The following is a 144,179-nucleotide window of genomic DNA, read 5'->3' on the forward strand; positions in this document are numbered from 1 at the left end:
ATAATAATTATACCTACCTCACAGGGCAGTTGTAAGGATTAAATGAGGTAACGCGGGCGTAACATTTAGAACAGTGGCAGAGTACATACAGGGATCTGAACAAATGTTAGCTACTATTAGTGATATGTGAGTGGGAGAAGCACACTGCCTTGGACTTGGGGCAATAACAAGTCTGAGTTTCTGGAAAAACACTTGTGGAATAAGTAAGGGCTGGCCACCTCCTAAAACAGGACAAAAGATCTGGCTTGCCTAGATCCTTAGCGTGACTGCTTCTCCTCCTGCCTTTCTAGAGGCAGTATTACGTGATGGAAATACTTGGTGGGTGCTGTGGGCAAAAAGATAAGTTAGTGTGTTTTTATCCCCTAGGAGCTGAGTCGAGAGTAGGAGAAAAATGCATAATTACCAGGTAGGGTGATTAAGCAATACACTGGAGGCAGCAACAGAAACACACCGTGGAAAAAAGATACCCACGGCGTGGATGGAGATATGAGATGTGTGAAAGCGCTAGACACAGGGAGCCATCTGCACCCATATAAAATTGTATTATTGCTGACTCCTACAGGGCCCACTTCAACGCTTCTTTCAACCAGTATCCCTGCGGAACTAATTATGTAGAACCGCTGGGGATAAAGACCTTTATTTGCAATATCGAACTCCAGCAGAGTAACCCGCTTCTTGCTTTCCACACGCGCAAACCCGGGTTCCAAACGCTGCAGTTCGCGTTTCCCGGCTAACGGAAGAAACACGAAGAACTGTTTGCAGATCTAGGGGATGAAGCCAAGAAACAGAAAGCGAGGCCGAAAGGGCGCAACCACCACGTCTGGAGGACGCCAGTGAAGTAGAGAAAGGGGAAGGTCAGCCCTGCCCCAGCGCGCTCTGCGTAACCGGGACTTCCTCCGCGCAGCAAAGCCGGGGAACCTTCCTGGCGCCTGCGCCACCGCGGCGAGACTCGGCGCCGTGGACGTGGAGAGAGGGCGACGCACCTGCGCGAAGACGGCAGCGCGAGAAGCCGCTCCAGTGCGGTTGCGCGGCGGCCCAGGCGTCGAGGGGAGCCTCGGCGGGGAGCGCGCCGCGCGCCTGCGCGGAGAGCTGCGTGACGCGGTGGCGCGCAAGGGACGTGCGGAGTGAGTGGCGCTGCGGGTGGGGCCGTCGGCGGCGCTGGTGAGCTTTGCGGAGCTGGGCGGTGCCGAGGAGGAGGTGGCGGCCTGGGTCTGACGCGGCCCTGTTCGAGGGGGCCTCTCTTGTTTATTTATTTATTTCCCGTGGGTGCCTCCGAGTGTGCGCGCGCTCTCGCTACCCCGCGGGGAGGGGGTGGGGGGAGGGCCCGGGAAAAGGGGGAGTTGGAGCCGGGGTCGAAACGCCGCGTGACTTGTAGGTGAGAGAACGCCGAGCCGTCGCCGCAGCCTCCGCCGCCGAGAAGCCCTTGTTCCCGCTGCTGGGAAGGAGAGTCTGTGCCGACAAGATGGCGGACGGGGAGCTGAACGTGGACAGCCTCATCACCCGGCTGCTGGAGGGTGAGTGCGCGCCGGGCCGCGGGATGGAGGGAGGTCGGGCACCGCCGCCGACCCGTGCGTCCCCCTCTGCCGCCGGAACGCAAGGGGACCCCTTTCCCGCCCCGAGACGAGTCTCTGGGAGCGCGGCGCGGCGGACGAACCCCGAGGAGGGAGCGAGGAGGCTCTGGGAGCGGGGGAGCGGCCTCTGGGAGCGCGGTCAGGGGAGATCAGGGGAGAGAGGGCCGTTCCCGCGGACCCTCGGGGGCTAGGCCCGCCGGCCGAAGGCTGTGCGGAGCGGGTCTGCGGGAGACAGCCTTTCGGAAAGGCCGCCGGGCTCCGCGCGCCGTCGTGCTCGCCTCCGGTGACCCCTCCGAGGAGGGGCAGAGGATGCCTGCCACCAGGCTTTGTGTGTCCGTGGAATCACTGTTTCTTCTATATTCTCTTTGTGCATTGCCCTTGGCTGCCTCCGATTGTCGTTCCGGGAGTGAATTTTACGTATATATATAAAAACCTGTCCTTAATAGGAATGCTTCGTCTGCTCTGCATTTTTACACAATGCTGTAGAATGGATTCTTCTTAAAGAAAGGATAAAATTAGCGGGAATTAATCTACCGTTTGTTACTTGGCCTAAAAAAATTGTAAGACAAAATATTTGATCAGGTTGAAGGTGCACGTAAGAAATTTGATGTATGTAGATGGGTTTGCTGAAGGGATTGGCTTTTGCGTTTGATTTGAGCAGAGCTTAATTTCCGCACAAACTTAGTGAAAATCTATTTTTAAAGCCTCTCTTGTATTCGAAAGATATTTGCAGGTCTACGCAGCGTTTGAACTTTCCGGGCCCTAGTGTTCTTATTGAATTGTTTCATGTTGGTGGGAAGGCAAGGGGGGGAAAAGGAAGAGGTGGACTAGCCGGGAGTTAAATGTATTGATTCGTTGCAGGATATTATTCAAAGTTAAATGCAGTCTGCTGCCAAAGAGTCCCTCTACCCTAAAGTTTTCGTCATCAGTAATTGTTTTGTGAGTGTGTAGAAAAGCCTTTAATCCTTTTTAAACAATTTAGAGGCCTGTTTGTTAGCCGCCGTCCAAGGATTGCATATGTACTGTTTGCTTTCAAATTACCTTAAGATAATTGCTACAGTGAAGCAATATGTACTTATATTTGGAAAATCATCAAAGAATATTGTCATGGGGGAGGGGTAATTCCTTTTTTTCAACGAATGTGTCGGTATCTCAAACCCAAGTTCTGTGAGTACTTGTTCTGTAACTAAATACTGTATATTTGCTCCAGATGTGAAAGCCATCCAGCAGTCTTAAGACTGAATAGGAAGCAAAACTTTTACCAGGAACTCTTACTTACCTTTTCCTTTACTATCAAGTTATTCCTGGGAGGCCCCCTGGTGCCTGCAGTCAGTGTTCACTACGTAAGACTGTTTCAGATGTGAACATCTTGCTGGGTCTTTGAGAAATTTACTTTGAAAATAATTGTATTTTGTAACTGCTCTATGAGGGAAATAGTTAATTTAAAAATGTGTATGTCTTGTTTACATTTGGGAAAGTAGAGGCTTTTTTTTTTTTTTTTTTTTTTTTTTTTTTGAGACTCATTCTCACTGTCGCCCAGGCTGGAGTGCAATGCCACAGTCTCGGCTCACTGCAACCTCCGCCTCCCGGGTTCGAGCGATTCTTCCGCTTCAGCCTCCTGAGTAGCTGGGATTACAGGCACTCCGCCATCATGCCCGGCTACTTTTTTTGTATTTTTGTAGACGGAGGTTTCATCATCTTGGCCTGGCTGGTCTTGAACTCCTGACCTCGTGATCCACCTGCTTCAGCCTCCTAAAGTGCTGGGATTACAGGCGTGAGCCATCGCTCCCGACATATTTTTATATATTTTAAACTTTGCTTGTAAATTTAAATATTTTAAAAATATGTTTGTATCTCAACTTATATTTTATTTCATTTTCCATATATTTTATAGGCATAAAACAGATTTATGTTTTAAAATGTTTGTATCCTTTTAAATTAGACGCACCCTTTATATGATTACAGGTACTTAAACTTCACGAGTGGGTTGTGCAAGGTTACTGGAAAAGACACTGGGGAAAAATAGTCTAAGTGATTCCATTTGTTTTTGTGAATTCAAATTAAATATTTGGTTTTGTACAATCTTTTTTCCTTTTTTGAGGGATGGGGGGGTAAGAATTGTAGTCCAGACACATTTCTCTCTTAATTTAGCAAGCGTTAACAAGTTGACCTCCTCCTTGCCAGGCACCAGCAATCCTAAGATAAGACACAGTCTCTTCGCTCAAGGAGCTCCCAGTCTAAGCAAGTGACTTTTAGGCTTTTTCAGCCTCCTCTCTGTCCTATGTTCAGCACACATTCTATCAGTAGGTTTCAGTACTTCTTCATCCTACAGAAGCATATTTAGTTTGACAGTGCCCCCAAGGGATTCTTAAATATTCTAGGTTTTTCACCTCCTTCCCAGATCTAGACCTGTTGAAAGACTTGTCCAGAGCAGACTTGAATTTTCTAGTAAATAATTATTTTTAATCTTCAAAGAAAATTTTGTCCACCTGGATTTTCAATGATATTAGACGCTAGTTAATGGTATTTTGTAAAGCCGCCTAGCAAGAATAACTGTGGTTAGTGTTTTTAGTGTCAAATGAACGTGTAAGTAAAAATTTGGCAAGAATTTCTCTGCATTAGGGGAAAACATTCAGCAGGACCTGATCTCATTTTAAAATGCTGATTGTAGCCCCACTGCATATTCCTGATTGTTTTTTCTTTTTTACTATTTTAAATCGCCGATCAGCTATACACACTTCTGGTGGCTACATTTTATGAGTTGCTTTTTGTTTTTCTTTTTTAGGTGGGCGTATTATTGATCAGTTTTGTTGTTGTTGTTGTTGTTTTGAGACGGAGTTTTGCACTTGTCACCCAGGCCGGAGTGCGGTGGGGTGATCTTGGCTCACTGCAACCTCTGCCCCCACAGGTCCAAGCGATTCTTCTGCCTCAGCCTCCCAAGTAGCTGGGACTACAGTCGCGTGCCACCACGCCCCGGCTAATTTTGTATTTTTAGTAGTTTCACCATGTTGGCCTGGCTGGTCTCGAACTTCCGTCCTCAAGTGATCCACCCGCCTCAGCCTCCCAAAGTACTGGGATTACAGCCATGTGCCACCGCGCCCGACGTTGATATGGTATTTTCAAAGAGTCCTTTAGGTCATTTTAGTACATACATGCCATTTAATGTAAAACAGAAATATTGATTTTATTATTTGGATGGTGCATATTCTTTCGGTATGTTTTCTTGGATTAACTTTTGCTTAGAACTAAAAACCAAAGACTTCTACTTTATCCCCTGTAGTGACCCTGTTGGCCACATTCTTGTGGCTTACCATAGTGTTTTGATCATTTAAATTGAAGCTAGTTTGTATGAGTATTCTGGAAAATCTGATAAAAGCTTCTTACTTAGATGAGTGGTTCTGAGAGGGGTGGGAAATGGGAGTATAGCAGAATCATCTGGGGAACTTCATTCAAACTGTTAAGTGCTAAGTTTATTTTGGAGGAAGTGAAGTGGAATGAGTAGAATCTAATGCATTTGGGAGGAGGTTAGTATGGAAAAATGCTGCTGGGTGAATAAGAGTGCCAGCTCTGTTCCCAACCACAGTCTTGATCCAGGTATTTAAAAACTGGGATGTGCCAGTTGATACAGTATGTCTGTTATGTATCATATATGTGATAATATGAAGTCCCCTGTAATTCCACAATCCAGAGATAACTTATTGAAATTTTGATATATTTTTGTTTAAAGTATACTTAATATACTTTGTAAAATTCACATGCTTTACATCATTAGAATATTCTTTACATAGCTTTGTGAGTTAATTTTTCATGTAGTATTACATCATGAACATTTTCCCTTGTCATTGAAATATCTTCAAAAATACCCAAAAGCAGTTTGCTGTGAGATAGAAAAGTTTTTCTTAAAGTATTTTTTAACATATTACCACGAAGCTGAACTTGATTATTACAATATGAGTTGTAGAATATTAGCACTGTGTAAAGTTCCATAGCAAAATGTGATTGTGTTACGTTTTTGGCCCACTTACAGTTTTATGAAGATCTTGGGATGTGTTTGTACCTGTTGTGTTTTTTAAATTCATTTTTCATTTAACTTTGACCTGTCAGATGTCTGAATTTGTGACACTGCCTGTGATCTTTTAGTGTGTATCCCTTTTCTTTCTTGTGAAACAGGTATAGTACTCTTAAGATTTAGTTAGGCTGACAGACTACACTTTAAACTTTTCCTTTTCAAGACAGGCTGGAATGCAGGGGCTTGATCATGGCTCACTGCAGCCTCGACCTCCTGGTCTCAATCAATCCTTCTGCCTCAACCTCTTCCTAGTGGATGGGACCACAGGCACATGACACCTTGCCTGGCAAATTTTTTTTATTTTGGTAGAGACAGGGTCTCCCTATGTTGGTTGCCCAGTCTGGTCTTGAACCCCTGTGCTCAAGCAATCCTCCAGCCTTGGCTTCCCAAAGTGTTGGGATTACAGGTGCGAGAGGTGCTGCGCCCAGCCTGTGGTGTCCTTTTGAAGGTTGAAAAAATAAATGAATGGATTTGAAAAGTGAAATCGATTAATGAAAGCATATTAAAGCTCTCCATTTTAAAATGACAGCTTTATCCAGATATAATTCACATACCATACAGTTTGCCTATTTAGACTATACGATTCTTCGTATACTATAGAGTTGTGCAGCCATCACCACAGTGAACTGTATAACATTTTCATACACATATACCCCCCAAAAAACCCTGTTCCTAGTAGCAGACACCCCATTTCTCCCCATTCCCTCCCCGCCCCCACTAATCTACTTTTTTGTGTCTCTTAGATTTGCCTATTCTGGACATTTCATACAAATGAAATCATACAATATGTTGTCTTTTGTGACTGGTTTCTTTTAATGTTTTTAACATTCATCTTTGTTGTAGTATGTATCAGTACTTTATTCCTTTTATGGCTGAATAATATTCTATTGTATGTATACACCACATTTTTAATTCATTCATCAGTTGATGGACATTTTGTTTTCTTTTGGCTATTGTGAATACTTGTAGTGCTGCTATCAACATTTGTGTACAAGTTTTTTTTGTGTGTAGGCATATACTTTCAATTCCCTTGGGTATATAGCTGGGAGTGAAATTTCTAGGTCATATGGTAACCCTATGTTTAACTTTTTGATGAACTGCCAGGTTAAGGCCTCTTTACTGATTAAATTGTTTAATTCTGACCCAGCAATCTAAAGGTTAGGCAGTTGGAAAGAAGTGTCAGTTGTTCCTGACAACCTCCACTTCTGTAGGGAAAGTGTTTTGTGTGGATCCGCAGCTAGACTTGTTAGAAAAAAGAGCATGTTGGGGAGTGGGGAGGATCACCCGAGGAATATTTTATCTCCTTGATTCTTCTGGATGAGATACTAGAGGAGACATAAGGTCGTGGCATATTTTTTAACTGATTCAGAGATTAGTTGTTTGTTTTCTCTGAATTAATTCAGCAAGTAAGGGAAACTGACAGTTTGAAGAAGTAGCCCAAAGGTGTTTTTATTTTGCTATCTGAATGCAGACCCGGGGCTTTTCTGGTAAATATCTAAATCCAAGATGAAGATTCGTTGGGATTTATACATTATTTAAAATGAGTCTAGAGACAGAGCCATATTAAGATTCAGGATTAGTGGAGAAGATAGTTGCATCTAGTAGGTCTTTTTCTTCCATATTCTCCACGTTTATTACTTTTAAAGGAGCATACATTCCAATGCCATGCATTTTTAATTTTTTTAATTAATTAATTAATTTTTTTTTTGGACGCAGGGTCTAGCTCTGTCACCCGGTTGGAGTGCAGTGGCATGAACATGGCTCACCTGCAGCCTCAACCTTCGGGGCTCAAGTGATCCTTCTACTTCAGCCTCAAGTAGCTGGGACCACAGGCATGCACCACTAATTAAAAAAAATTGGTAGACACAGAATCTTACTTCGTTGCCCAGGCTAGTCTCAAAGTTCTGGGATTACAGGCACCCAGCCCTATTTTCAAATATTTCTAACAGAGGTAAAATAATACAGGTATGAAGGAATGTTAAGATATTTAGAAATACTGACTAAAATTCTGTTACGTATTTCTGAAAGGTTATTCTGGAATATTGGTGGCATACAGGGAGGCAAGGGGAAGAAATAGTTTGTAAATGTCAGTAGGTTTAGCAGTGGTGTGGTAGGTGGGAATTCCCAGTCGAGTCTTCTAGGATTTGTGATTGGATACAACGTTATACCCTTAGGCAGCAACCACTGCTTCTAGCAGCTTTAAATAGCCATTTCAAGGCTTATTCAAGTATAAATAACCAGTAGCCAGTTTTTTCCTGGTTTGATAGAGGAAGTCAGTCCTTGGTCTAGATGGGTACTTGTCATACAGTAGGAAAAAGGGCAGGGGCGGTTGTCCTTTATCCTGCTTTTGCACTATTCACATGTAGAGCACAGTGATTTATGAGAGTATGTATAACCTTCGTGAACATCACTGGCCTCAGAACCCTCCCTTGCCAAATTTACCTGCATCTGTGCAAAGACAAGTGGAGATATTGATGATATGTGCATATCCCAGAGGGAATAGCGTTTGATTTTTGACGCATGCCCACACTTGCATAATGGGGAGGTTTTAACATAGCATGTTTCACCATAAAGGAATTTTATTCTAAGAATGTTAATCAGAATATCCCTAAGTAACAGAAGTTCCCATCTGGTCAGTTACAAGGTGACCAAAACACTTTCTTGGTTTGAGTATAGTCATATGCTCCATCAAATGATGTTTTGGTCAACAGTGGACTTCATGTAAGATAGTTAATGGTCCTGTAAGATTAGAATGGAACTGAAAAATTCCTGTCACTTAGTGACATCATGGGCATAATGTCATACTGCAACGCATTACTCATGTTTGTGGTAGTGCCGGTGTAAACCTATTGCACTGCCAGTTGTGTAAAAGTATAACACAGGCCACGTGTGGTGGCTCATGCCTGTAATCCCAGCACTTCGGGAGGCCAAGGCAGATGGACCACTTGAGGTCAGGAGTTCGAGACCAGCCTGGCCAACATGGTGAAACCCCCATCTCTACTAAAAATACAAAAATTAGTTGGGCTTGGTGGCATGCATATGCCTGTAATCCCAGTTACTCAGGAGGCTGAGGCAGGAGAATTGCTTGAACCTGGGAGGTGGAGGTTGCAGTGAGCAAAGATTGCACCACTGCTCTCCAGCCTGGGCGAAAGAATGAGACTGCATCTCCCAAAAAAAAAAAAAAAAAGTATAACACAATTATATAGAGTACATAATACTTAATAATGGTAATAAACAGCTATGTTATATATTTACTTTTTTTTTGAGACAGAGTTTCGCTCTTGTTGCCCAGGCTGGAGTGCAGTGACACAATCTCAGCTCACCACAACCTCCGCCTCTCAGGTTCAAGCGATTCTCCTGCCTCAGCCTCCTGAGTAGCTGGGATTATAGGCGTGCACCACCACACCTGGCTAACTTTTTGTATTTTTAGTAGAGACAGGGTTTCACTGTGTTAGCCAGGATGGTATTGATCTCCCGACCTCAGGTGATCTGCCTGCCTTGGCCTCCCAAAGTGTTGGGATTACAGGCTTGAGTCATGACTCAGGGCCCTGGAATATATTATTTTAAAAAACTAGTTAACTTAAAACCGACTCAGGCATGTCCTTCAGGTGGCATTCCCGGAAAAAAAGCTTCGTTATCCTGGGAGGTGATGGCTCCATGCATGTTACTGCCCCTGAAGACCTTCCAGTGAAGATGTGGAGGTGGAATATAGTGTTATTGATGATCATGACTCTATAGGCCTAGGCTAATGTGTGTGTATATGTCTTAGTTTTTAACAAAAGTTTAAAAAGTAAAAAATATTTTTAAAAATAGGAAAAGGCTTATAGGATAAAGATATAAAGAAAATATTGTACAGCTGTATGATATGCTTTTGTTTTAAGCTAATCGTTACTAGAAAATTCAAAATGTTTAAAATTTTTTTTAAGTTTCTAAAGTAAAAAATGTTAAGTAAGCAAAGGTTAATTTATTCTTGAAGAAAGAAAAGTATTTTTATCTTTATTACTGTATATACATTGTGCCTTTTCTGTGTTTAGGTATGTTTAGATACACAAGCACTCATTGTGTTACAGTAGCCTACAGTATTCAGTACAGTAACATATTGTGCATCATGCTTTGTAGCCTAAGAGCAATAGACTATACCATCTAGGTTTGTGTAAGTCCACTCTATGATGTTTGCACAACAACAAAATCACCTCACTGTGCATCTGTCAGGAAGTTTCCCTTTGGTAAATGATGCATAACTGTATTTGTCTGACACCATTTTAATCTTCCCCCTAGTCCTACCTCTCATTCTCAAGATTTGGAGAAATCAAAATCTAAGTTTTCATAATAAAAGGTTAGGTATATCGGATGTTACATAGCTTTCACTAATGTCATATCTAGCAGTTGTAATCACATGTTTTAAAACTTTAAATAGTAAATTAAGAAGGAATCTTTATAGGTACTTGTATGTTTCCTCAGTGTGGTTTGAATTGAGCCTTTTATTTGAATTACTATGAAATACTTGAGCCAAACTAGCGAGACAAAAAGACCAGACTTTTTCTTTTTTCCGAGACGGAGTCTCACACTGTTATCCAGGCTGGAGTGCAGTGGTGCAGTCTCAGCTCACTGCAGCCTCAGCCTCCTGAGTAGCTGGGATTACAGGTGCCCGCCACCATGCCCAGCTAATTTTCTGTATTTTTAGTAGAGATGGGATTTCACTGTGTTGGCCAGGCTGGTCTCGAACTCCTGACCTCGTGATTCGCCCACCTTGGCCTCCCAAAGTGCTGGGATTACTGGTGTGAGCCACTGCGCCCGGCCAAGACCAGACTTCTGAGGGGGAGAAACTTGCAAACCTGTCAGTGAGGAGGAGTGAGGTCTGATTTTAGATGACAGAAAGGAATAGCTTTTGTGAATTTCGGACCCCCAGCTACTAGAATTATGTGAATCCTGAATGATAATCAGATGTTTACTCAGTTAAGTGTTTACTCAGATATTAGTAAGTATTGATACATTGGGATGCCATCTTATATAATGATTAAGGACACAGATTCTGGGTGTATTTCAGCCCTGCCCCAGTTTCTTCTGCATCTATGATAGTAAGTGCCTTCAAACAATTCTTGACACATTAAAGGTCAGAAAATGTTAGCCGTCATTATTGCTTAGTACAGACCTGAGCTAGGAAATACTAACAGAGAGCTGTTTGTGCCACTGAGTCCTGGAACTTCCCCATACTAATTTTGGGAAGGCTTTCTTGTAAGTATGTGACAGATACTGTTTCCTTCACTTTCTGTTTATTGCATATAACCACCATTCTTGTATGTAAGTATGTATAACAGTTTCTTTACTATTCCCATTATTCAGCGTTTATAATCTGGTTTGACATATCAGTGTTGGTGCTGAGAGGGAAAGGTATTTCTAGGTAGGATACAATGGTGAAAAGTGATTTAGCGCTATTGTATGCTTGCTTTTCGCCAGGAACTATAGGGCAGTGTATCTTGAACTTCTGAGTCTTGAGACCCTCTTACACTCAAATTCTCCATATTTGTAAAGAATTGAAAACGAGCTTTTATTTATGTGAGGTATTTAACAATATTGCATTAGAAGTTAAAACTGAGAATTTAAAAATTTCTGTTCTCGGCCGGGCATGGTAGCAGCACACACGTGTAATCCCAGCACTTTGGGAGGCTGAGGCAGGTGGAATTGCTTGAAGCCAGGAGTTCAAGACCAGCCTGGGCAACATGGTGAAACCCCATCTCTTCTAAACATATAAAAGAGTTAGCTGGGCGTGGTGTCACATGCCTGTATTCCCAGCTACTTGGGAGGCTGAGGCACAAGAATTGCTTGAATCTGGAAGGTAGAGGTTGCAGTGAGCTGAGATTGCGCCCCTGCACTCCAGCCTGGGCGACAGAGCGAGACTGTCTATAAATAAATAAATAAATATCTGTTCTTTAAGTAGCAATGTATTACATTTTAGCATAAATGTTTTTTATGAAGATAACTTTTCTAAAGCAAAAATGTGAGAAGAGTGCCATCATTTTATGCAAATCTAATGTCTTTTTAACAGAAGACAGCTGAATTCGCATCTCTGTTTTGTTTCAGTATTTTGATACCTTGTTTTAGTTGAATATGAAGAAAGTCTGTAGTCCTACAGATACGTAGTTAGAAAAAGGAGTAGTAGTTTAATGGCTGTTCTAGGTAATTGTGGGTATTCTCTGATGTTTATACCAAAAATCAGCAAGTGGTGGTTTTTTAAAGGTGAATTTTAAAAGAGATGTGGAATCTGAAATTATATCTGAATTTTTATGTTCTCTTACATTAAAATCCATTGGTCTTTCTTGTACTTTAAATGGATCTTACACATGACTTTATAATATGCGTTGTTCATTTGGATAATACTGATTCAGCTGAGTTATGCAGATGTCCAGATGTTGAAACAGCTTATTATGTAATACAGTATCCAGAAATGACATTTGTTAATGTTACAAGATCTCATCAGAAGAGTCCTTAAGTATGGAGAAGCTGTCAGATTCATGGTGCTGATTACAAGGTTTCTAGAATTTTAGTTTGTAACTTGAAAGCTTGAATTTTTATCATTGGCAACAAGTACTGTCAGTTGTTTTCCTTGAAATGACAGGGTCACTTTGTTCATGTTCACGTGTATCTGTTGAATATGTAAGTATGAATAACCATAGTTTGTCAGTTATACTTTCCAGTAAAAGTGTTTAGTGAAAAAAAGTGTCTAGGTCGGCTTGGAACTAAAACAGTCACAGGAGTGCTTTCCTTTGCGACAACCATTGTACTTTGGAATGGAGCAGGAGTGCTTTGTGGGCATTTCCATTTTATCATGTAGATTATTAAAGAGATGTATTCAAAGATTGAAGTTTAATAAAATTGATCATTTTTACTGCTTTACCAAAGGGCATACATGAAGCTGCCTTTTTTGTGTTTCACTGCATGTGTGTTGCAATGAACAACACAGCGACTGACTACCAGTGGGGTTTGGTGCCACTCACTTTGTATGTATTGAGACACAGTTTTACCCATCCTTGCTTTTGTACTATCAAAGCAGATGTCAGTGCAGTGAAAAAAAAAAAAGTCCTTTATTCCTGAAATGTCTAGCCCTCACCTATATCTGTCACTTTTCTTCTTCACTCCTTTCTCATTATACTTGCTATTTGTTTACCAATGTACCTGAAATGCCTTTTTACTTAATGCTTTGTGAATTCATGAAAGCCATGGACCTTCTCAGAAAAATATTTTTATATATACACAGTATTATAGACAATTTGTGGTATTATACAGAGCCACTAAAGGCCATTTTGGTCTCTGAATCCACATTAGTTATTCTTTTGTTTTGAGATGGAGTCTCACTCTGTCACCCAGGCTGGAGTGCAGTGGCACCGTCTCAGGTCACTGCAACGCCCACCTCCCGGGTTCAAGCGATTCTCCTGCCTCAGCCTCCCGAGTAGCTGGGATTACAGGTGCCGGCCACCACACCTGGCTTATTTTCGTATTTTTAGTAGAGACGGGGTTTCAGCATGTTGGTTAGGCTGGTCTTGAACTGACCTCGTGATCCGCCCACCTCAGCCTCCCAGAATGCTGGGATTGCAGGCATGAGCCACTGCGCCCGGCCCACATTAATTATTGTTAACAGGCAGGCCTAAGATGAGAGGGAAGTACGGCAGCTGCCTAATTTTTTTTTTCACTTAAAACTGTGTGTGTGTTGTGTGCATAGAGAAAGATGGGGAGGAAAGGAAGACAGAGTGGGAGAGGGAGAGGGAGAAGAAAAGCAAGAGAGAAAGAATGAAAAAGCAAAGGGGGCTGGGTGTGATGGCTCAACCTGTAATCCCAGCACTTTGGGAGGCCGAGGCAGGCAGATCACGAGGTCAGGAGATCGAGACCATCCTGGCTAACACGCTGAAATCCTGTCTCTACTTAAAATACAAAAAATTAGCTGGGCATAGTAGCACCCACCTATAGTCCCAGCTACTCGGGAGGCTGAGGCAGGAGAATGGCGTGAACGCGGGAGGCGGAGCTTGCAGTGAGCTGAGATTGTGCTGCTGCACTCGAGCCTAGGCAACAGAGCGAGACTCCGTCTCAAAAAAAAAAAAACAAGACTCCACATTTTAGCCAATTGTAGAATTTTTATTTTTCTGCCTTTTTGTTGCCTAAAAGCAGGCTTTTGTGCTAAATACGGAGAAAATGCTAGGAAAAAATTAGGATGTCTAGATTTAACTGCCATTAATTAGCACGTAATCTTGGGGGTGGGGGTTGAGTAAGAGAATACCAGTGGTCAGTGAAGATTACTAAGATTTTATGAGGCCAAGGCGGGTGGATCACTTGAGGTCAGGACTTCGAGCCTGGGCACATGGCGAAACCCCGTCTCTACTAAAAATACAAAAAAGTAACTGGGCATGGTGGCACACACCTGTAATCCCACCTACCCAGTAGGTTGAGGTAGGAGATTCACCTGAAGCCAGGAGGTGGAGGTTTCAGTGAGCCAAGATCATGCCATTATACTCCAGCCTGGGCAACAGAGAAACCCTGTCTCAAAAAAAAAAAAAAAAAAAAAAAAAAAAAAAAAAAAATTGTGAGACACCATGCATAGGTGTTGGAATTAGTGCTTTTTTCTTGCCATCCTTTCTGTTTTAGAGAGGTAATGATAAGTAAGAACTTGCTGGGGAAAGTAGCAGAAGGTTAGTGAAAAATAAAATTTAGTATACACACAACACACAGACACATTTCACATACCCTTGGATATGTGCGTTGGAAAGACAAACCTACGATAGAAAAATTTTTACACTGATATAAAATGTGAAATATAATGGTTGAGTAAAGGACAGAATTCTTTTGGGAGAGGATAAACATTTTGCTTAATTGAGATTCAAAGTTAATGTTCTCTGTCATCAAAATTGATTGGAAGTGGTCATCTCGTGTGCTGATCTGTAGTGAGATTCTATGTATTTCATCTTAGAAGATGTCTTTTTACACAGGGACATACTGCATATTCATCACTTGGAAAGCATTTATAGAATTCTCCCGATACTTGCCTTTTAGCATGTCATTACATTGCAGATTAATCACTTCCAATAGAGGGTTAGGTGGAAGCTCCTCAGCTGCACAGTTAAATGGATTTTGATATATGGAAATTTTTTTTGCACTTGAGTCAAGGTTTGAAGAATGCTAGTTTGAGTTTGAAAAAATATATCTGCTGCAAAATTGTGTGGGAATGAAGATCTCACTTGTTTTAACTTGACAGCATGGGTTATGTATAAAGCAGTTTGCTGACCGGTTACGGTGGCTCACGCCTTTAATCCCAGCACTTTGGGAGGCGGAGGCAGGAGGATCACTAGAGTTCAGCAGTTTGAGACCTGCCTGGGCAACATAGTGAGACCTTGTCTTTACAGAAAATTAAATTAGCCAGGTGTGGTGGCATGTGCCTATAGTCCCAGCTACTTGGGAGGCTGAGGCAGGAGAATGTCTTGAGCCAGTAGGCTGCAGTGAGCCTGATTACACCACTGCACTCTGGCCTGGGCAATAAAGCAAGACCCCATCTCAAAAAGTAAAAAATTAAAAAATAAAGCAACTTGCTTTAGTTCAGACAGTATTAGTTGTCAGGATGACTTACCACAATAGAAGTTTCTCGTATATATTTTTCTGCCTTAAAATTTTAGGCTGAATTTATTAGAAAACATTTAGGGGAGCTTTCATTCTATTTTGTAGAATGGAGGCTACCTCGAATTAAAAGGGGAAAAAATTAGCAGATCTGCCGCAAAATTTAATTTCTAAAACTCTTCTGTGTTTGGTAATAGTGATTAAGGGCGGTTCTTCTTGTTTAGAAAAAATTCAGTATCAGCCCTGAATGCAAATAAATTACAATAAAGCGGCCGGGCACGGTGGCTCACGCTTGTAATCCCAGCACTTTGGGAGGCCGAAGCGGGCGGATCACGAGGTCAGGAGATTGAGACCACAGTGAAACACCGTCTCTACTAAAAATACAAAAATTAGCTGGGCATGGTGGCGGGCGCCTGTTGTCCCAGCTGCTCGGAGAGGCTGAGGCAGGAGAATGGCGTGAACCCGGGAGGCGGAGCTTGCAGTGAGCCGAGATCGCGCCACTGCACTCCAGCCTGGGTGACAGAGCGAGACTCCGTCTCAAAAAAAAAAAAAAAAAAATTACAATAAAGCTGTCACTGGTAAGCCATCAAAATCCTGTGTGGTTGGCCAAATGAGGATATTCAGCTTTTATTAATAACAAATACTCATGAAACTGACAGTGGTTAAGTTCATTAGAGCAAATGAAGTTGACCATTGATGCCTCTGGTTCAGTAATACCTGATTAATATATTTTTCCACAAAAAAAACTGCACCAGACTTCAAACATCCTACATTTTCTCAGATTTTGTAAAATAGTCCACCTAAGTATTTTTCTACTTTCCCATCATCAGTTGTGACATATCTTAGCAGATTCCACTTCAGGTTGTACTAAAATAGTTTTTCTCAGCTGCTTTGAGAATATTCTTGCCTCTAGTTGTTCCACATAGATTATTTATAGAGGGTAACTTTTCAGTCACTTCGAATCAGGATTGGCTTCCCAAATAACAAGTATTGGTAACACCTGTCATCAAGAGCCAAGGAACATTTAACTTGTTTTTTAATTGTTTACTAATTTTGCTCCCAGTGTCCTCAACTCTTCAAGCACCGTTTTTACAGAAAGGCTAATGGTCTTTAAAAGTTTATTGTCTCGGCTGGAGAGGTGACTCACGCCTGTAATCCCAGCACTTTGGGAGGCCGAGGCGGGCGGATCACGAGGTCAGGAGATTGAGACCGTCCTGGCTAACATGGTGAAACCCCATCTCTACTAAAAATACAAAAAATTAGCCAGGCGTGGTGGCGGGCGCCTGTAGTCCCAGCTACTCGGGAGGCTGAGGCAGGAGAATGGCATGAACCCTGGAGGCGGAGCTTGCAGTGAGCTGAGATCGTGCCACTGCAGTCCAGCCTGGGCAACAGAGCGAGACTCCATCTCAAAAAAAAAAAAAAAGCTTATTGTCTCAAGATATACGTAGTTCTTCAGCTTTTCCAGTCAGATACAATTTAATTAACCCACCATTGATAAATGATTTAACTTGGCCAACAAATGGGCCACTTGGAAACTTGAGTTGCAGACTGATTTTAATTTTTGTGAAGAAATTCTGCTGTGATGAGATTTCGTTTTGTTTTTTAAAAAGTTCCCTCACCATTGCTTTACTATGAATTGGGAATACTGTGGTGATTGTTCCATCTGGTAACATCAGTATATGTTGTGTTTTTTTTTTTTTTAGCACAGCTACATGACTACAATGCCTTAGCACCCAACTAAATAACATAATCCACACTTTATTGTCTTAAAAACACAACATTCAAAGTTCACTTTTCTTGCTTTGACATCATGAGTATGCATTGGTAGTAAAAGTAAATATAATGTTGCAGTACAGCAATAATCGTGACACCCATGACGCTGCCAGGTTGTAACTGCATCTGTGTAATTTGTGATGCACCGAAAAGCAGTGTGAAGTGATGAGAGTACCATATGTGGTCCATCACAGCTGCTCAGCTCTGCCATTGTAGCATGAATGTGTCCAGTGATAAATAAGTGGCTATGCTTCATTAAACTTATGGCCACCAAAATTTGAGTTTCATATAATTTTTATATGTCATAAAGGATTCTTTTGTTTTGCTTTTTTGCAATCATTTAAAAAATGTAAAAAATTATTCTTAGGCCCCAAGCCATGCAAACACTGGCACTGAGCTAGATTTGACCCCTTGGCCTTAGTTTGCTGAATACTGGTGTAGTTTTTCTACCTTTCCTAATGTAAACATGATTGTAGAAAGATTACCTTACTGGAAGTCAGGAAACCTTGGTGCTTCCACCAAAGTTGTGTGACTGATTAAGTCAGGTGAAATAAATTGGGGTTAGGAGCCATGGTGTCTAGTCCTTGACAAGTCATTCCTCAATTTTTTAAATGTAATCACCTGAATTTCTAGTGTATGCATAATCACATTTTGTGTGCCTCTCAGCAGCCATTCCATTGTTGAAGAGGCAACCAACACAGAAAATTGTTGAGGGGTTTTGATCTTTGACAAGGGAAGCATACCGTGTGAGCTCACCAGTCACCCTGGCTTTTTTCCCTGGAGACATTTCCTAGTTTGTGGCATAGGGGAAATAGATCCCAAATAAAAAGTGACAGTCTCACTGGGCTAAGGAAGAAAGGTGGAAGTTTCAGGCCACTAACGCAGTTGAAGCTTAAGTCCAGGAGAGGAGAGAACCACATAAAATCTAACCTCAAAATCTGCAGTCAGGTCCCTTTAAAGTCATTGACTGACTTCAGAGGTACACATAAGCAAGAGAAGAAACCCAGCAGAAAACAGTAGCTGAAAAGCTAAAGATCTGAGCAGACATTTCAGTAGCTATCTAATGCCAGAGAGGCAAAAATGGAAGTTCAAATCTTGCCTGGTTAGAGGGGACCTTATTACACCCTGACTTTTCCACTGTGGCCCCATCATGACCACTCCCTAAGATTGAAGGCAAAACTAAAACAGACTAGCCCTCAGGAAAATGACTTACTGCTGTGCTGCTGCTAAAAGGAAACAGCCTTCTTTGGAGAAAGGTATCTAAAACTTCTACAATTTTGTATCCATAATTCAGTATTTCATTCACCAAAATAGGATATGCTATTTTGGACAAGCTAATGAAACTGAGTTGACCAAAAACCAATAGAAATTATCTAGTGCTGACAGAAAAAAAAAAAAAGTACAGAAGAAAGCATGAGAGACTAATGTATTGCTGATAGACAGTAGAAAGGTCTATCATGTATAATAGGAATCCCAGAAAGAGAGGAGATAGACATACAATGGGATGGAAATATTGACTAATAATTTTCCAAAACAGAGATATCGAAGCACAGATTAAAGAAGCTGTGTGATTCCAAGCAGGGTAAATAGAAAGAAAACCATATGGAACATAGCTGCTAAAAATCCAAGAGAAAGAGAAAATGTTAAATGCTGTCAGAAGAAAAAATTCATTAGCTTCAGGGAACAGTAATACAAATGATGGCTGATCTGTCGCCTGAAACTATGGAAGACAGAAGACAATAGAATGGCGTTCTCTTTAAAGCACTGAAAGAAAAAAAATGACAACCTAGAATTCTTTATTTATTTTGAGATGGAGTTTTGCTCTTGTGGCCGAGGCTTGGAGTGCAATGGTGTGATCTTGGCTCACTACAACCTCTGCCTCCCGGGTTCAAGTGATTCTCCTGCCTCAGCCTCCTGAGTAGCTGGGATTACAGGCATATGCCACCATGCCTGGCTAATTTTGTATTTTTAGTAGAGATGGGATTTCTCCATCTTGGTCAGGCTGGTCTAGAATTCTAAATCTAGTGAGCATATCCTTCAATAGTAAAGTAAAATGAAGACAAACTAAAGCTGAGAAAATATATTGCTGATATGCTGGCATTAGAGAATATTAAAGCAAGTTCTTTGTGTTGAAAGAAAATAACAGATAAAAGCAAATAACTGCAGAAAGAAGTGAACAATGTTAAGGATAAATGTGAGTAAATACAAATTCTGACTGTTTAATAGTTGTGGCTTGTGGGATTTAAAATATGTGGAAACAAAAATATGACAACTGTAGAACAAAAGGCGGGAGGGAGAGTGGTAATCACTCAAAAGTGTATTTGTAATCTCTAGAGCAACCTCTAAATGAAAAAATAATATATAACGAAAAGCTAATAGAGGAGAAAATGGAATAGTAAAAAAATAATTGATTACTCCAAAGAAATGCAGGGAAAGAGAAAGGAATGAAGAACAGATGGGACAAACAGAACAGATGATAGAATGGTAGACTTAAACCCAACTTCGTCGATGATTATATTAAATGTAAAAGGAGCAAACATTGCCTGGGCACGGTGGCTCACACCTGTAATCGCAGCACTTTGGGAGGCCGAGGCGGGCAGGTCACTTGAGATCAGGAGTTCAAGACCAGCCTGGCCAACATGGTGAAACCCTATCTCTACTAAAAATACAAAAATTGGCTGGGCATGGGTGCCTGTAATCCCAGCTACTTGGGAGGCTGAGGCAGGAGAATTGCTTGAATCTGGGAGGCAAAGGTTTCAGTGAGCTGAGATCATGCCGCTGCACTCCAGTCTGGGTGACAGAGTGAAAACTCCATCTCAAAAAGAAAAGGAGCAAACATTGAAATTAATGCAAAGTTCAGAAGACGTAACTATTATAGATACTGTTTACAAGGGATGTATTTTAAATCTAAGGACACAAATGAGGAAGTAAAAAAAAAAAAGGGAGGGGGCAGGGGGGAGACAGTATCATGCACACATTAATCAAATGAAAGCTGACTTGGCTATATTTATGTTGGAGAAAGCTCTAAAACCAGAAATAACACTAGAGGTAAAGAAGGGCATTATATAATGCTAAAACGATAAATTTAATGGAAAAATGTCTAAAATTTTTATATATGTAATAGTATAGGTCTAAAACTAAAAGGAAAGGTTGACAACTATTGTAAAAAGTTAAAATAGACAAAACCACAACCATAGATCAGTGCCCCTCTTTCAGTAACTAGTAGAACAAACAGGAAAAAATCAGCAAGGATAAAGATTTGAACAACACAGCCACCCTGACCTACTTGGCGGACATAGAACACTTCACTCAATAATTGCAGGATATATATGCTTTTCAAATATGTATGAAACATTTACTAAAATATACCATATACTATACCATAAAGCACCCCTCAGTACATTTGAAAGAAATGACATCACAGATGTCAGCCAAAATCCATTTAATGAAAAACGTGAAAGACTGCCATACTAGAGTATACAACATTGCTGAGAGAAATAAATAAAAGGAGAGGTACCATATTTGTGGATTGGAAGACTTGAAATTGTGAAGATGTCAATTCTCTCTAGACCTACACTTATTCCACCACCCCCCCCCTTTTTTTTTTGAGATGGAGTTTCACTCTTGTTGCCCAGGCTGCAGTGCAATGGTGCGATCTTGGCTCACTGCAACCTCCGCCTCTTGGGTTCAAGTGATTCTCCTGCCTCAGTCTCCTGGGTAGCTGGGATTACAGGCGCCCACCATTATGCCTGGCTAATGTTTGTATTTTTAGTAGAGGCAGGGTTTCACCATGTTGGCCAGGCTGGTCTCTAACTGACCTCAGGTGATCCACCCGCTTCGGCCTCCCAAAGTGCTGGGATTTACAGGCATGAGCCACTGCACTCGGCCTTATTCCCAATTTAAAACCTCACAAGTTTGGGGGTGGAGGGGATAGACACAAGCCAATTTTAAAACATATTTGAAAGTTCAAAAGGAAAATCTAAAGAACAAAATTGGGATGTTTATATTACTAAATACCGAGACTTTATTAAAAGCTATAGTAATTAAAACATTGTGGTATTGATGCAAAAATAGACATATGGGGTAATGAGCTATACAGTGGCTAAAAACAGACCTGTTCCTGTATGGTCACCTGATTTTTCTACAAAGCTGCCATTGCAGTTCAGTGAGGAAAAGGATGATCTTCATGATAAATGGTGCTGAATCAACTGGGTATCTGCTTGGATAAAAACCTTGACCTTTACATCAAACCATACACAAAATTAATTTGAGATGGGTTATAGAATGAAGTGGGCTAAAACAATAAAATATCTGGAAGGAAACATAAGGAAGTATGTTTAGAGAAGGCAAGAATTTCTTGAATAAGATGCAAAAAGCCTTAACCAAAAAAAGATTGACTAAGATTTTTTAAGATTTAAATTCATTAAAGAACTTCTGTTCATCAAAAGATAGCATTAAGAGATGGAAAAAGTCCAGTTTTAAAGAATGAACAAAAGACTTAAAACGAACTTGTCCAAAAAAAAAAAAAAAAAAGATAACCTAAATGGTCTATTAGGCACATGAAAAAGGTACTCAATGGCCAGGTGCAGTGGCTCACGCCTGTAATCCCAGCACTTTGGGAGGCCGAGGCGGGGAGATTATTTGAGGTCAGGAGTTCGAGATCAGCCTGAGCAACATGGTGAAACCCTGTCTCTACAAAAATTAGCTGGGCATGGTGGTGTGCACCTGTAATCCCAGCTGCTCAGGAGCCAGGAGAATCCTTGAACCTGGGAGGTGGAGGTTGCAGTGAGCCATGATCATGCCACTACACTCCAGCCTGGGTGACAGAGTGAGACTCCATCTCAAAAAGACAAAAAAGGGTACTTGGCAACCTTGGTCCTCAGGGAAATCAAATTAAATCCAGCGAATACCACCATACACCCAACAAAATGACTAAAACTAAAAATAGTGATAATTTGCAGTATCAGTAAAGATGTGGAGCAACAGTGTTAGGAGGATTATGAATTGGTATAGCCACTTTGGGAAACTGATGGTATCTACTACTTAATGAAATAAACCATCTGTGACCCGAGCAGTTCTACTGCTTTGTTCTATACATACCTAAGATAAATATGTCCATGGATATTCATAGCATTTGTAATAGCCCCAAACTGGAAATAATCCAAATAGAGTAGTAAAGATACTCTCATATGTTCATTCAATGGAATACAGGTTGAATATTTTTTATCCAAAATGCTTGGGACCCCAAGTGTTTGGATTTTGGATTTTTTTCAGATTTTTGAATATTTGTATTATACTTACCAGTTAAGCATCCCTAATCCGATAATCTGAAATCTGAAATGCTCCAATGGGCATTTTATTTGAGCATCATATTAGCACTAAAAAAGTTTTGGGTTTTGGAGCATTTTGGATTTCAGATTAGGGATACTCAGCCTGTATTTCAGATGACAGTTAAACACAATTATATGGGTGTATCTCACAGATGCAATAATGAGCAAAAGAGCATTCTCATGTTTCTTTTTATCTAAAAGTCTAATTCGTAAATACATCAAATCAATATATACTGATAGCAGTAAGGATAGTAACCTCAGGCATTACTGTCATTGATTAGGACACAAGGGAATCTTCAGGGTTGCAGGAAGCATTCTATATCTTGATCTGGATGGTGGTTACTCAGGTATATAGATAGTTTAAAATTCATTGAGTTACACCCATGAAGTTAGTATACTGTATGTATGTAATATGTTAAAATATTTTCTAAACAGTAATAAGTATGGTAGATATTTGCTATCATGGGATTTTTATCTGGTTAGAAATTACTACATGCTGAAAATTTCTAGGAAATTTTTGATCCAAAAATTTTATGTGGTGAAGTGGAAAAAGTACTGGCCTTTAAGTTAGAAGACTGATTCCGAATCCCTCTCTGCTGCATCTCACTCCCATCAGTCTTATAAAACCTGGGCACTGTGATCTTTTGCGAGTTATTTAATTTCTGTCATTGTACAGTGGAGATAATAGCTTCCCTTTTCAATTCCTGGGGTGTAAAAAGGATTAAATGAAATGATTGATGTGAAGGTGCTTTGCACCTGATGAAATATGCTGATTTATAATATCTTTATAATCCAGCAAGGTTCAGATATCCAAACACTGGAATTCCTCATGGATGCTGTGATAGCAGTCTAGTTGCCCTGTGTAACAGGTTGCCTGGATGATTTCTTCCTTTTATCAGAACTCTTGAGAGTACATACAGGAGCAGGACTTTTGAATTGGAAGACAGCTGGGATTGCCCTGGGACATCTGCCTTATTCTGTCCAACCTTTGGCTAATTTATTTCTAATTTCTAAAACTCTCGTCAGAGTTTTAAACATTGGGAAAACCTTTAGCTTCTCTAACTGCATTCATCAACTCTTAAGATGTGACTGATTGTTAAACGCACTTTTATGTGCCACTAAGTGTGGGGGGGGTGGGCTGCCAATTATAATTGTAAGAAGCTTTTAATTGCAACAGTCTCACAACTTCAGAGATATTAGTTAAGGGAGAAATGTGCATCCTACAGTCAGTGAAATATTAAAAAGTTTCTGTGCAGTGTGTTTTTGTTTTGGTAAATTTTTAGTTTCTGTGGATTTGCATGACTTACAAGTTGAAGCACTTTATAGCTCTGTAAAAATGTTACACAATTACTTGAGAAGTCAAAATTATACAGAGGGAGTAAAATAAATACTAGGTAAAATATTCACCATTGTTATTTGAGTATTTTAAATTGACATACTGAAGTGACCCACATCAGTCTTTTGACTTAGTAGTCGAGTTACGACTAAGTTTTGATAATGTACTGTTTTTCTTGTTCATTGCTATTATCTCTATAAACAACTAATACACAGTAGACTCTCAAACATTTGTTGAATGAGTTAATACAGTTTGTAAGTACTTTTAGCTATGTGTTCATTGTCTGAAAGCAGTTTGAGACCTGTAAGTCTTCCAAGGCGAATAGTTTTTTTTTTTTTTTTTTTTTTTTTGAGACAGAATTTCGCTCTTGTCTCCCAGGCTGGAGTGCAGTGGTGCAATCTCGGCTCACTGCAACCTCCACCTCCTGGGTTCAATCAGTTCTCCTGCCTCAGCCTCCCAAGTAGCTGAGATTACAGGCACCCGCCACCACTCCCGGCTAATTCTTGTATTTTTAGTAAAGACGGGGTTTCACCACGTTGGCTAGGCTGGTCTCAAACTCCTGACCTCAGGTGATTCACCCACCTCGGCCTCCCACAGTGCTGGGATTACAGGCGTGAGCCACCGCACCTGGCCACATTTTTTTTTTCTTAAACTAAAATCTTCCACATTTAAAACTAAAGCTGAGATGTCTTTTTGGTGTTAGAAAAACCCAAATATGCATCAGAAGTAGGTAATTGATGTTTGAGAATGAGCACTAATGAAGCTATGTCAGTTCCCATTAGTAAAAGCAGTTCTGCTGATCATTGTTTTGAATTTCAGGGATAGTCTTATAAACTAGCATATTTGCTAAAGTACATTTGAATGTTGTCTGTGTCTCCTGTTTATTGCCTCCTTTTTACTTTTATATTACTATATTAATGGAATATATAGCTTTTGCATGTGGAGGCCTTTTTTTTTTTAAAGCCTCTTATTGACCTGACAAAGGAATCAGCAATTTTTAGCAAGAAATATGTGGAATTTTATTTTATTTTATTTTATTTTATTTTATTTTATTTTATTTTACTTTGGAGATGGGGTCTCACTCTCACCCAGGCTGGAATGCAGTGGCACAATGTCAGCTCACTGCAGCCTCCGCCTCCTGGGGTCCAGTGAACCTTCCACCTCAACCTTTGAGTAGCTGGGACCACAAGCATGCACCATCATGCCCAGCTAATTTTTTGTATTTTTGGTAGAGATGGGGTTTCATCATGTTGCCCAGGGCGATCTTGCACTCCTGAGCTCAAGTGATCCACCCACCTTGGCCTCCCAATGTGCTAGGATTACAGGTGTGAGCCACCGTGCCTGGCCTTTATTCTTTATTTTGCAGAGACAGGGTCTTGCTCTGTCACCAAGACTGAAATGCCCTAGTGCCATCATAGCTCACTACAGCCTCAACCTCTTGGCCTCAAGCAATTCTCTACTATGCTAGGCTAATTCTTTTTTAAAAAAAAATCTTTTGTTGACACAGGGCCTTGCTTTGCTGCCCAGGCTGGTCTCGAACTCCTGGCTTCAAGCAGTCTTCCCGCTTTGACCCCCCAAAGTGCTGGGATTATAGGGGCAAGCTACTGCTCCCAGCCTATTTTCTTTTCTTAAATGCCCTTTCACTTAAGATTAAATGAGAGCTCAGCAGTAAATTTAAGGTTAAAGGGAGTCAGGGGAGATGGTGATGAGAGGAAATGATTACAAGTTGAGTTCAGTGGGGCAAATAAGGAACTCTTCTCTCTCTCCATGCACCATACTACTCCCCTTCATTCCACAAGTTACTGGAAACCATATTATCTTATGGCTCAGTAATGCAAAAATGCCTCACTCCATCTAAATAGCCTTTAGAGGTTTTAATATAATGCTCTATTGGGAATATAACGATAAGTTAATTTTTAATACATAGCTGATATCTTTTTTGTATTTGTTTTGATCAGAAAGTAGAGATAGCGGTTGCTAAAATATTGGGGACTGCTGGTAACATTCCAAGAAAGTGTGCGAAGCTAAATCACCTACTGACAATTACTATTTAATCTCCCTCTCTTCATAGTACATTGTTCTTAATGATGCTATTTTGACATCCTACTAGATGCGAGATAAGCAGGCCAGACCTTAAAGGGTGCGGGCTCTGAAATCTTTTTTTTTTTTTTTTTTTTTGAGACAGAGTCTCGCTTGTTGCCCAGGCTGGAGTGCAATGGGGCGATCTCAGCTCACTGCAACCTCAGCCCCCCGGATTGAAGCGATTCTCCTGACTCAGCCTTCCAGTTAGCTGGGATTACAGGCATGTGCCACCGCACCTGGCTAATTTTGTATTTTTGGAGAGATGGGGTTTCTCCATGTTGATCAGGCTGGTCTTGAACTCCCGACCTCAGGTGATCTACCCGCCTCAGCCACGCAAGGTGCTGGGATTACAGGCATGAGCCACTGCCCGGCCCTGAAGTCTTTTAGGTCCCTTTGGCTGCTAGGCCCCAGGTTGGTCACAGGACAGCAAAAAACAGAACTGCATTTCATCAACAGCAGACTTGAGGAGCATCATCAGGAACCAGTAACAATGAAAATAGTAGTCAAAGATCATAGAATAACATTATTTTAAACCATGAGACCAAATAGGTAAATTTGTTGCCTGCCTGACTTTTCTGATTTTTAAAATGGGGCATGACTCTTTTTGAAAGATTATTATATGAGTAAATTTTAGAAAACTGACTGTTTTATTTATTGTTTGTCAGTACGAGGATGTCGTCCAGGAAAGATTGTGCAGATGACTGAAGCAGAAGTTCGAGGCTTATGTATCAAGTCTCGGGAGATCTTTCTCAGCCAGCCTATTCTTTTAGAATTGGAAGCACCGCTGAAAATTTGTGGTATGTAAATGGGTAAAGTTGGAAACAACTCTTTTGAATCATGTTTTTCCTCCCATGTTTAAGATCTAGAGAAAACATTTTTTGAAAATTTTGTATAAAACAGATCAGTAGGCTTTACTAAATAAAAGTTTATAAAAATTGAAACATAAAAATGACAAGTTACAGACAAGATGAAAGTACTTGCTATATATACAACAGATAAAAGGAGTTGTATTTGTAATATATAAAGAGTTCTTATAAATAAGAGAAAGACGATACAATATAAAAATAACATAGGAAGAGGAAGGTCTTAGAAGAAATTCAAATGGCCAGTAAACATAAGGACCTCAGCCTCTTGAGTAATCAGTGATGTGCAATTTAAAGCAAGTCTCCAACTCTAGTCAGATTATAAAAAAATACCGAAGATTGATGTTTAGTGTTGTCAAGGATGTCAAGAAAAGGGCATCATAGTACACTGGTTAGAAAAAAATAGGTGTATAATTTAGAGGGTCAATATGGCAATATCTGTGGTCTTCTAACTTTTATGTTATTTAAATTTGTTTTGAAGATTGTACTAGTTTATACCTTGTATTCTTTTAAGTTTTACAGTGGCTTTTTTACAGTCCTTTGTACAGTGCCCAGCAAATAAGAGATACTAGCTAAGTAAATGTTTGTTTTTTGTTTGTTTGGCTGGTTTTTCTTTGAGACAGAGCTTCACTCTTGTTGCCCAGGCTGGAGTACAATGGCACAATCTTGGCTCACTGCAACCTCCACCACCCGGGTTTAAGTGGTTCTCCTGCCTCAGACTCCTGAGTAGCTGGGATTACAGGCGTGTGCCACCACGTCCAGCTGATTTTTTGTATTTTTAGTACAGACAGAGTTTCTCCGTGTTAGCCAGGCTGGTCTCGAACTCCTGACCTCAGGTGATCCACCCGCCTTGGCCTCCCGAAATGCTGGGATTATAGGTGTGAGCCACCACAGCCGGCCAGTAAATGTTTGTTGAATGGATCAATTAACTTAGAATATCACACCTTCAAGTAAGAGGTAGTAGTTCGGAATTTAGGGGAACTAATCAATCCCCTGTATAAACTTAAATGAAGCAAATGTAGTTACTTAGAGGTGATCTTAAAATGATTAGAATTAAAGGATTCTTTGAAGGTGTTCTTTAAAATGTAATATAGAAATAACTTGAAGGTAATAGAAGTTATTTGTACTACATATTTCTAAAGGTTTACTGTTTGTCTCCATATTTGGCGTTAAAAAGTGACGTAAGTTAAACTACCAGATAATAAAATTGTTTTAGTTATCTATTGTTGTATAATAAATCATTCCAAAACTTTGTGGCTTACAGCAACGTTAATTTACCATCTCACAATTTCTGTGGGTCAGGAATTCAGGAACAGCTTAGTGGGTCCTCTGGCTCTGGGTCTCTCACAAGGCTCCAATTAAGGCGTGATCTCAGGCTGCAGTCATCTGAAGGTTGAACTGTGAAAGGATTCAGTTCCTTATAGACTGATGGACTAAGAGCCTCAGTTCCAAATGAGTTGTTGCTCAGAGGCCTCCCTCAGTTCTTTGCTACGTGGGATGCTTCATTAGACAGCTGGTTTCATCAGCGAGCATGGAAGAAGGTGAGAGAGTGCAAGCAAGATGAAAGTCATAGTCTTTTGTAACTTAATCTTGGAAGTGACGGCCGATCTCACTTTTGCTTGTTAGAAGTAAGTCACTAAATATAGCCCATACTCAAGGGTAGGGGAGGATTACACAGGATATGAACACTGGGAATCATTTCATAGAAGCTGCTTATAAGAGTAACCAATTTTTCTAAAACTGACTTTTTCTCTCTTTAGGAGATATTCATGGACAGTATACAGATTTACTGAGATTATTTGAATATGGAGGTTTCCCACCAGAAGCCAACTATCTTTTCTTAGGAGATTATGTGGACAGAGGAAAGCAGTCTTTGGAAACCATTTGTTTGCTATTGGCTTATAAAATCAAATATCCAGAGAACTTCTTTCTCTTAAGAGGAAACCATGAGTGTGCTAGCATCAATCGCATTTATGGATTCTATGATGAATGTAAGTAAAAATAAAGACTTAGAAAAGTAATTCATGGAAACATTGCCTAATAATTTTCTGGTTCAGAAGAGTTCCTTTGATTCAGAGTTTTTTCAGAATAAGGTCTATCAGGCATAGGCCAGGAAGAGGAACCTGAAACTGGGAAACGTGTTACTAATTAAATTGGTTGCTTTTGAGATCTCCTTGGTCATGTTTCAGATTGACTGCAGCTTACTTGGCTGAAGAGGCTCTTTTAAAATTAGTTTATCTAGTAAACTATCCAGGTGAAACAGAAGTCATTGTAGGCTGTGGCCCTTGGTTTTCTAGTGTCCATTAAGGTTTTAGCTCAGCATTTTTGTGGTATGACAGCTCTTATTAGTCCTGTGTCACAAGAATTATTGAGAAGTTCTGTGAAACTATTTAAAAGTCAAAGTATATTATTATTAGAATTTAAATCTGTGTCTATAAACCTTGGAAGACAAAGATACTGAATACTCTGGGGTATCCTTATTTTATTCTCTTTTTCATTAGTAGGAAATCACCCATTTGGTATTGTATGTTTCCAAGTGTTATTATTAAAATACCCTACTAGGTTCAAATTTGGTCTTTTGGTTTTATTAGAATACGGGAGTAAGTATTTATTTGGTTAATTACAACTTAGAATCAATTATAATCTTCAAACTGAATTTTTTATTGCTGTCTTCCCTATTAGAATCTACTTTTGCTTTTTTTCAATCCTTAATTATGTTAGAGACCTATTCAAATTCATATCTCCTTGATTTATATAATGATTTGACAAAGTTTGAGGGTATGTTATATGTGCAGGCACTATTGGGAACACAGTGCATGAAGCAATACACAATACAGGTGATCTCTGTTCTCATGGGGCTTACTTTTTTTTTTTCCAAGTGTTTCTCCGGCATTGATAGGCCTTCCCTGTCCAGCCAAATAGCAGGTCATCGGCCTAGCTGGGACTGTATGTCCTTGTAGTGAAAAAAGGCTGTATCAGGCTTCCAATGCTTAATGAAAATAGCCTTTTTTCTTTTTTTTTTTTTTTTTGAAACGGAGTCTCGCTCTTCTTGCCCAGGCTGGAGTGCAGTGGCACAATCTCAGCTCACTGCAACCTCCACCTCCTGGGTTCAAGCGATTCTCCTGCCTCAGCCTCCCAAGTAGCTGGGATTACAGGCATGCACCACCTTGCCTGGCTAATTTTGTATTTTTAGTAGAGATGGAGTTTCTCTGTGTTGATCAGGCTGGTCTTGAACTCCCAACCTCAGGTGATCCACCCAACTCGGCCACCCAGAGTGCTGGGATTACAGGCATGAGCCACTGTGCCCAGCCATGAGCTTACATTCTAATAGAAATGATTCTGTATTTGATTTTGTATTGTATTTTTATTTCTGAGATGTAGTGTATGGTTTGAATTATTTAAATCAGACTAGCAGAGAGGAAGTGGATTGGAGTACATCAAACTACAACATTCTTCCTAAAGCTACATCAGAAATGGGGGTATATTTTTAAAGGATAAAAGATGGGCAAGAATGTCCTTGGGGATATAAATGACATCAAATGAAATAATGTATAGGAAAGCAACTTGTAAACAGTGCTTTGAGTTATGTACTTACTCATTAAGGGGCAGGTTGTGGCATAAAACCACAGGAAGTTAGTACTTGTGTCTTTCATCCCTTCCCTAGCTTAGTAGTTGTACCTTATTACCAAATTCAGGAAAATCGAGTAACTCTAAAAAAGTGAACATACACTTGAGGTTGTCTTTGTCGTAGCTTTTTGTGCTAGGCTACAGGAAAATTATAGCCTTTGTGCCTCTATTTATACTTGCTGTAGCGCCAAGTTGTAATTCACACAAAAGAGAATACCAGTTGAACACTTGGAAATTTTCCTTCCTTGGCAATAAGTTTATACTGTGTTAATCAATGCATTAGTGTTAAAATGGACAGTTTCCAGAGGCACCTTTTCACTTCTGCTTGCTTGTTTGGCTAGGTATTTAAGTAGTCCACACATTGAAGGGAAAAAAATGAACTAAGAGCCTATTAAAATTTGCTGTATTTAAATTGCTATATTACAGTGTTTTAAAAATTGCTATATTATAAAAATTTTAAATTGCTATATTATAGTTTAAAAATTGCTATATGACAGTGATCTTAAAAGAAAAATTGTTTTAAAATTTAAAATTTGCTATATTTAAGTTGTTACATTATAGTGTTTTAAAAATTGCTATATTATAAAAATTTTAAATTGCTATATTATAGTTTAAAAATTGCTATATGATAGTGATCTTAAAAGACAAAAATTGTTTGATGTATTTCATAAAACACCTAGCACAGTCTTTGGGATTTTTTAAGTGTTAAATTTGATTAGGTTTATTTTATTTGTCAGAAATTGTATGTATTTATGATGTACAACATGATGTTTTGAAGTTATATACATTGTAGAATGGTTAAATCCAGCTGATTTAACATATGCATTACCTCAAAAAGTTAGCATTTTGGGAGAAAACAACACTTAAAATTTACTCTTAGCATTTTACAAAGATACAATATAGTGTTAACTGTAGTCACTATGTCATACAATAGATCTTCTGTATTTATTCCTACTACCCAACTGATACTTTGTATTCTTTGACCAACATCTTCCCATCCCACCCCTACCCCCCAGCACAATCTTTGAAGTCTTGGTAACTTTACTGAAGGTATTGAATGTTTATTGTAGTTGTTGCCTTTTTAAAGGTATGTAAATAACATCTATGCATTATAGGAAAAGTTCTTCTTTATAGATAAACATAAAGAAGAAATAAAGAAGAAAATTGAAATCATTCATAATCCTGTGGCTTTGAGATAACTGATGAGAACAGTTTTAGATTTTTTAATTTATTCTATCTGTTCTTTTTATAGGCAAACGAAGATTTAATATTAAATTGTGGAAGACCTTCACTGATTGTTTTAACTGTCTGCCTATAGCAGCCATTGTGGATGAGAAGATCTTCTGTTGTCATGGAGGTAGACTAGTAAATTTGCCTTACAGATTTCTTTTATTCTTCTGTTATTCGGAAAATACCTATAATAATCAAGAGGCTGTGGGAAAACAAAGCAGTGCTTGTGTGAAAGCTCAAGTGATTAAAACTGTTTTAAACATGGCTAAACCTCTTTTAATAACTAGAAACTTACTTATAAATGAAAATGTAATGCTTCTTTAAATACAGTTTCACATATAAAGAGGGTAACTAGAGTTGTTTGAGAAAGTCTCCTTTGCCTCAAGTTTTAACAGAAAGACACCCCTGCTATTTATCGGTAAAAATGAGAGGATCATTATCTTCCTGCCTATATTGAAATCTTTCATCAGAATCCAAATAAAATTGAGTTTCATATTCACATATATCAAGAATTCTAGGCTTCATATATTTGCTTTAGTATTAGCAATAAAATAATAAAATAATTTTTGGTAGATTGGTAAGTTACTCTGTATGGCTTATGAAATAAGCTTGAAGTTTATTTTGAAAGTTTATTTGAAAAATTAATGTATATGTCTAACACCTAGCTAGTAGCTAATGTATTATCTGATCTGACCATCTTGAAGAGTTAAAAACCTGTTGCTAAGATATATTTATGAAACAGATAATTGAGTAATAAAAGGTATTTAATATGTCAGAACTTATTAAGACACTATGAGAAGTCAGGAGGAGGAAAGACTGGATACATGTGTGTATAGAAGCATGGGTTTTAGAGGATAAATAGACTTTGGAGAAGTTAAAAGGACTTGAGACACTCTTTGTTGTCTAGTTTAGGGAATGTGTAAGAACTGGCCTGACTAGAAGGTCAAGTACATGCTGGGAAATGATGGGATCAGATTATGGAGATTTGAATATTGAGCAAGGGAGTTTGTTGAATGATTTAATAACCATATTGGGTTTTTGTGCAGGGAAGTAATTTAATGGAAATAGTGTAAGAAAATTAGTTTTTCATCAATATACGGGAAGAATTAAAGTGGAAAAACGCTGAAAAGATAGATGCACTTGCCTAGGCCTGAGGTAATAAATGGTTTATTCTCTGGCAGAACATAATTCACTATATTAATTGAAATATGTTTTCCAGTAGATACTAAACACATAATGAATTGTAGTTCTTGTACATTAGTTTAGCTAAGGATAGAAGTGTAGCAGTATGGATATGAATGTGTAGCTTCATTCCTCGTGATGATACTTGGATTGCCTACCAGAGAGAAATAATAGCTTATATACCACTTCAAAGATTGCAAAGTATTTTTATGAGCTTTTCCTGTTAATCCTTCTGATCAATAGTTTATGACTTCATGAAGATAATGAACGTGTTGGAGTGGGATGTGAAAAGAAGGTCTTAGGGAACCAAGTGAGGCACTTTCACTTAAAAGTTAAAATGTTTAAGATTAGTGGTAAGAACTGGCAAAAGTGGTAGGAAGGGTTGCAGTTGATTATGTTTCTATGAAGGCCAGGGAATGATTGGAAAAAAGAATGGTAGTTTTTTTTTTTTCCTTGGGAAGTCTTTTGAAATATAAAGGAATTTCATTTCCCTGGTAGGGAAAAATGGAAAAAAAAAGTATAATGCTCTATTATATCAAAGTGGAATTCCTAATAACTCTGTGTTGCCCTTTAAGACATTAAAAGGGGCCGGGCGTGGTGGCTCACGCCTGTAATCCCAGCACTTTAGGAGGCCAAGGTGGTCGGATCATGAGGTCAGGAGATCGAGACCAGCCTGGCCAACATGGTGAAACCCCCGTCTCTACTAAAAATACAAAAAGTTAGCTGGATGTGGTGGTGTGCATCTGTAGTCCCAGCTACTTGGGAGGCTGAGGCAGGAGAATCGCTCAAACCCGGGAGGCGGAGATTGCAGTGAGCTAAGATCGTGCTACTGCATTCCAGCCTGGGTGACAGAGTAAGATTCTGTCTCAAAAAAAAAAAAAAGGACATTAAAAGGAACACTTTTCAGTATGTTTAATTTCACATAGTGAATCTATTTTGATTAAATGCTTTTTATTCAGTGACTATTAAAATATTAAAATTTTTAGCTATTAGTACTATGTCTCATCTTTTTATTTATAGGATTGTCACCAGACCTGCAATCTATGGAGCAAATTCGGAGAATTATGAGACCTACTGATGTCCCTGATACAGGTAAGTATAGAGAGAAGTTTAATTGTTTTGTGTAAAATGTTGTCATATTTGAACCTGATTACATTTAGTGGAAGTAGGATTGGCTTATATAATAAATAAAAGAGCTTTTTTCATAGTCAATAAGCCAGCTACAGATTATTTGCAGTAATACACAATTTTTCACTTTGCACTGATCCTCAAAATGTGGAACCTTCTTATTTATAGTCATAATGTAGTTCTGTCACACTTATTTGATCACAAAAAAGATTTTGCTGTTGAGTCCTCATACCTATTTTTCTAAATTCCCTCGTTCATACTAGCATTGGTTATGTTCTTCAAAAATTTGTTGAATTAGCCGAAAGTTTTTTAATTAAAATAATCTATTCTTTGCTTCTTAGGCAAGGATACAACTACCTTCTTTTCAAATGTCTAGTAGTTTTTTGTTATTTTCTATGTCCTCTATTTCAAATTTTTAGAGCTTTTTTTCAAGGGGTGTGGGAGAGATTTCACTCTGTTGCCCAGGCTGGACCTCGAATTCCTAGGCTCAAGCAATCCTCTTGCCTCAGCTTCTGAGTAGCTAGGACTCCAGGCATGTGCCATACTTGGCTTAAATTTTTAGAGCTCTTAAGGCTCTAGAGACCTGTGGTCAGTTTTGTGAAAATTACATTGGAAATCTGTGGGAAGGCTGGGAGCAGTGGCGCTCATGCCTGTAGTCCCAGCGCTTTGGGAGGCTGAGGTGGGCAGGATCACTTGAGGTCAGGAGTTCCAGACCAGCCTGGCCAACGTGATGAAACCCCATCTCTACTAAAAATAACAAAAATTAGCTGGGCATGGTGGTGCATACCTGTAAGCCTAGCTACTCAAGAGGCTGAGGCACGAGAATCACTTGAACCTGGGAGACAGAGGTTGCAGTAAGCCAAGATCACACCACTGCACTCCAGCCTGGGTGACAGTGAAACTGTCTCAAAAAAAAAAAGAAAAAAGAAAAAAAGAAACAACAATCACCACGCCCATCAACCATGATAAAGATATAGTCATCCGATGTCATACCATGTAGTAATGTATGTTGAAAATTGTAATAGTTTTTTGAGTTTTTTTGGGACTACAGGCACCCGCCACCACACCTGGCCAATTTATTGTATTTTTAGTAGAGATGGGGTTTCACCATGTTGGCCAGGATGGTCTCGATCTCTTGATCTCATGATCCACCCACCTTGGTCTCCCAAAGTGCTGGGATTAAGGCGTGAGCCACCACACCCAGCCTGTGTTATGAGCTTTTTTACATAACACGACTTGTGTTGATTATTTTTAAAAGTATGCATTTTATCACAGTTTTTGATTGTAATTATTGAACACATTTGAGTAAACCTAATAGAAACTAGTATTTAAATAGTATTTTATTTAAAATGCTGTTTTTAGGCCTGGTGCACTAGTTCATGCTTGTAATTCCAGCACTTTGGGAGGCCAAGGCAGGAAGATCACTTGAGGTGAGGAGTCGAGACCAGCCTGGGCAACATAACACCTATCTCTACAGAGAAAAAAAAAATTTTTTTTTTTTTTTAATTAGCCATGTGTCGTGGTGCCCCAGCTACTCAGGAGGCTGAGGCAGGAGGATCACTTGAGTCCGGGAAGTTGAGGCTGCGGTGACCTGTGATTGTGCTCCTGCACTCTAGCCTGGGTGACACAGTGAGACCCTCTCTTTCAAAAAACACCCAGCCTGGGTGACACAGTGAGACCCTCTCTTTCAAAAAACACCCAAAGTGCTATTTTTAAAATAAGGTATAATATAAATATGTATTACTAGTCATTCTTCAGAATATCTGTTTATAGTTCAGATGTAAATTTCAAGTGTGATATGCAAGGCTTCTATTTTTAGCATATTTTATTTATTTTAGCATATTTTAATGAGAAGTTTTTGAGATGCTGAAAACAGTTATTTTGATCTTTGATAGTGTCTGCAACATTCAGAAATTTAATTTATAAATTAATACATTATTTGAAACACCCTAGTTGATTGTGATGCTAGCTCATTAAACAATGAATCTTGAGTCTGAAATTCTTTTTGAGACAGAATTTCACTCTTGTCGCCCAGGCTGGAGTGCAATGGCCTGATCTTGGCTCACTGCAACCTCCATCTCCCAGGTTCAAGCAGTTCTCTTGCTTCAGCCTCCCAAGTAGCTGGAATAACAGGTGCCTGTCACTGTGCCCAGCTAATTTTTGTATGTTTAATAGAGACGGGGTTTCACCATGTTGGCTAGGCTGGTCTCGAACTCCTGACCTCTGGTGATCCACCCACCTCAGCCTCCCAAAGTGCCGGGATTACAGGCGTGAGCCACCGTGCCTGACCTGAAATTCTTATCTTGACCCTGTTAAGGTTAAAGAATTCCAGATTGTTGTTGCTACCATTATTTGATTTTTTTAATGCATCCAGACTGTCATGTTTCGTAAACCTCAAACTATATTCTAATTTTATACAGTTTTATTGTCTCACTGAAATTATAGATTCTTGAGATCGAGACCATCCTGGCTAACATGGTGAAACCCCGTCTGTACTAAAAATACAAAAAATTAGCCGGGTGTGGTGGCGGGTGCCTGTAGTCCCAGCTACTCGGGAGGCTGAGGCGGGAGAATGGCATGAACCCGGGAGGTGGAGCTTTGCGGTGAGCCGAGATCGCGCCACCTTACTCCAGCCTGGGTAACAGAGTGAGCCTCCATCTCAAAAAAAAAAAAAGAAAGAAAAAGAAATTATAGATTCTTAATACCTTAGCTTTCTACTGGAAAGAGGCTGGAAAGTATGAAAGCATTATTAAGTACTGGGTGGGTGTATATTTTTGAAGAGTCAGCTTCAACCAGAAAGGGCTTAAGAATTGAGACTGACTATTCCAATGGATTTTGTGTGCTAGTGAATTTCTTAAAACATCATACAGGGAGCTTGGGATATATCAACGATAGAAATTGAATACATTGCCACTAATTCTACAAATGGTTTTATAATGCCTCTATCAAGATATGATGTACTGTAACTGAAAATGAAGATGCCCTTTCCTCCTAAACCATACTATGATGTTTATGGATTATTTAAAATTCTTAAAACTGACTTAACTCTTTAAAAAATATCTTCTTGGCCGGGCATGGTGGCTCACACCTGTAATCCCAGCACTCTGGGAGGCTGAGGCGGGCAGATGATGAGGTTAGGAGATCGAGACCATCCTGGCTAACATGGTGAAACCCCATCTCTACTAAAAATACAAAAAATTAGCCAGGCGTGGTGGCGGGCACCTGTAGTCCCAGCTACTTGGGAGGCTGAGGCAGGAGAATGGCGTGAACCCGGGAGGCGGAGTTTGCAGTAAGCAGAGATTGCACCCCAGCCTGGGTGACAGAGCAAGACTCCGTCTCAAAAACATATATATATATATCTTCTCTTAGCCACTGTAATTCTTAGAAAATCACTATCACCATCTCAACATCCACCCTTCTTTTAATATCACTACAGTTGGACTTTTACCTACTCTGTTACCCTCAATCACCAAGAAACTTGCATTGAGGTCTAATGATTTAATTGTAAGTGGCACATTTTGGGTCTTCATCCTACTGCCCTTGTTCTTGGCACATTTCCTACTTTAGGATGATTGTTTCCCCTTTCAGGATACGTTTACTATACTAAGCCCTTTGTCTTGATCATTCCTTCTCAATACCTAATGCTCGTTCTCCCTTATCTACCTGCCTATTAAATGTTTGAATTCCTCAGAATTCATTTGCTGGTCTTCTCACTTTGTATTCCCAAGGTGGTCTGAGTCCCTCTTAAGATTTCCACTACCATTAATATGATGATAATACTCAGGTAAATATTTTTAACCCTGACCTCTTTTCCAAGGCTCCAAACATTACCAAAGTCAAGGATCTGATCTGATTTTGTTCTTCCACATTTAAAAAAAAAAATCCTCAGGGTCTCAGTAGAAAATTTTTTTTTTCCCTCAAGTGATCTGTAGATCAAATACAATTCCAGTGAAATCACAATTGAGTTTTTTTATGGAATTAGGCAGTTGTTTTTAATGTTTATGTGGAAGAACAAAAGATCAAAAAGTAACCAAGACAATCCTGAAAAAAAAAATGGAGGATACTAGCCCCACCAAATATAAAGACTTATTAAAAAGCTCTAGTTTGCTGGCCGGGCGCAGTGGCTCACGCTTATAATCCCAGGACTTTGGGAGGCCGAGGCGGGCGGATCACGAGGTCAGGAGATCGAGACCACAGTGAAACCCCGTCTCTACTAAAAATACAAAAAATTAGCCGGGCGTGGTGGCGGGCACCTGTAGTCCCAGCTACTCGGAGAGGCTGAGGCAGGAGAATGGCGTGAACCCCGGGAGGCGGAGCTTGCAGTGAGCCGAGATCGGGCCACTGCACTCCAGCCTGGGTGACAGAGCAAGACTCCGTCTCAAAAAAAAAAAAAAAAAAAAAAAAAGCTCTAGTCTGTTATTGGCTCAGGGATAAATAAAATAGACTAACAGAATAGACTGTGGTGCTCAGAAGCAGTGGAACTGTAAGGAAAGGAGGAACTATTGAGGAAATACCACTGGGTTCTTTGGTTATTCATATGGAGAAACTACCCAAAAGATGAACAGCCTTTTCCATATATTGTTGTGCTGTAAGTGCCGTACACATATTTCCTATATGTGGAAAGGGTTGGAAAGTACTACCTTAAGAGGCCATGGAAGATTATATTTGTATGGTTTGTATGGTTGCTTTAACAAAAGTGTAAGTTACATAGGCTGGAATACTTAAGCAAGTGATGGTCATTGTTTAGTAAAAGGTAAGAGGGCAAGAGAGGAACCGAAATTTGATGTAGATGTGCTATATTCTATAAATCTGTAAATTTTGTTCTTAATTGCTATATTTCTGTCCTTTAAAGGTTTGCTCTGTGATTTGCTATGGTCTGATCCAGATAAGGATGTGCAAGGCTGGGGAGAAAATGATCGTGGTGTTTCCTTTACTTTTGGAGCTGATGTAGTCAGTAAATTTCTGAATCGTCACGATTTAGATTTGATTTGTCGAGCTCATCAGGTATGAAATATAAAACTCTTAAGCTTTTTCTTTTTTCTTTCTTTTTTTGGGGGGCAGACAGAGTCTTGTTCTGTCACCCAGGCTGGAGTGCAATGGCACAATCTCTGCTCACTGCAACCTGTGCCTCCCGGGTTCAAGCAATTCTCATGCCTCAGCCTCCCGAGTAGCTGGGACTATAGGCCTGTGCCACCCCACCTGGACTCTTAAACATTTATTATTTGTTAACTTCACATAAGCCCTTTCATTTTGTTTTGAGGAAACATATCCAAGAAAGCTAAATGGGTTGTACAAGGAAAGCAGTAGGAGAGGCGGCAGAGCCAGTTCCTGGATCTCACACTTAACAATCTAATGATTTGTTAACCTTTTATCACCCTGAAAGAGGAAATGTTTAGAAATATTTTGGGGCTGGGCGTGGTGGCTCACATCTATAATCCCAGCACTTTGGCAAGCTGAGGTGGGTGGATTGCTTAAGCACAGGAGTTTGAGACCAGCCTGGGCAACAAAATGAGATCCCATCTCTACAAAAAAATCAAAAATTTAGCTGGGTGTGGTGATGCGTACCTGTGGTCCCAGCTACGTGGGAGGCTGAGGTGGGAGGATTGCTTGAGCCTAGGGAATCAAGGCTGCAGTGAGCCATGTGTATGTCACTGCTCTCCAGCCCTTGTGAAAAAGCCAGACCCAGTCTCAAAGAATGTGTTTCTGTAGTATACAGCAAACCTAACAAAATTTTCAGTGCCTCTTTGAAGCTTTGTAGATATGATTTAGATTTTTTTTTTTTTTTGAGATGGAGTCTCACTCTGTCACCCAGGCTGGAGTGCAGTGGCACGATCTCTGCTCACTGTAACCTCCGCCTCCCAGGCTCAAGCGATTCTCCTGCCTCAGCCTCCGGAGCAGCTGGGATTACAGGCATGCACCACCACACCTGGCTCATTTTTGTATTTTTAGTAGAGACAGGGTTTCACCATGTTGGCCAGGCTGGCCTTGAACTCCTGAGCGCAAGTGATCTGCCCGCCTCGGCCTCCCAAAGTGCTGAGATGACAGGCGTGAGCGTGAACCACTGTGCCCAGCCTCATTTTTGTATGATCTTTGTGCATAATGGCAATTTTGATAAGAACAAACCACACTTTAAAAAAGTATTTTTGAGACCATTGAAGAATTTGATTGTGGCTCAGTGCAGTGGCTCATGCCTGTAATTCCAGCACTTTGGGAGGCTGAGGCGGGTGGATCCTTTGAGCCCCAGGAGTTGGAGACCAGTCTGGGCAACATGACAAAACCCCGTCTCTACAGAAGATACAAAACAGCCAGGTGTGGTGGCGTGCACCTGTAGTCCCAGCTTACTTGGGAGGCTGTGGCAAGAGAATCGCTTGAGCTCAGGAGGCAGAGGTTGCAGTGAGTGTAGATCGTACCATTTCACTCCAGCCTGTGCAATGGGTGTGAAACTCAGTCTCAAAAAAAGAGAAAATTTGATTGTAGACTTGGTAATAGGTATCAATTATTTAATCTTTTAATTTTTTATTTTTGTTTGAGGCCGAGTCTCACTCTGTCACCTACGCTGGAGTGCAGTGGCACGATCTCGGCTCACTGCAACTTCCGCCTCCCAGGTTCAAGTGATTCTCCTGCCTCAGCCTCCCAAGTAGCTGGGACCACAGGCGCCTGCCACCATGCCCAGCTAATTTTTGTATTTTTAGGAGAGACGGGGTTTCACTAGCCAGGCTGATCTCAAACTCCTGACCTCAGGTGATCTGCCCACCTCAGCCTCCCAAAGTGCTGGGATTACAGGTGTGAGCCACTGCTCCTGGCCGGTATCAGTTATTTTAGCTGTGTCATAATCATTAATTGTTACGTAAGAAGTATGTCTATGTTTTTCCAGGAATGCATACTTGAGCGTGTAGAAGTAAAATGACATGGCTGGGATTTGCTTTAAAATAATATCAGCAAAGAGAAAAGGAGAGAGGGAAGATAAATGAAACAAATGTAGCAAAATCATGAAAAGTATTGAATTAGGCTGATGAGTTAATGGGAGTTAATTCAAGTCTTCTTGATCTACTTTTGTGTATATTTGAAATTTTTCATTATAAAAACATTTATACAGTTTAGGGCTTTTGGTTGTCTTTTATGTCCACCACCACTAGATTGTGTACTCTAAGGAAGGGATCACGACTTGTTTTTGAATCTCTGTTGCTTTGTATAGTTGCTGACATTGTAGCATATTGTATCATGCACACATAGTGTTGAATAAATTAATAAAAGCATATTTAATTAAGTATATGCTGTTCCACAGTACTTCCCTTTTTTTCTGGAGCTTTACTCCCCATGACACTTACTACTGCTGCCTCTTTCTTTGATCCTAAGTGATAAAAATGACTGGCTTTTCATTGTTTGCATATTGTATATTACATGCCACTTTTATTTAGCAGGATTTCTTGGTGGTTCCATTGAAATGAGGTCATGTTCCCATATCCTTTGCTTTTGGCAAAGTAGTTTTTGTTTTTTTTTTTTTTGTGAGACAGAGTCTCACACTGTTGCCCAGGCTGGTGTGCAGTGGCGCCATCTCAGCTCGCTGCAACCTCGACCTCCCGAGTTCAAGCGATTCTCCTGCCTCTGCCTCCCAAGTAGCTGGGACTACAGGTGTACGCCACTAGCCTGGCTAGTTTTTGTATTTTTAGTAGAGACGGGGTTTCAGTATGTTGGCCAGGCTGGTCTCGAACCCCTGACCTTGTGATCCGCCCACCTTGGCCTCCCAAAGTGCTAGGATTATAGACGTGAGCCACCACGCCCGGCCGAACAAATAGTTTTTTAAGTCAGTAAATCTGTGTTTATGATTTTGATAAATATGCCTTCTATTAGATAACAAGGCAGAATTACTAAGGTTCCTAACTAAAATGACCCCTGATAATCAATTTTTTTCAGCCATAGATCTTCATTCACTGGTCTTTTCAAAAATAAATGATGATTTTTAAAAATCAGGTTTCTGAACTACACTAGTTTGCATGGTCCTTTGTTTTCCAGAAACTGCCAAAATCCTCCTATTGTGCTTATTTTCAAATATTGTCTCTAAAATTCTAGAAATATTCCCTTTAAAAAAGAAAATTTGAAAGAATGAACAAATAAGCAAAGTAAAAAACCAAGAACTAAAAACATGGAGTCTATGACCAGCCTGGGCAACACAGTGGAACACGAAACCCTGTCTCTACAAAAAATTGGCTGGGCACCGTGGCTCACGCCTGAAATCCCAGCATTTTGGGAGACTGAGGCGGTTGGATCACCTGAGGTCAGGAGTTCGAGGCCAGCCTGAAAAACATGGAGAAACCCCGTCTCTACTAAAAATATAAAATTAGCCGGGCATGGTGGCACATGCCTGTAATCCCAGCTACTTAGGAGGCTGAGGCAGGAGAATCACTTGAACCTGGGAGGTAGAGGTTGCCCTGAGCCGAGATCGCGCCGTTGCACTCCAGCTTGGGCAACAAGAGCAAAACTCCGTCTCAAAAAAAAAGAAAAGAAATATAAAAAAATTAGCCAGGCATGGTGGCACACGCCTGTGGTCTCAGCTACTCAGGAGGCTGAGGTGGGAAGATCTCTTGAGCCCCAGGAAGTCATGACTGCAGTAAGCCAAGATTGTACCACAACACTCCAGCCTAGGCAGCAGAGCGAGACCCTGTCTCCACACAAACACATACACACAGAAACAATTAAAAACATGAGTGCCATTTGCTATGTGGAGCAGGGGTCACAGGGATTAGATAAGGTGGCTATGGTCTTAGGAGAAAAGGTTCATCTCAATTGTACCATAAGGTAATTTCAACAGAAGTATGTTCCTAGTACTGAGGTAGGAGTTATTTTAATAAGTAAATGCCTTTGTAATTGCTTTTTTATATTAGCAAGTGGTGTGGATAATTTTGCTAATTAAAAGATATCTAAAATAAATTTAAAAGTAATCTTGCCCACCGTAAATAAATATAAAATATTTACATATTATTGCATACCTTAAATTTGTAGACTGAGAGAAAAATTGTTTAAATTACTCAGAAATTGACAACTGGTTCTAGAAATGTTGACTCATCAAGGCCAGGCACGGTGGCTCACTCCTGTAATCCCAGCACTTTGGGAGGCCGAGGCGGGCAGATCACCTGAGGTCAGGAGTTTGAGACCAGCCTGGCCAACATGACGAAACCTCATCTCCCCTAAAAATACAAAAATTCATCGGGCTTGGTGGTGGGTGTGTGTAATCCCAGCTATTTGGGAGGCTGAGGCAGGAGAATGGCTTGATCTGGGAGGCAGAGGTTGCAGTGAGCCAAGATCATGCCACCGCACTCCAGCCTGGGTTGACAGAGCAAGATTCCATCTCAAAAAATAAAAATAAAAATACAGTCTGTTGGCAGTTAATTTAAGGAGCATGATCTGTGTAAATTAAACTCAACTTAGTAATGTTTTCAGTGTGTAGCCATATAATAATAATAGATATTTTAAAAGCAAAGCAAGAAGTAAGCTCTTTGCAAAGTCGTTCATTGTCTGGTTGTTGCTCATTTAATTAAGGATTCTGTAGTTGGATTATAATGCCCTCATCAAAGTAATAATCGATGTTCCTCTGAAAAACATGTAGATTAATTAAAATAAAATTAAATTTAAAACTTAAAAACAAAAAAAGTACTTAGTGTCCCAGCTCCCTGTAGTCATGATGCCTGTTAGTATATTTTGCTTCATGGGGAGCCTTGCAAATGGCATGATTTTTAAGCTTTCAGGAGTGATGAATTTATTATTCCAATTAAGCTAAATTGTTGCCATTATAGAAAAGGCACACCAATTTTAATGTTCTAAGCAAAGTTTAAGAATAAAAATCACAACTTCCAAAACAAAACAGGGTGGTTTGGGGGTGAGGTGGGGCACAGTCTTTGCCACCTTAATTTTAATTAGTATAGATGGTTCAGAATTACCTACCAATAAATGTTTTTTCTTCTGACATTTCCTTTGACAGGTGGTGGAAGATGGGTATGAATTTTTTGCTAAACGACAGTTGGTAACCTTATTTTCAGCCCCAAATTACTGTGGCGAGTTTGATAATGCTGGTGGAATGATGAGTGTGGATGAAACTTTGATGTGTTCATTTCAGGTATGATGTAAACATAAATATATAAGAACTAGAAATTAATAAAAAGTATTATCAGAATTCGTTTTAGATTTGTGAACTTTCCTTGAGCAAGTGTTGTAAGTCTATATAATTCAGAAGTGATTACCACTCAAACTCATTAGATATTTCTATTTTCAGTCACAAAGTTTCCAGCATTTGTGGTATATATCAAATATGACTGTTTTAGGGAACCTAAGTTACGTCAGTCATTCTTGATTCAGATGTTCAAATTGTTAAAATTCCTCTATGACCTTTTGAATGGTGGCTTACTAAACAAATCTGAATGTAATGAATAGTTTAGGCTTTTGTTTTCTTTTGCAAAGTAAATGGGTGGAACAGACACTGGGAAAAGAATTACAAACTCGGATGAAAATAAAGTAAAATAGTTCCCTGGCTGGGCACGGTGGCTCACTCCTGTAATCCCAGCACTTTGGGAGGCCAAGGTGAGCGGATCATGAGGTCAAGAGATCGAGGCTGTCCTGGCTAACACTGCGAAACCCCATCTCTACTAAAAATACAAAAAAATTAGCCGGGCATGGTGGCACACACCTGTAGTCCCAGCTACTTGGGAGGCTGAGGCAGGAGAATGGCATGAACCTGGGAGGCAGAGGTTGCAGTGAGCCGAGATTGCGCTACTGCACTCTAGCCTGGGCGACAAAGCGAGACTTGGCGACAAAGCGAGACTTGGCAACAAAGCGAGACTTGGCCTCAAAAAAAAAAAAAAAAAAAAAATAGTTTCCTTAGGAAAAAAACTTTCAAAATAATATTAAACTACCCATTTATGTCATGGGAACATTTATTTATTTTTTTTCTTCTTTTGAGGAAGCACATTGTATACTATGTACAGGGGGTTTGCCCACTTTTATTATAATATTTTTATTACTACAATTTATATATGTACTAGGTTCAGGGGGTACATGTGCAGGTTTGTTCCATGTGTAAATTACATATTGCTGAGGTTTGGTGTATGAATGATCTTATCTCCCAGATAGTGAGCATAAGAGTTTCATTTCGCATCCCCCCCTCACCCTTTCCACTCTAGTAGTCCCCAGTGTCTATTGTTGCCATCTTTATGTCCATGTTTACCCAGTGTTTAGCTCCTGCTTATGAGTGAAAACGTGGTATTTCATTTTCTCTTCCTGCATTAATTGGCTTAGGATAAAGGCCTCCAGCTGCATCCATGTTGTTGCAAAGGACCTGATTTCCTTCCTTAATTTTATGGTTGCATAGTACTCCATGGTGTATATGTACCACATTTTCTTTATCCAGTTCACTGTTGATGGACATCTAGGTTGATTACATGTTTTTGCTGTTGTGTATAGTGCTGTGATTAACATACAAATGCCTGTCTTTTTTTGTACATACCCAAAGTAGTGGGATTGCTGGGTCGAATGGTGGTTGTTTTAAGTTCTTTGAGAAATCTACACACTGCTTTCCACAGTGGCTGAACTAATTTACACTCCCACCAGCAATGTTTGAACATTCCTTTTTCTCCACAACCTTGCTGACATCTATTATCTTTTAACTTTTTATTAATGGCCATTCTGACTGGTGTGAGACAGTATCTTGTGGTTTGATTTACATTAATAATTAGTGATGATGAGCATTTTTTCATATATTTGTTGGCTGCATGTTTGTCTTTTGAGAAGTGTCTGTTCATGTCCTTTGCCCATTTTTAATGGGGTTGTTTTTTGCTTGTTGAATTAAGTGCCTTATAGATTCTGGATGTTAGACCTTTGTTGGATGCATAGTTTGTATTTTCTCTCATTCTATAGGTTGTCTGTTTATTCTGTTGATAGTTTATTTTGCTGTGCAGAAGCTCTTTAGTTTATTTTGGTCCCGCTTGTCAATCATTGCTTTGGTTGCAGTTGCTTTTGGGGACTTGGTCATAAATTATTTCCCAAGGCCAGTGTCCAGAATGGTATTTCCTAGGTTTTCTTCTAGGGTTTTTATAGTGTGAGGTCTTATATTTAAATCTTTAATCCATCTTGAGTTAATTTTTGTATATGGTAAAAGGGGTCCAGTTTCAGCCTTCTGCATATGGCTAGCCAGTTATCCTAGCACCATTTATCAAATAGGCAGTCTCTTCTCCATTGCTTGTTATTGTTGACTTTGTTCAAGATCAGATGGTTGCAGGAGTACAGCTTTATTTCTGGCTCCTCCATCCTGTTCCATTGGTTTATATGTCTGTTTTGGTACCAGAACCATGCTGTTTTGGTTACTGTAGCCTCATAGTGTACCTTGAAGTTGGGTAGTGCGATGCTTCTGGCTTTGTTCTTTTTGCTTAGGATGCTTTGGCTATTCAGGCTCTTTTTCAATTTCATACGAATTTTAGAAAAGTTTTTTTCTAATGCTGTGAAAAATGACATTGGTAGTTTGATAGGAAGAGCATTGAATCTGTAAACTACTTTGGGCAGGATGGACATTTTAACAATATTGATTCTTCTATCCATGAGCATGGAATGTTTTTCCATTTGTTTGCATCATCTCTGATTTCTTTCAGCAGTGCTTTACAGTTGTAGAGATCTTTCACCTCCTTGGTTAGCTGTATTCCTTGGTATTCTTTTTGTGGCTATTGTAAATGCAGTTCTTGATTTGGCTCTCAGCTTGGATGTTTTTGGTGTGTAGAAATGCTACTGGTTTTTATACATTGATTTTGTATCCTGAAACTTTATCAAAGTTGTTTATCAGTTCCAGGCACGTTTTGGCAGAGTCTGTGGGGTTTTCTATGTATAGAATCATTATTGTCAGTAAAGATAGTTTATCTTCCTCTCTTCTTATTTGGATGCCTTTTATTTCTTTATCTTGCCTGATTACTCTGGCAGGGACTTTCAGTACTCTGTTGAATAGGGGTGGTGAGAATGGTCATCCTAGTCTCTTATTCCAGTTTTCAAGGGTAATGCTTCCAGCATTTCCCTTTTCAGTACGATGTTGGCTGTGGGTTTGTCAGATGGCTCTTACTATTTTGAGGTATGTTCCTAATTTTTCAATGCCTAATTTGTTGAGGGTTTTTAACATGAAAGGATGTTGAATTGTATTGAAAGCCTTTCTGCAGCTATTGAGGTGATCATATGGTGTTTGTTTTTAATTTTGTTTATGAGGTGAATCGCATTTATTGATTTGCATATGTTGAAACCTTGCACCCCAGGAATAAACCCTTCTTGATTGTGGTGAGGTAACTTTTTGATGTGTTGCTGGATTCAGTTTTAGTATTTTGTTGACGATTTTGCATCTGTGGTCAGGGTTATTGGCCTGAGGTTTTCTTTTTTCATTGTGCCTCTGCTAGGTTTTGGTATTACAATGATGCTGGCTTTGTAGTCTGAGTTAGGGAGGAGGTCCTCTTCCTGGATTGTTTGGAATAGTTTCAGTAGGATTGGTACTAGCTCTTTGTACATCTGATATAATTCAGCTGTGAATCTTTCTGGGCCAGGGCTTTTTTTGGTTTATAGGTTTTTTTATTACTGATTCAATTTTGGAACTTGTTATTGTTCTGTTCAGGATTTTAATTTCCTCCTGGTTCAGTCTTGGGAGTTTGTGTGTGTTTCTGTGAATTTATTCATCTCTTGGGAGGTTTTGTGTGTTTCTATGAATTTATTCATTTCTTAGGAGGTCATGTGTGTTTCTATGAATTTATTCATTTCTTGGGAGTGCGTGCGTGTTTCTGTGAATTTATTCATTTATTCTAGGTTTTCTAGTTTGTGTGCACAGGTGTTTATAATCTCAAGATACTTTGTATGTCTGTGGGGTTGGTTGTAATGTCACCTTTCTCATTTCAGACTGTGCTTATTTGGATCTTTTCTTAATCTAGCTAGCAGTCTATCTTGTTTATTCTTTTGAAGAACCAACTTTTGGTTTCAACATTTACATTTTAAAAGAGGCCAGTTTTAGCTTCAGTGTGCTCCTACAAATCATTCTTGTTCACTGAGTAAAACAGCTTCAGTACTTTGCTTTTGCAAAGGCTATCCTCAGAAGAAATGCAAATCAAAACCACAGTGAGATACCATCTCACACCAGTTAGAATGGCCATCATTAAAAAATCAGGAAACAACAGGTGCTGGAGAGGATGTGGAGAAATAGGAACACTTTTACACTGTTGGTGGGACTGTAAACGAGTTCCACCATTGTAGAAGTCAGTGTGGCGATTCCTCAGGGATCTAGAACTAGAAATACCATTTGACCCAGCCATCCCATTACTGGGTATATACCCAAAGGACTATAAATCATGCTGCTATAAAGACACATGCACATGTATGTTTATTGTGGCACTATTCACAATAGCAAAGAGTTGGAACCAACCCAAATGTCCAACAACGATAGACTGGATTAAGAAAATGTGGCACATATACACCATGGAATACTATGCAGCCATAAAAAAGGATGAGTTCATGTCCTTTGTAGGGACATGGATGAAACTGGAAAACATCATTCTCAGTAAACTATTGCAAGGACAAAAAACCAAACACCGCATGTTCTCACTCATAGGTGGGAATTGAACAATGAGAACTCATGGACACAGGAAGGGGAACATCACACTCCGAGGACTGTTGTGGGGTTGGGGGAGGGGGGAGGGACAGCATTAGGAGATATACCTAATGCTAAATGACGAGTTAATGGGTGCAGGAGATCAACATGGCACATGGATACATATGTAACAAACCTGCACATTGTGCACATGTACCCTAAAACCTAAAGTATAATAAAAAAAAAAAAAAGGCTATCCTATCTCTTTGATGTACACATACTATATTTCTCTTAAAATGCATTGGGGCTTTCCCATTCCTCTTTCTCTTTATCATAATACACTGTTTCCATCAATTAGTACAATTGAATGGTAAATGGTTGATTGCTCATTTACAGATTAAATATAGTAACCATACCTTATCCTTCCAGCAGTTGTCATAGTGGTGTTGGATTAATATATTCTCTTCACTGAGGCACTATTATATTCTAAATAGTTTTTAAAAAATACTTTGTAAGTCTATACTGTTTTATTTTTGGAAAATCATGACTTTTTTATGTATAATGTAGGTTAAAGCTCTATTTATATCCACCAGAATGAGTATAGTAAAAAAGCCAGACTGTATCAAGTTTTGGTAAGGATTTGGAGGCATTAGAATCTTCATACATTAATGGTGGGAATAGAGTTCTCATATGATGCAGCAGTTTTACCTCTAGGTATATACCCAAGATATATGAAAACATGTTCACACAAAAACTGTTAAATAAATGTGCATTATTCCTTATAGCCGAAAAATTCACACAATTCAGATGTCCATCAGCTACTGAATAGATAAACTGTGGTACATCCATACAATTAACTGTACAATGTACAACTCAGCAATAAAAAGAAATAAAGGACTGATACTTCAAAACTGGTTTTGAAAACCTGAGTGAAAGAAGCTAGTCACAAAAGACCACATATTATATGATGCCAGTTATATGAAATGTTCAGAATAGGCAATTCTATAGAGACAGATAGTAGATTAGTAGTTGGTTAGAGTTAGAGGCTGTGGAGAGCAGGAATGGGGAGTGACTGCCGATGGGAACAAGCTTTCTTTTTGGGGTGACAGAAATGTTCTAAAATTAGATTTGTATCAATAAAGCTATTTTTTAAGTAAAAAGATCTATTTATACGTAAATAAATAAGGTCTAAGGGTTTGTGACTTGTAGATTAGTTACCCCCCTAAGTTACTATATCAGAATTATGATGACAACATAGATCTTCTGACTCTTAAACCAGTGTTCTTTTCCTCACAACAGAGATACACTAAGTTTAAAAAGTTTTTTACTGGCCGGGCGCGGTGGCTCACGCTTGTAATCCCAGCACTTTGGGAGGCCGAGGCAGGCGGATCACGAGGTCAGGAGATCGAGAACACGGTGAAACCCCGTCTCTACTAAAAATACAAAAAAATTAGCCAGGCATGGTGGCGGGCGCCTGTGGTCCCAGCTACTTGGAGAGGCTGAGGCAGGAGAATGGCGTGAACCCGGGAGGCGGAGCTTGCAGTGAGCCGAGATCGTGCCGCTGCACTCCAGCCTGGGCAACAGAGTGAGACTCCGTCTCAAAAAAAAAAAAAAAAAAAAAAAAGTTTTTTACTTAAATCTAAGGATTGGATAGTTGATAGAGTTAGTGTACTTCTGTTATTAAAATATGAGTGGAATGACAAAGTTCAGACATTTGCACACTTTAAGAAATGTTTATGGAACTTTGCTATTCTACATTTTTATTGCACTTTTGGAGTTTATGCCATTTATTGAAAATCACAATTGTAACAATTTTCTTAACTTATTGTACATGAAAGAATAACATTATTTGTTAATAATTTACTTTAAGATATTGAAACCATCTGAAAAGAAAGCTAAGTACCAGTATGGTGGACTGAATTCTGGACGTCCTGTCACTCCACCTCGAACAGCTAATCCACCGAAGAAAAGGTGAAGAAAGGAATTCTGTAAAGAAACCAGATTTGTTAAGGACATACTTCATAATATATAAGTGTGCACTGTAAAACCATCCAGCCATTTGACACCCTTTATGATGTCACACCTTTAACTTAAGGAGACGGGTAAAGGATCTTAAATTTTTTTCTAATAGAAAGATGTGCTACACTGTATTGTAATAAGTATACTCTGTTGTAGTCAACAAAGTTAAATCCAAATTCAAAATTATCCATTAAAGTTACATCTTCATGTATCACAATTTTTAAAGTTGAAAAGCATCCCAGTTAAACTAGATGTGATAGTTAAACCAGATGAAAGCATGATGATCCATCTGTGTAATGTGGTTTTAGTGTTGCTTGGTTGTTTAATTATTTTGAGCTTGTTTTGTTTTTGTTTGTTTGTTTTCGCTAGAATAATGGCAAATACTTCTAATTTTTTTCCCTAAACATGTTTAAAAGTGAAATATGGGAAGAGCTTTACAGACATTCACCAACTATTATTTTCCCTTGCTTATCTACTTAGATATCTGTTTAATCTTACTAAGAAAACTTATGACTCATTACATTAAAAAGGAATTTTAGAGATTGATTGTTTTAAAAAAAATACGCACATTGTCCAATCCAGTGATTTTAATCATACAGTTTGACTGGGTAAACTTTACAGCTGATAGTGAATATTTTGCTTTATACAGGAATTGACACTGATTTGGATTTGTGCACTCTAATTTTTAACTTATTGATGCTCTATTGTGCAGTAGCATTTCATTTAACTTTAAGATAAGGCTCATATAGTATTACCCAACTAGTTGGTAATGTGATTATGTGGTACCTTGGCTTTAGGTTTTCATTCGCACGGAACACCTTTTGGCATGCTTAACTTCCTGGTAACACCTTCACCTGCATTGGTTTTCTTTTTCTTTTTTCTTTTTCCTTTTTTTTTTTTTTTTTTTTTTTTTGTCGTTGTCGTTGTTGTTTGTTTTTAGATCCACAGTACATGAGAATCCTTTTTTGACAAGCCTTGGAAATCTGACACTATCTCTTTTTCCTCCCTCTATACGAAGGATGTATTTAAATGAATGCTGGTCAGTGGGACATTTTGTCAACTTATGGGTATTGGGTGCTTAACTGTCTAATATTGCCATGTGAATGTTGTATACGATTGTAAGGCTTATGTCACTAAAGATTTTTATTCTGATTTTTTCATAATCAAAGGTCATATGATATTGTATAGACATGCTTTGTAGTGAACTATAGTAGCAATAATTTCTGTACCTGATCAAGAGTTTATTGCAGCCTTTCTTTTCCTATTCTTTCTTTTTTTTAAGGGTTAGTATTAACAAACGGCAATGAGTAGAAAAGTTAACATGAAGATTTTAGAAGGAGAGAACTTACAGGACACAGATTTGTGATTCTTTGGCTGTGACACTATTGGATGTGATTCTAAAAGCTTTTATTGAGCATTGTCAAATTTGTAAGCTTCATAGGGATGGACATCATATCTATAATGCCCTTCTATATGTGCTACCATAGATGTGACATTTTTGACCTTAATATCGTCTTTGAAAATGTTAAATTGAGAAACCTGTTAACTTACATTTTATGAATTGGCACATTGTATTACTTACTGCAAGAGATATTTCATTTTCAGCACAGTGCAAAAGTTCTTTAAAATGCATATGTCTTTTTTTCTAATTCCGTTTTGTTTTAAAGCACATTTTAAATGTAGTTTTCTCATTTAGTAAAAGTTGTCTAATTGATATGAAGCCTGACTGATTTTTTTTTCCTTACAGTGAGACATTTAAGCACACATTTTATTCACATAGATACTATGTCCTTGACATATTGAAATGATTCTTTTCTGAAAGTATTCATGATCTGCATATGATGTATTAGGTTAGGTCACAAAGCTTTTATCTGAGGTGATTTAAATAACTTCCTGATTGGAGTGTGTAAGCTGAGCGATTTCTAATAAAATTTTAGTTGTACTCTTTTAGTAGTCATAGTGAAGCAGGTCTAGAAAATAAGCCTTTGGCAGGGAAAAAGGGCAATGTTGATTAATCTCAGTATTAAACCACATTAATCTGTATTCCATCGTCTGGCTTTTGTAAATTCATCCAGGTCAAGACTAAGTATGTTGGTTAATAGGAATCCTTTTTTTTTTTAAGACTAAATGTGAAAAAATAATCACTACTTAAGCTAATTAATATTGGTCATTAAATTTAAAGGATGGAAATTTATCATGTTTAAAAATTATTAAGCACTCTTAAAACCACTTAAACAGCCTCCAGTCATAAAAATGTGTTCTTTACAAATATTTGCTTGGCAACACTACTTGAAATAAATAAAACTTTGTTTCTTAGGAGAAAATTATTCTGTAATTCCAGTGTCACTAATTTATATTGTTCTTTCCTCTGATTTTTTTCAGGTTAGTGATTTTTTTGTATACAGTTTAATCCAAATGTTATGACATTCAGAAATCATGAAACACAGTAGCTATCTGTTATAATGTGGTGTATCACATGGATTATAAAGCAAAGTTATGGTCGATTTCTATTCTTGAAAGAATCAACTACAGTGAGTCCTTTGCATTTGAAGCCTTAACATGCGTTGCTTTAATTTTGCCCAGGGACACATTTTAATAATCAGCAAGACTGGTTTGTGCAAAGCGTTGAGTCATCAGGTATTTAGAGCCTAGCCAGCTACCCAGTATCCATGCTGCCATATCCCTTCATTGTAAAAAGTACCTAAACATTCATGAAACTATTTTTTTTAGCTGAAAAATGCTGGCAAGAAGAATTTTAAAGCTTAAAATAGGTGGTAAATTTGAAGTATGAGTGTGTTCAGGAGAAGCATACGCTTTTCAAAAAAATTTTTATTCAAGGCAAAGCAAGGAACATCTTGAGATATGTCTCTTAAGAATATAAAGATGTATTATTTTAAGCCAAGGAGCTGAAATATATCTCAGTTTATAAATTCAGGTGTATTCTTTTTGTCTCCATGGCAACCATAACTTTTGAACCAAAAAAAAATTTTTTTACATCTTTATGCTGAAAATGTGTTTAGAGTAGGAATGTGGTCAGGCTGAATTTGCTGTTGCTCCCTAACCAAATCCACCTCTTGTTTTCCTTGTGAGTCCATGGCTAAATCAAAGCTGCCCCTGAGAAGAGACTTAATCCAAGCCTGATTGTACTAGTGGCATCACTTAGAAGTAGGCTGTCCCTCTTTCTAGTAGATCTCAATGTTTTATAATTCCTTAAAACAGCTGAAAATTGGGACAACATACTTTACGCAATGAACAGTAGTTAAATAGGAAATAAACTAGTTCCATATAAGTATACACCTAGAGTTTTGATTACCTTTATAATGTTTCTTAAACAAAAGTGAAACTTAGATACAATTGTGATTGGATACTTAGATACTAAGTGAAACTTAGTGTAACAATTTTGATCTGTTAAATTGGATTTTACATGTACATTTGAATGCCAGAATTTCTAAATAAATCCCCTGGTTAGGAAATTTTAAAAGTCAAAGCTTGTTTTCTTCAACCACTACCTTCTACATTGGTTGACTTAGACCATAAGCTTTTTAAGTTTCTCATTGTAATTTACCTTCTCATGCAGATTGCTGATGTTTTATTAAACCTTATTTTTACAAAAATGACCATAAATCTTTGCTTCTTTCCTCTTAGGGATCTTTGCTAGCTTATGTGGTTATGAACTCTTACTTACAACACCACATTGTTTGGGGTATACAGGGGGGAAGATAGCAAGTGAACAGGGGGTGCGGGTGGGGAGGGTGTGTGTGTGTGTGTGTGTGTGTGTGTGTGTGTGTGTAAGAGAGAACAAACTAACTGCTTGAGGCTAATAGGTTCAGCATTCCTATCAGATATTATATGCAAAAAGGTTGGGAACCCAAGGTCTGTTCCTGGACGCTTTTCAGTGAAGCCTGGCATGGGATCGGCAAGTTAAAATATGTATTAATTTTTACAACTGCCTAATCAGAATGATTCAGCAGATTTACAGGCCAAATTTTTCCTACAAAAGCAGTGACATCACAGCTAAACATCTAGAACTTTCATAGATTATTGTACAAATTTATTAAAAGGCACAGTAATTTATGGTCTATCATGTAAACACTGATTCTCGACAAAGCCACAAAGGCAAGTAATACAGTGCAACAGAAAAAAGTAGTCCAGAGGAGGTTTTTTTTTTTTTTTTTTTTTTTTTGAGAGAGAGTCTTGCTCTTGTCACCCAGGCTGGAGTGCAGCGGCATGATCTTGGCTCACTGCAACCTCCATCTCCCAGGTTCAAGTGATTCTTCTGCCTCAGCCTCCTGAGTAGCTGGGATTACAGGTGCCCACCACCACACCCAGCTAATTTTTGTATTTTTAGTAGAGACGGGGTTTCGACATGTTGGCCAGGCTGGTCTCTAACTCCTGACATCATGATCTGCCTGCCTCGGCCTCCCAAAGTGCTGGGATTACAGGCGTGAGCCACCTCACCTGGCCAGGAGTGTTTTCTTAATGTAACAAGTTTAATCTGAAGTAAGTCTTAAATCTCCTAGTATATTTTTTGGAAAAAAAAAAGCCAAGGAAACAAAACCAGAGTGTTGAAATGCTACCTCCAATATATGTATAACTCAAACTGATAACTGGCATAGTTTCTGACAGTGCTGCTGCTTATCAGCAGGTTATTGACAGACTGACACCTGTTCCATTTTTGAATAAATATAAACTTTGTCTCTCTAGCTTAGTTTAATAAAAATCCCTGAGAAGGAGGATGTGCAGGGTGGAGTTGCTGGAGAAAACTTATGTCTCGTAGAACTCATAACTACTCAATTTACCAACTTAAAAATTAAGCTACATATTAGGAAATGTAGCTTATCACATGTAATAAGGAATTGAGATTATCAGGAAATCTTGTGTGAGGCTCAGGATCCAACATATAACTGGGCCCAGCACATACAACTGTTACCTGACTTCAATAAGAAATTTTAGAAACACAGGTCTCTGCCTCCCAGTGTAATTGCCTCAGATTTTGTAGCACATCTCTTAACTGGAGCTTGATAATTCCACTGAAATTAATTCTATTGGTCGTATTAAAGAACTAGGTTAAAAAGTCTTTATTGCTGTACTGTAAAGGCTGTTTTGAGTGGAAGACCCTAATCTTTTAGTGAATTCCCCAAACTTTGGGTATGCTCACTGACAACACAAGTTGTAGTCTTTTTTTTTTTTTTTTTGGGAGACAGGTTCTCACTGTCTCACTCAGGCTGGAGTGCAGTAGCCTGATCACAGCTCACTGAAGCCTCAGCCTCCCAGGCTCAAGTGATCCTGCCCCCTTGGCCTCCCAAAGTGCTGGGAGAATTATAGGCATGAGCCACCATGCCCAGCCCATTTTAATTTTAATATATCATCAGTTGTTTCTTATACAGATCCATTAGGATGTTGAATGCCCCTTTAAAACTTTATTGTATTTGTCGGCCAGGTGCGGTGGCTCACGCCTGTGATCACAGCATTTTGGGAGGCCAAGGCAGGCCGATCACGAGGTTAAGGGATCAAGACCATTCTGGCCAACATGGTGAAGCCCCATCTCTACTAAAAAAAAAAAATACAAAAATTAGTGGACGTGGTGGTGCGCACCTGTAGTCCCAGCTCCTCGGGAGGCTGAGGCAGGAGAATCACTTGAACCTGGGAGGTGGAGATTGCAGTGATTCAAGATGGTACCACTGCACTTCAGCCTGGGCAACAAGAGGGAAACTCTGTCTCAAAAAAAAAAAAAAACTTCATTACATTTGTCTTTAAAAGACATAAGGCCTAGATCAGTCTTGTATGTGACTAGAATTTAGCTCTTATGGGCAGGGTTTTTTGTTTTTTGTGGTTTTTTTTTTGAGACAGGGTCTTGCTGTGGTGCCCAGGCTGGAGCACAGTGGCACAATCTCAGCTCACTGCAACCTCTGGGGCTCAAGCCATCCTTCCACCTTAGCTTGCATAGCAGGTGGGACTACAGGCATGCGCCACCACACCTGTTAATTTTTGTACAGTGGGGGGTTTTACCATGTTGCTTGGGCTAGTCTCCAACTCCTGAGCTCAAGTGATCTGCCTACCTCAGCCTCGCAAAGCGTTGGGATTACAGGCATGAGCCATTGCGCCCATGCAGGTATTTTTTTTTTCTCTTTTGTTCACTGATTTGTATCTCCTCATCGTAGAGTGGCGCCTGCCACATAGGAGGCATGCAGATATTTGCTTAATGAATGGCAAGTGGGTGTCAAAAATCTCTACTTGTATTACTGTTTTGACACCTTGACCTGAAGAAGTTAACCACAAAGAATAAAGTTCCAGTTTTTCTTTATCCTCATGTAACTGCTTTTGTCTCATAACAAGAATGCTGAAGTCTCAAGGAGAAAATTGAGTCTGTACTGCCAAAATAAATGGTTTGTCAAAATTCCGGCCCCTACTTTGTGAAACATTGGTAAGTATAAGAAGTCGGCCAGGCACGGTGGCTCACACCTGTAATCCCAGCACTTTGGGAGGCCAAGGCAGGCAGATCACTTGAGATCAGGAGTTTGAGACCAGCCTGGCCAACATGGGGAAACCCTGTCTCTACTAAAAGTACTAAAATTAGCCAGGTGTGGTGGCACACACCTGTAATCCCAGCTACTCGGAGGCTGAGTTTCTTGAAGGAGCATTTTGCAGCTAGCACCTGAAAGGCATAGTGGAGAAGTTGCCTGTTAGAACAAACATCGCAAGATCCTTAGGATTACTTTCTTGCCTCCCGTTTCTGTAGTCTCTATTCTGTTTTCTTGATCTTAATGTCACCTTTGTAGTGAGCCACCTCACATATTTTAGGAAAGTTGTATAATTCGTGTAATATTTTGTCTTTCAGAATTCACCCAGTAAGTATGAGCACTTAAAACTAGGAATCAAACTTGGAGAGGCTGTTGCCTCATCTAGCACAAGTATTATGTCATAGGCAGTATGGAGAAAGATCAACTATCTTTTCTGTAAGGAACAAAAAAGTCTGATACAGTGGAGAAAACTATTCTAGACAGAAATTTAATACAGTTATCTTGTTAGAATGATTGTTCTATTTCTTTTGTTGTTGCTTTTGTTTTGTTTTCTGAGATGGGGTCTCACTCTGTCACCCAGGCTGGAGTGCAGTGGTGCCATCTTGGCTCACTGCAGCCTCCGCCTCCTGGGTCCAAGCAAGTCTCCCACCTCAGCCTCCTGAGTAGCTGGGATAACAGGAGCGCGCCACTGCGCCTGGCTAATTTTTGCATTTTTAGTAGAGACGGGGTTTCACCTGATCTCAGGTGATCCACCCACTTCGGCCTCCCAAAGTGTGCTGAGATTACAGGCATGAACCACCATGCCTGGCCAATTGTTTTATTTTTGATACTTCTCAGAGCTTTTAATCTCTTTAACTTAAAAGAACAGTCACCCAGGCTGAATACATGGTCTCACTGCAGAATTACACAAAAGAAATTTGGCCCAATTTGTCTCAAAGACCCTTACAACTCCATCAAGTAAGAGAGGGAAGGGATATTGCATGAACATAGCAACTATCCCTGCTTTCAAGTGGTTTAGCAGGTTGGGTAGAACCATTTACTAGAAAAGGGTGCTGAAAAGAAAATCCGGAGCTGTCTTCTGTGTTACACTTTAAAAGATCATCTAGTCGGCCAGGCACGGTGGCTCACGCCTGTAATCCCAGCACTTTGGGAGGCCAAGGCGAGCGGATCACAAGGTCAGGGGATGGAGACCATCCTGACTAACACAGTGAAACCCCGTTTCTACTAAAAATACAAAAAATTAGCCAGGTGTGGTGGCGGGCGCCTGTAGTCCCAGCTACTCGGAAGGCTGAGGCAGGAGAATGGCGTGAACCCGGGAGGTGGAGCTTGCAGTGAGCCGAGATCGCACCACTGCACTCCAGCCTGGGCGACAGAGCGAGACTCCGTCTGAAAAAAAAAAAGATCATCTAGTCACAGCCTGAAAATAAGTTGGCAAGATGTAAACTAATGGGAACTCTTAAAATTGGTAACACTGCTTGGAAAATGAATTTAGCATTTATAACCTTTTAAAGTTGAACATGTGCATGCCGTACAACCCTTCAATTTCACTTTAAAGCATTTATAGAAAAAGTGCACCATGGTGCATAAACAAGCAAAGTAGTCAGAATATTTGATTTTAAGTCATAGACATTCACCAATCAGACCACCAGTTAATCAACTTGAACCAGCTGTAAACAATATGGCCTTGCAGAGGCGTTGCTCATGGCATTCACAGTAGCAATAGGATCCAAATGCCCAAAAAAATGACCCAAATGCCCATTGACAGGAGCATTGGTATATTATGGTATATTTCTAGAACAGAAAGCAACAATGAAAATGATTCGCAGTGTTATGCATTAGCATGGCTAAATCTATGGGGAATACTGAGGTTGAATAGTTCACAAATAAAACTTGTGTTTTAGGATACACAAAGAAAAGAGAATCGGAAACAGTCGCCTCCTGGGGATCATAATGGGAGAAGGAGGAGCATACAGAATCTCAACAGTATTGTTGATATCCTGTCTCTTGGATGTTAGGTTCATGTGTTTTGGTAGGTGGTGGCTTCACAAGTTTTTATTATGTCTCAGCCTCCACATATGCTACATGTTTTGTACATTTTTAAAGTATGTATGCTATCCGATTTATATATAATTGTATACACAAACATTTTTATTTTAAAAAGCTGGTTAATAAGATTACATAAATGAGATTTTCAGAAAATGCTACAGGAATTCAAGCGTGGCACACAGCCTGCACCTACTAGGCACTCAAATGATGATGGGCTGATTAATTTAACCTGGGTCTCAAAGGATGGATACCAGACAGAAATTTTAAATGAGAGTGATGGAGAGAGCACACTACAGTATATGCAAGGTCAAAGAAGTGGGAAAGTTCAAAACAAGTATGAGTGTTTCTCTCATTCTTACTGGATAATAGGAGATACATTTAGGAAAGGAGAGTTAGGAAATTAGAATGGGGACAGCCTGGAGGCACTGCAGGACACAGTGCAGGAGATGATCAAGTTATGGACAATCAATGCTTTTTTAGTGGGGGAAAAGCCATGCTTAGAGACAAAGAAATAAATAGTTCAGTTAAATGTTCTGAGTTCTCATCCAATCCCAGATCAAATGAAAAGAGGCAAGAAGGAAGCTAACAACACCTACTGTGGACCAGTGCACTGCTAGTTTGCTCACTATCAAATTTGCCCCAAACGCTTTTACAGAGTAGGTGGTATCACCCTACTTTTATATTTAATGAGAGGTGCTGGGGTTAAATGATTTGACCACGTTCATACAGCTAGTAAAATGGTAGTACCTGAATTCAAGCCAAGTGTATATGATTCTAAAGTATATTCACTTTTCTCCACACACCAACATAGTTTAAAAAACAAAACAAACTCCGGAATGAGAACACTCAAGAAGGCTTAGTTGGTAGTAACCCTTTACTTGAAGTCAAAACTTAAGCAATAAGCTGCTTCCCTGATAGCTTAATGAACATTTATGTGTATTTGCTGCTGGCTTTTATATGCAATTTTTACATGTTTCCTTTGTGAAGATTTTGGGATCCTAAAGAACCTTCTCATAACTGTACTTTGTGCATTATACAGCCACATGCATTTCCCTCATGACACAACTCACTGTGCCTTGTATTTTAGTTGTGTCCATATCTGTCTAGCTTGGAAGCTCTGGAAAGGTAAGGCCATGTTGTCTTCATCATTGTGGTACTTGCCATGCCTCTTTGTGTTTTTCATGTAGTGGACATTCATTGTTCAGTAAATATTTTATACTCGAGGCTGGAAATTAATTATCACAGCACCGGTACCTTGCAAAAACAAGGGGAAGAGCAGGGAGAAGTCAGGAAGGATTCTTAGGGAAAAGCCAGAGGAATGAAGCTTGAAGCAGCCATTTTCCTCAAGATTTTTACAACCAGTTGATGCTTCTTGGCCCATTCTCCCATTTATAGGTCAGGGAGAAAGAGTCAAGGGCATGTGTAAGGAAAAATAAGTTCCCAGCTGGCCCCCTCCTCGTACTTGTAGGTGAATTTGTCATTGTGCTGTGTGTGGAAGCGCAAGAAGGAAGGAATTAACGCGTTCTTTAGAACTGCTGATTGAGGAGCTATTTGCTGGAAGTACCACAAGTAGGCAGAGCCAGGTTGCCTTTTAAGAGTAATCGTTGTATTAGCCCAAAAATCTGGAAGCAATCCAAATATTGAAATGACTTAAATGGTCCATCCACTCTGGAATATTATGCAGTCTTTGAAAACGTTTAGAAAGACTAGCAACATGAAAAAAGCCGTGATAAGGAGACAAAAAAAAAAAAAAAGTTACACTGGGTGTGGTGGTTTAGGATTGTAATCCCAGTGGGAGGATCGCCTGAGTCCAGGAGTTCAAGGCCAGCCTGGGCCACGTAGGACTCTGCTCTACAAGGCATGTTTAAAAATTAGGCGGGCGTGGCGGCACCTGTGGTCCCAGCTACTCAAGAGGCTGAGGCGGGAGAACTGCTTGAACCCGGGAAGCAGAGGTTGCAGTGAGCCGAGATCGTGCCACTGCTCCAGCCTGGGCGACAGAGCGAGACTCCGTCTCAAAAATAAAGAAAAAGCCGGTTATACCTTAGGAGGGACATAAGGATGGGGGGATCAAAAAGCTGTGAAGAATTCTTTTTATTCATTCAACATGCATGTATTAAGCACCCACGTAATCAAAGGCTAGGACAAAGCCAAAAAGATTCCTGCTGCAGATTCACAGTTACAATAGAATGGCCCCTTCTCACAAGAGCCACCGTATTCACACGTTGTGCTTTTCTGAGTTCAAGCGGCCTCTTCCTTTTGACTAACCAGGGTAACCACGCTGTGCCCGCGTATGCCAGGCGGGGAGGGGAGGCCGCAGCCCCAGCCCCGCGGGGCCTGGTTGTCTAATCGAAGGAAAGTAAACGGCCCCAACGCAAGCCTGACTGAGAGACGTGCCCAAGGGAGGTAGGTCGAATGAAGAGGGTTGTGTGAGTTTTGCGTGGGCAGGCGGGGTAACGGAGGAGGGAGGCCCGAGCCCCAGGCTCGGGCGGGCTGGGGGCAGGGAGGGGCGGGGTTCGCCGGCGCGCACTCCCAGGCAGGCCCCGCCCCCTCGGCCGGCTCTGCGCGCTGATTGGCCCCTGCCGGCCTCGCGCTCCCTCGCTCCGGGTTGGCGGGAGACCTTCGAGCGGGTACTGCTGCTGGCGAGTGACCGGCGAGCAACCGTCTGAGGCCAGGAGCGCTGCGGCGGAGGCTTGACCGCCGCTGCCCGGCCCTCTCCCGCGCAGCCCCGGGCTTCCGCAGGTACCTGTGCTCGCCCCCGGGAAGGGCCTCGCAGGCGAATCTCCAGTTTCGAGTGTGCCTGGTCCCTGCGTTCGCTCGCCGGCGACCCCACCGCCCGCCTTAGATGAGAAGGCAGTGCTCCAGCCTCGTCCTCACGCCGCCTCCCGTGGGCGCCCTCAGCTGCCTTCGCGGCGACGACGACACACGCGCTCTCCGCAGCGGGCTCTGGGCTGAGGGGCCTGGCGAGGGAGGCAGTGGCCGCGCAGGTTGGGGCGTTGGCCGCCCTCCGTCCGGCGGCGTAGCGGGTGAAGGTTCTCGGGGGAGGACGGGCAGGGCCGAGACCGGAGGCTGCTCCGGAAGCTCGGCCGTCTGCTCGGAGGGAGGGCCCTGGGCAGGCGCTCCCGTCTCCACGTGTGCCCGCCGCCTTTATTGTGGGGGGAATGGAGATTTGGGGGGTCTTTTTAATAAATCCTACCTCCTTATGTCCCATTAAACACCTCTTTTTGACCCCAAGATCGTCTGCCCCAGAATTTTGAGATCTGAGCTGCTGTGTCTCAGTACCAGGCCCTTAGCCCATTTCCCAGAATTCACCAAGATTCTCTTACATGACATCCAGTAGGACTGGAGGCCCCCTAGCCTCAACCTTTTAAAAAGCCTTGTGCCGAGTTGGGCGAATCCTTGAGGCCAGGATTCGAGAGCAGCCCACAGCAAAAACCCCGTTTCTACAAAAAAAAAATTAACCGGGCATGGTGGTGCGCACCTGTAATCCCAGCTACTTGGGAGGCTGAGGCGGGAGAATCGCTTGAACCCGGGAGGCGGAGGTTGCAGTGAGCTAAAACCCGTCTCTACAAAAAATAATTAAAAAAAAAATTATCCTGGCATGGTGGCGGGCACCTGTAATCCCAGCTCCTCGGGAGGCTGAGGCGGGAAAATCGCTTGAGCCCGGGCGGGGGCAGAGGTGGCAGTGAGCCGAGATCACCTTATAGCTGGGGTCAGCTGGTTTCGTTTTCTTGGCAAAGTGATAATAAGTAATACTGGAGTGCTTACTATGTGTCAAGTGTTTTACACATGATTTTATTTAATATTTTAAATAGTGATTTACTGGTTAAAGAATGTGGGACTTTGATGTCAGTTCTGCATTCAAATTCTAGCTTTATCACTTACTAACTATGAGCCTTTGGGAAATTTCTTAACTTCTTTAAGCCTCAAATTTCTTATCTAGAAAATAAGGATCAAATAATACCTACCACATAGAGATGTTTTGAGAATTAAATGAGATAATGCATGTAACACATTCATCAGTGTCTGGCACATACTCTCTGTGTGTGACTGCACTCATAAGGAAGTTAAGGCTTACTTGCCTGTCCTGACTGAGTTGCCAATGGATATTGCTATTAGGTTTTTCATATAGGCAAATGAATCCCTAAACAACTTCTGCTTGTTTCATATTATGGCTATGAACCACCACCCTTTATATTACTCCCCAGAGAAGAGGTTATTTCAGATGCCTCTAGAATTTTTGTGATTTACTTACCAAAAAAAAAAAAAAAAGAAGAAAGAAAGAAAATCCCAGACATCCTATTCAAGTATGAATTCTGGTATGATTTTTTAATGTTCATGGAGTCCATATAAAAATTCATTGAAGGAGACCGAGCATGGTGGCTCACGCCTGTAATCCCAGCGCTTTGGGAGGCCGACGCGGGCCGATCACCTCAGGTCAGGAGTTGGAGACCAGCCTGGCCAACATGGTGAAACCCCATCTCTACTAAAAATACGAAAATCAGCGGGGCGTGGTGGCAGGCGCCTGTAATCCCAACTACTCAGGAGGCTGAGGCTGGAGAATCGCTTGAACCCAGGAGGCGGAGGTTGCAGTGAGCCGAGATCGAGCCATTGCACTCCAGCCTGGGCGACGAGCGAAACTCCGTCTCAAAAAAAAAAAACAAACAAACAAACAAAAAAAATCATTAAAGGATTTTACCTGATGAGCATAGTTTCTCCTACTTCTCCTTCTTTCCCTATCTCTTGACCTTACTAAAATGGCTCATATTTTTAATTTGGTTTTCGTTCTTTTCCTCTGGCTTGCTCTATCAGAACTCTCATTCTCTTAGTATATCTAAATGAAGATCAAAATTAAAAGATACCCTTAGGTAGAAATTGACCAAGACTAGCATTGATAGCTTCTCTCTTTCAGCTTGTTGTACGTACCTTTCCTGCCAGTGTTTGCTTATTAAAGACAATGAAGCTCCACTCGGGGAATTTCAGACATTTTCTTCTCATTCAGTTTTCTGAAATTGTATATGAAATATCCCAACACATACATAAGGGTTTAGAGGAATAGTGTAAAGACGCCTACTGTGGACATATTTTACCTTTTTGATTGATAGAAAATTTGCATTATATTTTATGATATATCCATGATTGTTTTAATATAAAAGCACTATTTTAGGTTACGTAGCATGGAGTAAAACTTATCTTCTGGAATATGTGCCAAGTTATTTTATGTTCTGGTACATTCTACCCAAGTCTAGCCCCAACACTCAAATTTGAAGCAGAATTCTTAGCCATGGTACTATACCACTGATAACTCCATACTAGAATTTGAGAAGCCTGACTACTCTTTAGTTTCTTCTATCTAGATTTTTTTTTTTTTTTTTTGAGACGGAGTCTTGCTCTGTCACCCAGGCTGGAGTGCGGTGGCATGATCTTGGCTCACCGCAACCTCCGCCTCCCGGGTTCAAGCAATTCTCCTGTCTCAGCCTCCCCAGTAGCTGGGACTACAGGCACCTGCCACCATGCCCGGCTAATTTTTGTATTTTTAGTAGAGACGGGGTTTCACCAGATCGGTCAGGCTGGTCTCAAACTCCTAACCTCAGGTGATCCGCCCACCTCAGCCTCCCAAAGTGCTGGGATTACAGGCGTGAGCCACTGCGCCCAGCTTTTCTATCTAGATTTAAGGCTGCTCTTACTTTGAAAAAAATATGCAGACGAGGCCTCCAGCTGTCTCCCAGATGAGGTGGGCAGGAAAGAGCAGAAAGTTCTTACTCAAGTCTCAAGGCTCAATTTTATCACCTATTCCTCTTTCTATGGAGTTTATAACCCGTACCCCAAGTACATAATTGCCTTCAATTTGGCAGGACTTTAGGATCTAGGAAGAAAGATGGCATGAGAGGAGCAATTAGATAAGTATAATTTCCTCTGCCTAGTTCTTCAAAATGTAGCCCTGTACTGTCTAATGTGGTAGCCACTGGCCACTTGTGGCTGTTAAACACTTGAAACTGAATAATTTAATTTTTACTTTAAAAACTCAAAGAGCATATTTTTCTCTTACAAATTACTTCATTTTTAAAAATAGGACTGCATTTCACTTTCACTGTTGAAAAATTAGTATCAGAACAAATTTGTATGTAAGCATATTCATCTAAAGTAACAAAAAAAAGAAAAAAAGAATTGAGATATGCTGTAAGAGGAAAATATGCAGCAGATTTCAAAGACTTAGAATGTGAACTATCTCACTGATTTTTATGTTGATTACATGTTAAAATGGTATTTTGGACATATTGGGTTACATAAACTTTATTATTAAAAGTGATTTTATCTGTTTTGTTTTGTAAGGTGGCTCTAAAAATACAAAATTACATATGTGGCTTACATTACATTTTTCAGTGCTGCTCTAACCTCACTAAATCCAATCTTATTTTCCAGTCCTTCCTTCAAAAGGGAAATTTCTGAGGGTCAGGAAGGGGAATCTGTACCTCACTCCTTGAACACCAAGGAAGGTATGGCTGCCTGAGTCACTGTGAGGTTGCATTCAGAGGTTCTCAGTAGGGTCCTAGAGTAGTTTCCTGTGTTGCCTATTCATACCTCCATTTCCCATTACCCTAGAAGTATTTGACCACAAAAATAATACTAAGTGTAGTAATTATGTGAACTAATCACCACCAAAGAAGGTGATGATTATGTATATTGTTAAACATTGATAGCTTAACTTTGTCTCAGATTTTATTAGATTATAACAACATACATTCATATACACTTATAATCAGTCACTCAAATAGCTTTGTCATACACTTACAACTTTAAAAATTAGAACAGGCCAGGCATGGTGGCTCAAGCCCGTAATTCCCACACTTTGGGAGGCTGAGGCGAGAGGATGGCTTGAGCTCAGCAGTTTGAGACCAGCCTGCGCAACATAGTGAGACCTCATCTCTACAAAAATTTAAAGAATTAGCCAGATGTGGTGACATACCCCTGTGGTCCCAGCTACAAGGGAAGCTAAGGAGGAAGAATCACTTGAGTCCAGGAGGTCGAGGCTGCAGTGAGCCATAATCATGCCAACGTACTCCAGTCTGGGTGACAGAGCAAGACCCTGTCTCAAACACACAAACACACACACACACACACGAGAAAAAAAAGGAAAACAGAAAAGTAAGTAAAATAAAAATTAGACCAATTTATGAAAAGCCTTCAAAGCACATCTACATTTTTTGCTAGAATTGCTTTCAACTTTTCAATAAATACCAATAAATGTTTATTGAATAAGTGAATTTTATAATATATCAAGGAATTTACCAATAAAGAGATATGAGGTTTTGTGGGGGGGGGGGTGCTTTGTAATATAATACTTGATAATAAGTTCTGGAAATAGTTGTCCTTGTTTATAAAAAATTTGAGGTGGCATATAACAACAATATAATAAAATTATGTCAATTCAAGCAGAATAGAAAAAATTAGAAAATTAGCAGGAAAAAAGAAGACTACAAATAAATTATGAAGTCAGCATCATTTCTATAATTAACTTTCAAATTTGGTCGAGTTCTGCAGCCAAAGCAAAATGGCATACAGTATCTTATTATTTGGGAAGAGGATGTCTATTTGTTACCAAAAGAAGCATAGCTTTTCCTAGCACTGAATTTCAAAAGCAATTTTTAATGGGAGTCACTGTCACAAATAACATTTTAATGGCAAGTTTAGTAACATTTTATATGACTGCATATGGTAGTATCATCCAGTTAGTTGTTTGTATATGAAATGAATGTGTGTGATGAATAATTGTATGTTTTATTTTTACAGGAATATTGGGAAACCAAAATGCACAATCAGATGTGTTGTGAGACACCACCTACTGTCACTGTTTATGTAAAATCAGGGTCAAATAGATCACATCAGCCTAAAAAGCCCATTACTCTGAAGTGTCCTATTTTTAAAGATAATTGGCAAGCATTTGAAAAAAATACACATAATAACAACAAATCTAAACGCCCCAAAGGACCTTGTCTGGTTATACAGCGTCAGGATATGACTGCTTTCTTTAAATTATTTGGTAGGTTTAAAATATTGTAATAGTGGTAATTATGAAGTACTAAAAACCTAGAATGTAAACATCTAATTGTTTTCATTCTGAACAAAGAGGATATCATTATCTTTGTATTAAATTTCTCATCTCCAACCAAATTTGTTTTTGTTTTACTTAGTCTTTTTTTTTTCAATGTTGGGTTTTTGTTTGTTTTGTTTCCTTATGGATTAAAAATTCATACTCATCTAGCTTCTAGACTACTTAAATCAAGATGTCAAATTTAAATTCTGGGCAATTCAACTTCATAGTCCATGGCATGAGTTTTATTTGACCTAAAGTAAAATACTACATAAAGACTCAGGTGAGCTAACTGACCCAGTTTGACTGGGCCTAAGGGGTTTCCCAGGACTTTCTCTGCTAAACCCAAGAAAACTAGGAAGCTTGGTCACACTAGAGAAGTTTCAGGATAACAGTTTGGGAACATTGTTAAAAATTAACTGTGCTTTATCATGTCCATATAATGAAACTGAGTTTGAATTTGTTTAGGTTATGAGACAGTGCTACTTTGCTGATAACATTTCTTAACATTGGCAAAAAGAAACTTCTTTGTAGTACTGTACTCCTAACCAGGAAAGAGAGGGAATTTTTTTTTTTTGAGGTAGGGTAATAAGGTAAACAGATTAGAAAAAGGGGTAGGATAGATGAGTTCTGGAAAATATTTAGAGTAATGAATCAAGTCAAGTAGATGCTACAGTCTGGTAGATTGTAGCTTCCTTGTTTCTAGAGGAAGGTCAGGCGCATTAAAGCAAGCTAGTTACGATTTAAAGAAAAGCAAAATGAAAAGATGAAAAAGGAAAAAAATGTAAGGAATGTAAGTAGAAAAAGATATAAAGATGCTTCTCCATCAGATTTAGAATATTAATAAAAGTTCCCCTTCTTTTCATTAAGAGCAGAACAAAATTATTACCTGCAAACTTTTTTAGTACCCAAAACTCATCATGAGAAACGAGGGAAAATACCTGGCTGTACCATTTTAGTAACTTAAGAAATATAAATAGAGGCTGGGTGCGGTGGCTCACGCCTGTAATCCCAGCACTTTGAGAGGCCGAGGCAGGCAGATCAGCTGAGGTCAGGAGTTCAAGACCAGCCTGACCAACATGGAGAAACCCTGTCTCTACTAAAAATATAAAATTAGCCGGGTGTGGTGGCACATGCCTGTAATCCCAGCTATTTGAGAGGCTGAGGCAGGAGAATCGCTTGAACCCGGGAGGCGGAGGTTGCGGTGAGCCGAGATCGCACCATTGCACTCCAGCCTGGGCAACAAGAGTGAAACCGTCTCAAAAAAAAAAAAAAAGGAAAAAAAAAAAAAAAAAAAGGCTGGATATGGTGGCTCATGCCTGTAATCCTAGCACTTTGGGAGGCCAAGGCAAGTGGATCGCTTGAGCTCAAGAGTTCAAGACCAGCCTGGGGCAACGTGGTGAAACCCCCTCTCTACAATACAAAAAAAAAAAAAAGTTACCGGGGCATGGTGGTGCATACCTGTAGTCCCAGCTATTTGGGGGGCTGAGGTGGGAGGATCTCAAACCCAGGAGGTTGAGGCTACAGTTGAGCCAAGATCATGCCACTGCACTCCAGCCTGGGTGACAAAGTGAGACCCTGTTTAAAAAAGGAAGAAAATTTAGCAAGGCAGAAATTATTATTCTCAGGAAATCAGTAGTTATTCTTGGAACTTTCCATGTGACTACATTGATGATATTTTAGTGTACACAAATGAATATAAAGAAGTTATGCCTTTTTACTTAAAATGAAGAAGAGGAGCCTGGTGTGGTGGCATGCACCTGTAGTTCCAGCTACTCAGGAGTCTGAAGCCAGAGGATCACTTGAGCCCAGGAGTTCAAGGCCCACCTGGGCAACATAGTGAAACCGTGTCTCTTTAAAAAAAAAAAGGGGGGGGAATGGAAAAAAAGTAGATTTTTCTAGATTACATTCTGACAACTATTAATGTATTTTGAGATTATATATTTTAGCCCTTTAGAATTGAAATATTTTACCTACTTTCTAGATGTTATTTTTAACAGTGTGTTTGTTTGTTGATCTTTCTATCCTAATAGTTTTTTCAAAATGTTAATTATAAATAACTAATGAATTATGAATCCTTTTTATATAGACATTTTCATATGTATTTGAGTAATAGAAAGTGGAATAGAGATAGAGAAGAATGCAAAACTAAAAATACTATTGGATATTCAGTAAACTAAACACTTCTACCATTCTCCAATCTGAGCCATTTATTAAGGCAAATCAGATGGGATGATGAAGGATAAAGCTGTACAGTCTTTGCAATGGTAGATACACCAAAGAACTGAAAACTCCACCTTAGGCAACACTGGTTCATTCATCTTTGTTTTATTTCTAAGCACCATGTATAATCTCTTGACATAGAAATTAATTATGTTTTTAAAAGACAAGTTATAGCTATCTTTTGTTGTAGATGATGATTTAATTCAAGATTTCTTGTGGATGGACTGCTGCTGTAAAATTGCAGACAAGGTAAATTTGGTAACAGTATAACCATTAACCAGCATTATAATGTAACTGAACCATTAGAGCTTTAATAAGACCTTATAAGAATTTTCTATCTTATTAGTTATGATTAAGAAAAGAGCTAGTGGCCTGGTGCAGTGGCTCACACCTGTAATACCAAAACTTTGGGAGGCTGAGGTGGGTGGATCACCTGAAGCCAGGAGTTGGAGACCAGCCTGGGCAACATAGTGAGACCCCCATCTCTAAAAAATTTAAAAATTAGCCAGGTGTGGTGGCATGCACCTGTAGTTCCAGCCACCCAGCTGAGGTGGGAGGATCACTTGAACCCAGAAGTTGGAGGATACAGTCTATAATCAATTGTGCCACTGCATTCCAGCCTGGACAATAGAGCAAGACTCTGTCTCTAAATAAATCAATTAAATTTAAAAATTAAAAAAATAAGAGCTAGCCTGCACTGCTCCTTCAAAGCAGAAGCTTTACACGTTAATTTCTGGAATTAGCATATAGCATAGATTCAGTCTATACTTGAGGAATTGTAGAATATTATTGATTACATTTAAATGACCTTAAATTTGTATTTGATTGAAAACAAATCAAAACAGGTGTGGCAGCTCATGCCTGTAATCCCAACACTGTGGAAGGCCAAGGCGAGAGGATCACTTAAGCCCAGGAGTTCTAAGACCAGCCTTGGCAACATAGGGAAATCTGGTCTCTAAAAAAAAAATATATATATATATATATATTATCTGGACATGGTGACTCATACCTGTTGTCACAGCTACTTAGAAGGCTGAGGCAGGAGGATTGCTTGAGCCAGGGAGGTCAAGGCTGCAGTGAGCTATGATACCACCACTGCACTCCAGCCTGGGTGACAGAGCAAGACCGTCTCAAAAACGAACAAAAACCAAAAAACCACAAACAGAAAATCAGTATAGACTTAATACATTTTGATCAGTTATTACCTTTTGTCAGGCTGTGGAGAAAAAGTATTCTGAGATTTACTTTACTAAGGTAGTCTGCATTTTAGTATTTTGTAAGTCAGTGATTTGTAGGGTAAAATTAGTTTAACATGTTTAGGAATCAGTGTTTCATAAAAGAATGTCTAACTTACACACTGGGAGCAGCGATGTTTCTGTGTTCTTTAGATTTTGTTGAATGGTTAAAATTTCAGCTTTGTCGCTCATACCTGTGATCCTAGCGCTTTGGGATGCTGAGGCGGGCAGATCACCTGAGGTCAGGAGTTCAAGACCAGCCTGGCCAACATAGAGAAACCCCGTCTCTACTAAAAATACAAAAATTAGCCGGGTGTGGTGGTGCCCACCCATAGTCCCAGCTACTCGGGAGGCTGAGACAGGAGAATTGTTTGATCCCAGGAGGCAGAGGTTGCAGTGAGCCGAGACCGAGCCACTGCACTCCAGCCTGGGTGACAGATCGAGACTCTGTCTCAAAAAAATAATAATAAAATAAAATTTCAGCTTTGTATTTTTCAATTTTTTCTTTTAGAAAAAAATTTCTCGTGCTAAGAATTTTCAGCTTTGTAAATGCCATTTTGTACCAAGCAGTCATATTTGAAAATTAAGCGTGACTTTACATCACTACTAGCCAACAGTAAAGGGAATGAACGGAAGGTTAGCTTGTGATTAAATACAAAGTACTGGGGTGAAGATTTTTATTTAAGCTTAAGATGACAAGGATACACTAGAAGAAGGTTTATAAAATTTTTTAAATTTCATTTTGGAAAATTTAAAACATACACAATTTGAAGTAAATAGAATAGAACAAAGAGCCTCCATATGCATCTCATCTAGCTACAATAGATCAACTGTGGCCGTTCTTGTTTCTTCTAATGCCTCCCACCAAAAACGATTATTTTGAAGCTGATCCCAGACATCCTAACATTTTATCCATAAATATTTTACAGTATATCACTAAAAGTTAAGGGCTGTTTTAAAACAATTACAATGTCATAGTACTTTTAAAAATTAACAGTAATGCTGTAATATCAAATATACAATTCATGTGGAGTTATGATGTGGTTTTCTTTTTTTTTTTTTTTTTTTGCGATGGAGTCTCACTCTGTCATCCAGGCTGGAGTGCAGTGGCGCGATCTCAGCTTACTGCAATCTCTGTCTTCCGGGTTCAAGCAATTCTCCTGCCTCAGCCTCCCGAATACCTGGGATTACAGGCATGTGCCACCACGCCTGGCTAATTTTTCTGTATTTTTAGTAGAGATAGGGTTTCACCATATTGGCCAGGCTGGTCTCGAACTCTTGACCTTGTGATCCACCCGCCTCGACCTCCCGAAGTGCTGGGATTACAGGCGTGAGCCACTGCGCCCGTCAGGAAATTTTAAACTTTATGGTTTTAAGGTGCAGTAAAGTTGTTGCGCAGAAAGGGGCAGTGTTTGGAAAGTAACTACCTGGAGTACTGTCTTAACACTCTCAAGAGTACTGGAAGTTACCGTGAAAACTTGGTATCACCTTTGTGGCAAATCCTGTTACAATAGGATGAATAAATATCTTATGAGAGATAATCTGATACATTATTATAACTTGTTTTTAATTTGAACAGACAGAACCTGGCATATGTGCTAATAATCAGGCTAGAGATGTATCTTTCTAATAATATATTTAAAACACATTCTCCCCATGAAAATAGAGCCATGTTATTCTAATTTCTGCAGTCATTTGGAAATCATTTTAAAAAGTTATTTTAAAAAGTGAGTATGGATGTCTGCAACTAAAAGGGTTTAGAAAAATTATATATACACATACATACACACAAATAGAGATAGCAAACATGGCAAATTTGGTGCATCTAAGTGAGGATGCATGGCTGTTCATTTTGCTGTTACTTCAATTTCTGTATAGGTTTGAAATTTGAATTAGATAAAAGTGGGATTTTAGCTCAAACTATTGAGTCCATTCTAGTTTATAATGATATAATAAATAGTCAAGAATCACTTTTCACTGTTCACATGGTGGATTACAGGAAGCCAAAAATTAAGTACACAATTCTATAATAAGTAACACTTTATTGTTTTAGCTTATTCATCAGAAAATTTTGAAGTTAACTATTTTAAAGCAGTTTTATTTATGAAAGCAAAACATTAATATTAATTTTTAACTTTTTTCCTTATAGTATCTTTTGGCTATGACCTTTGTTTATTTCAAGAGGGCTAAATTTACTGTAAGTGAGCATACCAGGATAAATTTCTTTATTGCTCTGTAAGTATACTTTCTACTAAGTGATTTTTGTGTTATCTATTATATATATTACACCTTATTTAAAACAGAGGCTGTTTAAAACCTTATGTATATCTTTGAATAGGCCTTCCTGTATAAATGCTATACATTTTTTACTTTAATAGGATATTTTTATGTTTTTTTCACATCATGCTATATGCCTACGATTTCCTTTTTTTTTTTAAACTTATTTATTTTTGAGAAGGAATCTTGCTCTATTGCCAGGCTGTAGTGCAGTGGCACGATCCTGACTCACTGCAACCTCTGACTCCCTGGTTCAAGTGATTATCCTGCCTCAGCCTCCCAAGTAGCTGAGATTACAGGCACGTGCAACCACGCTCAGCTAATTTTTGTATTTTTAGTAAGAGACGGGGTTTCACCATGTTGGCCAGGATGGTCTTGATCTCCTGACCTCGTGATCCGCCCGCCTTGGCCTTCCAAAGTGCTGGGATTACAGGTGTGAGCCACTGCGCCTGGCCAAGATTTCTTGGAGTATTCCACTTCAGTTTGTATTGCATGTTTTAGATTTTTCAGAATGCTTCCATATAAATTATCCCAAATTCTCCTCTTTGTGACTTAGATATTTTTTAAAACCAGAATATTCTCTGAAATTTTCAATTAATATATAGTAAAAATCACCATCATCGTTGCCCTTTTACATTGAACAACCTGTGGAAAATGCTCTAAACATAGTCTTTGTGGACCTATATCTATAACATAGGCATTATTCATATTTGATCCCATTGGTATTCACTGGCTCTTTTACTAAACACACCGAGCTGTGACAAAGGAATACAGTCTATTTTCCAATTCTTCCATTGACTTTATATTAGTTTATATTCATTGCAATCTGTGAAATGGTTTTCCAATCTATAGGTCAGAATTCATTTAGAATTTGTATTATTTAAGAATATGTTTCTGGCCAGGCACGGTGGCTCACGCCTGTAATCCCAACACTTTGGGAGGCTGAGGCGGGTGGATCATCTGAGGTCAGGAGTTCGATACCAGCCTGGCCAACATGGTTGAAACCCTGTCTCTACTAAAAATACAAAAGGTAGCTGGGCGTGGTGGCGGGCACCTATAATCCCAGCTACTCGGTAGGCTGGGGCAGGAGAATCGCCTGAACCCGGGAGGTGGAGGTTGCAGTGAGCCGAAATCACACCACTGCACTCCAGCCTGGGAGACAGAGCAAGACTCCATCTCAGGAAACAAACAAAAAAAAGAATATATTTCCTTTTCTACCCTATAGCTGCATATAATGCTGCAGTTGGGAATGCATGAATATATATATGAATATATATATATATATACATGAATATATATATGCATTCTTTTCCTTTACATACAGTCTTATAATGTTTCCTTTCTGTATATTCTTATAAGACTCTGAACTTCTATTATCATTCTTCCACATTACCTTTCACAATTATTTGTTTCATACTTACTTGCCTTCTCTACTTAATTGTAGGCTCCTTATGGGCAAGGAACATATAACATTTTATTTCATCTTCCAATTACTAACATATAGGAGGTTCTTAATTTTTTTTTTGAGACAGGGTCTCACTCTGTCACCCAGGCTGGAGTGCAGCAGCATGATCTTGGCTCACTGCAACCTCTACCTCTAGGATTAAAGTGATCTTCTTGCCTCAGCCTCCTGAGTAGCTGGGACCACAGGCACATAGCACCACACCTGGCTAATTTTTTATTTTTTATTTTTTTTAAAGATGGAGTTTTGCCATGTTGCCCAGGTTGGTCTCAAACTCCTGACTTCAAGCCATCCTTCCCGAAGTGCTGGAATTACAGGCGTGAGCCACACACCTGGCCTTCTGGCTGCTTTTAAGACCTCTTTTTCTTTGGTGTTTGGCACTGGTTTCTGTTTAATAACTTACTTGGGATTTGGTAAGCTTTCTGGATTTGAAAATTAAGGATTCATGTTTTTTGTTTTTGTTTTTTTGTTTTTTGAGATGGAGTCTTGCTCTGTCACCCAGGCTGGAGTGCACTGGCACAATCTTGGCTCACTGCAATCTCCGCCACCCAGGTTTAAGTGATCCTTCCACCTCAATCTCCCAAGTAGCTGGGACTACAGGCACAGACCACCATGCCTGGTTAACTTTTGTATTTTTAGTAGAGACAGGGTTCCACCATATTGGCCAAGCTGGCCTCACACTCCTGACCTCAGGTAATCCACCCGCCTCAGCCTCCCAAAGTACTGGGATTACAGACGTGAGCCACTGAGCCTGGCCTGAAGATTGATGCCTTTCAACAGACAACTCAGAAAATTCTATCCACTGTCTCTTCAAATATTCCTCTTCCTCTGCTATCTCCTTTTTCTCCTTTTGAAACCAATTAAACTTGTTATGGCTCGCTCGGTCTTCCACATCACTTATCTTTGAAATTTTCTTTTTCTTTCTCTCTCTTTTTTTTTTTTTTTTTTGAGACAGTCTCACTGTTGCCCAGGCCGGAGTGCAGTGGTGCGATCTCAGCTCATTGCGATCTCCACCTCCCTGGATCAAGGGATCCTCCCACCTCAATCTTCCGAATAGCTGGGACCACAGGCATTCACCACAACACCCAGCTAAATTTTGGGTTTTTTTGTAGAGATGGGGTTTCTCCATGTTGCCCAGGCTGGGCTTCGAACTCCTCAGCTCAAGCAATCCACCTGCCTCAGCCTTCTAAAGTGTTGAGATTACAGGCGTGAGCCACTGGACCCATCCCCATCTTTGCTATTTTCTTTTTTTCTTTTTTGAGACGGAGTCTCGCTCTGTCGCCTAAGCTGGAGTGCTCAGCTCACTGCAAGCTCCGCCACCGGGTTCACGCCATTCTCCTGCCTCAGCCTCCTGAGTAGCTGGGACTACTGGCACCCTCCACCACGCCTGGCTAATTTTTTTGTATTTTTTAGTAGAGACGGGGTTTCACCGTGTTAGCCAGGATGGTCTCAATCTCCTGACCTCGTGATCCACCTGCCTCGGCCTCCCAAAGTGCTGGGATTACAGGCGTGAGCCACCCAGCTGGGCCAATCTTTGCTGTTTTCTATGTATGTTTCCTTGGGCTGCATTTTAGATCATTTATTTAGATTTATCTCTCAGTTCACTGATTTTATCTTCAGCTTATGTCTAATATGCTAATTAATTTCATTATAAAATTTTCCATTTATAAAAGTTGTATTTTCTTATTTTTCAAATATACTTTTGCATTTGTTGTATTATCAAGGTACTTTTAATTTTACTGGAAATAGTTATTCTTACGTTTTGTGTCTATTCCATTACTTTCAGATTTCAGGGTCTGTTTCTGTTCTTGGTACCTTGTTCCCTTATGTGTTTTGTAATATTTTTATTGTAAGTTGCCTGTTTTTCTTGGAAAGTCATCTGTGAGACTTGTATTATTTCCAATGAGAAATCTACCCCATCCTAATCATGGTGCCTGTGTTATCTAATGTTTTTTTTTTCTCTGAGTACTTTTTTTTTTTTTTTTTTTGAGATGGAGTCTTGCTCTGTCACCCAGGCCGGACTGCAGTGGCATATCTTGGCTCACTGCAAGCTCTGCCTCCCGGGTTCACGCCACTCTCCTGCCTCAGCCTCCCGAGTAGCTGGGACTACAGGCACCCGCTACCGTGTCCGGCTAATTTTTTTGTATTATTAGTAGAGACGGGGTTTCACCGTTTTAGGCAGGATGGTCTCGATCTCCTGACCTCGTGATCCGCCTGCCTCGGCCTCCCAAAGTGCTGGGATTATAGGCGTGAGCCACCGCGCTCGGCCTCTCTGAGTACTTTTAAGATTTACTCTTTATCACTGGTTTTGAGCAATTTGATTATGGTGTTCACTGGTTTAATTTTATTCATGTTTCATGTGCTTTGAGGTTCATTGAACTTCTTTGTAGGTTTATAGTTTTTATTAAATTTCAAAAACTTTCAGCTGTTACTCCTTCAAATGTCTTCTGTCCACCTGATTTTCTGTCTGCCCTATTCAGATTACAGGGCATTGAAGGAATCCTTCATTGTTATTGATACTGGCTGGCCTTCAGAGTCTCCAATTCCGCCTATTTCTTGAAGTCCCATATCAAACTGATGCTCTGTTTATTTTTTCTTAATTTTTTTTCTTTTCTTTTTTTTTTTTGAGATAGAGTCTCCCCTTGTCACCCAGGCTGGAGTGCAGTGTTGCAATCTCAGTGGCTCACTGTAACCTCTGCCTTCCGGGTTCAAACGATTCTCCTGCCTCAGCCTCCCAAGTAGCTGGGATTACAGGTGCAAGCCACCACGCCCAGCTAATGTTTGTGTTTTTAGTAGAGATGGGGTTTCACTGTGTTGGCCAGGCAGGTCTTGAACTTCTGGCCTCAAGCAGTCCGCCTACCTTGGCCTCCCAAAGTTCTGAGATTACAGGCGTGAGCCACCACGCCCGGTCCTCATCCTGTGTTTATGATTTTTGTTTCTTTTTTCTCTGTGTATTTCATCTTGAATACTTTCTACTGTGTCTTCAATTCGCAGATGTTTTCTTTGTGGTATTTAATCTGCCATTAATCCCAATCAGTGTATTTTTCATTGTACACATTGTAGTTTTCATCTCTAAAAGTATATTTTCAATATGTCTACTTAACTTTTTGAACATACAGAATAGTTATAACTGTTTCAGTGTCCTTATCTTTTATGTCAACCATGGGTATCAGTTTGGGGTTGATTTTGATTGATTATTCTCCTTATGATGAGTCATGTTTTCCTGCTTCTGTGCATGCCTGGTCCCCGTCAAGTATTTAGCAGAATGCTGAGTTTCATATGTGTATAAGAAAATTACCTGAATCTGGGGAAAGATGTTAAGAAAAGATTAGGAGGAATACTGCCTAACATTCACACAGGGCTGCAAATAGTGGCTGTTCCCACCAGTCAGGCTGAAAGGATTCCTTAATTCATGGAGCATTGAGAAGAGTACTCAGGAAGGTCTTGCCTCAGTAGTGAGGAATAACTAGCCCCAGACTGAACATTGTTCCAGATCCACCTAAAAAATCATAAAAGCAACATCTGAAAGAATCAGACTATTTCAAAGTAACTAACTGCATCCCAGAACAAAGCTCAAGATTTGTAGGAATAAGAAATACCTAGAACCCAACAAGGTAAAATTAACTACATGTATCTCTGTTTTTGAACTGCATTTCTTTAAGTAATGTTGAACAGCTTTCATGTGTTTATAAACCACTTTTATGTCTTTTGGTGTGTGTGAACTACCTGTTTCTGTCCTTTACCCATTTCTTTTTTGGGTTGTGATCTTCTTTGTTAGGTATCTGGCTAACACAGTTGAAGAAGATGAAGAAGAAACCAAGTATGAAATTTTTCCATGGGCTTTAGGGAAAAACTGGAGAAAATTGTTCCCTAATTTCTTAAAGTTAAGGGACCAGCTCTGGGATAGAATTGACTATAGGGCTATTGTAAGCAGGCGATGTTGTGAGGAGGTAAGAATTTTAAAATGCTTTATATATGTAATCTTTGTTTTCTGTTTATCTAATTATCCTTGTTTTTTAACGTGCTTCTAATGTTTTGGTATTCTGGGTTTTTTTTCTTTTAATATGTAGAGTAGACCATTGATCATTACCATGAATACAACTTGTGTATTACAATGTTGCTGTCTTATTATCACCATAACTAAAAACTGTCAGCCAGGCAAGCCCTGCTCACGCCTGTAATCCCAGCACTTTGGGAGGCTGAGGCGGGTGGATCTCCTGAGGTCAGGAGTTCGAGACCAGCCTGGCCAACACGGTGAAACCCCATCTCTACTAAAAATACAAAAATTAGGCTGGGTGCAGTGGCTCACACCTGTAACCCCAGCACTTTGGGAGGCCGAGGTGGGCAGATCACACGGTCAGGAGATCAAGACCATCCTGGCTAACATGGTGAAACTCGTCTCTACTAAAAATACAAAAAAATTAGCTGGGCGTGGTGGCAGTCGCCTGTAGTCCCAGCTACTCGGGAGGCTGAGGCAGGAGAATGGTGTGAACCCAGGAGGCGGAGCTTGCAGTGAGCAGAGATCGCGCCACTGCACTCCAGCCTGGGTGACAGAGCGAGACTCCATCTCAAAAAAAAAAAAAAGAAAAAGAAAAATACAAAAATTAGCCAAATGTGGTGGCTAGTGCCTGTAATCCCAGCTACTTGGGAGGCTGAGGCAGGAGAATCACTTAAACCCAGGTGGCGGAGGTTGCGGTCAACTGAGATGGTGTCACTGTACTCCAGCCTGGGCAACATAGCGAGACTCCATCTCAAAAACAAACAAACAAACAAAAAAATTGTCATTTCTATTTTTCAGAGCAGCCTACTTCTATAGTAAGTACTTTTTTTGAGACAGAGTCTTGCTCTGTCACCCAGGCTGGAGTGCAGTGGCATGATCTCTGCTCACTACAAGCTCCGCCTCCTGGGTCCACGCCATTCTCTTGCCTCAGCCTCCCAATTAGCTGGGAATACAGGCACCCGCCACCATGCTTGGCTAACGTTTTGTATTTTTAGTAGAGACAGGGTTTCGCCGTGTTAGCCAGTATGGTCTCAATCTCCTGACCTCATGATCCACCTGCCTCTGCCTCCCAAAGTGCTGGGATTACAGGCGTGAGCCACCGCGCCCGGCTTATAGTAAGTACTTTTATTTTAGTGTATTTCTTCTGTCTAAAGGATCATCAATATATTGAAAAAGGGTGATATAGCCGGGCGCGGTGGCTCATGCCTGTAATCCCAGCACTTTGGGAGGCTAAAGCGGGCGGATCACCTGAGGTCAGGAGTTCGAGACCAGCCTGAACAACATGGGGAAACCCCGTCTCTACTAAAAATACAGAATTAGCCGGGCGTGGCAGCACATGCCTGTAATCCCAGCTACTAGGGAGGCTGAGGCAGGAGAATCGCTTGAACCTGGGAGGCAGAGGTTGCGGTGAGCCGAGATCGTGCCATTGCACTCCAGCCTGGGCAACAAGAGTGAAACTCCTTCTCAAAAAAAAAAAAAAGAAAGAAAAAGGGTGATATGAACAAACCAAAATATCTTATTTAGGATTACAATAACACTGGAGTTGAATAATAATTTCTGCTCAGTAAAGTATGTGAAATTTCAGGTTCCCAAAATTGAAACACTATTTAACACATATATTAAATGGTGTACAATTTAAATATTCTTTAAAATCAAAACTCTTTTCACATAGAATATATTGTTTCCTTGATGCCAAATCTTATTAGGATAACTCAGCAAGACACTAAAAATTTAATAATCAGTTATTTTACCAAATGTTCTGGTTTTTAATAAAGTCAGTATTTCAAACTACAGAAAAATTCTAGAGTAGAAAATTAAATGGAAAGCAGTGGTCACTGTAAGCTCTAGTATTAGTTCAGAAAAATTTGATAAATGTTGATATACTTGCAAATCTTAAGATTTGATAGAATTAACTTATTCATTAATATACATTGATTTAGTGAGCACTTAGTAAATATCTACCAGAAACTATATTATTTCTTTTAATTTAAAAGGGCAGGCAGGCATGGTAGCTTACAGGTGTAATCCCAGCACTTTTGGAGGCTAAGGTGGCCTGGATAGCTTGAGTCCAAGAGTTCAAGACCAGCCTGGGTAACATGGCAAAACACTGTCTCCACAAAAAATACAAAAAATTAGATAGGTGTGGTGGTGCACACCTGTAGTCCCAGCTACTTGAGAGGCTGTGGTGTGAGAATCACCTAAGCCCAGGAGATTCAGGCTGCAGTGAGCCATGATTATGCCACTGCCCTCCAGCCTCAGCAACAGAGCAAGACCCTGTCCCAAAAAATAAAAATAAAAAAGGCTTGAAGCAAAAATAGCAGTATTACATCTATTAATTCTAGGCAGTAGGGATATGGATGTTTGTTATATTATTCCTAATGCTTTTTCATAATTTTAAAATTTAGCAACATTAAAAAAAATTAATGGAACTTGTTTTTCCTTTTCAAAAAGGTCACCTTATTTAAATGAATTCAATTCCGTTATCCTTATCACAATACTTTGTTTTCTTCTGTAGCACTGAATACAATTTGTAATTATTTATTTGCTTATCTATTGTCTAAACAATAAACTGTAAATGTAATGAAGTAAAAAATCTAGTACACTTCTAATATCTCCCATCTCTGTCCACACACTTCAGTTACAACAATCATGCATTACTCTCTTTTACTGAGAAAACAGAAGCAGTAGAACAGACTGTCCACATGCTCACATCTTATCGTCCATCCTACCTACATGCGTACCCCTATATTCTGCCTTCCCTTTGTTACTGTGAAAGAACGATCTTTGCTCCTATCCAAATCCATTCCCTCTACTTGTGCACTAGATCTCATCTTTTCTTGCTTTCTCAAGGACATCACATTCCAGTAATTGTCCCCTTTCCAGCATTTCACATTTTTTATTTTATTGGATCACTGCCATCAGAATATAGAATTGCTCTAAGATATCCATCAATAAAAACAAAAACAAAAACTTTATCCCCCAGCTACTAGTACATTTCTCCGCTTTGCCTCCCTTATAACCAAACTCCTTGAAGAATTGCTTGTATTCTATCTCTACTTCTGTTCTTTCCATTCTCTTTGAACCTCTTATATAAAGTCTTTTTCCCATCATTCTGTAGAAACTTGTCAGGCCACCCAATATCTCTACATGGCCAAATCCCAAGGTTAATTTGTATTCCTCAATCTACTCAATTTAGCAGCATTTGACACTATCCTTCATTTCTTCCTGAAACACCGTCTTCACTTGGTTTTGAGGATACCAGGTTTTTTTCAGTCACTTTGCCAGTTCCTTTTTACCTCACCAACTTCATTAGAGTGCCCCAGGGCACAGACTTAGGATCTCTTCTCCTTTCTATTGGTATTAACTTATTAGGTGACCCCATTCACTCTCAAGGCTTTAACACTAACAACTAATAATTTCTTCCAATTCCAGATCTGCATACCAAATCACCTGTTGATATTTTTTGTCTAATTGATACCTCAAACTTAACATGCCTAAAATTGAACTCCTGACTCCTTGACATAGACCTCCAGATCTGTTCCTCCTGCAGTCTTCCACATATTCATAAGTAGCAACTCTATCGTTTTAGTTGCTCAGGCCAAAAAATTATTTCCATTTACCCTTCTTTTTCTTATATTTGTACCTTGAAAAAATATCCAGCATCCTACCATTTCTCACCACCTCCACCACTAATACTATACTTTTAATTGTCACCTCTTGCCTCGATTACCGGCATAAGTTTCCAAATAGTCTCTCCCACCCCCCACCTTTTTTTTTTTGTGAAGACAGGATCTTACTCTGTTACCCAGGCAGGAGTACAGTGGTGTGATCATGGCTCATTGCAGCCTTAACCTCCTAGACTCAAGCGATCTCCTGCCTTAGCCTCCCAAGTAGCTGGGACTACAGGCATGTGCCACCATGCCCAGCTAATTTATTTTCTGTAGAGATAGGGTCTCGCTATGTTGCCCAGGCTGGTCTCAAACTCCTGTGCCCAAGCAATCCTCCCACCTTGGCCTCCCAAAGTGCTGGGATTGCAGGTGTGAGCCACCATACGCAGCTATAATCTATTCTTCATACAGCTGCCAGAGTAATTTTTTTTTTAGGTAAGTCAGATCATGACTTCTCTACTCAAAAGCCTCCAGTGTCTTCCAGCCTTACATAGGGTAAAAGAGAAAGTCCCTGTCATGGTCCTACATGGTCTATCAGCCCTCCTCCCTTATCTCTTTGATTTCATTTCATATCTTTGCTCTTCCACTCAAGCCACACTGGCCTACTTACCTCAAAGATACCAGTTACACTCCCATCTCATGGTCTTTGCACTTACTATTCCCATAACCTGGAATGTTGTTCCCCAAATATCAGTATGCTTCACTTCCTAACTATGTTCAGGATTCTGTTTAAACATCACCTCAGAGGGACCTTTCCTTATCACCTTATATAGAGTAGTATCTCCCTCCATGGAATAGAAGTATCCAGAAATATACTATCACAATTATGTTCAACTGAATTTTGACAAGGGTACCAAGAAAATTCAATGGGGAAAGTGTAGTCTTTTCAACAAATGGTGCTGGGACAACTGGATATAAACCAGCTGAACCTCTGGTTTATACCATATATAAAAATTAACTCAAAATGGATCAAAGACCTAAATGTAAAACCTAAAGCCATAAAACTCTTAGAGGAAAACATAGGGGTAAGTCTTCATGACCTTGAATTATGTTTCTTAGATATGATACCAAAAGTAACAAGTAACAAAACAAAATATAAAATAGACATCATCAAAATTAAAACCTTTTGTCCTTCAAAGGATACCAAGTGAAGAGATGACCTACAAAATGAAAAAAATTTTTTTGCAAGTCATCTATTTGATAAGGGTCTTGTATCTAGAAATATAAAGAGCTTTACAACTTAATAATAAAAAGACAATTTAAAAAATGGGCAAAGAATCCAAATAGACATTTCTCCAAAGAAGGTATGCAAATTGCTAAAACACACACACACACACACACACACACACACACACACACACTTGAAAAGATGTTCAACATCATTAGCTGTCAGGGATTGCAAATCAAAAGCACGATGAGATATTACTTCACACCCACTATGATGGCTATAAACAAAAATAAAAGTATTGGAGAGGATGTGGAGATATTGGAACCTTCATACACTGCTTACAGAAATGTAAAATGGGGAAGTTGCTTTGCATAACAGTCTGGCAATTCCTCACAAGGTTAACAGAGTTACCATATGACCCGGCAAGTCTAGTCCTAGCTATGTATGCCAAAGGATAAAAACAAAACTATGTCCACACAAAAAACTTTAACATGAATGTTCATAGCATTATTCATAATAGCCAAAGTAGAAACAACCTAAATGTCCATCAGCTGATAGAATGGATAAACAAAATAAGGTATATTGCTACAATGAAATATTACTTGGCAATTAAAAGGAAAGAAGTACCTGGTTCAAGCTACAACGCAGATAACCTTGAAAAGATTATGCTACATAAAAGAAGCCTGTCACAAAGGATGACATATTGTATGATTCCATTTATATGAAAGGTCCAGAATAGACAAATTCAAAGACAGAAAGTAGATTAGTAGTTACCATGGGCTGAGAGAAGGGAGAAAATGGAGTGTGATTGCTTTATTTATAGAGTGATGAAAATGTTTCAAAATTGACCGTGGTTAGGGTTGCTCAACTCTGAATATATTGAATATCATTGAATTGTACATTTCAATTGGGTGATTGTAAGGTATTTGAATTACATTTCAAAGCTGTTAAAATTAAAAGTAGTTCCTCCCACTATTACTCTGTATTCCCTTTCTCAGTTCCAATTTTCCTCATAGCACTCAACCATCATGTAACAGACTCCTTTTTACTTATTTATCTTGTTAATAAATTTCCTCCCACTAAAATACAGATTCCAAGAGAGCACGGTCTTTATTTTGGATTTGTTTGTTTTGTTTTGTTTTTGTTTTTGAGACAGGGTCTCATTCTGTTACCCAGGCTGCTGGCTGCAGTGTGCAATCATAGCTCACTGCAACCTTGAACTCCTGGGCTCAAGCAATCCTCCCACCTTGGCCTCCCAAAGTTCTGGGATTACAGATGTGAGCCATAGTGCCTGACCCTATTTTTTTTTTTTTTTTTTTTTGAGACGGAGTCTGGCTCTGTCGCCCAGGCTGGAGTGCAGTGGCGCAATCTCGGCTCACTGCAAGCTCCGCCTCCCGGGTTCACGCCATTCTCCTGCCTCAGCCTCTCCGAGTAGCTGGGACTACAGGCGCCGGCCACCACGCCCGGCTAATTTTTTTGTATTTTTAATAGAGACGGGGCTTCACCGTGGTCTCGATCTCCTGACCTCGTGATCCGCCCGCCTCGGCCTCCCAAAGTGCTGGGATTACAAGCGTGAGCCACCGCGCCCGGCCTATTTTTTTTTTTTTTTTTTAAGACAGAGTTTCATTCTGTCGTCCAGGCTGGAGTGCAGTGGCTTGATCTCGGCTCACTGCAACCTCCACCTCCCGGGTTCAAGCAATTCTCCTGCCTCAGCCTCCCAAGTAGCTAGGATTATAGCTGGGATTACAGGCATGCGCCACCACGCCCGGCTATTTTGTATTTTTAGTAGAGACAGGGTTTTCACCATGGTGGCCAGGCTGGTCTCAAACTCCTCATCTCAAGTGATCCACCTGCCTCAGCCTCCCAAAGTGCTGGGATTACAGGCGTGAGCACCCAGCCTGATTTTGTTCTTAGTCTATCTCCAGAGCCTAGAATAGTGCCTGGCACATAGTGGGTAGTCAATAAATATTTGTTGACTGATCAAATGAATGGAACTTCCAATTCTTTTTCATACCTTCTTATCCATTAAATAGGGAAACAATAAACTATAAAATAATTATGCACTGAGCTCACTTTGCACTGCTGCTTACTCCAGTGGCAGATAGAGAAGCTGTTTTTTTGGCTGTTCCAACAAGGTATGTTTGAATCATGTTGGCGTATAGAAAAGGTAACTGCCTAGTAGATTTTATCCTGTTCTGTTAAGTGTTCACTGGACAACTACTTTATGAATAACACACCAAGTTCAGTGCCCTGGGAGTTTATTGTAAAGAAGTATTATATCACCCCATTCCCATTCCTGAAGTAGCAAGACATACTGTTGAAAATTTAACTGTTCTATACATTTGTTACTGAAAGCCTGGCATACTGCCAAATGAAGCATTTCTTTAGTCCCATATCCTAAAATAACCTCAAGTTAAGATAGTAGCTACAAACTAGCTTACAATAATAATACTTTACATTTGCACAGTGCTTTACAAATTATGACTTTTACAGAAATTATCACACAAATAGCTGTGAGGGTGGTGGCATCCTCATTTCACAGCTAATGAAACTGAGGACCAAGGAGGCTGGCATTTACTCAAAATCATAGAAGTGGCAGAGCCAGAACATCTAATGACTTCCTAGTGTTCTCTTTTTTCTGGGACATCTAGGCTCCATATAAACCTCTCATATTGGTTTAGAAAATGCGTTTATTTCTTGTCTTGGGAATTAAATAGCCGCAGTATTCTCTCCATTTCACAGATGCAAAAACTGTGGCTTAGTAAGATTGTGATTTGTCCATGGCCATGAAGTTAATAAGTAGCAGACACTAATAACTTAGTGCAGTTTTCATTATACACCACTGACATAAGAAAGAACATGTGCTGTCTTTTCAAATAATGAGTTTTTTAATTGTCTCTTTTTTTAATCTTGGCTGCAAAGAAGCTAAGAGCCAGGTATTATCCTTGACCACATCGACTCTATTACATTTTATTACTGGCATGTATGCTTTCCCCTTTTAGTCGAGATTTCTCTTTTGGGTCTAAGCTCAATGAAATTTTTTTCCCCTTTTTTCTCAGCTGCGTCATTCTTTTTTGGAAAGAGATGGGGTGTGATTAAATTGGAAAATATATGTAGGGCTTCTCCAAAAAAGAGTGGACCATTTCTTTGTTTATTCTGATTTTATCTCTTACCTGATGATCTTATCAACAACTCCTTTAAGGTGGGATTTATTTACATTCGTGATGGTTTAATTTCTAAACTGGTTCACACATTAGGGAGGATGCCTATCTAATGAGAGAGTTAGACTACACTTCCAGCCCCTTTCATGCATCATGGAGGGTCGCAATTTAATCAAGAAGTTTTTCTCTATTCCAGTTAATACTCTGGCGAAGATGCCACAATATCATCATAGCTGAGTTCTTCACTATCTATTACTTGATTCCAGATGAGGAATTTAGAAAGCAATGAGATAAGTAGTGTGTTTTGACAGAATAATCCAATGACAGTATGCAAAAGAGATCCAATATAGGGAATGTATTGGAAACTGCTAAACTTGCTATAACTGGAAACAAGGGTGTGAAGAAAATTGATAGCAGTGCTAAAGAAAATGAAACAGATGTTAGAAATGTTAAAAAATTATAATTATCATTACCTGGTAACCAGTTGGATATAGGGTACATGGGAGAGGGAACTGTCAGTTTCAAATCTATATAACAGGAAGAGTAATGGGCTCCATAATGGAAACAGGGAAGGCTAGAGAAGCAAACTGGATTCTTTGGGGAGATAAGGAATTTGGTATATAGACATGAATGTAAGGCAGTAACTGGATATAATTAAATCACTGGTCAACAGGTATGGTAAAAGCCATTACGTATAAATGATGCTTAGAGTATTTAAGAGATTCAAGGTCAAAGTAATATTAATACTTTTTAAGAACTTTCCAGGCACTGTTCTAAGTATTGCCCATGTATTAACTCTCACAATTCTTAGATCTAGCTAGGTAATCCCAGATAAGAAACTAAGGAACAAAGAGGTTAAGTGACTTCTCCAAGGACACACAATAAGTAAAGCAGCACTCCAGTATTCAGGCCTAGGCAGTCTGACTCCAGAGTCAGTCCTTTTTTTTTTTTTTTTTTTTTTTAATTAATTTTTTCATGCCTATCCCTGTCTGCTCCCCATTCCTCCCCATTCTCCTCCCTGCCAGGGAGAGGAGAAGCTGACTGGGTTGGTTTTGACAGTCAGTGCTTTTAACACCTATATTATACTGCCTCTTGAGATCACAGACAGGTAGAGTATACACACAGAAAAACAGAGGGCCAAGTATCAAAATTTTAGGAACACTGACCCAAGGCACCCCCCAATCACTAAAAATGACAAAAGAATAAGATAAAGTAAAAAAGGGGGATGTTTCTAGTACGTCAACTGCTACTAGTGTTTCAGAGAAGTCCGTTTCATAGAATCACAGCATTAGCGGATTGAAAGCGACCTGTTTTTTCATATAAAAGACACCCTATGGCCCAGAAAGTTGCGTAATTTGCCCAAGGTCATAGAAGTAATGGATTTTTTTTTTTTTTTTTTTTTTTTTTTTGAGACAGTTTCACTGTTGTCACCCAGGCTGGAGTGTAATGGCAAAGTGTAAGCTCACTGCAACCTCCGCCTCCCGGGTTCAAACGATTCTCCTGCCTTAGCCTCCCAAGTAGCTGGGATTATAGATATGTGCCACCATGCTCAACTAATTTTGTATTTTTAGTAGAGATGGGTTTTCACCATGTTGGCCAGGCTGGTCTCGAGCTCCTGACCTCAAGTGATCCACACACCTCAGCCTCCTAAAGTGCTGGGATTACAAGCGTGAGCCACTGCACACCTGCCAGAGTAACAGAATTAAGATGAAAATCTAGCTCTCTTGACTCTGGTACAGTTTTATTTTTATTTCACTTATCACAGTAAAATTCTAATTATATGATTATGTGTGTATAAAATATATGTAGACATATTTAAAAATAAGCATGATTGTGTATTTTTCTAGTTGGGTTAGTATGTGGAGAGACTATGATGAACTTATTGCAAAAATAACAGTTTTTGGCCAAGCGAGGTGGCTCACGCCTGTAATCCCAGCACTTTGGGAGGGCGAGGAGGGTGGATCACTTGAGGTCAGGCATTCAAGACCAGCCTGGCCAACATGGTGAAACCCTGTCTCTACTAAAAATACAAAAATTAGCTGGGCATTGTGGCAATTACAGGAGTGGGCCATTGCACCCGGACTTTCTAAATGTTTTGAAAATCACTGCTCTAGGCAATTAATAAGGCTCTGTCTAGCTCTCAAATGTTACAGTTCTCATTTACTTTGAGTCACTGATGACTGTAACTAAAGACTTTTGCTTAGAATGCTTAGAAGTTTTAGATTTCATGAGGTTAGCACATATGTACAGTTCCCCAGCTTGACTTGTTAAATAATTGTCATTTGCCAGATCCTCACTATGTGATGATTTTACACATCATTTAGTCCTCAGAATAATCCTGTGAAGTAGATGATATGCCCATTTTAGAGATGAAGAAATTGAGTCCCAGGAAAGTTAAATAACTTGCCCAGTATTATACAGCTAGCATGTGGCAGTGCCAGGGTAAGAAACTAAGTGTACCCTGACTCTAAAGCCCATGTTTTATTTAACAAACCTTATAGAACAATGCCTGGCAGATAGTGAGGCTTTATAAATAATGCCTCATCTGATCCTCCCAGCAACCCTCTAAAATAGACATTTATTATCTCCACGCTGACAAAACTGAGGAACAGCGAGGTTAAATAACTTACCTATGTTCTTATTCACCATATATCTTGTCATAATTGCAGACATTTTAAGATTAGCATAACACACATAGCTGGGAACCTTAATTATTTTTATTTTTACTTTTATTTTTTGAGACGGAGTCTCGCTCTGTGGCCCAGGCTGGAGTGCAGTGCAGTAGGACTACAGGCGCCCACAACCACGCCCGGCTAATTTTTTTGTATTTTTAGTAGAGATGGAGTTTCACCGTTTTAGACAGGATGGTCTTGATCTCCTGAGTTTGTGATCCACCCGCATCGGCCTCCCAAAATGCTGGGATTACAGGGGTGAGCCACCGTGCCCAGCCAATTAACTTTTTTTAAACCAATACATTCCAAAGTTAAGAATTACATATTGTTTTGGAGTAACTGTATTATCTTCCCAAACTTAGAATATTCAGAATTAAAAAATAAATACCCTGACAACCTGGAAGGTTGCTTCAGCCCTATTTCCTGTTTAAAATAATTTACTTTGTCAATTATTGTCTTAAAGATCCAAGCAATGAGTCACTTTTTAGTAATATTGCCTTATCTGGAAGTGTTTTGTTTTTTAAATCAGCAATCTGGATTTTTATCTTCACTTTAGAGACAGTTGTTCTTGAGTTATACGTTTTGAACTCAATTTTAGTAAATTTTGAAATATTACTAAAATTCTAAAAGTTAGCTTTCTATTATAGGTTATGGCCATTGCACCAACCCATTATATCTGGCAAAGAGAACGTTCTGTTCATCACAGTGGAGCTGTCAGAAACTACAAGAGAGATGAAGTTCAGCTGCCCCGGGGACCTAGTGCCACACCAGTAGATTGTTCACTCTGTGGTAAAAAAAGAAGATATGTTAGACTGGGATTGTCTTCATCATCATCTTTATCCAGTCATACAGCAGGGGTGACAGAAAAACATTCTCAGGACTCATACAACTCACTGTCAATGGACATAATAGGTGATCCTTCTCAAGCTTATACCTGTTCTGAAGGTATGATTTAGCAATATGCCGGAATTAGATTTATGCATGTTGTTTACTGAGCTCTAGTCAGTCCTTGCTGGCAGGGATACATAATAATTTATATACTCCAACAATATGAGTTAAATTAATCTTGAAACTTTCTCCCCTTTCAGTTACTTTTTGTCTTGTGGTCCATATCTGTTTTGTGGTGACCCACCTAAACAGATTTTTAATGTGACCTATGTTAAGTTGAAAACTAATGCACCATAAGCCTCAGTATTTTAAGAGCCTGAATCATTTTTTTGAAATGTTTATTTTATTCAAAAGGGTTTCAAGAAGAAAATATATTTGTAATCTCACCTTCCAACTATTGGTTTCCTTCTGTATACTTTTCTAACAAAATTAGAACCATACTATATATCTAGGCCTGCTTTTTTCATTTATCACAAAGTATTTTCCCATGTCATTATTGAGTCCTCCAAAACCAGTTTTTTTTTTTTTTTTGAAACAGAGTCTCACTTTGTTGCCCAGGCTGGAGTGCAGCGGGACAATCTCGGCTTACTGCAGCCTCCGCCTCCCAGGTTCGGGTGATTCTTATGCCTCAGCCTCCTAAGTATCTGGGATTACAGACATGTGCCACCATGCCCAGATAATTTTTGTGTTTTTAGTAGTGAGGGATTTCACCACGTTGGCCAGGCTGGTCTGGAACTCCTGGCCTCAACTGTAATCCCAGCACTTTGGGAGGCTGAAGCGGGCAGATCACTTGAGGTCAGGAGCTCGAAACCAGCCTGGCCAACATGGTGAAACCCTGTATCTACTAAAAATAGAAAAATTAGCCAGGCATGGTGGTGGTGCATGCCTGTAATTCCAGCTACTCCAGAGGCTGAGGCAGGAGAATTGCTTGAACCTGGGAAGTGGAGGTTGCAGTGAGCTGTGACTGCACCACTGCACTCCAGCCTGGGTGACACAGCTAGATGCCATCTCAAAAAACAAAAACAAAAACATGATCCAGTGTAGGTTTAAAGATATCAGGAAAGTTTTAGTGACTATTTACTGGGTATAAAGGTAGGGCCTCTGGAAGGCATTGGGATGACAGTTTTCAGTCAGTCTCAAATCCTTAGTTTACAGGACAGCCAGACATAGAAAGCTAACATTAGAAGGTATCTGTCCCATAAACCAGACTGTAATACTTATTGTTTGGAGGAGGGCTGAAGAAAGGGCTTAAGCTGGGCCTTGATTGACTAGAATGGACAACTACCAAAGAAAAAGAAGAGAAATAGAAGAAAACTACACACACACACACACACAAAAAAAAAAAAGGGAAGTGAGGGGAAATGAATGGATACTGTTAAAAAGGTCTTGTTCAATTCAACATCTACTGAGCACCATGTGCCAAACAGAAACTAAGTATTCTCCGTGAAACAGGAGTGAAGGGCAGAACTTTTCTTGGCTCTTATGCCAGCCCCTTCTCAAAGTAGACAATTGGGGATTGACACATAATAGGCATTCAAAGCATTAAATGAATGACATAATTTCATTACTAGCTAAATAGAAGGGTAGAAGGAAAGGGAGTATTCCATGATGGAATTAAAGAATGGACTTCAGGCCAGGTGCGGTGGCTCATTCCTGTAATCCCAGCAGTTTAGGTGGCTGAGTCGGGCGGATCACCTGAGGTCAGGAGTTTGAGATCAGCCTGGCCAACATGGTGAAACCCTATCTCTACTAAAAATACAAGAATTAGCCAGGTGTGGGAGCGTGTGCCTGCAATCCCAGCTACTTGGGAGGCAAAGGCAGGAGAATTGCTTGAACCTAGGAGGTGGAGGTTGCAGTGAGCCAAGACCATGCATGCCATTGCACTCCAGTCTGGGCAACAGAGCGAGACTCTGTCTCAAAAAACAAAAACAAAAACAAAAACACTTCAGAACTTCTATATAGTCATGCACCACATAATGACATTTCACTCAAGGTGGGACTGCATACAGAATGGTGTTCACCTAAGATTATAATGGCTGGGCATGGTGGCTCACACCCGTAATCCTAGAACTGTGGGAGGCCAAGGCAGGTGGATGGATCACTTAAGGTCAGGAGTTTGAGACCAGCCTGGCTAACATGGTGAAACCCTGTCTCCTAAAAAAATACAAAAATTAGCTGGGCACGATGGCACATATCTGTAGTCCCAGATACTCGGGAGGCTGAGACAGGATAATTGCTTGAACCCGGGAGTCGGAGGTTAGAGTGAGCCAAGATCGTGTCACTGCACTCCAGCCTGGGCAACAGAGCAAGACTCTGTCTCAAAAAAAAAAAGGAAGGATTATAATGGAGCTGAAAAATTCCTATCACCTACTGACATCATAGCCCTGTAGTGCAACACAATACCTTTTCTATGTTTAGATACACACATACTTACCATTGTCTTATAAATGCCTATGGTAGTCCAGTAACATGCTATCCAGGTTTGCAGTCTAGGAGCAGTAGGCTATACCATATAACCTAGGTGTGTAGTAGGCTATACCACCTAGGTTTGTGTAAGTACACTATGTAATGTTCACACAATGATGAAACTGCCCAACTACGTGTTTATCAGAATGTACTGCCACTGTTAAGCAATGTATAACTGTATCTGGAAATGTTATAAAAGCTATAAAGGCATCATTATTGTATAAATGTTCAGCTAGTTATCATACAGAAATATAACACCAGAATACTCTGCTCCTGATTCAATCACTTGTCTAAATGCAGCCAGAGTGATTTTCAAAACACAGACCTAAACATGTCACCCCTTACTTAAATTCTTCAGTAGCATCCCATTTTTCTTAGGATAGACCAATTCCTTCATGGGCATATAAGAACTTGCATGGCCTCATCCCCATCTATCCAGTCTTTTCCACTCTGCCCCAGCATCACTTTTTATTCCCATTCTCCCTGCTGTAGTTAATTCCTACATTCAGGTCTCAGCTCAGTTGTCACTTGCTAGGGCAAAGTCCCCCATTATGGTTACTCATAGTACCTTGTACTTCTTTGGGGGGAATTTATAACAGTTTTAGTTTTACATCTGTGTGATTAATGTCAAGCTCTATCATAGACTGTAAACTCTAAAAAGGCAGAGATTTTACTTTAAAATGTTCTACGTTCTGGCCAGGCGCGGTGGCTCACGCTTCTAATCCCAGCACTTTGGGAGGCCGAGACGGGCGGATCACGAGGTCAGGAGATCGAGACCACGGTGAAACCCCGTCTCTACTAAAAAAAATACAAAAAATTAGCCGGGCGTGGTGGCGGGCGCCTGTAGTCCCAGCTACTCGGAGAGGCTGAGGCAGGAGAATGGCGTGAACCTGGGAGGCGGAGCTTGCAGTGAGCCGAGATCGCGCCACTGCACTCCAGCCTGGGTGACAGAGCAAGACTCCGTCTCAAAAAAAAAAAAAAAAAAAAAAAAGTTCTACGTTCTGTAATATGTTATTTAATAAAAAATTTACACACATGTATAATTTTAAATACTTCTAGCCTAAGAGATAAATCTAGGAATGGTAGCATTTACCCTCCAAGGCATTACTATTTTACAGCCCATAAAACAGGCCGGGCATGGTGGCTCCACACCTATAATCCCAGCACTTTGGGAGGTCAAGGCAGAAGGATTGCTTGAGCCTAGGAGTTTGAGACCAGCCTGGGCAACATGACAAAACCCTGTCTCTACCAAAAAACCCACAAAAATTAGCTGGGTGTGGTGCCATGTGCCTGTAGTCCAACTACATGGGAAGCTGAGGTGGGAGGCTTGTTTGATCCTGGGAGATTGAGGCTGCAATGAGCCATGATCACACCACTGCACTCCAGCCTGGGTGACAGAATGAGAACCTGTCTCAAAAAAAAAACAAACACACACACAACTAAAAACCTATAAAACATCTGTATTTAAACAGCGACCTAATCACTCTAAGTCACTGTTTATCTGTAAAATATGGATAACCTGAAAGATAAGTTGTCCATAGTAAGTGAAAAACATATATAAAGTTTTCAAAACAATGTATGGTATGTGGTAAATGCTAAATAACTGGTGCCTATGAATAATAAGTCCCATTTGTAATTAATTCATGTTTCCAAAATGTATTCCCCAAACATTTTTTTTTTTTTTTTGAGATGGAGTCTCGCCCTGTCACCCAGCCTGGAGTGCAGTGGCACAATCTCAGCTCACTGCAACCTTTGCCTCCCAGGTTCAAGTGATTCTTCTGCCTCAGCTTCCCAAGTAGCTGGGATTACAGGTGCCCGCCACCACAACTGGCTAATTTTCGTATTTTTAGTAGAGACAGGGTTTTGCCATGTTGGCCAGGCTAGTCTCGAACTCTTGACCTCAGATGATCTGCCTGCCTTGGCCTCCCAAAGGCGTGAACCACTGTGCCTGGCCCCCAAACATTTAATTTGTGTAGTAACACCGAACAATTCTAATGTTATTTCAAGCTGGTTAAAAAGATTCTGAGGGGGATAAAAGAGATTCAAGAGCTGTTACATCTTTTGTTACAATTTTTAAGGTGATTATATCATTCTTAAGTTTCCCCCCATTATTTACTATAACCCAGATTTCCTTATTATTTTTTAAGACATATACAAGCCATTATAAGATGTATTTAAAATGGACAGATACATAAAATTTATCTTAAAATGCATATTTTATTTCAGTAGTCAATGACCATCAATCAAATAAAGGAAACTAATTTCTTGAAGAAAGACAAATCTATGGAGTGGTTTACAGGAAGTGAAGAATGAGATGGCCAAACTAAACCAATTTGGAATCATTAACTACAAAATGTCAAACTAACTGCAAGACAAGTGTCAAAATGGGATGTTTAAGCAGTTTTGCCATGTTATACATCTTTTAGTTGTTATTTTCAAAATTATAAGTTATATAAGTCATAATAATAGCTAAAAATGCCAATCTATGAAAGTAGCGATTTTCAATATAAAGTTCTATTTTGATATTTCTCCATCTTCAAGTCAGTTGCTGTCGTCTGGAGTACTCAGTTAAGTTGTGGTTTGACCTTTCTCAACTTGACAAGAAAAGCTAATTTAAGAGAAGAAAAACATAAAGTCATTATATTAATTAAAAGAAAAAACACCATTTAATATGTTCTGAAAACATTACTCACCTGTATGACCAGGTTGCCAGTGTACTGGTCTAGCAACATAGGGAAATGATCCATATGGAAAATCAGAATGTGATTCTTCTGTTGTAAAAAATATATGTACTATAAGCTACATAAAATATTTTCTATTTTTTTCACAAAACTGTTAAAATATGAGTTACTCTCTTTATTGTAAGTTTTTTCTCTTTTTATTCCTTGCATTTGTTTTAGAGCTACTCTGCCAGTTATTATACAGAATCGATTTGTCAATGATTATACAATAAACATATGATTTTATAACCAAATGGATAAGCCCATATCATAAATCAACGGATACTTGAAAACTTGTTCATGGCCTAAATAATATGTATATACAACAAAGACCTAAACTCAGTTCTTTCAAGAATTCCAGCAGCATCTTAGAAGTTGCTTTTTGGAATATTAGCTATTTGCCTATCAGGTCCCATTAATAATCAGTGACCTAAACATAAAACATCCTTGGCCGGGCGCGGTGGCTCATGCCTGTAATCCCAGCACTTTGGAAGGCTGAGGCGGGTGGATCACGAGGTCAGGAGATCGAGACCATCCTGGCTAACATGGTGAAACCCCGCCTCTACTAAAAATATAAAAAATTAGCCGGGCATGGTGGCGGGCGCCTGTAGTCCCAGCAACTCAGGAGGCTAAGGCAGGAGAATGGCGTGAACCCGGGAGGCGGAGCTTGCAGTGAGCCGAGATTGTGCCACTACACTCCAGCCTGGGTGACAGAGCAAGACTCCAGTCTCAAAAAAAAAAAATCCTTAATATATTTAAATTATTTCACAAACCAAGCTCCTTGTGACAAGTAAAATATGAATATTATAAAAAGCTCAATTCTTCAAAGGTATCAGAGTTTTATGTAAAAGGCAGGAAAAGTCATTATTCTGTGCCTTATACATCTTAGCAGAATAAATATCACACTTCAATTTCTATAGAAAATTGCTGAGGAATATTTTTATAATCTATTGGTCAGTATACTCAGGAACTCATTCTCCATTCATTACTGCATGCATAAAGTAAAACTGAAGCTCACCATGGTCATCCTCTTGAAACAGCTCACCTTTAACTCCAATTTCCTCTTGAGAATCTAGTTGTACATCTGTGTTGATTTTAGGTTCTACTTTTTGAGCTAAAATTCCATTTTTCTGTTTTGCAAGGCAAACCAACCAATCTCTGACAATGACCTCACTTATCTTTTCACATGAAAGAGCAAGTTCACAGATGCGAATTCCATCTAAAAGTTCAATAACCTGTGTGATGCTTTCAGAAAAGTGAAAAATTTACATTTCTACTAAAATAATAACATTATATTTATTTAAGTTCCCTACACCTCTTGCCCACATTTAAATACTATAGTTAAATTAAGGCAGGAGAGGGTTTAAATATGCAAGTTAGGAGGCATAAAAAGTACTTTCACAAAATTCTAAGTAAACAAACACAGAGACCATAATTTAACATTACTGTTCACATTATACTTTTAAAACGTTTCTTCCAGATTGTCAGAAGAAAATATGCATCTTATATTACTATTTATGTAAAAAATGATTTCAACAGTAATATAGGGTTGGGCATGGGTCATGCCTGTAATCCCAGCACTTTGGGAGGCTCAGGCAGGCGGATCACTTGAGGTCAGGAGTTCCAGACCAGCGTGGCCAACATGGTGAAACCCTGTCTCTACTAAAAATACAAAAATTAGTCGGGTGTGGTGGCGCGTACCTGTAATCCCAGCTACTCAGGAGGCTGACGCAGGAGAATCACTTGAACCCGGGAGCCGGAGGTTACAGTGAGCCAAGATCATGACACTGCACCCTGGCCTGGGTGACAAAGTGAGACTCTCTCAAAAAAAAAAAAAAAAAAAAAAAAAGCCGAGAAAAGGTTAAAAAGAAAAAACTAAATAAATATACAGTAATATAAATGAACTTGGGACTTGTCATTTTAAAACAGTTGTATAAGATGCCGTATACACTTTATTCAGTTACAAAATGAGTATTTTGGCTGGGCATGGTGGCTCAAGCCTATAATCCCAGCACTTTGGGAGACCAGGCGAGCAGATCACCTGAGGTCAGGAATTCAAGACCAAGCCTGGCCAACATGGTGAAACCCCTTCTCTACTAAAAATAGAAAAAATTGGCCAGGCATGGTGGCGGGCGCCTGTAATCCCAGCTACTTGGGAGGCTGAGGCAGGATAACTGCTTGAACAGGGGAGGTGGAGGTTGCAGTGAGCTGAGATCATATCACTGCACTCTAACCTGGCTGACAGAGTGAGACTCTGTCTCAAAAAAAAAAAAAAAAAATTAGTTTGGTACTTAAGCAAAAGTGCACTTAAAAGTCACATTACAAAGAAAAACAGTTCTATTACTCACTTTACTATATATACAGCACATACACCACCATGCTTAAGATGTGGGTAAAAAACAGGCAAAGTAACATGAGGATTTAACATATCCAAAGCTACCTGTGTGGGGGGAAAAAGAGAACTGGATCAGTCTGATTCTATTTAAATAAAGCATAAGTTTTATTATTGTGGTGAAATGACACACTTTTGGACAGCAATCACTCAAAGTATTTCATTTTTTAGAAGGCAGTATTATTAACTATCATTTTACCACTCCCAAAAGGGTATGTTAATTATTATACAGTTGGGCAAGGTGGCTCCTGCCTGTAATCCCAACACTTTGGGAGGCTGAGGCAAGAGGATCCATTTGAGGCCGAGTATGAGAACAGCCCAGGCAACATAGCGAGACTCTGACTCTATTGAAAAAAAAAAAAAAAGTAGCTGGATGCAGTGGCACAAGCCCGTAGTACCAGCTACTCAGGAAGCTGGGGTGGGAGGGTCACTGGAGCCTAGGAGTTCGAGGCTGTAGTGACCTATGACTGTGCCATCATACTCCACCCTGGGCAAGAGTGAGATCCTGTCTCAGGGAAGAAAAAACAATTTGTCATAGTACTTGATGATACTGAAAAATCATAATGATATGTCTTGTACTTTGCATATTAATATGGAAATATTGATTTGATTTGGCTATGTATGTATATATGAATATAACCAAAGGAAGATTCCTGGATGCCTGTATTATCAATATTGCCAAGTGTAAAACATGCCATTACAACATAAAAAATTTAAACATTTGAGACAATGTGAATTTCTTTTTTTTTTTTTTGAGACAGGGTCTTGCTGTGTTGACCAGGCTGGAGTACAGTGGCACGACGTTACCTCGCTGCAACTTCCACCTCCTGAACTCAAGCAACCCTCCCACCTCAGCCTCCCAAGTAGCTGAGACTACAGGCAGGCGCCACCATTCTCAGCTAATTTTTTTGTATATTATGTAGATACAGGTTTTGCCATGTTGCCCAGGCTGGTCTTGAACTCCTGGATTCAAGAGATCTGCCCACCTTGGCCTCCCAAAATGCTGGGATTACAGATGTGAACCACTGTACCTGGCTGACAATGTGAATTTCTATTGCCAAAACTTATAAATTTAGATGCTTTATTTCAGCTTTGGCAACAGAAATTCACGTTGTTGGTCAGAGGCAGTGGCTCATGCCTATAATCCCAGCACTTTGGGAGGCCGAGGCGGGGGGATCACCTGAGGTCAGGAGTTTGAGACCAGCCTGGCCAACATGGCGAAACCCTGTCTCTACTAAAAATACAAAAATTAGCCAGGTGTGGTGGTGCACACCTATAGTCCCAGCTACTGGGAAGGCTGAGGCAGGACAATTACTTGAACCCCGGAGGCAGACGTTGCAGTGAGCCAAGATTAAACCACTGCACTCCAGCCTGGGTGACAGAGTGAGATTCTGTCTCAAAAAAAAAAAAAGAATCATATCCCTTATTTCCTCTTTATTCTTGTTTCAATTGCAGTATACATGGCTATAGTCACAGAAGATGCCAATAAGTACAAAGATAAGTGAAAATTTTTCAAATAAAAAATTAATTAAAAACAAAAAATAAATCTGGTCAAAATTGAAAATAAAGTAACATTTACTGTTGTATTAACTCCAGAAAGCTTAGAGATATGCTGGCATATCTATTTACTAAATGATAAAATATTAGATTATGTGCTTTTTAAAAACAGTACTAATCGGTCAAGGGACATCTTATTAATTTATTCACCAAATATTTATTAAGCACTCTTTACATGGCAAATATTTTTCTAAGTGATAAGGACATAGTTGGAGCTTATAGTCTGTTTCATGGGATCTAATGAAGGGGTAGATATTAAACAAAAATAAAAAACTATATAAATAAATAGGACAGAGGGTCGTGAGTGACATGAAGAAAAACAGTTATAAAGCAGAATAGGCATGGTAACTCATGCCTGTAATGCCAGCACTTTGGGAAGCCAAGGCAGAAGGATTGCTTGAGCCCAGGAGTTCCAGACCAGCGTGGGCAACACAGTGAGACCCTGCATTTATAAAAATTAAAAAAATGCAGGGTGCAGTGGCTCACGCCTGTAATCCCAGCACTTTGGGAGGCCGAGGTGGGTGGATCACCTGAGGTCAAGAGTTCAAGACCAGCCTGGCCAACATGGCGAAACCCCGTTTCTACTAAAAATACAAAAATTAGCCGGGTACAATGGCACACACCTGTAATCCCAACTACTCAGGAGGCTGAGGCAGGAGAATAGCTTGAACCCGGGAGGCGGAGTTGCAGTGAGCAGAGATCAGGCCACCGCACTCCAGCCTGGGCAACAGAGTAAGACTCCGTCTCAAGAAAAAAAACTGCCAGGCATGGTGGCGTGCTCCTGTGGTTCCAGCCCCTTGGGAGGCTGAGGAGGGAGGATCACTTGGGCTTGGGAAATCAAGGCTGCAGTGAGCTATGACTGTGTCACTGCACTCCAGCCTGGGTGACAGGATGAGACCCTATCTCAAAACAAACAAAATAAGCAGAGAAAGAGGGAAAGAAAGTGACAGGTCAGGGAAAGGAGGTGTCATTTTATATATAGGCTGGTCAGTGAAGAGACCTGAAGAAAATACAATTAAGTTTAACCCATGAAAATGTAGGGGAGAAGTGAGCTCCTGGTGGAGGGAACAGCAAATATTTAATACAAACACTCTGAGGTAGTAGGCTATTTGGGGAGTCTGTTGAGGCCACTGTCACTGCAGTGGAGATAAAAGGGGGGAAGTGGTAAGAGACGACATCGAAGGTGGTAGACACAGATTACATAGAATCATGCAGGCTTTAGCTTTACTCAATTGAGAAGCCACTGAAGAATTTTAAAGAATGACATGATCTGAACTTTTTTATTTTTTATTTATTTATTTTTTGAGACGGAGTCTCGCTCTGTCGCCCAGGCTGGAGTGCAGTGGCGCAATCTCGGCTCACTGCAAGCTCCGCCTCCCGAGTTCACGCCATTCTCCTGCCTCAGCCTCTCCGAGTAGCTGGGACTACAGGCGCCCGCCACTACGCCCGGCTAATTTCTTTTTGTATTTTTAGTAGAGACGGGGTTTCACCGTGGTCTCGATCTCCTGACCTCGTGATCCGCCTGCCTCGGCCTCCCAAAGTGCTGGGATTACAGGCGTGAGCCACCGCGCCCGGCGATCTGAACTTTTTTAAAAAACTATTTTTGTGTGTGGTAAAATATACATTGCCATTTTAAGTGTACAATTCACTGTCATTAAGTATACTCTGACTCATTTTGAAATCTACATGCAGAAAACACTGAGAATGCAAGGAAGGATGACAGTGGCTTATAATACCAAAGAGCAGTGGGTGTGGTAAGAAGTGCTATATATTTTGAAGACAGAGCCAATTAGAATTAGGATTGGCTGTAGGATGTGAGAAAAAGAAGACTGAATCCAAAGTTTTTAGCCTAAGCCACTGAAAGAATGGAGATGTCATTTACTAATGAGGAAAATGATGAAGATTATGGGAGGAGCAAGCTTGGGGGAAATAAGAATTCAGGTTTGGACATATATTTAAGATGCCTATTAAATATCCAAGTTGAGGCCAGGCATGGTGGCTCACACCTGTAATCCAAGCAGTTTGGGAGGCCGAGGTGGGTGGATCACCTGAGGTGAGGAGTTCGAAGCCAACCTGGCCTGTTAACATGGTGAAACCGTCTCTACTAAAGATACAAAAAAATTAGCTGGGATTACTACAGGCGGGTGCCTGTAGTCCCAGCTACAAGGGAGGCTGAGACACGAGAAATGCTTGAACCTGGGAGGCAGAGATTGTAGTGAGCCGAGATCACACCATTGCACTCCAGCCTGGGCAACAGAGTGAGACTCCATCTCAAATAAATAAATAAATATCCAAGTCAAGATTTCAGTGACAATCCAGGGTCAACATGATGACATAAATGGGTTCTCAGACTGTAGTTTTACTATATTATTGACAAGGACCAAAGTCAGATAACCCAAAAAACTGCAAATCCTCTTGAATGCTCAATTCTCAATTAAGAGCATTTATCCAGTTACTCAAACCAGAAACTTAAGAGTCATCATTTTCCTTTTTCAAAGCCTAATCAAGAAGCCATCATTTTCTTTACCTTGAATTCTCTTTTGAGACTCTGAATTAAAGTCTCACAAATCTACCTCCAGTGTTTCTCAAATTAATCCCACCGACACTAACTTAGGTCAACACCTCACCGTATCTTGTTGAAATATTATAATACCTTTCTGCATAGACTCCCAGCCTCCATTCTTTCTCCAGAATTATTCTAAAACAGAAATCTAGACAGTCTACTCTCCTACTTATAAGATAATGTCCTTACTATCCAGCTTGATATATACACAACTTTCTTTATTATCTAGCCCCTCATGACTGCATTTACAGCCTCATCTCCTCATACCAAGTTCTATAGCCATGGTGTTTTATACTTCTGAGTCTTTTTAGTAATTGCTTATATGTCTATTTCATTTTATCTTATTTAATTAATTTTTTTTTTTTTTTTTTGAGATGGAGTCTCGTCCTGTCGCCCAGGTTGGAGTGCAATGGTGCAATCTTAGCTCACTGCAACCTCCGCCTCCCGGTTTCCAGAGATTCTCTTGCCTCAGCCTCCCGAGTAGCTGGGATTACAGGCATGCGCCACCACACCCAGCTATTTTTTTTTATCTTTAGTAGAGACAGGGTTTCACCATGTTGGCTAGGCTGGTCTCGAACTCCTGACCTCATGATCTGCCCTCCTCGGCCTCCCAAAGTAGTGGGATTACAGGCGTGAACCACTGCGCCCGGCCAATTTAATTTAATTTTTGAGACACAGTCTTGCTCTGTCACCTAGGCTAGAGCGCAGTGGCGCAATCTCAGCTCACTGCAGCCTCTGCCTCCTGGGTTCCAGCGATCCTCCCACCTCAGCCTCCCAAGTAGCTGGGATTACTGGCTTGCACCACCACACCCAGCTAATTTTTATACTTTTAGTAGAGACGGAGTTTCACCATGTTAGCCAGGCTGGTCTCAAACTCCTGACCTCAAGTGATTCAACCATCTCAGCCTCCCAAAGTGCTGAGATTATGGCCATGAGCCATCATACCTGGCCAACAGCTAATTTTTAAAAACTTTTTAATATTTCTTATCCATTTTTTGTTTTTGAAAGCTCTTTTGAATGTGTAATTTTTGTCTTAGCACAGCACATGGCACATGGCAGGTTCTTAATAAATGCTTGTTGACTTCAGAAACAAAGTGGGTCAGAAATTCAGAGGAAGGTAACAATCCTCTGGCTAGATGATGAAGGGATATTTCACACAGGAGATGACCTTTAAGCTTTGAAGGGAGAATAGAGTTTAAACAGGCAGAGAAAAGGGGAAAGGAAGAAAATCAAAATGATGAAAATCGTAACTAACATTTATTCAGTGCTTACTATGTACCAGGTACTTTACATGAATTCTCTTATTTAATTCTCAACAACTCTATGAAATAGGTACTATTATCATTCCTGTTTAATACATGAGGTGACTAAGGCATGGAAAGATTAAGTGACTTACCCAAGGTTACACTGGTGATTATGGAGCCTGGCGGTGGACCAATCTGAATGGACCCCAAACTTATTTCCCTCTATTCCTTTCCCTTCCTTTTCTCTCCTCAGAAACAGTCATTGTCCTGAAGTTGGTAACATTCCCAAATTTTATACTTCTACAACATATGTATATAGCTACAAACAATACATGTTGTGTAGTTTTAAATTTTACATGTAGGTGGTCATTTCACATATTCTCTTATAATGCTTTTTCCACCAAACACCAAGTCTTTCAGATTTATTGATGTAGCTAGAGTACATTTATTGTTAGTATTCCATTGTGTCCGTTCTCTTTTGATGGTTAAGCTGTTTCCAAAATTTGTCTTTTATTAGTCATGCTCTCTCTTTTTTCTATTTTTTTAATGGTTTAACACCTTTTTGATTCATTTAGCATCATTTTGGTTGGCATGTATGGAGTCAGGTTACATAAAGGACTAGAGAAAGGAAGGTTTAGATCAGATTCTGGACACCAGAAGTCTTTGAATGAAAAGCTCCGGGCCAGGTGCGGTGGCTCATGCCTGTAATCCCAGCACTTTGGGAGGCCAAAGCGGGTGGATCGCTTGAGCCCTGGAGTTCCAGACCAGCCTGGGCAACATGGTGAAACCCCATCTCTACTAAAAACACTAGCCAGCCGTGGTGGCAGGCACCTGTAATCCCAGCTACTCAGGAGGCTGAGGCAGGATGAGTTGCAGTGGCCGAGCCATATATCCAGCCTGGAAAACAAGATCCATCTCAAAAAAAAAAAAAAAAAGAAAAAAAGTCAGACACATACATATTTATTTCTTTTTTGCTTTTTTAAGATAGAGTCTTGCTCTGTCTCCCAGGCTGGAGTGCAGTGGCGCAAATCTTGGCTCACTGGAACCTCCACCTCCCAGGTTCAAGCGATTCTCCTGACTCGGCCTCCCAAGTAGCTGGGATTGTAGGCGTCCACCACCATGCCTGGCTCATTTTTGTATTTTTCTTTCTTTCTTTCTTTTTCTTTTTTTTTTTTTTTTTTTTGAGATGGAGTCTCGCTCTGTCACCTAGGCTGGAGTGCAGTGGCGTGATCTCGGCTCACTGCAAGCTCCGCCTCCTGGGTTCACGCCATTCTCCTGCCTCAGCCTCCCGAGTAGCTGAGACCACAGGCGCCCACCACCACGCTTGGCTAATTTTTTGTATTTTTAGTAGAGACAGGGTTTCACCGTGTTAGCCAGGATGGTCTCGAACTCCTGACCTCAGGAGATCCACCTGCCTTGGCCTCCCAAAATGCTGGGATTACAGGCATGAGCCACTGCGCCCAGCCAGAAATTTATGTTTAACATATGCCTTTTGATCTTTGATCAAACACCAACCCTCAAGCAGTACTCTTACCAATGTACAATTTTTAGAAACGTTCTTAAGAAAGGGAAATTATTCATGATCTAGCTTCTACTTAACAGTTCTGTATTATAATTATTTATGAACACCAACTATAATTCTTTGGCCCTAACAGTATATAACTCTCCCCCAGCAGCTGACACCCTCCCCTTCTCTATTCCCTCATACTGAGTAATCATCTGGCACTATTATTCAAGAGAGATTCAGCTGAATAAATCTAAAAAAGAGTATTCTTTTTAGATCAGGAATGGTTCAGCAGGTTTCTACAAAGCTTCAATGATATCATTAAAATCCTTTGTTGTGTTTCATGCTCATCAGGCAAAATTCTGATGACAAATTTAATCTCCCAGGTATTTTTGACATTCCTATGCATGACCTAAACAGAGCCCTTTCCCCCTTATTGAGCTGTAACATGCAAGCCATAGATGAGAAAAAATAACTGAGGTCTTTCTATACAGGAAGCTGTGCCACTAAAACTATAGGCTTTAGTTATATCAGCGCTAGAAGCCAGTGCTGATAAAAATCATTTTCATGGCCGGGCATGGTGGCTCATGCCTGTAATCCCAGCACTTTGGGAGACTGAGGTGGGCAGATCACCTAAGGTTAGGAGTTCCAGACCAGCCTGGTCAACATGGTGAAACCCCATCTCTACTAAAAATACAAAAATTGGCTGGGCGTGGTGGCATATGCCTGTAATCCCAGGTACTTAGGAGGCTGAGGCAGGAAAATCACTTGAACCCAGGAGGCAGAGGTTGCAGTGAGCTGAGACTGTGCCACTGCACTCCACCCTAAGCAACAGAATGAGACTCTGTCTCCAAAAAAAAAAAAAAAAAAAAAAAGATTTTCTCTCCTCTTTGAACTTTGCTTCATTTCTCACCAAAATAGTCCATCCTTCCAGCAGCCACTTAAGGAAAGGAAGGAAGACTCCTAACCAAGGCCTCAGTCCATAGTGTGAAGCTATGAACTGTGAAGTGGCATCACCAAGGAATTCTGAAACTCTTCAGCCAGCAAATACTTCCATGTCCCAGATCTCCACCATGTTTGATCACAGCTTAATGTATCCTCTCTTGTCATCTATCTTTTTACTTTCATCTTCTCTGCTTCTTTTCCCTAAGTCAACCTCCCATTGTTTCTCTTCCTCACAATGTCTCTGCTCCACTTTCTGGAGCTTTGTTCATGATAAACACCTCTGTCCTCGATATCTTCAATGAACACACTCCTCTTGATATCCTGACTTTAACTGTCTAAAGATGCCTTCTGCCTATTTCCTGTCAAATGGAAGCTACTTATTCCCCCAAATCTCACAGTTCAGGTTAGGTGCTGGGTTCAATATGCTTCCAATGCTGCTTCCAAAGTACGATTTATCCTGGAAATACTGAGGTTCATGATGCTCAACTAGTCTTTGGTCCTAGCTTTCAGTCATTATCCCACATTCAATGACAACTTCAGCACCCAACTCGGTAACTCAGTATGTCTCTCTGTCCCAAATCCCACCACGAGATTAAAAGGCATGAAACGAAAATATTCTTTCAATGCCTAGAGATAGACATGAAGCAAATGAAGGACGACCCTTGCCCATACAAAAGAAGCCTGACCCCTATCTTCTTTGTAGTCAAAGTAATAACACAGGACCCATGTTAGAAAACTTACTGCGTCAAATGTTAAAGATTTTATGTCTTCGGTTGCTCCTGAAATGTCCTTATGAATAAAATCCACATTGTCTGGCCACTCTTCTACATGGCTTAATTTCCATGAATCACGCCAGTGTTTGTAATTCTTCTTAGCCAGATCATGGTGGTCTTTTCGTACCTCAAAACTTATGACTCGTCCTTGTGATCCAACTTAAGTAAAAAATAATTTGATATTTCATAATATTAATCAGTTTATTAAAAAGTGTCAAAAACATATTTTGCAAAGGTACTACATGTATGTGAAAAAAATAATTCAAATAGTTCAATGTTACAAGTCTTCCTCCCATCCCTGATCTCCAATTAATCTCCCTCCCTCTTCAGAGGCAACTACATTACCAGCTATTTACCTTTCCCATGATAGTCACTGCCTATACAAGCACGCCAAGTATCTCTCTCTGTTTTTAATACACATTGTGGTGTGTTATACACACTGTCCTCTACCTTCCTTCTTACTTACCAATGTCATTTCAGTGAATCTAGATGTACTGCATTCTTTTTAACAGGCATTATATTCCAGTCATGTATGGCTACGATGAACATTTAGCTTGTTTCTTTTTTTTTTTTTTTTTTAATTTTTTGAGACGGAGTCTCGCTCTGTCGCCCAGGTTGGAGTGCAGTGGCGCAATCTCGGCTCACTGCAAGCTCCGCCTCCCGGGTTCACGCCATTCTCCTGCCTCAGCCTCTCCGAGTAGCTGGGACTACAGGCGCCCGCCACCACGCCCGGCTAACTTTTTGTATTCTTAATAGAGACGGGGTTTCACCGTGGTCTCGATCTCCTGACCTAGTGATCCGCCCGCCTCGGCCTCCCAAAGTGCTGGGATTACAAGCGTGAGCCACCGCGCCCGGCCTCATTTAGCTTGTTTCTAGTCATATGCTAATATAAACAATACTGCAATGAAAATTCTTATACCTAAGTCTTTGTATCAAGCCAGTATATCTCTACAGGATAAAGTCCTAAAAATGGAGTTGCTGGCTCAAGGGGTATGTGAATTTATTCACATAATATTACATTGTCTTCCACGTAAGTGGTGTCAACTTATATGCCAACAAGCAATGCATTAGAATACCTATATCTCAGGCCAGGCGCAGTGGCTCCCACCTGTAATCCTAGCACTTTGGGAGGCAGACGTGGGCGGATCATGAGGTCAAGTGATCGAGACCATCCTGGCTAACACGGTGAAACCCCATCTCTACTAAAAAAAAATACAAAAAATTAGCCGGGCGTGGTGGCACATGCCTGTAGTCCCAGCTACTCGGGAGACTGAGGCAGGAGAATGGCGTGAACCCAGGAGGGAGAGCTTGCAGTGAGCCAGGATGCGCCACTGCACTCCAGCCTGGGTGACAGTGCAAGACTCCGGCTCAAAAAAAAAAAAAAAAAAGAATACCTGTATCTCCATACTCTCTCTAAGTTATTGAACTTTTTATCTGTGTTAATCTAAAAAGTGAATAAAGTTTATCATTTTTAATGTAGATTTTTGAGTTTTTTTTTTTTTTTTTTTGAGACAGGCTCTCACTCTGTCATACAGGTTGGAGTGTGGTGGTGCAATCACAGCTCACTGCAACCCCCACCTCCCAGGCTCAAGCGATCTTCCCACCTCAGCCTCCTGAACAGCTGGGATGACAGGTGTGCACCACCACACCCAGCTAATTTTTTGTATTTTTGGTAGAGACAGGGTTTCGCCACGTTGCCCGGGCCGGTCTCAAACTCGTGAGCTCAAGCAATCTGCCTGCCTCGGCCTCCCAAAGTGCTGGGATTACAGATGTGAGCCACCATGCTCAGCCTTTTAATGTAATTTTAACTTGCATTTCTTTTATTATGGATGAGGTTGAGTCTTTCATATATTTAAAAGATATTTGTGGCCAGATACAGTGGCTCGCCACAGTAATCCCAGCACTTTGGGAGGGCAACGCAGGCAGATCACTTGAGGTCAGGAGTTCAAGACCAGCCTGGCCAACATGGTGAAATCCTGTCTCTACCAAAAAATACAAAAAAAAGTATTTGTATTTGTGTGTGTGTTTGTGTGTGTGTGTGTGTGAAGAACTTTTAAACTAATTAGCACAGTAATACTGCAATTCCAGAGAGGAGTACTACATTTTAACTTAAGGCAATTAACTTTCCACCCACCTCTATCTGAAGTGATTTGATACCATTTGGAGATTATCCCAGATCAATCAGTTTACAGTTTACTAATGAAGTTTAAATTCCAAGGTATCTTTTGAAATGTAACTCCAATCGCAAGTTATCAGGGTCTCAGGAGATAAAAATTAATGTTAATAGTAACATAAGCTGGGTGTGGTGCCCCATGCCTGTAATCCCAGCACTTTGGGAGGCAAGATTGCTTGAGGCCAGGAGTTCAAGACCAACCTGGGCAACAGTGAGACCCAGTCTCTACAAAAAACTTTAGGCCGGGCGCGGTGGCTCACGCTTGTAATCCCAGCACTTTGGGAGGCCGAGGCGGGCGGATCATGAGGTCAGGAGATCGAGACCACGGTGAAACCCCGTCTCTACTAAAAATACAAAAAAAAAATTAGCCGGGCGTGGTGGCAGGCGCCTGTAGTCCCAGCTACTCGGAGAGGCTGAGGCAGGAGAATGGCGTGAACCCGGGAGGCGGAGCTTGCAGTGAGCCGAGATTGCGCCACTGCACTCCAGCCTGGGCGACAGAGCGAGACTCCGTCTCAGATAAGAAAAAAAAAAAAAAAAAAAAAAAAAAACTTTAAAAATCAGCCAGCTTTGGTGGTATGTGCCTATTGTCCCAGCTACTTGGGAGGCTGGGATAGGAGGATCACTTGAGTTCCGAGGGTCAAGGCTGTAGTGAGCCATGATCATACCACTGCATTCCAGCCTGGGGAACAGAGTGAGACCCTGCCTCAAAAAAAAAACAAAAAAAAAGTAATGTAAACAACTGGAAAAGAAAATATAGAGAAAAATATCCATCACATAGGTAAATAGCAATAATTTCTTGCACATTTATAGTTTAGGATTATTCAAGCCATGACACTCCTCTGATACTACATACTTTAGAAATATAGGCACTTATCTGTTCTCACCAATTTTTATAAATCCACTTTGTCAAATGAAACCATGCAGTTAGGAATTTGTCATAGATTATGAGAAAATGACTGCCTTTAACTATGTACAGAAAAGTCAAACAAAAGATTGAGGAGCCCAGAATGAATTTGCTGGCTTAGTATAATCTAGATAATATTCATATGTGAAGACATTAGGTCAAAGAACAAAAGGTGTGAGTTTAATTTCAGCATATTTCTATCTGTAATCTTTATAAAATCTACTCAAAGAAAGTACTGTGACTATTCAGCAGTCTAGTATTACATAGGGAAGAGAACACTGCACAGACAGACCACCAAAAGCAACCCTGACACTCAGAGAAATTAGGTAGGCAAAGGGGTACTAATCAACTAGCATAAAAGTAACCAGAAATTAAGTGGTAGGAACATGAAAAAATATATATGTTTAATATACACCTCTTGATTTTTGATCAGACACCCACCTTCAAGCAGTACTTTTACCAACTGACAATTTTTAGAGACTTTCTGGAAAAAAAAGATAATTCTTCATGATCTAGCTTTTTTTTTTTTTTTTTTTTTTGAGACGGAGTCTTGCTCTGTCCCCCAGGCTGGAGTGCAGTGGCGCGATCTCGGCTCACTGCAAGCTCCGCCTCCCGGGTTCACGCCATTCTCCTGCCTCAGCCTCCCGAGTAGCTGGGACTACAGGCGCCCGCCAACACGCCCGGCTAATTTTTTGTATTTTTAGTAGAGACGGGGTTTCACCGTGTTCGCCAGGATGGTCTCGATCTCCTGACCTCATGATCCGCCCGCCTCGGCCTCCCAAAGTGCTGGGATTACAGGCTTGAGCCACCCTGCCCGGCCCATGATCTAGCTTTTTACTTAATAGCTCTGTACTACGATTAATTTCTTTATGAACACCTATGATAATTCTTTGGCCCTAACGATATATAACTCTCCCCCCAACAGCTGACAACCTCCTTCCATATTCCCTCAGGCTAAGTATTCATCTGGCACTAGTATTCAACAATAACATGACAAGTACACAAGGAGGTTCCGAGCAGCACTATTTGTAATATCCAACTCAAATGTCTATCAACAGTAAAATGGGTAAATTGTGATTTAAATAGAGTACTACACAGCAACTAAAATGAAAGAACTACTGCTGTATGCAATGAGTGAATCTCACAAACATAATGATGAATGAGAGTAGCCAGATACAAAGGAGCACATACTGTATGATTCCATTTTATATAAGTTCGAAGGAGGCAAAACTAATCAGTGGGGATAAAAGTCACAATAGTGGTTTCCTTTGGTGATGATAAGGACTGGGAGGGGACATGAGGAGGCATCTGTGGGGCAGGGACACTCCCTACCTTGATCTCAGTCATAAGTACATGAGTGGTCACTATATAAAGATTCATTGAGGTATCCACTTATGATCTGCACACTTTTCTGTAGCCATATTGTATTCCAATAAAAAGTATACTTAAGAAAAAAGAAGCAGCATTAGAGAGCATGGAGAAAGTAAGACAAAGCAAAGAAAATGGAGGGAGGATTAGAAAGAGACTGACTGGAATAAGTGTACAAAATGGAAAGAAAAATAGTTGCTTACATTCAGATTCTAGGAGAATGCTACCTCAATGTTAGGTATTTTCCCAAATATCTTTATAACTTTCTGTTATTATGAACAAATTGAATGTTTTCTTTGTTACTGAGATGTAGCTTAGTCCAATCTCTTACCTGCTTTGGATAAAAATAAGCTCATTCCACCAGAGCCTGAGCCAGCTTCCAAAACAGTATCACCTGGGTTGATATCCATCATTGAGAGAATCATATTAATATCCTATGATTGAAAACAGTATGGGTGACTCAGTGACCAATAAATATGTACTAAGCACCTAGTCTTATCTTACATTGTTGGGTGTGGAGAAGGGAGTGAAAAAATGAATCAGACTCTGGACCTGCCTACAGAGTTTATATTTCACTTGATGAAATAAAAGAGATCCAAGAATCAATTAACAAATAAGGCAAGACTTCAGAATAATACCAAAATTATAGGCAATAAGTTCATAGAGCAGCAGGATGGCCTAGTTTAAAGACAAAGAGTAGACAATTTATGGGAACAATCACAAGGTAAAAACAGCTTTAAACAAAGCAGAGGTAGAATAAATCCAGTTTATCTCAGGAGAGACAGGCAGAGAATTAAATGCCAGTATGAGGCATTAGAACTCAGCCTGATAAGCAACTAGGGTGTGTCACTGAGGTGATATAAATGGCATTTTATGAGGATTAATCTGGCAGAAGAATACAGGATCTACTGGAGAAAAATCAAGAGGCGGCCGGGCGCGGTGGCTCACGCTTGTAATCCCAGCACTTTGGGAGGCCGAGGCGGGCGAATCACGAGGTCAGGAGATCGAGACCACGGTGAAACCCCGTCTCTACTAAAAATATAAAAAATTAGCCGGGCGTGGTGGCGGGCGCCTGTAGTCCCAGCTACTCGGAGAGGCTGAGGCAGGAGAATGGCGTGAACCCGGGAGGCGGAGCTTGCAGTGAGCCGAGATTGCGCCACTGCACTCCAGCCTGGGCGACAGAGCCAGACTCTGTCTCAAAAAAAAAAAAAGAAAAAAAAAGAAAAATCAAGAGGCAGGAAGACCAGTTAGGAATTTACTATATAATCTCTGCATAAAATGATGAATTTCTTTTTTTTTTTTTTGGGAGACGAAGTCTTGCTCTTGTCCCCCAGGCTGGAGTGCGATGGCACAATCTTGGCTCACTGCAACCTCTGCCTCCCGGATTCAAGTGATTATCTTGCCTCAGCCTCCCGAATATCTGGGATTACAGGTGACTGCCACCACGCCCAGCTAATTTTTGTATTTTTAGTAGAGACGGGGTTTCACCATGTTGGCCAGGCTGGTCTCGAACTCCTGACCTCAGGTGATCCGCTCGCCTCGGCCTCCCAAAGTGCTGGGATTACAAGTGTGAGCCAGTTCCCAGCCCAAAATGATGAACTTCTTATTTATTTTGGGGGGGATAGAGTCTCGCTCTGTCACCCAGGCTGGAGTGCAGTGGTACAATCTTGGCTCACTGCAAGCTCCGCCTCCTGGGTTCAAACGATTCTCCTTCCTCAGCCTCACAAGTAGCTGGGATTACAGGCACCCGCCACCATGGCCTGCTAATTTTTTGTATTTTTCGTAGAGATGAGGTTTCACCATCTTGGCCAGGCTGGTCTCACCTCGGCTTCCTAAAGTGCTGGGATTACAGGCATGAGCCAACGTGCCTGGCCAAATGATGAACTTCTAATTTAGAATTAAGATACTATATAACAGCGGTCCCCAGCCTTTTGGGCACCAGGGACCTGTTTTGTGGAAGACAATTTTTCCACAGATTGGGGAGAGGGGATGGTTTTGGGATGAAATTGTTTCACCTCAGATCATCAGGCATTAGTTAGTTTCTTATAAGGAGCATGCAACCTAGATCCGGCGCATGCGCAGTTCGCTGGAGTTTGCACTCCTATGAGAATCTAATGCCATGGCTGATCTGACAAGAGATGGAGCTCAGGCAGTAATGCTCACTACCCACTGCTAACCTGCTGTGTGGCCCAGTTCCGTGTTACAGGCCACACACTGGTACCCGTCCTCAGCCTGGAGGTAGAGGAGCCCTGCTACATAAGAAAAAAAAGAGACTATGCTATTACTAGATTGGAGGACCCACTTGCCAAACACATAATTGGAATTGTTTTTGTTAACACAACACAAATATTATGGATGACATTAATAAAAAACTTTTTTTAATTTATTAAACAAATTTTCTTGGTGACAGGGTCTCTGTTGCTCAGACTGGAGTGTAGTAGTGCAATAGTAGCTCACTGCAGCCTCCAACTTCTGGGCTCAAGCAATCCTCCCAACTCAGCCTCCAAAGTAGCTGGGACCACAGGCATGTACTACCATGCCAACTAATTTTTTTTTAATTTTTTATAAAGATGGGGTCCTGCTATGTTGGCCAGGTTAGTCTTGAACTCCTAGCCTCCAGCAATCCTCCTGCCTTGGCCTCACAAAACACTGAGATTACAGGTGTGAGTGACTGCATCTGCCCCCTCGCTTTTTTTTTTTTTTTTTTTTTTTTTTTGAGACAGAGTCTCGCTCTGTCGCCCAGGCTGGAGTGCAGTGGCGCAATCTCGGCTCACTGCAAGCTCCGCCTCCCAGGTTCACGCCATTCTCCTGCCTCAGCCTCTTCGAGTAGCTGGGACTACAGGCGCCTGCCACCACGCCCGGCTAATTTTTTTGTATTTTTAGTAGAGACGGGGTTTCACCGTGGTCTCGATTTCCTGACCTCGTGATCCGCCCACCTCGGCCTCCCAAAGTGCTGGGATTACAAGTGTGAGCCACTGCGCCCGGCCCCTCACTCGGCTGGAGTGCAGTGGCACGATCATGGCTCACTGCAGCCTCAAACTCCTGGGCTCAAACAATCCTCCCATCTCAGCCTCCTGTGTAGTTGGGACCACAAGTGTGTGCCACCATACCTGGCTAATTTTTTATTTTTGGTAGAGACAAGGTCTCCGTACGTTGCCCCGGCCGGTCTCAAACTTCTGAGCTCAAATGATCCTCCTGCCTCAGCCTCCCAAAATATTGAGATTACAAGTGTGAGCCACTGCACTCAGCCTCTGGTCATATTTTTAATACTAAGATGGAATTATGTAATTCTAACAGGGAGATCAGTTTTTAAACATCAGTGGAGGTATTCCCTCAAGCATTTCAAAGTTGTAGAAGTTGAAGTTAAACTATCTCCAGCCACTACTTGGAAGCTATAAAGAGAAGTCAACACCTAACAAATTTAGTACTTAAATTCCTCCTTAGAGTGGAACAATGTAACTTTGTAACAAATGGAAAGGCAGAAAGTACACTAAAGATGCATATGTATAACTTCATGAAATGTAACTAATCTCTCTTGATTTTGTCTAATGGGGAGAAAGCAGACATGGGGAAGCAAGATAAAATTACAAAAGTCTTTTAGTTTTCTTCAAGAGCTTATGATACCATGGCCAGGAGCGGTTGTTCTGTAATCCCAGCACCCTCAAGGGAGGATCCCTTGAGCCTAGAGCAGTTTAAGACCAGTCTGGGCAAGTTAGGGTGACCCCAACTCTACAAAAAAAAATTTTTGATTAGCTAGGCATAGTGGCATGCACCTGTGGTCCCAGCTACTCAGGAGGTTGAGGTTCGAGGATTGTTGGAGCCTGGGAGGTTGAGGCTACAGTAAGAAGTGATTGAGCCACTGCACTCTAGCCTGGGTGACACAGCAAGACCCTGTCTTTAAAAAAAAAAAAAAGCTTATTATACCTCAGTAGCCTAAGCGTCTGAGGAAAGTCTTCTTAGTCCCTGGGTAGACCGTTTAAAATACAGACTGGATTCCTACTCAGAACCTTCTAATGGTCCTTCACTACAAATGGAATAAAATACTCAAACCACACCTCATACGGGGTCCCTCATCTGACCCACTGAGGCCACAACAGAAACTCTGCAGTATTCCTCCCTTTGCAAGAACAATTATCTTCCTAGATCTGTTTACAAGGCAAGCTCTTCCTTATTTAGGTTTCTTATCAAGTGTACCTCCTTGGAGACCATCTCTATTCACCTGACATACAGTATGCTCATACCCCAGGTCACCCAAAACAATGTCATTGTTAATATATTTGTCTTCATGACACTTAATACTACTGGAAATGACCTTATTCTTTCATTTACTTGTTTGTTCTTTGTCACCCCTTCTAGAATGTAAGGTCTGTGTTGAGAATGAGGACTGCAGTTCAACACTATACTTCCCTAAATAGTGCCTTGAGTATGGAAGGCAGTCAATTTGCTGAATAAATAACGAATGAATCCTGATCTGGAGAAAGGAGGAGGAGTTGTGTTACACAGGAACATTCTACTCAAGGACTGTGACTGTGACTAAGGATTGAAATAATCTGCTAGCAATAGATGATTAGCATAAGCTTCAAACTAGGGGTGGGCGCGGTGGCTCCCGCCTGTAATCCCAGCACCGGGAGGCCGAGGTGGGCGGATCACTTGAGGCCAGGAGTTGAAGACCAGCCTAGGCAACAAGACGAAACCCCGTCTCTACAAAAATTAGCCCGGGGTGGTGGTGCATGCCTGTAGTCCCAGGTACTCAGGAGGCTGTGGTGGGAGAATCGCTTGAACCTAGGAGGCAGAGGTTGCAGTGAGCCAAGATCGCAACACTGTACTCCAGCCTGGATGGCAGAGCGAGAACCTGTCTCAAAAAAAAAAAAAAAAAAAAAAGACTGAAACTAGGCTTTAGGCAGTTAACTTTTTAATAAAGAATAGTCATTTCATGTTTGGTGTTGAATGTTAGCTATTTTAATATAAAACTCTATTTCTTCCCTAAAAAGGGAAAAGCACCGTAATGTATCTATTGCTGATAAAAAATACTCTTGTAACATGATTATTGAATATTATTAAAATATCATCATAGTAGTACTAAAAAATTGTTGCCTAGGAGTTCAACATTCTCTTGACTCCTGAAGTTGTAAACTTAAGAGTAATGGGGAACAAAATTAGCACTTATTATGTACGTAGTGAGTTCACATCACTCTAACAAAAGTTGAGCTATTATCCACATTTTACGAATAAGGGAATCGAGACTCCCAAGTTAAAATTAAAATCTAGCCGTTTCCTAATGCTAATTTTCATCAAGATATGTAAAAGTTATAGCCATTGGTTTATTTTAAAAGCCTGAGTAAAATAAAAAATCCAAACGTTCTGAGATGTGCTTTGCGTACATTAATCAGGACTGAGTACTGCATCTGTCTTTGCTCCTCCTGGAACCAATACACACCTTATCTCCATCGCATTACCTTTGGGAATGTTATGGCAGTCCCTCTTTTCATCAATACTACATAGTCTTCCAATGCTGGCCTCCTCAGTATGTACTGCTTACCGAAGGAACTCCTCAGTATCTGGCCGGGGAACTTACCCACGATCTTGCCGAACGGGACTGCCCCCCAGTTACTATTTAAGAGTCCGACGTTGTGCAACCTAAATAATTTCTTAAATTTTGTTTCTCCCTCCCCAGTCTCAGCTAAAATCAGTTCCCCAGCCTGAAAGGGTCTCTCTCTGGAAGTTGAACAAGAAGGGGAGACGTGACGCTCTTCGACCTCGGTAGCGGACTGGGCCTGCGAGAGCATCGAAGGATCCTCGGATCCCTGGTGTGTGGGACAGCACCGGCCCTGGTCTCCGCTCGAGTCCCCGCGCTCTCGAAGGGATGACTCTTCCCGCGGCAGTCTGAGGTTTTCCAGTGACGAAAGACATCCAGTCCCAATGTCAGAGATATTCAGAGGGAGAGATGGGCAAGACTCTGCTCCTGGGGCTTTCCTTTGTGCCGCCTCCTGCTCTCTTCCTCCATCTCGCAGGTCTCTAGGCGAGGACCTGCAACACAGTGACCGAGGTCCCTCGTAGGGATCCTGCCCCAGGCCGCTCAGGAATGAATTGGTTCCGAGCCCCTGCCGCAGGCACAGCAAGATAGGACTGCGGCACCCTGCGGTCAGCATGGTGTTTCACGCAGGCGCCGTCGCAGACGAGTGACGCAAGCCTAGCGCGACCCCTTCTTTCCCAGTCGCGCGGAAGGCGCAGCAGCCCGGTGGCTCTGCCGCTGCGTGGGGCTCTACAGTTCCGCGACTGCGCCTGCGTCGGGGATGGAGCGGTGCGCTAGGTCAAGCGGGGGCTCGGGAGCAGTGGAGTCCTGGTTGAATGACCATCCAAGGAATATGTCCTCGCGCGCGGCCGCCCATTTTCCTTTTCGGAATGTGGGTAAAGAATTTACCGCTAACAGACATCCTCCAGGTTCGCTCGTGGACAGCAAGATTGAGAGACAAAACTTAACAAAGCGCTGTGCAAACTGAAATCCCAGGCTTAGCTCGCTAGTGTCTTGAACACGGAAGTCACCTAGTCACCCCCAAGATGTATGAGTACAGCTAACCCCCAGATGCATTTGACAGACGGCGTGGGACGCGCCACTTGCTGACTGGCTCTCCTTTCCCAGTTGACCGCGACATCCCCCAGCCCCAAGTCCTTTTTGATGGGGCTGTGACCACCTGCCGGTCCCCTCACCCACCCCTCACTCCCGGAGAGTCCGAGGTTGATTCGAGTACTCACTAGGTGCTTATGTAACACATGTTTTCATTATTAAAATATAACTAGTTTACCCTCCCAAAACGAAATAGAAGTGTCTTAAAATGGAAACAGGTATATTTGGAGGCCAAAGTTATTTAACGTTAAATATCACTAACCTCCCAGCATTTTGGGAAGCCGAGATGAGCGGCCCATTTGAGGTCAGGAGTTCGGGACCAGCCTGGCCAACGTGGTGAAACCCCGTCTCTACTAAAAGTACAAACATTAGCTGGGCGTGGAGGCACGCACCTGTAATCCCAGCTACTCGGGAGGCTGAGGCAAGAGAAGCGCTTGAACCGGGGAGGCAGAGGTTGCAGTGAACTGAGATCTTGGCAATGCACTCCAGCCTGGGCGACTGAGCAAAACTCCTCTCGGGGGAAAAAAATTTGTCAGGCGTGATGGTGCACGCCTGTAATACCAGCTACAAGGGAGGCTGAGGCATGAGAATATCTTGAACCCGGGAGGCGGAGGTTGCAGTGGGCCAAGATCGAGCTACCACTGCACTCCAGCCTGCGCGACACAGCAAAACTCTGTCTCAAAAAAAAAAAAAAAAAAAAAGAAAAGAAAAGAAAAATCACTAGCCTCTTTGCTGGACATTAGTTGACTGGGCAAAAGTTTATTGAGAGTCTGGCAATACGAGGCACGTTACACACTCATTTAAGTTTACAACAATTCTGTGTTAGAAACAAATCCGTTTTATGAGTAAAAGAACTGGCCCAGGGAGATTAAATAATTTGGGGAAACCAGGAGTGGTGGCTCACACCTGTAACCCCAACACTTTGGGAGACTGAGGCCAGAGGATTGCTTGGGCAAGATGCATAGCTGACAAGTGGCATGGCAGAGTTTCCTATTTGGTCAGTCTGGTTCAGCAGCCCATGCTCTTTGTACTGTAACACCGTTTGGAAAGACTGGTCAACAGTACAGTTGACCTTAAAGTCCAAGTATATTCAAAGGGCTGGGAAGTCAATGTGAATTCTGTTTAAATTTGATGAAATCAATCTTGCTATTCTTTTTTTTTTTTTTTTTGAGACAGAGTCTTGTTCTTGTTGCCCAGGCTGGAGTGCAATGACACGATCTTGGCTCACTGCAACCTCTGCCTCCCGGGTTCAAGCGATTCTCCTGCCTCAGCCTCCCGAGTAGCTGGGGTTACAGGCACCTGCCACCATGCCAGGCTAATTTTTGTATTTTTAGTAGAGACTCGGTTTCACCATGTTGGCCTGGCTGGTCTCGAACTCCTGACCTCATGATCCACCCCCCTTGGCCTCCCAAAATACTGGGATTACAGGCGTGAGCCACCGCACCTGGCTGTTATTACTTTCTAAGACATAAATTGATACTTTCTAATCAGTACTTTCTAGGACATCAGCCATCATAAACTCCATCAACAGAATTTCTCCCTTATTTTTTTCCTTTTTTTTTTTCTTTTTGAGACAGAGTCTCACTCTTGCCCAGGCTGGAGTGCGGTTGCATGGAGTTGCATGCCCAGGCTGGAGTGCAGACTGCAATGTCTGCCTCCCAGGTTCAAGCAATTCTCCTGCCTCAGCCTCCCAGATAGCTGGGATTACAGGCGTGCACCACCACACCCAGCTAATTTTTGTATTTTTAGTAGAGACGGGGTTTCACCATGTTGGCCAGGCTGGTCTCGAACTCTTGACCTCAGGTGATCCACCCACCTCAGCCTCCCAAAGAGCTGGAATTACAGCCATGAGCCACTGCACCCGGCCAAATTTCTCCCTTCTAATTCTAAAAATGAATAAAGAAACTGCTGTCTCCACACCCCAACTGCCTGTCTCACTTTGTGTAGTTTGCTTTTTAGGAAAAGTTCTTATGACCAATAGTTTCTGAAGTCGTAGGCTTTTCTCACTACTTTTTCTTGTGATAGGCTTTCTAAGACAAAAACTCATTTTTGGTTATAAAATTCTTGAAATTAAGGAGATTATCATTGCCAAACATAGGTCTGAGCCGGAACCTCCTGAACTCTAAGCCCTATGGTGGTTTTAAAAGTTATCATACCTACTTTATTATTTCTTGAGTATTATCAAATGATACTTGGCTGTTATTTCAGAATGAGCAGGAATTGGAAAAAAAGAAAATACACTAACAAAATATGGGAAGTAAATTTACATATCTTTGATTTTTAAAACAAATTGTAAATGGAAAATGGCATCACTTTCCTTCCATTGTTTGAATAACAGCCACAATGTTATATGTATTTTGTCTTATACACATCTAATGAAATACATTAGTACATTTTGGAAAATAATATTATTTATTCATGATCTTTCAGAGCATTGAAATTCTCAAAAAAGAAGTCACTATGTGTGCCTTTCTATTTCTGGCTATCCTTTACTTCTGTTTTCCCTATGAAGTTGTCAGCCTGCACTCTGAAACTATTATCTTGATGATGAATTTGTGATACATCATCAACTTATCATGTTTACTTACTTTATTTATTTACTGAGACGGAGCTTTGCTCTTGTCACCGAGTCTGGGTACAATAGCGCGATCTCAGCTCACTGCAACCTCTGCCTCCTGGGTTCAGGCAATTCTCCTGCCTCAGCCTCCCGAGTAGCTAGGATCACAGGCCTGTGCCACCACGCCTGGCTAATTTTTTGTATTTTTAGTAGAGACTGTGTTTCACCATGTTGGCCAGGCTGGTCTTGAACTCTTGACCTCAGGTGATCTGCCCACCTCAGCCTCCCAAAATGCTGGGATTACAGGCGTAATCTACTGCGCCCAGCCCATGTTTACATTATAAGGCTAGGGAAAATACTGTTTCCTAGTGACATTTAGTCAAGCAATTACTTTAAAATCTGAATAGCTCTCAATAAATACCATGGCTGATGGCTGGTGTTTTAAAATCTCCAAACAGGCCACCAGTTCTAGTTCCACAGGTGATCTCCTCTAGCTCTTTGCACATGCTTCTTCCCTCTATTTTGTGTAGTTTTCCCTTGTCCTCCAGCTATCAACCTCACATTACCACTGGAATGGTGGCTTTGTACCAATCCCAAAAGACCTAGAGTAGTGCCTTTCACTTGTGCTCCCAGGGAGTCCTGCCTGTTTTTGTTTTTATTTTAGAAATAGGGTCTTGCTCTGTCACCCAGGGTGGAGTGCAGTGGTGCCATCATAGCTTACTGCAGCCTCGAACTCCTGGGCTCAAGCAATTGTCCTGCTTCAGCTTCTAGTGTAGCTGGGACTACAGGCGTGTGCCACGAATGCCTGGCTAATTTTCTTTTCTTTTTTTTTTTTTTAAAGACAGAGTCTCGCTCTTGTCGCCCAGGCTGGAGTGCAATGGCGCAGTCTCAGCTCACTGCAACCTCCCCATTCTGGGTTCAAGTGATTCTCCTGCCTCAGCCTCCCAAGTAGATGGGATTATAGGCACCCACCACCATGCCCAGCTAATTTTTGTATTTTTAGTAGAGATGGGGTTTCACCATGTTGGCCAGGCTGGTCTCGAACTCCTGACTTCAGGTGATCCACCTGCCTCAGCCTCCCAAAGTGCTGGGAATACATGTGTGAGCCAATGTTTTTTGTTTTTGTTTTTGTTTTTGTTTGTTTTGTTTTGTTTTGTTTACAGGGTTTCACTCCCATCACCTAGGCTGGAGTGCAGTAGCATTCTCTTGACTCACTAGAAGATCTGCCTCCCGAGCTCAAGTGATCCTCCTGCCTCAGCCTCCCGAGTAGCTGGGATTACAGGCTCATGCCACCACCACCGGCTAATTTTTCTATTTTTAGTAGAGACGGGGTTTCACCATGTTGGCAGGCTGGTCTTAAACTCCTGACCTGAAGTGATCCACCTGCCTTGGCCTCCCAAAGTGCTGGGATTACAGGTGTGAGCCACCGCGGTTGGCCATAATTTAAAAAAAATTTTGTAGATGCAGGGTCTTACTATGTTGACCAGGGCAGTCTCAATTCCTGGCCTCAAGCAATCCTCCCTCCTCAGCCTCCCAAAGTGCTGGAATTATGGCAAGAGTCACCACATCCAGCCAGAGTCCTGTCTTTAGATCTATCATGGCACATGTCATACTATATGGAAATTGCTATTTATCATTTCCCAGGATAGAGGATATAATTGTTGGGGAGAAGACTGTGTCCTGTTCATCATTATAATTCTAGTGCCTGGCACAAAACATCCCTCGATAAACATTTGTTGGATAAATGAATGAAGAAAGTAGAAAATGAGAAAATTAACAGCACTGATACCTAGACTACGATACTAAATAACTCAATGTATAAACATGGTGCAATTATATTTAATAGTTATCATGTATTTTGTTCTGTGACTGTACATTCAGTTTTTATTAGAACTGTTGAAGTTCACAGATTTTTTTCTTACTGTATTTTAGCAAAATAGAAAATATCTATGTCTAAGACTATACCTGCTTTTCTCCTGCTTTTTAACTTTATCCCCAGTTGCTGCTAAACTTGAATCTGGATCCTGTAGAACTTCTCCTCTAGGATTTACTGTTGTGTTACTAGAAACTGCAAATCCAAATTCAGAGAAGTTTAAAACCTTCTCAAGCATGTGTACAGGCATCAAAGAAAAATTGATGGTATTGAGAATTGGAGGGTCTTCTTACTTATCACCACCCACCACCACCACTCACTAAACCCCTTTTCTGTTCCTAAATTAGAGGATATTATACAGGATGAACCAAAACCAGTTTGTTAGCACATTGTAAGCCATCATTTTAGAGTTTCAAGAATTGATCAGTCCTTCCTCCTCCTGGAGAAGATCTTAGATCCTCTTTCTTTCTCATCAGAGTCCTTCTTTTGGAGAATGGACTGACTCCTCACCTCCATCCACCCCACCCCTACCTAGTCAGGGTCCTGCTTCTGTCTGGGCTTCAGAGAACCTCCACACTGAGTTTCTTCTTTCCACCCTCCATCTCTTTCTCAGGTGCACCAACTTACCCTCAATAAGTCCTCTGGATTTTAAAGTTAGTTGTGAGACATTTAAGCTTTGTGTTTATGTTCGCTCTCTTTGTTTACCAAGCTTGTAATGAATGCACATAAAATAATCAACTCCACTGCCAGTTGCGGTGGCTCACACCGGTAATCCCAGCACTTTGGGAGGCCAAGGCGGGCAAATCACGAGGTCAAGAGATCGAGCCCATCCTGGCCAACATGATGAAACGCTATCTCTACTGAAAATACAAAAATTAGCTGGGCGTGGTGGCGTGCACCTTTAGTCCCAGCTACTCGGGAGGCTGAGGCAGGAGAATTGCTTGAACCTGGGAGGTGCAGCTTGCAGTGAGCCGAGATTGCACCACTGCACTCCAGCCTGGCGCCAGAGTGAGACTCCAACAACAACAACAAAAAAAATCAACTCATCTAAACTTTAAGTCTTAAAACCTTGGCAGATTCATTCTTCATTCATTCACTCACTTTGCATAATTGACTCCTAATCATGCATATCTTACGACCAGAGGACTTATCTGGACACCCAGGAAAGTTCTGTTCTAATCTTCCTTCTGTGTATTGCTGTTTTTTGTTTTGTTTAGTTTTGCAAAATTGTAGTCATGCCCTTTTTCTCTTCTTCTCATTCTTTACTCTTTTCTTGTTCTCATTCTTTGTATTATAGATTATGAATGAGCATAAACAACAGTAAATGCTTTGGCTCACACCTTAGCAAGACCATGTACAAGTGTCACCATGATGAGCTCTCCTACTACAAGAAGTCTTGCCTAAATAAGTGGCTCTTGTTTGTGCTCTGTAAAGTCAAGCAGTTTGGTAAGATTGTGTATTAGTTAAGATATAGTTTAGCTGTAAGTGAAGTAGGAAATTCTGGGCTAAAGCGACACTCTGAAGTATCATTCTACACTTTATCCTATGCTATGGTCATTCTGTAGTGATCCTATACTCATGCTATACTACATCCCAGTCAGTAAGAAGGGGAAAAGGAATAAAGTCATACCGCCTTTAAAAATGTCTCTAAAAATGCTCATATTACTTCTGCTTACATTTCATTGACCAGAACTTAATCACATGGCCACATCCAGCTGCAAGGGAAGCTGAGAAATTTTATTACAGCTGGACATAAGCCAGCTAAAACTGAAATTCTATTATTACTGAAGAAGGGGGGAATGGATTTGGGGCAATTCACATTTTATCTTATGGGTGCATGCTAGCTAGTTTAGGTAATCCCCCATTGAACAAATATGTTGTATTCCTAAAACTTAGTTATAAATAGGATCTTTGCAATCTGGTGTAAATAGTGGTTACATTCCCAGGTCTGTTCAAAAACCTATTTAGGGATAAAGTAGCTGAAACAGTGTTCATTTTTGAAAAAGCCAATAGGAAACTATTAAAAAGACACTTGAATCGTTTAAGCAAAAATTAAATATAAAATCCATATTTTCGAGTCTGGGCACAATGGTTCACGCTTGTAATTCCAGCACTTTGGGAGGCCGAGGTGGGAGGATTACTTGAGGCCAGGCATCCAAGACTAGCCTAAGCAACATACCAAGACCTCATCTCTGTAAGAAATAAAAAAAATCCATTTTTTCAACTGTCTGATAAACACAACCACCACCATCATTCAGCATGGGTCAAACTGGACTAACTCATCATTTTTACCACTCCTTCGTTTTTCCCTTCTTCCAGTTCTCTGGAACCGTTGTCCCCAGATAGCCCCTATATCAGTAAAAATCATATGATTTTCTATCATTTCCAGGCTAAAAAGTTTCAAATCACCTGTGATTCTTTTCTTTCCACCTCTCTTCCAACCCAGACAGATGGACATACACTCATACCCTCTGATCAGTGGCCAGCTCCTGTGGATTTCCTTCCCAGGTCCTCTGTAGGCACAATCATCTTCCTCATAGACTACAAAGTTTGACTACCTTGGAACATGTGCTGAGAATCTACTGTGTACTATGCATTGTGCAAGGCTGGGGATACAGAGATTGGAGAGAGGGGCAGGGATTAGGTCTTTCCCTCAAAGAACTCACAATCTGTGAGGGAAGATACAATGGTATACCAAGGTCAGAGTGGTGGGAGCTGCCTGCCCAGCATTCAGGCCATAAAGAGGTTCACTGTCTGTGAAGAATTCGAAAACAACACTATAGGCAACTACAAGTCAGTCTGCTTCTTATAATCACTGTGTGCCACCAGTTGTCAACAATGTCAATGGTAAAATACTCTCCTCCAAAACTTTTAGTATTGGCTTAAGTTCTAAACACTGCACTTTGCTTACTACTATAGAGTTTGAAGTACGTATGTATGTATGTGCATATGTAACCTATGCTTCAAATGAGCACATCTTAATTACTTATCCTTTGGTAAATATTGTATTCTATAAGAAAGTTAATTCCGGCTGGGCGCGGTGGCTCACACCTGTAATCCCAGCACTTTGGGAGGCCGAGGCAGGCGGATCACGAGGTCAGGAGATTGAGACCATCCAGGCCAACATGGTCCAACTAAAACACAAAAAATTAGCCTGGCGTGGTGGCACGTGCCTATAGTCCCAGCTACTCGGTAGGCTGAGGCAGGGGAATCGCTTGAACCCAAGAGGCGGAGGTTGCAGTGAGCCAAGATCGTGCCACTGCACTCCAGCCTGGTGACAGAGCAAGACTTCGGAAAAAAAAAAAAAGAAAGAAAAGAAAGTTAATTCCAAGAATTTTTAATTATATAATTGGCCCTGACACTGTGGATGCAGTTCCAAGAGTTCTTTTTAAGTTCTTAAAGTTTCAGAATCATTTGAGCTTGCTACGGGCATACTTCATAGTACCCCCGTGGTACTATATATGCCTGTGTTACAAAAGGCGATTTCAAATAAGCAATAACAACACATCAATTATAAAGAAGCAGCAGCAGAATCTGAAGTACTTTCATCTTGTCATACTGTGACAGTTTGATGTTTTTATTTGTGTTTAAAATATTTTAACCATAGAGACATCTGAAAGTTACCTAGACATCTGAAAGTTACTCAAAGAAACAAAGGCATGGACAGTATTACAATTACTAAAATTTATTGAGAAATGGGATTTGTATGACTCTGACAAATTTATCTTTAAAACTTTTCTTAACTATTTGTATGTATGTTGTTTAATGTAAAAGAAATTGTTGGCCGGGCGCGGTGGTTCATGCCTGTAATCCCAGCACGTCAGGAGGCTGAGGCAGGCAGATCACCTGAGGTCGGGAGTTCAAGGTCCGCCTAACCAACATGGAGAAATTTCTTCTCTACTAAAAATACAAAATTAGCTGGATGTGGTGGTACATGCATGTAATCCCAGCTACTCAGGAGGCTGAGGCAGGATAATTTCTTGAATCCAGGAGGCAGAGGTTGCAGTGAGCCAAGATCGCGCCATTGCACTCCAGCCTGGGCAACAAGAGTGAAATTCCTTCTCAAAAAAAAAAAAAAAAAAAGAATAAAGAAAAAAAAAAGAATAAGAAATTGTTCAAAAATGCCAGGTGCAATGGCTCACGCCAGTAATCACAGCACTTTGGGAAGCTGAGGCATGCGGATCACTTGAGGCCAGGAGTTCATGGCCAGCCTGGCCAATATGGTAAAACCCATCTTTACTAAAAAAAAAAAAAATTACAAAAATAGCCGGGCATGGTAGTGGGCGCCTGTAATCCCAGTTACTCGGGAGGCCAAGGCAGGAGAATCGCTTGAACCCGGGAGGCAGAGATTGCAGTGAGCCAAGATCGGGCCACTGCACTCCAGCCTGGGTGACAGAGTGAGACTCTCTCTCAACAAATAAAACAAAACGAAACAAAATTAAAGTGAATAAAATGAATACAAAGTGCTGTCTATCAACTGTGAGAAAATACAGATTAAGAAATCTAGCAGCACTGACTATTGAATGGGAATATGTGAAGATCAATTTTGCTGAAATCACAAATCTGCAGAAGTTAGAGGTTTGAAAACAAAACTAACGTTATTATTCATCACTGCAACAGACCAAATATGTAGATACAATCTCTCCCTCTTTTAGAAAAATTTGTTTTTAATTTTATGATTTAAACTCTGTGTCTCCCTCCGTTGCCCAGGCTGAATTGTAGAGAGGTGATCCTAGCTCACTGTAGCCTCGAACTCTTGGACTCGAGCAATTCTCCCACCTCAGCCTCACCAGTAGCTGGGACTACAGGTACACACCACTATGCCCAGCAAATTAAAAAAATTATTATTATTATTATTTTTTTTCCTGAGACAGAGTCTCACTGTGTCACCCAGGCTGGAGTGCAATGGCACGATCTTGGCTCACTCCAACCTCTGCCTCTCAGGTTCAAGCGATTCTCCAGCCTTGGCCACCCGAATAGCTGGGATTACAGGCACCCACCATCACACCCAGTTAATTTTTGTATTTTCAGTGGAGATGGGATTTCACTATGTTGGCCAGGCTAGTCTCGAACTCCTGACCTCAAGTGATCCACCCGCCTCCGCCTCCCAAAGTGCTGGGATTACAGGTGTGAGCCACCAAGCCTGGCCAAAAAAATTTTTTTTTTAGAGATGGGGTCTCACTATGTCACTCAGACTGGTCCTGAACTCCTGGGATCAAGTGATTCTCTTGCCTCAGTCTCCCAAAGTGCTGGGATTACTCCCATAAGCCACCGCACCTAGCCCTGGCTAACTTTATTTATTTTTCTTGTAGAGACAAGGTCTTACTATGTTGTAAAAATGTTTTAATGTAATTAACAATATTAACCCACTTTTTTTTTCCTTTTTTTGTGCTATGGTATCTATTATTAATTTATTTATCTATTTTAACTGGCAGGGCTTCATATGTGAAATTCAACAACAGAAAATCACCAGCGTATTTTTTTCATGATCTTTATTATTATTTGTTTCATGTTATGATTATTACTAAAATATTTTTATTTTATAGAGAAGGAGGATGATTTTAAAAAGTTGACCCACTGAGGTGTTGGGTGTGCTAGCTACCACTGGAATGATGGGCTCTGGAACAGGCTCTTTTAATGCAGTGTGGGGAATGAAATGATAGCAGTCTACATAGTGCAGACTCAGACAAGGATTCCCTAAGCAGGTGGGGCTTGAGTGGGGGATCAAGAAAGACTTTCTTGTAATTTTTATGTTGATATAATTTCTAAAGGTGCACAAAGGTCTCCCATACCTGTTTTCCACATTCACCAACTTTTTACATTTTCATCCCTTTGCTCTTTCTTTCCTTTTCCTTTTTCTTTTCTTTTCTTTTTCCTTTCCTTTCCTTTCCTTTCTTTTCCTTCCTTTCTTTCTTTCCCTTTCTTCCTCCCTCCCTCCCTCCTTTCCTCCTTCCTTCCCTCCTTCCTTCCTTCCTTCCTCATTCCCTCACTCCCTTTCTTCCTTTCTTTCTTTTTTTTTTTTTGACAGAGTTTCGCTCTTGTTGCCCAGGCTGGAGTGCAATGGCGCGATCTTGACTCACCACAACCTCCGCCTCCCGGGTTCAAGAGATTCTCCTGCCTCAGCCTCCTGAGTAGCTGGGATTACAGGCATGCGGCACCACACCTGGCTGATTTTTTGTATTTTTAGTAGAGACGGGGTTTCTCTATGTTGATCAGGCTGATCTTGAACTCTCGACCTCAGGTGACCCACCCGCCTCAGCCTCCCAAAGTGCTGGGATTACAGGTGTGAGCCACCGCGCCCGACCCCATTTGCTTTTTCATGCTTTCTTTCTCCCTCTCCCTCTCCCACTCTGTCCTCCTTTCCTCCCCATCTTTCTCTATGCACACAACACACGCATGAACGTTTTTTTTTTTTCTGAACCATTTGAAAGTAGATTAGAGATATGGCATCCCTTTATCCCTAAATATTTCAGTGGGTATATCCTAAGAACAAGAACATGTTCCCACCTAACCACAGTACAGATTATCACATTAAGGACATTTAACGTTGTTATCATACTATTATCTGATGCAGACCACATTCAAATTTTGTCACTTTGCCCAATAATATCTTCCACAGTTTTTTCCAGCCCAGAATCCAATCCAGATTCACACATTTCATTTAGTTGTCATGTCTCTTTAGTCTTCTTTTATCTGGAAAAAAAAACAGCTCCTCAGCCTTGCTTTATTTCCTGACCTTGACAGTTTTGAAGAGTACAGGTCAGTTGTTCCATAGAATTCTCCTTGCTTTGGGTTGACTGATGTTTCTTCCTGATTAGATGTGGATTACACATTTTTAGTAGAAATATCACTGCAGCCTCTGTGTGGTGGCTCACGCCTATAATCCCAGGACTTTGGGAGGCTAAGGTGGGTGGATCACTTGAGCTCAGGAGTTTGAGACCAGCCTGAGCAACATGGTGAAACCCTGTCTCTACTAGAAATACAAAAATTAGCCAGGTTTGGTGGTGCGTGCCTATAGTTCCAGCTACTTGGGGAGCTGAAGTGGGAGGACCACTTGAGCCCGGGAGTTTGAGGCTACGCTCCAGCCTGGGTGACAGAGTGAGACCCTGTCTTAATAAACAAATAAACAAACAAAAAATTACTACTGAATTGAAGTTTTCCTTCATAAGACATCGTATCAGGAGTCATATGTTGCCAGTTTGTATCAATATAGGTGATGTTAACTTTGATTGCTTAGTTAAGTCAGATTAATTATAATATCTCCACTGTAAAGTTACTATTTTAACTTTGTAAATTAATAAATAATTTATGGGAAGCTACATTGAGACTAGTTTTATAGTCACTGATCACTTTTTCTGTATTTATTATTAGCACTCTACTATTAAAAAAACTATCTTAGGAAAGGTTTTCCTTTTTTTGTTAAACTTCATTGAGGTTAATTTACGTACAATAAAATTTAACAATTGTAAGCTAAATTTTAATAAAATTTGGAAATAACAAACAATCCAGTGATTTTTAGTAATTTAATAAGATTGTGCAATCATTACCACAAACCAACTTTATGTTACTATTTTTAATTTTTTTGGGGACAGAGTCTCTCTCTGTATCCCAGGCTGCAGTGCATGGCATGATCATAACTCACTGCAGCCTTCAGCTCCTGGGCTCAAGGGATCCTTCTGCCTCAGCCCCTTGAGCAGATTGGACTACAGGAGTGTGCCACCACACATGGCTAATTTTTTATTTTTTGTAGAGATAGGGTCTCACTACATTACCCAGGCTGGTCTCAAATTCCTGGCCTCAAGTGATCCTCCTGCCTTGGCCTCTTAAAGTATTGGGATTACAGGCCTGAGCCACCCCAGCTGGCCACAGTCCAGTTTTAGAACATTTCTATCGGCTGCACATGGTGGCTTAGGCCTGTAATCCTAGCACTTTGGGAGGCCGAGGCGGGTGGATCACCTGAGGTCAAGAGTTCAAGACCAGCCTGGCCAACACAGTGAAACCCCGTCTCTACTAAAAATACAAAAATTCGCCAGGTGTGGTGGTGGGCGCCTGTAATCCCAGCTACTCAGGAGGCTGAGGCAGGCGAATCGCTTAAACCTGGGAGGCGGAGGTTGCAGTGAGCCGAGATCACTGCACTCCAGCCTGGGCGACAGAGCAAGACTCCGTCTCAAACAAACAAACAAACAAACAAACAAACACCTTTCTATCATCCTAAAAAGCGCCCTCATGCCTGTTTACACTTCATCTCCATTCCCACCCAGCCCCAGGCAATTACTCACCTGTTTTCTACCTCTAGAAATATGCCCTTTCTGAACACTTCATATAAATAGCATTGTACAATATGTAGTTGTTTTGTATCTAACTTCTTTTACTTAGCATAAGATTCTTGAGCTATATCCATGTTGTAGCATATATCAATACTTCATTTTTATTGCTGAATAATTTTTTTTTGAGACAGAGTCTTGCTCTGTTGCCTAGGCTGGAGTGCAGTGGCACCATCTCGGCTCAGTGTAGCCTCCGCCTCTTGGGTTCAAGCTTTTCACATGCCTCAGTCTCCCTAGCAGCTGGGATTACAGGCGTGCACCACCATACCCAGCTAATTTTTATATTTTTAGTAGAAATGGGTTTTCACCATGTTGGCCAGGCTGGTCTTGAACCCCGACCTCAGGTGATCTGCGCGCCTTGGCTTCCCAAAGTGCTGGAATTGAGCACTTGAGCCACTGCGCCTGGCCTATTGCTGAATAATATTTTATTGTTTGGATATATCATATTTTGTTTATCCATTCACTAGTTGATGGACATTTGGTTTGTTGACGGTTTTTTACTACAGAAATAATCCTCCTGGGAACATTTATGTACAAGTTTTTGTATGGACATATGTTTTCATTTCCCTCGGGTAGATACTTAGAAGCAGAATTGCTGGGTTGTATGGGAAGTTCATGTTACATTTTTAAAAAGAAACTACCAAAGTATTCTCCAAAGAGGCTGTACCTTTTCACATTTCCCCAAGCAATAGACAATGGTTCCAGTTTCTTTACATCCTCACCAACACTTGTTGTTGTTATTTGTCTTTTTTATAGCCATATTAGTGGGCATGAAATTGTATCTCATTAATGTTTTCACTTGCATTTCCTCAATGGCTAATTATGTTGAGCATTTTTTCATGTGCTTATTAACTATTCATATATCTTTGGTGAAATGTCTATTCGAGTCTTTTGCTGATTTTTTTTTTTTTTGAGACGGAGTCTTGCTCTGTCGCCCAGGCTGGAGTGCAGTGGTGCGATCTCGGCTCACTGCAAGCTCCGCCTCCTGGGTTCACGCCATTCTCCTGCCTCAGCCTCTCCGAGTAGCTGGGACTACAGGCGCCCGCCACCACGCCCAGCTAATTTTTTGTATTTTTAGTAGAGACGGGGTTTCACCGTGGTCTCGATCTCCTGACCTCGTGATCCGCCCGCCTCGGCCTCCCAAAGTGCTGGGATTACAAGCGTGAGCCACCGTGCCCAGCATACTGATTTTTAAACTGGTTGTTTACTTTCTTGTTTATTTATATATTCTTTGCATGTGGATATCAATTAGCCCAGTACCATTTATTAAAAAGACTATTCTTGGCTGGGCATGGTGGCTCACGCCCGTAATCCCAGCACTTTGGGAGGCCGAGGCGGGTGAATCACCTGAAGTCAGGAGTTTGAGACCAGCCTGGCCAACATGGTGAAACCCCATCTCTACTAAAAATACAAAAATTTAGCTGGGTGTGGTGGGGCATGCCTGTAATCCCAGCTGCTTGGGAGGCTGAAGCAGGAGAATCACTTGAACCCAGGAGGCAGAGGTTGCAGTGAGCTGAGATTGCACTCCAGCCTGGGTGACTGAGACTCTGTTAAAAAAAAAAAAAAAAAAGAAAAAGCAGGTCAGGATCTGGAATATGATGTTTGAGGCAATCCATAATGAGTGATGCTGGGGAGGTTGGCAGGGACCAGATTATAGATAGTTTTATAATCTGTATGTATTAAGCGGTGTAGATTTTTTCCTGTACATGCCAGCAAGGTTGGGAAGGAAGGGCTCAAAGTAGAGAGAGATGGTATGGTTACATTTATGATTTTCAAAGATCATACCTAGGTACCAGCCTGGAGGAAGAGAGTCCAATTAAAAGCAGTAGTGGCAGCTTAGGTTTGAGATGTAAAGGCTCAAATAAGAACAGAGGTGATAGAACTGGATGGAGGTAAGGAGATTTTATGAGGAATTATTTAAAAGATAAAATAGAATCTGATGATTTATCCAATGTGTGTATGTGTTTGGGTAGAAGTGAGATGTGGGGCTGGGGAATAAACAGGACTGACTCCTGGCTTTCTACATTGCTAACTGGACAGGTGGTGGTAGCACCAACTGACTCAAAGAATACAAAAGAATGAGCAGAATTAGGTTCAGCTGTACAACCTAATCTATTGTACTTGGAGAAGAAAGTTCATTTTCTCTCATCTAAAAGAAGTGCAGGCACGGTGGCTCACACCTGTAATTCCAGCATGTTGGGAGGCCGAAGCAGAGGATTGCTTGAGCCCAGGATTTCGAGACCAGCCTGGGCATAATAGTGAGACCCACCCCCAACACATACACACACAACATCCCTACAAAAAATAAAATATTAGCCAGGTGTGGTGGTACACACCTGTAGTTTCAGCTACTCAGAAGGTTGAGGTGGGTGGATTGCTGGAGTCAAGAAGGTTGAGACTGCAGTGAGCCATGATCACGCCACTACACTACGACCTGGGCAACAGAGTGAGACCCTATCTCAAAAAACAAAAAACAAAAACAAAAACAAAAAAGTCCACAAGGACTTGGTCCAGGGCACATGTAATGCTTCTGGGTTTCTAGGTCCTTCAGTCTTGTGGCTCTGCCATTCTCAGCATGTTATTTTCTCCTCAAAGCCCAATATGGATGTTCCAGTCCTGGCTATCACATTTGAGTTCCAGGGATTAATAATGAAAAAGCGGTGAAGAAAAGCATACGGTCTCATTTTAAGAATATTGTTCTACAGCCACATCTCACATGGGCTCACCTTATTTCAAAGAAGGCTGGACAGGCTGGGTGCGGTAGCTCACACCTGCAATCCCAGCACATTCGGAGGCCGAGGAGGGCAGATGACTTGAGGTTAGGAGTTCGAGACCAGCCTGGCCAACATGGTGAAACCCCATCTATACAAAAAATACAAACATTAGCTGGGCATGGTGGCACGCACCTGTAATTCCAGCTACTCGGGAGGCTGAGGCAGGAGAATTGCTTGAACCTGGGAGGAGGAGGTTGCAGTGAGCCGAGATTGCGCCATTGCACTCCAGCCTGGGCAACAAGAGCAAAACTCTGTCTCAGAAAAAAAGAAAGAAAAAAGAATGCTGGACAATGTAGTCTTTGTTATGGAAAGGTTCATGTCCAGGTAAAAATGGAAGGTTCCTTAATGTAGTAGAGAAATTTAGGGATAAATGGAATTTAGGGTACAATTAGTAGCCTCTGCAACAAGATATTTTAGAGGGAATTATGGGGACTTCCACTGGGACTTGAGCTTAAGCTGCTCATGGTGAATTGTCCATGTGCAAATGCCTTGCAGGTAGTTGGATATGTGACTCCTTTTCCTAAAGTGCAATTCTCATAAATTCACTTGTCTGCCCCAAACTTTCAATGACTTTTTACTCCTTACGCTGGCATTGAGCACCAGGTTACACTTCCTTTCAAGGTACTAGCTGACAAAACCACTGCCTATTCTTTGAATGTGCCCCATACTTTTCTGTTTGCATGCCTTTGCTCTTCTAGTATCTTCTGCCTGGAATGCCCTTTCGAGAACTCTTGTTCATACCTTATAAGTCTATCTCATTGGATCCTCAAAAACTGAATCAGTTGTTACCATCTTCTCAATTCCTCTAAAAATTTGCATACACTTCTGTGCTTATCATCTTCTGCTTTGTACCTAAAAAGCACTCAACAGGGCCTGGTGCAGTGGCTCACACCTGTAATCCTAGTGCTTTGGGAGGCCAAGGCAGGTGGATCACCTGAGGTCAGGAATTCAAGACCAGCCTGGCCAACATGGTGAAAAGCCCCATCTATCCTAAAAATACAAAAATTAGCCGGGAGTGGTGGTGCACGTCTTGTAGTCCTAGTTACTCAGGAGGCTGAGGCAGGAGAATTGCTTGAACCCAGGAGGCGGAGGTTGCAGTGAGCTAAGATCGCACCACTGTACACAGTCTGGGTGATAGAGTGAGACGCTGTCTCAAAAAAAATAAATAAATAAAATAAAAGCACTCAACAAACATTGGTGAATTGCACTGCCTTTGGCTTTGTTATTTGTCCTTGAAAGTGGCTGAAAGATCTATACGAGATTTTCTATGTGAGGCAACAATGCACTTTGGACAAGGGTGAAATACTGCCTTTCTAAATGTCTTCCATGTGTTTCCTTAGAGAGCTCTTCCCTGACCCCGTCCCTCCACGCCAGCCTACTTTCTCTTATACCTTGTACTTTCCTTTGTTAGCACTTACCACAATTACTCTTTTTTCTGAGACAGAGTCTCGCTCTGTTGCCCAGGCTGGAGTGCAGTGGCACCATCTTGGCTCACTGCAACCTCTGCCTCCTGGATTCAAGCAATTCTCCTGCCTCAGCCTCCCAAATAGCTGGGATTGTAGGTGCCTACCACTACGCCCAGCTAATGTTTGTATTTTTAGTAGAGATGGGGGTTTCACCATGTTGGTCAGGCTAGTCTTGAACTCTTGACCTCAGGTGATATTCCCGCCTTGGTGTCCCAAAGTGCTGGGATTACAGGCATGAGCCACCGTGCTTGGCCTCAGTTTCATTTTAACGGAAAGATTGGGACAGTAACTGGAGGGGGAAGTGGAGTCAAAGGACATATATTTTTTTTTTTAGAAAGGATAATAATAGCATGTGGATATCTTGTTAAGAAAGATGAAGTTGAGAAGTAAAAATGGATGCTAGCAGAGAGGGAAGGCTTTTTAGAGTCACATTCTTGACTAGGCAAGAGGGGATGGAACCTAGAACTGAAGTGGGGGACAGCCTTTGCCAGGAGCTTAGGCTGTTCACCCAGAGTAGCAGGAGAGATGGGGCACAGGTGGGTGGAGTCTGAAGGACTGGGAGCTTGTCGAAGTTCTCTTGTCATTGCCTCTATTTTCTCAGGAAATAAGAAGCAAAGTCATTTGCTGGGAGTGAGGACAGAGGAGTAGGTTTGAATGATAGATGATATGAACTAGTGGAAATGAATGGACTAGGGTAACAGTTGTTTGATACCTTGGCAGCATTGACTTCCCACGTGAATTTCAAGTGGATAAGAGTCAGAATTCCAGCACTTTGGGAGGCCAAGATGGGAGCTCAGGAGTTTGAAACCAGCTCAGGCAACATGGCAAAACCCTGTCTTTAAAAAAAAAAAAAAAATGTAGCCGGTTGTGGTGGTGCGTGCCTGTAGTCCCAACACTTGGGAGGCCAAGGCAGAAGAGTAGCTTGAGCCTGGGAGGCAGAGGTTGCAGTGAGCCAAGGTCACACCATTTGCACTCCAGAATGGGTGACAGAGCGAGACCCTATATCAAAACAGAAACAAGCCGGGCACGGTGGCTCACGCCTGTAATCCCAGCACTTTGGGAGGCCAAGGCGGGCAGATCATCTGAGGTCAGGAGATCGAGACCATCCTGGCTAACACGGTGAAACCCCATCTCTACTAAAAATACACACACAAAAAAAAACTTAGCCAGGTGTGGTGGCATGCGCCTGCAGTCCCAGCTACTCAGGAGGCTGAGGCAGGAGAATCGCTTGAACCTGAGAGGCGGGGGTCCGGCGGGCTGAGATCGTGCCCCACTGAACTCCAGCCTGGGTGACAGAGAGAGACTCTGTCTCAGAAAAAACAACAACAACAACAACAACAACAAAACAGAAACAAAAGAAAACAAAATGAGTCATAATAGAGTGGCTATGGCTTCTCTTTAGTGACCTTCAGGTGTCTGCAGTTGGAGAGTTATACTTTCCCAGGCTTGTGGTTTTACCAGGGCAGGAACATGATATGAGAAAGAGGCGGCCGGGCGCGGTGGCTCACGCTTGTAATCCCAGCACTTTGGGAGGCCGAGGCGGGCGGATCACAAGGTCAGGAGATCGAGACCACGGTGAAACCCCGTCTCTACTAAAAATACAAAAAATTAGCCGGGCGTGGTGGCGAGCGCCTGTAGTCCCAGCTACTCAGAGAGGCTGAGGCAGGAGAATGGCGTGAACCCGGGAGGCGGAGCTTGCAGTGAGCCGAGATTGAGCCACTGCACTCCAGCCTGGGTGAAAAAGCGAGACTCCGTCTCAGAAAAAAAAAAAAAAGAGAAAGAGGCAGGGGAATTGAGGGTTATAATTATGTAGTTTAAGTTACATAGAGAGGGAAGTGCAGCCATCAGAGAGAAGAAATGAAAGATGGTGAAAAGAATGTGGACTCAATGGTAGAAAGATGGGCTGGAGACTGAGAACTAGAGGGAGCGAGCTGGAAAGAGAAGAGTTGGTGGTAAGAGAGGGGGTGTGGAAATTGAAATTATGGAGTTGGTGCTGTTATTATAATGACAAGGTATGGGACATGACCATGGGAGGGAGTGGCTGATGTAGGATAGAGGCCAAGATTATTGAAGAGGAGCAAGTCAAGGAATTGATATGCTTGGGTATGGGAGGGTCATATATGTGAACCCTACATGTACTCACTGGGTAAAGTTGTCAGAACCCAAAGATAATTTGGGTTAGAAATCTAGCTCCTCTTCTACTTCCTCTTCTACTTCACATTTTCTTATGTGAAAAATGAAGATATTAATAGTTTCTACATTGCAGGGCTATTGTGAGGATTAAATGAATTAATACACATCAAACACTTAGAATAGAGAGTGACATAGAGTAAGTGCACAATAAGCTTTTATTTTTGTTTGCATATTTATGACTAACAAATCTGATAATTTTAGCTCAGAACTTTCTTCATGCAAACTCTTATCTGCTCTTTTATAACAAAAATCCTTGAAATAGTTGTCTACACTTGTCTTCACTTTTTCACCTCCCTTTTTCTCCTCCACCCTTCACAATAAAAACTTCCCCCTACCTCTCTACTAAGAATGTTTTGTTGTTGTTGTTTTGAGACAAGACCTCGCTTGGTTGCCCAGGCTGGAGTGCAGTAGCAAGATCACTGCTCACTGCAGCCGTTTACCTCTCTGGCTCAGGCGATCCTCCCACCTCAGCCTCCCAAGTAGCTGGGACCACAGGCACACTCCATCACACCTGGCTAATTTTTAATTTTTTTTGTAGAGATGGGGTTTCTCCATGTTGCTTGGGCTGGTCTCAAACTCCTGGGCTTAAGTGATCCTCTTGCCTTGGCCTCCCAGAGTGCTAGGATTACAGGAGTGAGCTGCTGGGCCTGGCCTAAAAATGCTTTTGAAGGCACCAACGACCCTGATCTTCCCAAGTCTACTAGTTAATTCTTAGTTTTCATCTTTGCTGCATTTGACATGGCTTTATCATGTCTTGCTTCTGAAATTATAAAAATTTGGTTTCTGGGTCACCTTCTTCTCCTGGGTTTTCATCCTGCCTTGCTGTTACCTCTTCTCAATCTCTGCAAGATCCTCTTCCTCTCCCTGACCTCTAAAGATTGGCACAGCTTGAGACTAAATTCTTTTCTATCTATACTAACACGCAACATGATCGTTCCAGCCCCGTGGTTTCATATAGCAGCCTTATGCTAATGCATCCCAAATTCATATCTCTAACTGTGATGTTTTCTCCAAGTCCCAACTCATATATCTAACTTCTTATTGAACAACCCTACTTGAATGTATAGTAGGTATCTCAAACTTAACTGTCCAAAACTGATTACATTCTAGTCAGGTAAGTAGATAATAAACACATTTAAAAATGAATCTCTAGGCTGGGTGCAGTGGCTCACGCCTGTAATCCTAGCACTTTGGGAGGCTGAGGCAGGCGGATCACCTGAGGTCAGGAGTTCGAGACCAGTCTGGCCAATACGGTGAAACGCTGTCTCTACTAAAATGCAAAAATTAGCTGGGCATGATGGCGCGTGCCTGTAATCCCAGCTACTCGGGAGACTGAGACGGGAGAATCACTTGAACCCAGGAGACGGTGGTTGCAGTGAGCAGAGATCGCTCACTGCCTGGGCGGCTGAGTGAGACTCCATCTCAGAAAAAGAAAAAAAAAAAATCTTTATTTCAGCTAGTGCAAACTGCTACAAGGAAAAACAAAGCCAGAGAAGGGAAATGAGAGCTTAAGTATTCGAAGGAATTAGGCAAAGCCTCACTCTGGCCCTGCAAGGTCAGAAGGAAGGGCAGTCAGTGTGCAGAGAACAGCAAGTGCAAAGATTGATCTCCATTCCACCCAAAACTCTTTCCCCAATTTAGCTAATGGTGTCACTATTCACTTATTTGCCCAGGCATCAGAGTCACTCTTCATTCATCTGTTTTCCTCACCCTTCACAATCAATTCATTTAGCAATTCCTGTTGGCTCTAAATTCAGATTATATCTGGAATCTAATCTTTTTTCGCTACCTTCATTGCTTTCTTCGGAGTCCTACCAATCATTGTCCTTGTCCCGACTACTACTTCACAGCCTTCTACCTTGTCTTTCTGCTTTCATTCTTGCCTACAGACTTCATCTAGCAGCCAGGAGGTCTTTCAATATTATAAATCAGATCATGTTATTTCATTGCTCAAAACTGCAGGGGGCCGGATGAGGTGGCTCACACCTGTAACCCCAGCACTTTGGCATGCCAAGGCAGGAGGATTCCTTGAGTGCAGGAGTTCGAGATCAGCCTGGGCAACACAGAAAGACCCCATCTCTTAAAAAAAAATTAAAACTCTCCAGTGGCTTATTTCTATCATACCTATAATAAAATCCAAATACTTTGCTCTGATTTACAAGGTACTAAATAATCTGGCTCCCTCTGAACTCAGCTACTACCTTTGATTTTTCTAGTTGTCACTATCTACCCTAAGTTTCTCCAAAGCTTTTTCTTTCAATTAGTCAAGCTCTTTGTTGCCTCAGTCTTTGCACTTGCTGTTCTCTCCACATTGACTGCTCTTCCTTCTGATATTGCATGGTCTGAGTGAGGCTGTCCCTAATTCCTTCCAATACTTAAACTCCTTTCCCTCCTCCAGCTTTATTTCTCTTTATAGCAGCTCGCAATAGCTGAAATAGAGTTTTCTTTGTTTGTTTATTATGTGCTTCCCTGATTAGAATGTAAGCTTCATGAAAGCAGGAATCTTGTCTCTCATGATCACTGGTGGATTCCTGGTACCCTAAAACAGTGCCTGGCACATAGCAGGCATTCAGTTTGTTTGAGTGACTGAATGAATCCAAGTGCCAAATTAGATGTCTCAAATTTAGCATTCCCAGACTAACGACACTATCATCTTCTTGCACAAAAATCTTCCAGGATTCACTATCCTAAGTGAATTGGGTCACCAACCAGTCTCTCCCTGTAAAAGCTCAATGGGTAATCCTTGGCCCTTTCTCTATCTCTCCCTTGGACACTTGAAATCCGGCTCATTATACATAATAAACATCTCTTGAAACTTCCTTGCATCATCGCCATTGCTCCAAGCCACTCACCATCATCTCCACCTGGGGTTTCGAGCCTCCAATCTAGCTTCCTTCTAATACATTCATTACACTGTTTCCATGTAATCTTTCTAAAATGCAAATCTTGGCCAGGCACAGTGGCTCACGCCTATAATCCCAGAACTTTGGGAAGCTGAGGCAGGCGGATTACTTGAGGTCAGGAGTTCGAGACCAGCCTGGCCAACATGGTGAAACCTCGTCTCTAATAAAAATACAAAAACTAGCCAGGCGTGGTGGCACATGCCTGTAATCCCAGCTACTCAGGAGGATGAGGCAGGAGGATCACTTGAATCAGAAGGTGCAGGTTGCAGTGAGCTGAGATTGTGCCACTGCACTCCAGTCTGGGCAGAGTGAGACTCTGTCTCAAAACACAAAAACAAACAAGAAAACAATAAAAGGCAAATCTTACCATGCTGTTCCATAGCTGTAAAAGCTTGAGCCTTCCCATGGCCATGAGAGTGGTTTTTATCTTTCCTGGCAGGCAATAAGCTCTGTGTGGGCTGAACAGTACCTGGCATTCCTTGAATTAGAATGCATTGATTTGGTGAAATATTTAGGAGAAATATAAAAATCTACCCTTTTCTTTGGATACAGGATCTCACTATGTCACCCAGGGTAGAGTGCAGTGGAGCAGTCATAGCTCACTGTAGCCTCGACCTCCTGGGCTCAAGCCATCCTCCTCCCTCAGCCTCCAGACTATGGGCGTGTGCCTAAAAATGTCTATTTGATGTAGCAACATGAGATAAATCTGGAGAAACAGGAGGGAATAGCCATTCCGATCATTACTTTTACATTATTATACTTGAATGAATTGTTATGTTGTAAATGATTACAGCCTGGAATTGAATAGGGGGGAACGGAAACAGTTGTTACAATCATAATGAATTTGAAAGTGAAGACTACTTTTCTCTCTCTTTTTTTTTTTTTGAGACAGAGTCGCTCTGTCACCTAGACTGGAGTGCAGTGGCGTGGCGATTTCGGCTCACCGCAACCTCCACCTCCCGGGTTCAAGGATTCTCCTGCCTCAGTCTCCCGAGTAGCTGGGACTACAGGCACGCACCACCACACCCGGCTAATTTTTGTATTTTTAGTAGAGACAACGTTTCGCCACTTCGCCTAGCTTGGTCTCTAACTCTGATCTCGGGCAATCTGCCTGCCTCGGGCTCCCAAAGTGCTGGGATTATAGGTGTAAGCCACCGTGCTCGGCTGAAGATTTCCTTTAAACCTTTCGTTCTACCTTATCATTTTCTTTAAAGTTTTAAAAAATTATTATTTATTTATTATTTTAAGACGGAGTTTCGCTCTTGTTGCCCAGAGCTGGAGTGCAATGGCGCCATCTCGGCTTACAGCAACCTCCATCTCCCGAGTTCAAGCGATTCTCCTGCTTCAGCCTCTCGAGTAGCTGGGATTACAGGCATGCGCCACCACGCGTGGCTAATTTTTTTCTTTTTTTGGAGACGAGTCTCGCTCGGTCGCCCAGGCTGGAGTGCAGTGGCGCGATCTCAGCTCACTGCAACCTCTGCCTCCCGGGTTCAAGCAATTCTCTGCCTCAGCCTCCGGAGTGGCTGGGATTACAGGGGCCCACCACCAAGCCCGGCTTATTTTTTTGTATTTTAGTAGAGACGAGGTTTCACCATTTTGGCCAGGCTGGTCTTGAACTCCTGACCTTGTGATCCACCCGCCTCAGCCTCCCAAAGTGCTGGAATTACAGGCGTGAATCACCGCGCCCAGCCCACGGCTAATTTTTTTATTTTTAGTAGAGAGGGGGGTTTCTCCATGTTGGTCAGGCTGGTCTCCAACTCCTGACCTCAGGGGATCCGCCCGCCTCGGCCTCCCAAAGTGCTGTGATTACAGGCGTGAGCCACCGCGCCCGGCCCCCTCTTTTTTTTTTTTTTAAAGGAACGGGACTTGATATTGATTCTGCAATTACTTTCTCCCACACTCCCACTCCCACCCCAGAACAAGATAGCGGCAGGCCCTAGCGGGCCACCGTCCACAGGGTGGATCCGCCAGAAGCTTCCCTGCGACGCGAAGATCCACCCCCTGAGCCCCCGGCGCTCCCTCCGCCTCACTTCCTCCTCCAGGCTCCGCCCCGCGCCGGTGCGCCTGCGCACGGGCGAACACGTGGCTGCAGCGGGGCCAGAGCAGCAATGGCGGCGGGCGGCGGCGGTAGCTGCGACCCTCTGGCCCCGGCTGGGGTCCCTTGCGCCTTCTCCCCGCACAGCCAAGCCTACTTCGCTTTGGCCTCTACCGACGGTCACCTACGAGTATGGGAGACGGCCAACAACCGGTTGCACCAGGAGTACGTGCCTTCCGCGCACCTCAGTGGTACCTGCACCTGTCTGGCCTGGGCGCCAGCGCGGCTGCAGGCCAAGGTAAAGCGAGCGGGACTGTGCGGGGCGGGCGCCTTCCCGGGCTCGGCTTCGGGCCTCTGGGTCGGGTGGCGCGTGGCCCGGCATCGCGCGTGGCTCTCGGCGGCCCGGGGCGAAAAGGCACGGAGCGCGGCGTCGGCGCGCACAGGGCCCAAGCCGCCAGCCCCGCGTGCGGCCTGCCGCGAGGACAGTGAGGGAGGGCGCAGCTCGACCCGGCCGGCCGCGTATCCGAGCCCTGCCGGCTGGCCCCATGAGGCCTGGGCCCCACTCTTGACGGGCAGCCATGTTCCCCAAGTCCCCCGGTCCCCCTGGGGCGGCTTCCTTCTCCCGGGCCTTGCTCATCAGAGTCCTGGTTTTTGACAGAGTCCCATCTTGGAACTATCTAACTTTCCTCTGTCTCTGATCCGGCTCATCGATTTTGCCCTGGTCAGTTGGTATGGACTAGTCTGTACTTGCTTCCGGACCTTCCCCCTCCGGCCCCCCCTTTGGGTGCCGGCTCACCACGTGTTCTCGTCCACGTCCAGGTCGTGGGACTCTCAACTCTTAACTTTTGCCTTACCCAGGCACCTCTGCATTCTTAGCTTTTTGAACTCACTGCTTTTTGATTTTAACATCTGCTCGCCCCTCCCGCCCCGCTTTCAAGCCCATCACACCACTCCCCACCCACCCCAATCTGAAGTCTGTATTAGGATGTGGAGGTAAAGTGAAGTAGTAGCTTGATTTAGTGAATGTTTTATGAGTCTAGATGAAGTTACCCTTAGATGGAAAACTGCCGAGTTAGGCAAAGCTTTTCATTGTTAGGGACCCTTGTCAGGTAAATGCCATTCACTGTTGAGTCACTCAGCTATATCTCTCTAACTCAGCATGCACGTGGTTATTGCATTTGTAGAGTAGCCAAACCGAATCACTGCAAAGTGATTTGGAAGCATCAGGTATCCTGAGGTGTGTGATGTGAGCTGTTTCAGTATGGAGAACTGTAAAAGCTCCTATTTAGCATAGATCTTACTCTCTCTGACGACCTGGGAAACCTGCTAAATTTTTGGGTTGGGAGAAGGAATACATCTAAGTTGCTATATTTTGGGTATGTTTAGATATTTTTCAAATTTTAAGCTACATTTTCATAGTTTATCCTGTTGATTCATAAAATAAACCTATCAGGGCTTGTAAGTCAGACATAAAACTAAAAAAAAATCAGTTTTTATTGTTAAAATTACAGCGCTCTGCTTATCTTTTATTTTCAAAGTTTCTTATGATTGTATTTTAACAGTCCTGTAAAGTGATAGTAATACTAATGCTGAGAGAAATACGGAGCAGTGGTTAGGTAGGTGCGTGGACCCAAGCTGGCTATATTGTCTACATTTGATTCTAGCCTCTGTTTCATAGTGGTAATTGCCCCTCTGGTTCCTCATTTATAAAATGAGGATAATAATACCTTCTTCATAGAGTGGTTGTGAAGATTAATATATTTAATAATGCAGAGAACACTTAGAATAGTTCTTGACAGGTAAGTGCTTTAAGTGTTAAGTATTATTAATATCTGATATTTGTGTGGTTAGTCCTGAAATGTTGATAAGGAACTTTCTGCCTTGTTTGGGGGGAAGAAACAGAAACTGGGAAACTAAGCAACTTGAATAAAGTAAAAAATGGAACCAGGATTAGAACTCAGGTCCTTAAGAGCTCAGTTCTTGGTTATCTGCAACAGATAGTTAATATTAGGTTGGAAAAAATGTCACCCACTTTGCTTTTCTGTTGACTTTCAATTGCATTGTATGCCCAAGAGAAATTTCCTAATCTCATATTAAAAGTCATAGTTTTGGATTATGTGCAACACTATGGTAAACTAGAAAAATAACTGGATTTGGTTTCATAGCCAAGACTCAAAACTTGCTTTGTCATATTGAGCAAGTTGTTTTAATTTTGAGGACCTCATTGATAAATGAGAGTTGAGCTACATTAAACAAAATTTTTTTTCTAGGTTTCAGCATCGTTTTACCTGCACTCTCTCCTTTTAACCACATACTGTGGAATCTCCTGAAATTAATTGCATTTTAAAAAAACTGATTGAAAATCAGAGCTAAGAAAGGTAAATGACTTGACCCAAGCCTTAATAACCAATAAAGGAGTGTGGCCTCTAGAGTCACGGTGCCCCGAACTCCTGGTCCAGTGCCCCAATTTTGTTACTCTCAATCTTGAGTCACAGAACTGAGAGAGCTGGAAGGAATGTAGAGACATCCCCTACTTGGAGGGTGTGTCCTCTTGGAACATCAGTTTGACTTAAAAACTAGGGAGAGACAATTTTCTTGTATTAAAACACGCTTGCACATATATTATGGTATAAAATTAAAAAGTCATATGTGCTGTAACAAGATATCTTAGAAAAAAAGGCACATGTTAAGGTGCTCTCATCTTATTAAACCCTTCCTTTTATTTTACATCTTTGAGGCTTAGTGTATGAGGCATGAAAAGGATGTTACTCTGAACCCACTTTCCAGCATTTTGTTAAGGTCCTGGTATATGATAACATATAGTACTCTCAAATTTGAAATAGCAGTAACATCACCCACCTTTTAGGATCCTCAGGATCAAATTAGGCAATGTGTGTGACTGGTGTAGCGTGGCCTAGTATGTAATAAGTGGCTAAATAAATGTTATTATTGAGTGACTCTGGACTCATTTTACCATTTAATATGGCATTTAATATGGTAAATCAGTTCGTAA

At 41.1% G+C, this 144,179-nt stretch overlaps 4 protein-coding genes across 9 annotated transcripts in view; 3 read left to right on the forward strand and 1 right to left on the reverse strand.

Moving 5' to 3' along the window:
- Nucleotides 1-943: 943 nt before the first annotated feature.
- Nucleotides 944-52,111, forward strand: PPP1CB (protein phosphatase 1 catalytic subunit beta). 2 transcript variants are annotated; one of them, XM_032172594.2, is made up of 9 exons: nucleotides 944-1,161; nucleotides 1,376-1,514; nucleotides 26,424-26,555; nucleotides 28,382-28,612; nucleotides 31,501-31,605; nucleotides 33,681-33,752; nucleotides 38,641-38,792; nucleotides 43,765-43,899; nucleotides 50,249-52,111. In XM_032172594.2, exons 2-9 carry the CDS (start codon nucleotides 1,463-1,465, stop codon nucleotides 50,351-50,353), a joined length of 984 nt encoding a protein of 327 aa, XP_032028485.1. In that variant the 5' UTR covers nucleotides 944-1,161; nucleotides 1,376-1,462; the 3' UTR covers nucleotides 50,354-52,111. The 2 variants fall into 2 exon arrangements, with proteins under 2 accessions (XP_032028485.1, XP_058282624.1); XM_058426641.1 differs by having other exon boundaries at nucleotides 1,109-1,124.
- A 9,478-nt stretch (nucleotides 52,112-61,589) lies between these two features.
- SPDYA (speedy/RINGO cell cycle regulator family member A) lies at nucleotides 61,590-95,247 on the forward strand. Of its 5 annotated transcripts, none has more exons than XM_032172596.1 (8): nucleotides 61,590-61,703; nucleotides 65,385-65,458; nucleotides 66,753-67,002; nucleotides 69,467-69,525; nucleotides 72,661-72,746; nucleotides 78,029-78,200; nucleotides 89,567-89,864; nucleotides 94,500-95,247. In XM_032172596.1, the coding sequence occupies exons 3-8, from the start codon at nucleotides 66,771-66,773 to the stop codon at nucleotides 94,532-94,534; spliced, it is 882 nt and encodes a 293-aa protein (XP_032028487.1). In that variant the 5' UTR covers nucleotides 61,590-61,703; nucleotides 65,385-65,458; nucleotides 66,753-66,770; the 3' UTR covers nucleotides 94,535-95,247. The 5 variants fall into 5 exon arrangements, with proteins under 5 accessions (XP_032028487.1, XP_032028486.1, XP_058282627.1 ...); XM_058426644.1 differs by having other exon boundaries at nucleotides 61,625-61,703; nucleotides 94,503-95,247; XM_058426643.1 differs by lacking the exon at nucleotides 61,590-61,703 and adding an exon at nucleotides 61,891-61,948.
- Nucleotides 94,768-116,597, reverse strand: TRMT61B (tRNA methyltransferase 61B). Its single transcript, XM_032172593.2, has 7 exons — nucleotides 115,873-116,597; nucleotides 110,748-110,850; nucleotides 105,940-106,130; nucleotides 97,342-97,433; nucleotides 96,012-96,238; nucleotides 94,967-95,044; nucleotides 94,768-94,881 (listed from the first exon to the last, which is right to left on the reverse strand). The coding sequence occupies exons 1-7, from the start codon at nucleotides 116,563-116,565 to the stop codon at nucleotides 94,838-94,840; spliced, it is 1,428 nt and encodes a 475-aa protein (XP_032028484.1). The 5' UTR covers nucleotides 116,566-116,597; the 3' UTR covers nucleotides 94,768-94,837.
- Nucleotides 116,598-141,207: 24,610 nt separating this feature from the next.
- Nucleotides 141,208-144,179, forward strand: part of WDR43 (WD repeat domain 43) — a 62,543-nt gene continuing 59,571 nt past the window's right edge. Inside the window, exon 1 of the mRNA XM_032172597.2 lies at nucleotides 141,208-141,464. Coding sequence (XP_032028488.1) covers nucleotides 141,240-141,464 — 225 coding nt within the window. The 5' untranslated portion in view covers nucleotides 141,208-141,239. The remainder of the gene's footprint in view (nucleotides 141,465-144,179) is intronic.

This window comes from Hylobates moloch, unplaced genomic scaffold, assembly GCF_009828535.3.
Source record: "Hylobates moloch isolate HMO894 unplaced genomic scaffold, HMol_V3 SCAFFOLD_13, whole genome shotgun sequence".
NCBI lineage: Eukaryota > Metazoa > Chordata > Mammalia > Primates > Hylobatidae > Hylobates > Hylobates moloch.

Coding starts and splice junctions, on each gene's coding strand:
- SPDYA (XM_032172596.1), top strand. CDS start 66,771: ATGCACAATCAGATGTGTTGTGAGACACCACCTACTGTCACTGTTTAT. Junction 69,526..72,660: donor GCTGTAAAATTGCAGACAAG/GTAAATTTGGTA, acceptor TTTTCCTTATAG/TATCTTTTGGCTATGACCTT. Junction 72,747..78,028: donor ATAAATTTCTTTATTGCTCT/GTAAGTATACTT, acceptor CTTCTTTGTTAG/GTATCTGGCTAACACAGTTG.
- PPP1CB (XM_032172594.2), top strand. CDS start 1,463: ATGGCGGACGGGGAGCTGAACGTGGACAGCCTCATCACCCGGCTGCTG. Junction 26,556..28,381: donor AGCACCGCTGAAAATTTGTG/GTATGTAAATGG, acceptor TTCTCTCTTTAG/GAGATATTCATGGACAGTAT. Junction 28,613..31,500: donor TTATGGATTCTATGATGAAT/GTAAGTAAAAAT, acceptor TTCTTTTTATAG/GCAAACGAAGATTTAATATT.
- TRMT61B (XM_032172593.2), bottom strand. CDS start 116,565: ATGCTGACCGCAGGGTGCCGCAGTCCTATCTTGCTGTGCCTGCGGCAG. Junction 110,851..115,872: donor CTGCCATAACATTCCCAAAG/GTAATGCGATGG, acceptor TTTCAATCATAG/GATATTAATATGATTCTCTC. Junction 95,045..96,011: donor GTTTCAAGAGGATGACCATG/GTGAGCTTCAGT, acceptor TTTTTACAACAG/AAGAATCACATTCTGATTTT.